The 133,442-nt window shown below is 37.2% G+C and overlaps 2 protein-coding genes and 3 long non-coding RNA genes across 5 annotated transcripts; all 5 read right to left on the reverse strand.

The window, feature by feature from the left end:
• Positions 1–30,983: 30,983 nt before the first annotated feature.
• Positions 30,984–35,615, reverse strand: LOC139125484 (uncharacterized). The gene is made up of 3 exons (XR_011550243.1): positions 35,522–35,615; positions 31,806–31,967; positions 30,984–31,102 (listed from the first exon to the last, which is right to left on the reverse strand). It is a non-coding gene; the product is annotated as an uncharacterized lncRNA (long non-coding RNA).
• A 6,333-nt stretch (positions 35,616–41,948) lies between these two features.
• LOC139125590 (UPAR/Ly6 domain-containing protein cold-like) lies at positions 41,949–59,228 on the reverse strand. Its single transcript, XM_070691691.1, has 3 exons — positions 59,101–59,228; positions 46,004–46,165; positions 41,949–44,118 (listed from the first exon to the last, which is right to left on the reverse strand). Exons 1-3 carry the CDS (start codon positions 59,147–59,149, stop codon positions 43,832–43,834), a joined length of 498 nt encoding a protein of 165 aa, XP_070547792.1. The 5' UTR covers positions 59,150–59,228; the 3' UTR covers positions 41,949–43,831.
• Positions 59,229–68,841: 9,613 nt separating this feature from the next.
• Positions 68,842–69,984, reverse strand: LOC139125374 (uncharacterized). Its single transcript, XR_011550212.1, has 3 exons — positions 69,806–69,984; positions 69,490–69,581; positions 68,842–69,063 (listed from the first exon to the last, which is right to left on the reverse strand). It is a non-coding gene; the product is annotated as an uncharacterized lncRNA (long non-coding RNA).
• Positions 69,985–95,478: 25,494 nt separating this feature from the next.
• Positions 95,479–103,643, reverse strand: LOC139125591 (uncharacterized). The gene is made up of 3 exons (XM_070691692.1): positions 103,412–103,643; positions 97,685–97,846; positions 95,479–96,742 (listed from the first exon to the last, which is right to left on the reverse strand). The coding sequence occupies exons 1-3, from the start codon at positions 103,458–103,460 to the stop codon at positions 96,456–96,458; spliced, it is 498 nt and encodes a 165-aa protein (XP_070547793.1). The 5' UTR covers positions 103,461–103,643; the 3' UTR covers positions 95,479–96,455.
• A 15,241-nt stretch (positions 103,644–118,884) lies between these two features.
• On the reverse strand, positions 118,885–121,323 carry LOC139125272 (uncharacterized). The gene is made up of 2 exons (XR_011550178.1): positions 121,182–121,323; positions 118,885–120,114 (listed from the first exon to the last, which is right to left on the reverse strand). It is a non-coding gene; the product is annotated as an uncharacterized lncRNA (long non-coding RNA).
• Between the last annotated feature and the right edge of the window lie 12,119 nt (positions 121,324–133,442).

A 133,442-nucleotide genomic window follows, 5' to 3' on the forward strand; every position in this document is an offset into this window, starting at 1 on the left:
CACAAATTCGATGCGACCGTCATACGACCGCAATACGATATTTATTCAAAGTTAGAATACTTACTCTTTGGAATCGTAAAGGTCACATAATACTCCCCAGATCTGAGAAAGTAGTGCTCTGGTATGAAGATCGTAGAATAATCGCCATGGAACGTAACGACAACAGAAAACTGGTAGCCACGACAACTGTCAGTGCAATTTGGCCGCTTATTGAATACATAAGCCGTAGTATTTCCAAACACAGCTTGAGAGTTCTCAGCCCAGATGATGACTGCGTGAAACAGCTGTTGTATCTGCATAAAAAATATGGAGTCACAACATTTCTAAATAAAGGCTATATGGTGTAATTCGGACTGGGAAAATACGTCTGATGAACAGGACACAAATGAACAAGACATTCTGAAAAACACAGTTTAACATCCATTTTGGATGATGTTGTAAAGTAGACTCTTTTTCTTGATTTGTTACAAAAGTTCAAACTGTTACAGAAACACATGCCTGTCTCTATTACGCATACATCATGATTTCATTGATACAGTGCTTTCACATGGACAAAAAAAATAATGTTCGTTCGACATTAGATACGACAGTTCATCGTGATTGCAAAAACGCCGAATACTTTAAGAGTGAACAGCAAAACGTAGTAGCCCAACCTATTCTCTGATAAACGAATATAACACGCTACGTCCTAGAGAAACATTTTTGCGATTTTGTACACTGATGTCGTATAAAAGCCAGAAATGAGTGTAAAATGTCCTTTAAATTTTCTTAACGTCTTCCAAACAACCACTTCATCTATAAGAGTTTATTTCTACTCTCTTGCTTACCTGAATAGCAAAGCCAAAGTAAGTAACATTCTGAACGTCAAGGTAGATACCCGGTATTAAGACCTCATCTTCAGCTGGGGGAGGATGTGTACCAAGCATTACTACGATGTTGTCCTCAGTGTTATTAACTGATCAGGAAATACGGACAAAATGAACTATTATAACAAGTATGCAATGTTTAAATAGTGAATCGAAGTGTACAATGTTTACTAAATGGTAACATCGTTCCCATTTAAGTAAACAACGCAACCATGTTAGTAAATGAATGCATTCATAAATTCTAGCCTGGGAAATGGGGTTGTGGAGAGTTCAACACATATATGATCTCAGCTTTATAAATAATTTGTTTGAATGTCGGATAAATGACCTGGTCCATCTTGAAACGGAGAAGAAAGTAAAATTATTGTTCGTGTGCTTTTGTTGCCATTGTTTTGAAAGACAATTTGGAAATCTTTGTTTTCAAAGACACCTTTGATAAAAGGAGGGAGTTTGATGTTCCTTCATTTAATACTTATAAGGCAACGTAGAATAATTACAAGCATTGCCATAAGTCAATATTACCAGTCTTTGTATTTTTTAAGATCTTTTCAATTGCTGAAAATAGAAGACTATCCCTGAAACTGTATCAACAGGCCATAAAAACGAGTGTATTACCTTCAAATTCATTGTCACCTCTGTCTGAGAAAGTTAAACTCAACACATCATTCATTGGATTAAAGCTGCTGTCGATCCGTGCTTGAAATAATTGCCTTTTCAATCGTGTACACTGTATTTAAATAAAATGACCATAAATAAATAAATGGATTTTATAATATGGTCTTGTTATCGATTTCAATTTTCACACATTTGAAAGAAAATCATAATTCAAGTAATTTTTTGACAAGCATTATTGTGACCTTGTAGAACTTATTCTTAACTTTCCTTCTATTTTGGATGGACTATCCAACAAACCATGACAGTTTTAACTTGATGATTTCAGACACACGTTTATCCATATTTGTATCATATATCAATTTTATGTAAATTTATCGGTATACAATACCATTATCGCGTATGAATTTCAATTAACACTTACAAGTTACTCATTGGCAATTACGTTGATGCTCAATCTCAAACTTAACGTGTACATGAACTAATAAATCAACACATTACTTATCCAGCAAATACTCCTAAAAACGAAAAGGACAGTACTCACAATCATGTTGATATTTTCGGATGGAGAGACAGAAAAAATCTTGTCTGCTGCTGGTATAGTAAAGCCATTGCCGTTCCCCAGTATTATGGAAGAGTTTGTAAGATTATTGACCAGGTTGCTTTCCAAACGCAGTAGAATAAACTGTGTATCTAGCACAATAGGGCCAGAACCGGGTTCTGTGTTGCGAAGGACAAACTTCGATAGTTTGTCGCCTGCATTGAGCAACGATTTACTTAACTGATCCCGGTTTCTGTTGCTGTTTTCATCCGATGGGATTGCATGCGTCACTGCCGATATGCTTCCATCCATGACCTGTAAAATATCTTTGAGAGAATGGCTGTGTTGGCGTCTCTCTATTTCTTATTGACCTTCAGGTTCAGTTTTAAGTTGGAATTTTACTCACCTTGGGCTATTGATTGGCTTTCTTCGGATGATACGACAACACTGCCAAGCCCATCAATCACCTCAGACAATTCTTCCAAATGCCCAATTATCTATCAAACAAAAGTGTCACAATGATGTGAGAATGTACAATATTTAAGATAGACCAGGCTAAATTGAGGTAGAATGGGCCTCGCGGACATATATTTGTGCTCTCAAACTGTTACAATATTCTTTCGGCCTACCACTTGTGGGGGACTCTTTTTGAAGCTTATGGAGTAAATAAAGTTCACGATGTTAGTTTTGTCAAAATCAGGAATTTTCTTTTCCCTCAATTACCGAGATAGCACCGGGATGGCGTCCATTAGACTATCAAATATCAAATACTGAGAAATTTGTCTCTCTGTGACCCTGATTTATTTTTTATTTTGAAAAAAGCTGAATTTTCTTGAGGAAAGTTTCAGTAAAAGTTACAGTCTTTCACTTTCGAGACGTGTGCGACCTTAGGACAGCATCAGTGATCTATTTCAAAAGTAAATTAAAAATGTACGATAATTTCATGCCTGGTCGCATAATTGAAATGTTCCATTATTCCCGTCTTCCAGTAATCGTTTTGACAATTTCTTAATCCCTTGGGAGGTTTTTTCGAGATATTGAACATCCGGTAAAGAGGAAATGTAACTATGGCAACAGATCACACTATCATAATATTTACATACCTTCGTCATTGACACATTCGACCGCGTTGAATTTTCATCGGTTACCGTTGGTGTGACTTGCGCTATGTTGATATTCGAGTTGTTTGCAACGAGGTGAATGCGTACATGATGGAACAAAAACATGAAATTTGTACATTTAGTATTTCAATGCGATTTAAGAGGTGACAAAAACCAGTCAGTTATTTGCGCCTATAGAAAGATAGAAAGTGAAAGGAGAAAAAGATGAAGAAAAAGAATGGAAAGGAAAACTGACTCAATGATTTTGTAAGGCTGTATCTTTTCCAATATACATGTACATTTTGCACGTCATTGAGAACATTTCGTTGCAAAATATTTATCGAGTTTTGATGTCGTTCCATTGTATACAATAAAAATAGTGTGTATGAAATTTTACATAAATATGAAAGTGTGTTTTAGAACGAATAGTATTTGATGCTAAAAAATGAAAACAGTAATTCCGTCCTCTATTATTATAAAATGACTCTCCACAAATCATTGCATAGAAAATATTCTATCAGTATCAACCAAACACGTTCACACTATTAATTTTGTCAAGAGTTTGAAAACATCGGGAAGGATCTAAAGTTTGCGTTTTGTATCAAATTATCGCAAACATATTAGGTGTTATGAAGTTTTATGGTATTCTTCAATGTTCTTGTTGTATTTTGTAAGCTCTTAATCTCCAAAAACATTTAATATAAAATACTTAACTAAAAAGTAGTCTACACATAAAGTAAACATTGCCAACAAGATTGGAACTAATTCGGGATAATTGGATCTTAATGTTTTTCAAATTTCTCAAAGAAAAAAACAAGATTGGAACTAATTCGGGATAATTGGATGGTGAAGTAATGTCGATTTAATCAATAAATGTAATCTCATCTGCTTTTCTTTTTATATAACACACTTGTTTTTATGAGTAATTTGCAATATTGCAATATTCAGCTGTACGACACCTAACAATTTTGGGAAATTTGAAAAATATTCCAATTATCCACTTATACCAAATTAGTTCCAATCGTGTTAAAAGTATATAAGTGCATATTACTCGTAAAAACAAGTGTGTAACTTAGAAAGAAAGTCAGATGAGTTTACATTTGCATATTGAATCGACATCACTTCGCCATCCAATTATACCAAATAAGTTCCAATCATGTTTGCCATACAATGCGTTACCCCCAGTTGCTGCAAAATACCTTGTACCTTGTATTTGTTTACTTGTTGCTAATCGACAATCTTAAAAATCAAGAAGATTATGCACCCCACGATAATTAAAATAAAAATCCAATACATTTCTACATGAAATACACTAGAACAATACCTTTCACTCTCACAATAAAGGTACAGGACGCTTTATTTCCAGATGGATCCACAGCTTCATACGACACAACCGTCTTTCCAATGGTGAAGCTACTTCCAGGGTGGTTGCTGCTAGAAAGACTCACATCCCCTGAATTATCAGTTACCTGTGGAAGTGACCAATTTACAGCCACTGAAGGAGTTCTAATGTTTGCAGTTGTGTTAACATCTGCTGGGCAACTGATGAACGGGTTTTCAGTATCTGTGAGAGAATACATAAAGACGAGACAATTAAATATTTAAAAAAAAATGAAAGTAGAAATACGCCAACACATATGTAAAGCCACCTTTACAACTCAACAATATTAATTTGCTGATGTCGTTTGATACAAATTTATTCATGGCGATGACAAAAGATCGTACTTTTTAGTTCATAACAACAGCGCAAAAGTATTAACTGAAGGTATCATTTTGTACATGCATTAGTACTATGGCTTAATTGTAGCACACGTGTCAATTTACAAAAATCACATTAAATTATATATTTGTCCCTTATATTTTTCTTCGCAAAAGAAAATACAAGTGACATCACGCCAGTATCGCTACAGTGAAAATTATGTCCGTCTCATCAAAGAACTTTATGAGTCGACATATCAGGCAGGTGTGATCTACACGAATGCGAAAACTATATTGACGACAAAACTAAAATAAAAGGACTCAAAATTCGCTGAGTCGATATACTTTGTCAGTTTGTAATTATTATGACTGATAACGAAATTTTCCGTCGGACACAAGTTTTGGTCACTGGATAAATACGGTATGTTTTTGTTCACATCTACAAGTACATTGAAGATTTACGCAATAATAATCAACCAAAATTGATGAAATAGACGCGGGTTACTGTGACGTAAAACTTGGCTAGTGAATTTATAATATGTAATATCATCAGTATTTTATGACGATAAGTAGTTCATCATGCTAAATATTTCTTCTTTTCTTGATCTATTTTATGACAACAAGTACTTCGTCATTCCCCGTTTTCCTTCTTTTATAGAAAAGTCTCGATTCTTGATTAGTTCATCCGATAGAGTGTAAATATGTGACCATATTGACTGTCCTAGAACGTATTTTCATCTCTTCATCTAAGTTTTCATTCAAGTTCTAGTGTAGTAGCATACAGTCACTGAATATTGCTGTTTCTAGAGACTGCATCGGTAAACCATATCGTCAACTTCATTGAATTTCTGAACTAAGAGATTTTATCATTTCAGCAACAAATGGGCAGAAAACGTCGTGGTAGGGAAGGAGCCGAGATAAAGACGGACGATTGCGGCAATAAGTATGTAATCCAAGTTGGTAGCGAAGTAACAAAAAATCACCAGTGCGACAACGATGGTCTATCGGGCGGTGTGATGTATGCCAATCCTAATTCACCTCAGTGTCCCGTTCTTGCCTTCGAACTGTACCGTTCAAAGATGAACCGTCGTTGTGATGCCTTATTCCAAAGACCTCGTGATAACTACAACACCGAGGATGCTGTATGGTTCGACAATAAACCCATAGGCAAGAACACCTTGTCAACAATGGCAAGCATCTACAGCAGCATAATTGAGTCAATGCTATACCAACCATAGCATCCGGGCGACATCAATCACACTTCTGAATGAAGCAGGCTTCAACAATAGGCATATCTTGAGCGTTAGCCGTCATCGAAACGAAGGTAGCATCAGTTCTCATGTCAGGGATACATCGATCCAGCAAAAGAAGCAAATGGCGGAAACAACATTATCTACAATTGACACGACCGGCCAAGTTTCCATCAGCGAAAACTGCACTTGGAGTTCATCGGTCCCGACTGCATCTGCTAGCCATCATCTTCAACACAACAGCATGCCGTTATCATCCGTCACTTCTCAACCTGTGTCTGGTCAACAGTCCCGACCAAACATAAACATTGATGTTCCAAAATCTGCTGCAGTGTCTCTTTTCGTGGGTGCCATGATCACTCGCGGAAATTGTCACATTTTACTTGGACAGCAACAGTAAATGCTGGAACGAGTTCTCCTTTTCGTAGTTGTCCATTTGGACATTTCAAATAATTTCGGAAACCAAAGTTTCAAATAAAATAATTTTAATTTCTACACACATTATATTTCGATTGAAATTAATGAATTGCCAAATGTTGAATGTTCAAACTATTTTCTGCTGTTCAAATTAAAAGAGAAATGCTCCTAAAGTATTTCTGAGTTGTAAATGTTTAAAAGTTCACTCACTTTTAGATTGTCGGATGTTTGATTGAATATTTAATAACCAATAAATTAATTATTGATTTTAATTCACTTTGATTGTGTGCGTGTCGTTATTTAGTGTGAATCTTTGGTGTAAAAAGATAAATAACACATGATAGCAAGAGCAATATCACAATCTGTTGCCTGCCGAATGGATGGTGCTCATGACTGCAATATTGACGATGCCCGAGCCGAAGGCGAGGGCATCATCAATATTCTGGTCAATATTCCGGTCATGAGCACCATCCCTTTGGCAGGCAACAAATTGTGATATTGCCCTTGCTATTATTTAAATATCCTCCTTGCGCATTCTCACTGTAATTGATATTTTACGTCACCTTTACTGCGTATATTACCTTTGTGTCCATAAACCTCAACTTCACACAGTGTCAGGGTTTCATAGTATCCTTCACGCTGCACACTCACAAAACGTCCTGTCCATCCACCGCAAGCAACAGTTATAGGATTTTGGAAAGTTTGATTCAACTTGAGCGCAGAACCACACATCCTGTTGTGTGTGATAGTCATTTCATTTCCAACACGCACGACAGCACCCTCTAAACGTTTAGCTGGAATGTAATTCATGGCATGCAAAATGTACTCAATGACTAGTTTGTAATATGTTACATGCTAGGCGTCAGTAAAAATACAGGGGCGGTACTGAAAACTTTAGACCTTGGAAAATTTTTCATCAAGACCTTACTGGCATAAATGTTTACTTAAAGATACTCACGCTGGATTTTCTCTGTGAACTCTGCATTGTTCAGACTTATATCAAAGTTTTAACCAGAGGAGGAGACACTTCCTCGCTCATAAGTGTCTGTCTGGACTCAACCCCCTAAAAGACTGTAATTTGGAGTTGATATTGTCCCAGCCAAGAGCAGAATGTGTTATTTGAGTACTTTTTAAAATTCTCCCCAGACTAGGTTATTCGTTTTTATAAATTCAATTTAAAGGTAATCGATGACTTCACCGCTTTTTTCTGTTGTAACACAATTCATTACGTTACCAAAACAGACTGGATATGCCAACCTACACCTCTTTCCGTATTCAACGCTGTGGCCTGTAAAGATCTGCTAATCGATCAATGGCATATAAAGTCATAATTCAGCTATTTGACAATATATTGATATTTATTGTTATTATACGTCTACCATCGAGGACAATAAAATTTGCGTGCGTTAAAATGAACTGGGGAAAGTGTGTTCCGTAACATTTACCGTTTCCAGCCCTGTCCCCATTTGCAGTGCATTGTGCGGCTGCCTCCACGAGGGAACTGTTGAACAGTGTCAAGGGGCGTACTTGAAAATTGACAGAATAGAACATGCCCTCTGTACGTGTAGCTCAAAGGATATCATGAAGCGCCCCCAAGATAACGTCTCATACTTGCGTTTTAAAGCAGTAGAAAAAATGATGACATTGCACGAAATCGTCAATACTTGGTCCATGTGACGCATATGTCATGAATGTAAGGGCCTTGTCACACCTTGACGGATTAGCCAGCGTATGCCGACGTATCAAAATATCTCTAATATTGCTGAACTGACTGATTTATTTTTCGGTTTTGGGCGTATAAATAGCGTATTAATGACGTACTCATTGGTTAAAATACTTTTTGGGAACGCCAGCTCTACAATTACCTCGACTTATTTCGACTTATAAGTAACTTACAAGTAACGTGTGTGAACGAGCGCATAACCTTCCTACAACTTATGGTCCGCTTGGTGGGACGTATGAGCCGTACGCTGGCATACGTTGAAACGTTTTGTGCATGCATAAAAGTTTTTGACGACCTCGCCATGCTACGACGTATACCAGCGTGCTTCAGCGTGCTCTTAACTTATACAAAACTTACCCATTACGTATTAGACGTACACCGAGCTTGTTTGCCAAATTTTTCATACGTTTGCATACGCTGGCTAAATCGTCAAGGTGTGATAATAATAGGTTTATTAGAAAATACCGCACAATATCGCCGAACGATACGCTGCCCCAGTGTCCTCATGCATCCGTAACGGTATTTCCATATAACCTCAAAGTACGGTGCTGTCCACAATGCAACGCGATTGTGGACAAGTGATGAAAGTGTGATAGCGAAAAATAACCTAGATTCACCACTAATAAATACATTGGTTTACATTATTTTACTTAATTGTTACCCAAATACAATACTCCAGCGATACTATCATACAAAACCATGGATTAACAACTCCGTATCTGTATCCAATTTCATGTCAACTGCATCATTTCCACAATGTTTCACCCGTCACGATACACTGGAGAAGAAAATTCCAATGGGACAATGAAAAACCAAGAAATAATATACAAAATTAAATTGACGCCACATAAAACATTAGTAAGTTCACTGAAGTAGAATATTTAAGTTAGCTATTTTGAGATAGAGTGCAAAATCATCTTTTATCGTCACTTATTGACGACTTACCACAACAGTCCTGTCTATTCGTGATATCGACTCGAGTTATCAAGTACATTTGATCAAGGTTTACTTTCCACCAGGCATCGTGCTGTTTGTCAGTGTGAGCACACGAACCTGCATACCAATCAGAATTTTTTATACCATCGACAGCCCTGTAGGCTTCTCCATCAGAATAATTACTACTTTGAAAGGTCACTCTATTCAAGGCAAGGTTCTCATTCCCTAGCGAAGGAATAAAACAAGTTGGAAAATTCAGTGAAAAGTATGAAACGTAAAGATGCACTTCGCTCCGCTTCATTTTTCTATTGAACAAACTTTCCCATTTGAATTTTGGAGGAAAGAAACAATAGACCACATGCAAACAAAACACATCGAATAGATTGTCAGCCTCGGTTTGGCAATTTTTAACCAGCTACATTTCTTTCTAACTGTCCATTGTAAGCATTTCGTCGTCATGTTGATTCATATCTTATACTAAGATTGCCAGTCAGAACCTGCCATTATCGTAACTGTATACTTTATCAAGTATCTGTTTAATTTTATTGCTGGGTTACGGGTCTTCGGCAATAGCGAAATCCATAGTGTCTCGGCTTATGTTAATTTTCTACAAATAACTTTTGTACAGTAACATGTTTCACTACTATGTAGTTGACGACAAATTAATCAGCATGACTGTCAATTAAATGTCACGTGATATCAATATTGTTAATCATGCTCAAACTGACTGTCCACTTATCTGGAACTTACACGTTCTTTGCTGGTTCAGATCTCTAATTTTTGTGTATGGTTAACTTACAGTTACATTACGTACGTTGCTATTTGCAAACTTAAATTATCTCTAATTTTATACGGGTCAGCATGTTTTGAGTGCCGGTTTATTGTTTTAACACAAGTCGCTATCTTCAGTTCTCCCTCCTGCGTCAGGTTTTTATTTCTTACAATGTTGCATTTTTTCATTACAATATCTTTTCAAGTTCTGTTAAATCTAAGAATATCTTGTCAACAGTAAATATTGAGTTGACCTCTTCAATAACCCTCTACATCATTTGTCTAAAAGCAATTACTTTAATAGCAATATGAATGCTTCCTCAAATTGATTGCTTTAATCTCCAAGGCATTTAATGACAGTGTTCTACATAAGGGACTTGATGTTTTGAGGTACACAGTTATTTGATTCATAAGATGTATAATTCAGGGTAACTATACAAGATAAAACAAGAACCTGCAAGGGAGCCCCTTGACACAAACTATCAGATCCGGTCATTTTTGTCGAATTTGAATAATGTGAAATACTACATATGTAAAACCGAGAATCATATCCGCCAGCCTTGACACAAATTCCATACTTTTTCAATAAATGTTCTGTAAGGGAGTCTAGAGAATGTCGTCTGTAATCACGACTCGATATTCCTCGAGGTGTTAATAAATATTTTGCTACGAAAACAGTAAATTTTGTGCTCATAGCAATAACACATGTCTTAAACACATATGCCCAGTAATTGTTCACGTGCTAATATGTGTGCGCAAGTCTGCTGTATTTGAATAATTAAGCCACAAGTGGCAGGTCAAAAGAATATCGTAAAAGTTTGAAAGTCCGACTGTATGTGCTAAAGGTGCCTTTCATCTTAATCAATAACATAACTCTCAGAAAGATGAAATATCGCAGAATATGTAACTAGGTTTGACTAATAAGAACTTTAAGTCAAAATTGGCCGGCTAAATCCCCATCCTTAAAATATAGTTGTTCACAAACCGAGCTATTGTTTTATGAGAACATATATGCAAAGATTTTCTTACTTGACGGGAGCGGTGTAGAATAAAAATCCCCGTCAATGCCAACTTCTAGGTAATGAGGCTCAGTGAACTCAGCGACCAGTATGAATGACAACCCTACGTTATCGTTTTCTGTTTATTTTAGTGAACAAACTCAATTAGTTTTTTTTCAGTGTACTGTCAAGACCGTTATAACGATAGACTCAACCGTCTTAACCGTGTTAGGATAGAGTGACTGTAAAATGATGTTGAAATAATTAAAGTTAGACAAATGATGACGCTACTGAAGAGGTCTACTTAGCATTTCACCGTTGACAAAAGACCAAGTCTTTTAGATTGATGATACATGGGTTCACCAAATTAAAATTAAATACTATTAACATTAGCAAAATATTCAATATACAATTTTGTTTTGCGAAACTGGCTAACCATTTTAGGAAGTTAAAGATGATAGGTTGATATTTAAAGAGGCTGTAAATTTATGATGCTTGCTTGATATGATAATTTAAGTCCGTCCAAATTGTGAAATCATTTGTAAGATTGATATTAGAACGAATCTGAGACAGGTTTGGTGTGTATAAGATTTAAAGTCAACAATAAACCCTCATCATTTGAAAGTGATAGCATTTTCCCACCAGAAACGTATCTTTTTCAAAATACAAGTAACATGCATCTACCATGAGGTTACCTTTTATATCAGAGACAGAAATAAGGAAATAAATTCATAAATGAAAATGTGGTCATTATTACTGGCAAAGAAAGCATTGTAAGGTGACACTCAATCGATGGATTAAACACTAGGGGATCATTCAGTTCTCTTCATTATTGTCATAACAAATGACGACATAGATTAAGATACTACCCAATAATCAGTAAAGAGAACACTGACAGGCTTCCATGGTTTGTTTGCGCAGATTTGGAGATTCACGGTTTTCTAGCGATATTGCTTTGTGAGTACGTGTATATTATGGATGTGTTCTTTGTTCCTGTCCTTTACATTCTGAGAAAAGGCAATAATTGGCATTTCATCGACAAAGTATGCTCCAAGTGGCGAGCGGCGTGTTATTGCCACAAAGTGTCAGCGTGCCATAATTATTCACCCACAAGGCGAACAGAGAGAAAACTCAAGCGAAAGACAAATATTCAGACACCTTGTTTTACATACCTGTTGGAGTTCCTTTCACTCCACAGAATAACGTCATTCCGATAATGATTAGTATATTCATTGATGAACACTTAGTATGGACCTTGCAGGAAAATCAATAAAAAATCATTTTATCGAGTGATATTTACCGAAGCATCAACTTTTTAACTTAAAGCAAATTCATCATGGGGTCCGAGTGAAAGACGAAATTGACTTTCATTCAAAAGTGTCACTTCTTTGGTTGGATGTTATAGGTTAGCATATTAAAACAAAAACGTTCCTAGCATTAGACTTAGGAATATCTTCTTCAAATACTCTTTTTCTGAAAGGATGATCGTATATTTACGGACTTGTCCTTCCTCTGACGCAAGCACGGTGATCGATGTCCGATATACGTAATACTTTACAGGTTGTCCACTGACAGCTTCATTTTGTGTTTGATTCTCTGAACAGCAAACGTGAAACACAATTCATTCCTCATACTGGACTTCAGCTGTGAAGTCAGTCGCATTCAAGTCGCCAATTTGCAACAACTGACCGACTCAAACACTACTTAGAAATTCTTTCTTACCTGTCCCTAGGTATACTTTAAGTATGATGATGAATTTCGCTGTAGTCATCTAATATTTCTGTTGACGGGTCGAAGTACTTATTGCTATACAACGGATGATTAGACGTGGGCAGGTGAAGGAGATAACTGACTGCACATTGCGTCGATGGGTTTTGAAAACGAGGCCGTAAGTTGGACTACAGCTAGTATTTGCACTTAAATTTTTTCCGGTACGTTCACTTGTTATGTCCTATTATACCACTTTTAGAATGATCTTTCTCCAATCTAAATGTAATATACATCTTTGACAGAACGTTATGAATCAACTGTAGTTAGCTGTAGATATTTCAAGGGAAGACCGTGCGATAATATAAGGTTATTCCTAAAATACCGGGATTTATGTCCGAGTACATCATGCAGCGGAGGTATTGTCCGAGACGCGTACGGACATACCGGACATACCGAAGCGTACGATGTACGAGGACATTAATCCCGGTATTTTAGGAATAGCCTTATTATTGTACACCTTTATTAGTCCAATTTTACAAGAAAAAGGCCAAATTAAATCATCTTTTGGATGGGCTTTTAGATGCCAGTCGCGCATTGGACTGAGCGATCGCAAGCAGACGGGGAACGTGTTGAGCGCGTCCGCTGAGAGCACAGAATGAAATTTCAACCCGCGCTGAGTAGTGCACATGGTAGAAATTGTACGTCAGCAGCATAATTTCACTCAAATTCACCGGTTTTGGACTGACCATGATTTAATATGTGAAGTACTGAATGCTAAGAAGTATATATTTTTGTAAAAAATGAAATTTTCTCTTCTTTTCCCCCGTGTTGACGTAAAAGTGTTTTGATGTCAAAGGTCCAATAACACCTAAAGTTATTGTACTCCGCGTCTTCATATACCGAATCTTACTGTACGACGAAACTCCATAGGTTAGAGGCAGGTGTATAATTTACGGATTATGGATTATCTTTTCTGCAAGTTCATATTTTGTGGACCCCAATGAATATACTATTTATTATCCTAGTGACGTTATGCTGAGGAGTGAAAGGAACTCCAACATGTGTGTTGAGCAAGGTGTCTGACTATTTTTATCGCTTGAGTCTCTCTCTGTTTGCCTGGTGACTTGGAGCATACTTTGTCGATGAAATGTCAATTGTGGCCTTTTATCAGACTGTAAAGGACGGGAAAGGAACAAAGGACATATTCATAATACACCCACCAATCAATATCACTAGAAACCCATCATTCATTTATTTAATCATAATCTGACGCCATCTCCCAATCCGCATACAGCAACAACGTATGCCTCCCAATGTTCTCTTTACTGATTATCAGGTGGTATATTTATATATCCGTCATTTGCTATGATCCATAAAGAAGATAGCTGACAGATCTGGTGTTTGCTTCTTTGATTGGTCATCGCCTTACAAATTCTTCGTTTGCCAGCAATAATGACAATATTTTCATTTATAAATTGTTTTCTTATCTCCGTCTCTGACACAATAGGTAAGCTCATCGCAGTACCTCAAACCTGAAATTTTAGAACATAAAATACGTTTCTGGTGTGCGGTTCATGTCGTTGCGACTGGGGACATTTAGTCGGACTTTTAAACATTTACAATATTCTCTTGGCGTACCACTTTTAGGCGCTCATTTTGAATCTTATGGGTGTATGAAATTGTCACCCGCTTAGTTTCGTAAAATCGGGACCGAAATTATATTTTATTTCTCATAGAGATTACACAGGGATGTTCGGTCAGAGTGAGAACAAGAAATATGGTGACAGAGATTTTAGTGTTGATGTTCCCATATTTGTTGAACGCTTTTCCGCTGAACATCCGTTTGTGTTCAAACTTTAGTAATTTTAAGGGTTTGCTAAAACCCCACCTTTTTACATTTGCATATTTAAATTAGATTTTACGGTTTTCTTTGATTTTAAATTTTAAATATCTGAAATTTCAATTTTGTAGACTTTTTAAAATTGATTGTGTATATTCACTTTTTAAAGTATTTTAAGCGTCTCTGGTCACTGTTTTAATGTGGATTTAGACTCTATAGAAATAAATTATTATTATATTATTACAGGGATGGCGGCCATTTTGAATTTTAAATTTGTACGGTGACCTCTGATTTTTAATTTGAGTCTGAAAGAGAGTGGCTTAAAGTTTGTTTCATGAAAGTGTAAGCAATATATCGAACGTGTGTCTCCATGATCCAATACAACGCTGTCATTAAATGCCTTGGACGTTAATGTTATAAATTGGAGGAAGCATTCGTATTGTTATTAAAGTGATTGCATTGAGACAAATGATGAATAGATTATTGGAAAGCTCAACATTTACAATGTGAAATGGCAGGATATAAAAACCTGGCGCAGGAGAGATAACTGGTGGCAGCAAATTGTGTTAAAACAATTACCTAGCACTCAAAACATGAGGACCCGTATTACGCGGTAAAATTATAAATTAAAGCAACGCACATAACATAAAATAACTGTAAAGTAAACCATAAACAAACTTTATAAATCCTATTTAAAAAGAATACGTTTTAATGCATTAATGAATTTTTAATAAATGAATTAATGTTTTACGTTTTAATGCAAGGGAACATACGATTGTGTATTCCAGGAAAATCGACAATTTCAGTCAGATTAAGAATCATTTAAGAGCTAACTGCATCCATGGATCACTTTGAATTCAATAATAACATTCGTGCTGACAAATTTGTCGTCTATTACAAATTTAAAATGGTGATACATCTCATTTTACAGAAGAAGCTACTTGCATGTAATTAACACAAGATTCAGACACAATATATGTGGCTGTTTCCGAAGACACAACCGATCAATGAAATGAATGTAGCATTATACACTACAAAGTAATAATAATGGCAACTTGGCAGATGTACTAGAAGATATGAATCAATACAGCGAATGGCCGTTAGAAGGAAGAGTTAGCACATTGAAAATGCCAAATAGAGGCTGACGGTGTATTCAGTATGTTTTGTTTGCATTTGGGTTTTCTATAATTTTTTTATCCCGAAAATTAAAAATTGGAAAGATTGTAGTGAAGAAAAGTAAAGCGGAGCAAAGTGCAGTAGCCGCAGTTTCTTTGCAAAATGCACATTTACGTTCCATTTCACTGAATTTGTCAACATGTTTAATTCCTTTGCCAGGCAATGAGAATCTTTGGACAGATAGGTCTCTCAAAGCAGTACTGGTGCCGATGGAGAAGCCTCTAGGGCTGTCGATGGCCGAAAAATTCTAATTGAAATGCACTGTCGTTTACTCACTCTGATGAGAAGCCTCTAGGGCTGTCGATGGCAGAAAAATTCTAATTGAAATGCACTGTCGTTTACTCACACTGATGATCATTACTGTGCTTGTTTGAAAGTATACTTTGATCGAATATACCTGATAACGGAAGTCAATATCACCAATAGACGTGCCTTTTGCGGTAGGTCGCTTGAAAGAGACGTCAAAAGATGATTTTGCACTTTTTAGTCAAACTAGCTGACTTAACCATGCTACTTCAGCGATCTTACTAATGTTTTTATATTAATTGGGCCCACTTGCCTTTTTAATATAGCTTCTTTCTTTTTAATTGGCCCATTGGGATTTCGTCTCCATAGTACCATGCACTCATGAAACATTATGGAAACGGTTCAGTTAATTAGAAATTGTGAAGACAGATACATAGTCGTTAATCGTTTTATGTATGACAGTATTGCTGCAGTATTGTGTGTTAAATATAATAATAGAAAAGTAACGCAGGTATTATTTTTATTTATGTTTGCAATATGTTTTATGTTTTTGCATGACAATTCAATATATTAGTGAGACCCGGTATCATATATTATTTTCTCATAAGTTGCCCACAATCCAATAACAATATGGACAAATAAAGCACCGTCACGGTACTATGTGTTCATTAGCAAAATGCTGTGAAGAATGCATAGGGAAGCTTTGCCAGCGTATCGCCCGTCGGTATTTTTCCGGTATTTTCCTAATAACCGTTTATTATACATCGTACATTCGTAACATGGGCGTCATATGGACCAGGTATTGGCCGTTCTTTACAATGTCACCTATTTATCTAACGATATATAACACAACGATATGGGATGCCATCAGGGCATCTCATAAAAGCCTTTGAGCTATATGTACAGAACGCAAGACATATTCTGCGAATCGTCAATTATGACCTTGAAACGTTCAACAGTAAACTCGCGCGTAGGCAGCCGCAGAGTGCACTGCAAATGGGGACGGAGCTTGAAACGGTAAATATTACGAAAAGCAATTTCCACTATTGTACTCTATACTATAAAATAACAAAATCAACGACATACTGCCGAATAGCTGTATGTTAAGATTACATACGCCTTTGATGGATTAGCAGGTCCTTAAAAGCCACAGCCTTAAATTCAGAAAGCTGTAGGCTGTAATAACCAGTCTGTTTTGGTAACTCATGGATGGTCTAAGGAACACGACAGAAATTAAAGGGGGGGGGGGAGGCTGTTTTTCTAAATAATGATGCACCAAAAATAATGACCCTTCAAAAGTGTTTGGAAACAAATTGACCCTCCCATGTTCATGTGCAAAATTCATTGCCCCCTCCTTCTGCGTATCAATTTCAATGATACATTTTCTCATTTCACCTATAGAATACTTTTTAATCTTTATAAATATCACTTTTCTGCGAGGTCTCAAGCAAAATGATGACAAAAGACGCCATTTCACAAAAAAAAATCATCAACTACTTGCAATACAATTGGTTATTCAAAGTCAAAAAGGTCAGTAACTGCAATGTTGTTCTTCATAGTTTGGCTTTTAATTGTAAAAAAGAGTACTATTATTGTTTGTCAATAAACAAACTCATTGCTACTCATAAGTCACTGCTGAACAACATTTACGTATAAATGCACAGATATAGCAAGTTTTGGCGCGAAAAATGTGTAAGTTTACCCCTAGACTACCATGAATAATGAAATCACTGATACTTTTGGGTAAAATTCCAATATCACGTTTGTTATTCACATCAGCACTTTCAAACATCCTATTCTAATCAGGTACATTCGTATCAACTTAAAAACAAGATATAGTTAGGTCAGTATTGTGTAAAATATTCATAGTTTTCTTGTACACATGTGGACTCGTAACCGCCCTATTCTAATCAAGTTTATTTATTTCAAATATTCAATGTCTGTATATGCACAAATATTGCAGGTTTTATATTGATCAAAAATTATTCACAGTTTTGTCACAACTCCCATGTATACTGGATCAACATTTTTGGTGAAATTCCAATGTCGAATCTTCGGTCAGCGACTGAAGATTGTATTGTAAGTAGCACTGTAAGACATCAGAGAAATGGATCATTTTCCAGAAACAAGGAATGAAATGTCTTAGTGTCACCTTGCCGAACCACATTTTTGAAGAAAAATGAATAATTTGCAAGCGCCTAGTTTGTCTTTACTTGAAAAAATACGAGATTTATACTCTGATCGTTGTACGTCACTACAACACGCATTTCTGCTATCCGTGTTGCTGAGTCGCAAATTTTGTTTAGATTTTCGATGTGCTCATCAATTTAAAGAAACATTAACACGGTGGTCCGACGCAAAAAAAATATAACCACACGGTTTTGACCAGTTCACTTCATATATTATGCACTTTCTATCGTGAAGTGGTGAAAATCTTGAGATATAGCGTCACTGGGTATGGTTTATTGCTTAAGTACACAAAATATTTGTACCATTAAATAGCCGATAGCAGTAACGTTGATTTATTTTTATTTTTTGTTTGTTTTCATCGTTAAACCTTTTGCTTCGATTTTGGACATTTTCGAGTAAAAATATTTCATAAACCGCACATGGAAGTATATCGAATGGTAGTAGCATAGAATAAATGAAACAAGTATGACCACCCTAATATATTTGCAAATAGTTAGGAAAGGGGTCTTACAGAAGATATAAATATTTCAAACCGGCCTGTGACTGGCGATTTATTGTGTTATAAGGTCTCTGGCCCATATACAAATTAATTCTCAATATGAAAAGAAAGTTACACATGGTTCTTCAGACATATTGGTCTAAAGATGTATGTTTTTGAAAATGCATAATAATCATATTTACATAGTTTAATTAGCGGACTAGAATGTGCATACTGTACAAGACTGTAATTATTTTACATAGCTGCCTCCAGTCTGGAGATTGAGAGGGAGAAATTCTTGTCCTAGGTCTTTATAAATAGGACAGATTGAGAGAAAATGACATTCATCTCCTCTTTTTCCTTCAAATTACAGAATATACATACTCTATTTATTAAATCAACATTGTGATGTCTGCCTTCTTCTATCACTATTGGCGATGTACAGCATCGCAACCGAGCGAACTTGAATATATTTTCTGTTACAGTTTAATGAAAGGTATCTCTCTTGTTCCAAAAACACTCCTGAAACATGAATAAGTGCGCAGTTTGGGTTTTTGGGTGACATTGTGTTGCCATTGTTGTTAAGGTCACGTGATGCAAAGTCATATTGGTAGTAAATGGAGGACCAAACTCTCATCAATATATCCAATTTCAGAATGTTATCCGCACAGAGGGCATTTCAACTGCTCAGAGAAGTTCGTATAGCTACCCAGCCGCCATGGAAGATATAAACCCAGTTTCTCTAAAATTGGGACATCGATGGAAACAGTTGTGAAGGTAAGAGACTCGTCGAGAATATTCAATTTTTTATAATATTATTTTGATATATAAAATACCTGATAATTAGTATTCAGCAATAATCTTCGCTTCATACGTCATTTTATTGTTTCATGAAATTGAGCTCCCTCCCTTATTTGATAGATCCAAAAACAGACACTATTGAACATAATAAAGCATCCAGTTGCATTCCGAGAGCAACAGATAACACGCCCCGGGGGAATGTAAAAAGTAGAAATTTCAAAACCAAAAAAAAATTTCAAACAAATGTTGATTCGCAAATACACTTTCCACAGCCATTCCATATTATTAAAAAATCTAGCCTATGTAAATAACCTCTAGAGGGCGCCTCAAGCTCTGCATACCAACCCACTCAACTGTTCTAATCTCTATGCATGTGAAAATAAATAATCGACAACAGATGAAGAAAATCATATAAACACTGAAATATGACTTCAAACAATCCTCAGCTCCCGTTGATACTGTGCAGCATACTCACTGATTACAGCAAATATTGTGTGTGCTCAGACGAAGAAATATTGTCACTTCATGAGTAATCAATTATCACTATTCGCTGCATGTTGGATCGAACTTCAAGATCTAAACTGTACAGACATTCCTCACTGTCCTTTCAGTTGCCGCGAATAATTCTCCTCATTCCTAGAGAAATATTCAGTTCTTACCTGGATTTCTCAAATCTGTCGTCGCTTGATCCTCTGAAACTCAAACTTTACACTTAATATGCAAAGTTGGGGGTTTCCTTGTTTGTTGATTTGCCACTTTCGATGTCTACGCACTTCTAAATAAATACAACGGGCGCCTGTCAATAAACAAAATTACTTGATCTAGGGAAATGAACTGACTTATGCTTCTCAGAATGTGTCTTTTTTATTTTACTCAGCGATTTGCACGAAAGAATGGTCAAAGTCGCCGTAGACCTTACGGTATACGATGTGGACTGTGGTATCAACGATTGATTGCAGAGATCTATCTTGTTGTACATTACAGTGTCACAGACGAAATTGCATTTACGTTGGCCTTTGTTGGAATTTACGTTCGCTTCTGCACAATGTAGAAAGGCGTTTACTGGTGTAAGCTACTAGTTTGAAACTTACGACCCAAATATCCTTACGGAATACAGACTTTTGAACTAGGGCTTCCTGACTATAAGGGTGTCGTTTCAATGAAATGACCTTTAAGCGCACGTGGCCGTTAAAATTGAAGGCAAAGACAGGCAAACTGGTAAGTAAGTGAAAGTACAGCCATAAGCCTTCGCTATTTTGTTATAGCCGTACCATTGCGGCAAAGACTACTTAACTGTTAAATATCATGAAACCTGTAGCATGCAAATTTAAAGTTGACAGATAGCGACATGTGTTTCTGTGTGTGGGAGGTATCATCAGATTAAAAGCGTGTTAATAACCACAGCCTGAATAATGAGCTACTCAATAAACTGCCATTGACATGTAGATCACAATTTCTTTAAGATTTGCCCATTTTCCATGATTAGAAATGTATTATTAATTTGCGTATGAGCTGAAAGTGTATATACAGAGATGCATCAGTGCTAGCAGTGTACACATCCATCTTCACTGAGCCAAATTTCCTGGGAAGCATTTGTTATGATTTTGTGATACATCTAAACCATCTTTGCAGGATTTAGAAAAGAAGGTTGACGACCTAGGCTTTACTGATTCACTTTATCATTTGAATCGGAAATCTGTCGAGATAAAGAAATTGTACACAAGGAATGGTCTTCACCTAAACCAACGTGATGCAGCTTTTATTGCATCTCTTTTGCAGCGAATTGTCAACAGTGAAAAGAAAGGTGTTAATGACAAAATAGTGTCAACTTTTGTTTCCACTTGCATGTCAGATGATAACAGTATCACCAGGCTTAAGTCTGGTGAAACAATGACAAGAGTGTCCATTCCGAGGTTGGTTCATTCTATCTTGAAGAACAACCTGCGCGATCTCGCCTGAACGTTAGGAAGTTTTCCTTTCTTCCAAGATCAATGTATTTTTAGTCCTTTGTGCCCTGTGGGCACAAAGTACTAATGTGATGACGCGGCCTCTGTTGTCGCATACAGTGGGCCGTATGCTGTGGACGCAGGTATCTCAGAAACGCTTCAGTAACTTTTTCTGAAATTTGGTCTAGTGGGAATCATTTTAAAGTCACGTTTTTAGCTTTTTTGTGAAAACCACTATTTTCAATTTTTCCTCAAAACCACTGATGTGATTATTGTGATATTTGGCATGGGTTTCGTATAGTTGAAATGCCGTCAGAAATGTTCAAAATTCGGTGATACAGGCCTTGCATTATTTTTAAACAATATTTTTATCCATTTTATTTTATATTTACTTGATTTTGACTCACTTTCGCTAAAGCTACCTTCTGCGCATGCGCACAACTGTAGGACAAAATCTGAGTTGAAGAATCGGTGGACGCCATCTTGTTTCTCGGTCGGGGCACATTTTTTACGTTATAAACGTTTCACTGTGTATTTCAATATGTTCTATAGTTATGAAGTTGACAGTGATGCACTTTTGCGGCTGTCGTGTATTTTTTGGTACGAAAGGCGCCTTTGATCGACTGAAGAATGATGGCCTCCGTAGGCGATAAACACCGGTACCGGCAGGCATATCAGTTCTACTGAGGAAGCAATCCACTGGCCCGTATAGGTCAGGGGCTCACTTAGGGGAGAACCACTTGATTTCTGGGGGGTATGGAGGATTTTGAGGAAAAAAATGTCACCAGGTGAAATAAAAGAAAAAAACTAAGCCTGTAATGGTTTGAGAAAAAAAATCTCATAACAGACAGAAATAAAAAGGAATTGTCACAATGCAGTTGAAATGAGCAAAATTTTGGAAACTTCATCCTCATGTATTCTTTGCTTGCATGCTGCCATAGGCAGCGCAAATGATTCTAGCACAAGCAATTCTTATGTGTTTTTTTTCCAGCGCTTACAATATAAGCATTTACTACTTTACACCTCAGTGCACTCGATGTTTTCCTTCCCTTTTCTGACCCAAGAAATCATATTTCAGGATTTCTGTTGCAATATCTCAATGGTAGGCAATATCTAGATGGGACTATTTGACTCCTGTAAATTGTGAAAATTTAAAACACAAGACAGGAGTCAATAACTAGGTTAAAACCAATACATTATTCTCTCAATATAAATATCTTAGAAAGATTACAAGTTGACAATAAAAAATTGAGGAACAACAAATATAATGAAATACAATGTGTGAGCCTTGTTTCTCTGACCACAAAAGATAACATCCCCCCTGAGAACTTAAAAGGAATTGACTGTTTTAAAGAAAAGCAGGTATAGTACTGATCACAGTTGATTTGCCAAAAAAGTGTTCTACAATTTAAAGTTGTATATATACTAGACTTTCCATTTTGTTTTCATTTGTTGGAATGTAAAATGAATACATAAAACCATCCTGTGATATGTGAAACACTGGCTTAAATTTGAAAATTCACTGCTACTCCATTTGAAAAAAAAATTGATGCAGGTCTGACAGTAGAAATAAAAAAATGCTGTCTCTCTGACAAAAAAACTTTCCTATACCCACTTCCTGCATACCCCCCGAAATCAAATGGGTCTCCCCTTAATATGCGCATGCGCATATAACAAGTTGTTTTGCAAGGACTTTGAAAAATCAAACCGACGCCATCTTGTTGGTGCGAATTTTGGGGTTTTTAGCATGTATTTGATGATGTTTTGTAAATATGAAGTTCACAGTGATGGTACTTTTGTTGCTGTCATGTATTTTTTGGCACGAAACGCTCCTTCGATAGACTGAAGAATGATTGCCTCCGTACTCGGTACTCCCAGTACCGGCGAATCCATTGCTTTAGCGAGGCAATCCCACCGGCGGCCCGTACTAATAGCTGGGTGAGAGCGAGGGAACGCTCTGTCCTTCTACCTCCATGTCATAACAAACTAGCGTCATTTTATGTTGATGTACTGTTCTTTCGACACAGCGATAACTTTTAGTTTTCTGTTGCTTATTTTGGGTAATTTCGACAGTTGTGCATTGATTTTGACATCATTGTTGACTTCGATCGCTAAAGACAGTGTGTGCATGCTTATGTTGACCGATTTACTAAGGAAGTACGCGCACTTCAGAATCACGGCATAATCCGACATGGTATAAATTTGGCATGATCATCAGATCATACATGATCCGAGATTGCACTTTAGCAAGGTCACGATAACTAATGTTGTTTGTTTCACTGTCGTTTAATACCTATATTTCCACTAAAAGACCATTAGAATTTCCTCCTGGCTACTTTGAAATCGTGCACTGGCATGCATGTAGTAGTCAACATTGCCACTATGCTTGAATGTAGTAGACTCTTACTATGAATATATCGACTGTCACTGCATATTGCATATGTGTGCAAGTCACTCCATATCATATCAAAAAAATGTAGTATTGCGACGTTTGAGCTGCCAGAAGCCAGAATTTACGGTTTACGAGAAAGTTATCTTACATGTAAAACTCAGTTCTACTGTGAACAAAATGCAAGCTATGTTGTATAACTATCGTGAATAGCATAATATTTTGTACCTATCACCGTGTCAGAAAATCAGAAGGAAACAACCAGTCAGACAAACTGTGGTCAGGATGATACTGTCCAATTTTAATATTTGTCTCTCGGCACACACCAGATACTCATGACTGTAAAAACAACATTTCCATATAATTGTATATTCAGTTTTTATATTTAATTTGCTTTTCACCATATTGTATGTCCTTCCCTGCACTACATAATTCAAAATTAAATATTGTTTTTGGCCTATACATACTTGAGGGGTAAGCTTATTTAGTCTCATACATTAAAGATGCACTGTTGACATACAGAGTCCAAACTTTTTATCATTGTATTGTAGATAGGTGTACACTCCAAATACTAAGTACAAGTGTGGTGAGTGTAACAAGCAAATGTTTTTTAGTCAATGGCCCAAATTTATTTTCTATATGATGGACAATAAATACATGTGTAATCAATGCCAACAGTCCAGTTTAAGTAATTTGGTTTAGATTAGCCATTGGCTAAATTTTCTCCCCTTCTATAAGTTCACCGTTTCCTGTTTTAGATATTGTTGATCCTATTGAGTCCCATCTCTAATTCTTAATTCACTTTCATATCAGGGTTGTTGATACTTAGAATCCACACTTGAACTTATGCTGTAGCAGTAACCAACCAGTTCAAATAACTTTCATTTATGTCCAAACAATTTGACTTTTTGCCAAATTTCACATTTATGGCAAATAATAAAAGAGTAAGGAGGTACAAAGGACGTCGGTGCCCCCGGGCCCCATGTTATAACGATTAGTGTTGCCATGTGTGCCATAGGTCTGTCTTCCGTCAGACCGTCAAAGATATTTTGTACAGATAATTGGCGTGTGTTTTGTTTTTGTTTCAGATTTTTAACTTAGCTTATACTGTCAGACCTGTCATTTAGCTTTTGGCCTTTTGGTTCTCAATAAAAAACACGATTGAAACTATTTGGGATAATTGGATTTTCATATTTTCAAATGTCTTGAAAGAGTTAGGTGCCATGTAGTTGAATGTTGTAATAATACAAATTATTCATAAAAACAATTGTGTAATGTAAAAAGAAAAGCAGATTAGCTTAGGTCGACATTACTTCACCATCCAGTAATCCAAAATTAGTTCCAATCGTGTTAAAAATAAATACAATAAAATAGACCAATCAATAATGATGTAAGAATATAACATACAATAAAATAGAACAATCAATAATGATGTAAGAATATAACATAGAGGTGTTACAAATGTGTCACCGAAATATCTTAATTAGTGCATTTATCATTATTTTGTTATAAAGAAATATAATCAAACACAAAATATGAGTTCTGATGAGCATAGTGATTGGCAAACTACGCAGTTTGAGTTGGACTTCTAATGAACCCCAGTTGGTAAGATGTGGATGTGATATATGGTGGTAGGATGAAAGTTAAGAGAATGCAAACATGAAAACAACAACCACGTGGCCTAAAAAAACTAACATGTTTACAAAAATTAGTTATTTTAGTTAATGATTTAACTTATTAAATGGTTATACCAGAAAACTCATGTTGCTATGTGTTCACACATGATTGCGTCTCTTTAGAAGACGGAAATCCTTGGGATAATGCCTGGGTTTTAACTAGAAACAAACGCCACAATCAAATTGTATAGCGCCCCCACACGACTGCATTCATGAGACGTCACTGTAATAGTCAGTAAATGAATCGCACATCACAAAACCAGAGAACTGTTTAAGATGTTTTATTGCAAAAATTCTGTTACAAGTCTGTGCATATGCAAGTTTAGGAAATATGCTTCAAGTATTAAAAACAGATTTCAACTTCAAAATCATTTAAAAACAAAAAACAAAGTAATAAAATATACACGATAAATCAAGTATGACTTCTGACAGGGTTAGTGGCAACGTAGAAGACATACATAGCATTCGCATAACAAGGAACAGGTGTATAAACAAACAAACAAACAAACAAACAAACAAACAAACAAACAAACAAACAAACAAACAAATAAACTAAAAGCGTGTATGATTTACCCAATGTAAAACAAGGGTCTAACTCTTCTGTTGTTGTACTGTTAACTCTAGATCTCTCAAGCCTGAATTTCCAATGTTGGGTTAATTGAGATACGTTACCAGAAACTCATTAAGTGAAACTTCTATCATACCACTCACTTATCCAAGTTTACCTTTGCAAGCTAAATCTTGGTGATTTTTAAAGGATCACATGAAAATGCAGCGTCATTTATAATCTTATAAATATTGTCGCAGTTTGTCATCCGATATAAAGCCACCAGTCGAAGACGACATATTGGCCTGAAGCAACATTAAAGAGAAACATGTTTTGCTGACAGTTTAGTGTGAATCAAGGTTAGCCATTTTGACGGCTGTACACATATCTAGGTGGATGCTGAGGTGAATATGAGAGTGTATATTGGTGTCTACCCTAGATGAGTATTTGGATAGAGGGAACCGTTCATATTTCTACAATTCACACAATTGAAGAGCCTGACTTAGTACAAGATTACATCCATTAAGTTAATATTGCTGTTAATTTCGGACGCATGCTTGAACCTGGATGCATCGATAGTTATGAATTGTTCAAATGTGACGACAACATAATAATTTTTCTTTATCTTTATATTGACACATTCCTGAATAGTTCGGAAATATCAATCACTCTATTAATAAACCATACTATACATTTCTTGCATCTTTTCAATATTTAAGGAAGGAGAAGTTGTGGTTACCGTAAAGGGTCATGAGGTGTGAAAAATTTTTAACAAGACCTATCTGCTACTATACAATTGTTTATTCTTCCTAACGTTTCGGTCATTGAATATGAGAATAAATACGCAACAATTTAGCGTATATTAGGCAATGCAGATACAAAATGTAATTTTCGTCCCTTTTTGCATTGTGTCTGTATACCCTCTGATGAAGGTCGTCTGTGTACGTACAAAACTGTGCACTCCTTACATGTAGACAGTGTGTTGACAAGCAGCATTATTGATGATTGAACACGTTTTGGATGTTGAATAATACAAAACAGAGGGAAACAATCATTGAGCACGTGCACTGTAGTATCTTGCAACAATTATAATGAAGGTTTGTCCCTGTAGAATTTTTCTGAGAAATAGTCAACTTCTATTGATTCATACGATTTCATGGCATTGTGAATAATTATAAAAATCATTCTACGAAAAGGTTTCAAGAAATTTTGTCTTTTTGATAGATGACCTTAATAACCATTATCTACAACATTAAACATTCTTAATCCCAGCTAATCGTCGTGTTGTCGCATCTTTGTGTTGACGTCATGTTTAAATCATCTAGCCAGTCTTTACGTGTTATTACCATCTACCGCCCACCGAAATCGCAGAAGAATAATTCAACGTCAACGAGTTTCTTGCTGAATTTTCCACTACTTGAGTCCGCTGTACCGTCGCCCGGCCATCTTGTCATCGCTTGCGATTTTAACATTCACCCTGATGAGCAGAACTCGACCGACACAGTCAAGTTTATGAACCTGTTGCACTCGATGGGGTTACATCAACATATTCTCACACCGACGCATAACAAGGGCCATGTTCTAGATCTCCTGATTACACATTCGACAGATGGGCTTGTTCAATCGGTGGATGTATCGAACTTTATGAACTCTGATCATAGTCTCATACGGTTTGATCTTAATCTTCGACGCCCTGCACCCAAAAAAGTGAGTATTTCATCCGAACTGTTAACATCGATGTCTTTCAAGATGAAATCTCTTCCAAGTTGTCCACTTATCCACGAGATTTTGACGTTGAAGCCATATCTACATTTTATTGCGACACCATTACTGAGATATTAGACACTGTAGCGCCCATAAAGAAGAAATTGGTGACTGAAAAAGTACGTGCTCCATGGTACTGCGAAGAGCTACTGATGTTAAGAAAGAATGTGAGACGGCGTGAGTCAAAGTATCGCTCGACAAAGCTTGAGATTGATCGGCAGATTTTCTGATAAAGCGAATCGAATATTTTCGCCGCTGTGACGAATTAAAGGCCGACTACCATCGCGCTCGCATCCAAGAGGCAGATGACAAGAAGTTGTTTAAGATCGTCTCTGAGTTATCTGATACGAAAGCTGTCAACGCTAATGCTCTACCCAGTGAGATTCCATTGAAGGAACTACCATCTAGATTCCTGAGCTATTTCAACTCCAAAGTTGCCAAACTTCGTGAAGGCCTCATTAGTTACAGTACCGACACCGGCAACACCTTACCATCTCATAATTTACCAACTTTCAGTGAGGTGTCCGTGCATCAGGTTCGTACTCTTATTGAGCGGGCAGCTCCAAAATCCTGCGATCTGGACATTCTCCCGACAAACTATATCAAGAAATTCGCCTGTGTTCTCGCACCGTTCATTACGCATCTTTTTAATGCATCACTAACATTTGGTGTCGTTCCCAGTCATTTCAAATCTGCGATCATTCGACCATTGCTGAAAAACCCGGACCTTGATCCAAACAATCTGAAGAACTACCGACCTGTGTCAAATCTACCATTTCTTTCGAAATTACTTGAACGGGTTGTTGCTTCGCAATTGAACATTCACCTGGCTAACCATTCACTGTTAATCAAGTTCCAAAGTGCGTATCGCGCTCACCATAGCACAGAGACTGCCCTTCTGCGTGTCCATAATGACATCATGCTCGCTCTCAACGAAAAGAAAGATGTTCTCCTTGTTATGTTGGACTTGTCTGCTGCCTTCGATACGGTTGACCATGATGTACTCCTTCACAGACTTCAATTCCGTTTTGGCATCACTGGTAAAGCTCTATCATGGTTCGGATCCTATCTCAACAATCGTAATCAGCGTGTTAAGATAGACTCATTTACATCACCCAGTACAAATATGACATATGGCGTCCCCCAAGGTTCGGTTTTGGGACCAATTCTCTTTACACTGATACAGCGCCACTTGAAGACATCATTGTCAAGCATGACTTCAACTCTATGTTGTATGCGGATGACTCGCAGATTTATGTCCTGTGCAAGAGACCTGATGAAGTTCCAGTTTCTCTTGAGCTATGCGTAGATGAAATTCGCAGGTGGATGAGATCCAATATGTTGATTCTCAACGACAATAAGACAGAGGTGATTCAGTTTTCGTCACGCCTGAGATCAGATGCGGTGAAAATTTCCAGCCTTAGGATAGGCGAGGTTGATATTGCCCCGTCCACTTCAGTTCGAAATCTTGGTGTTAAGCTCAACAACGACGGTTCTGCTTCTGATCATATTAGCCATGTCTGCAGGAAAGGTTCTATGCACTATCTAGAATTGGCAAGATCCGCCCATTATTGGACAAACCTACAACGGAAAAGATGGTTCATGCATTCATTACGTCTCAGCTTGATTATTGCAATAGTCTCCTGTATGGTGTTAATAAGACTCAGCTGGATCGCCTACAATCACTTCAAAATGCTGCGGCTCGTCTCGTCTCACGGACTCGGAAATTCGATCACATCACACCTGTTCTCATTGATCTGCACTGGCTGCCGGTTGATGCTCGCATCAAATTCAAAATTTTGTTAACCACCTATAAAACCATTCATCGCTTCGCACCACTTTATTTAATTGATTTACTTGAAATTTACACCCCAGTCAGAGATCTCAGATCAGCTGACTCTTTGCGGTTGGTGCCACCTCATGGAAACTTAATAAGGCATACGGGCAGAGAGCATTCTCTGTTTGTGCACCTGCTCTGTGGAATTCGCTGCCGCCAGTGATTCGCAACGCCAGATCTGTGGACTGTTTTAAACGTCTTTTAAAACTCATCTTTTTAATCAGTTCTATTGGTGATTGAGTTTTTAGGATCATCTTCTGTATGGTTTTTAATTGGGACTTTTTAACTGGACTTTTTAACTGGGACTTTTTAATTTATTCTACTGCCTTCATAATTTTTTTATCACCGTCTTTTGTTTTATTTCATTTTTTATAATGAATTAACTTTTTAAATTTTTATCACCGTCTTTTGTTTATTGTACGAGAATGGTACAGGTGCTGAAAGATTTTGACATTGTTTATTTTCGTTTTTCTTTATTGCTTTTGCTGGTTTTTAGTATTTGTTGTTTCTTTTGGAGGCATCATGGGCCAGTGGCTAGAGCAGTGGACTCACGATCAAAGGATGGTGAGTTCGAGCCCCGGCATGACTGTGGTGTTGTGTCCTTGGGCAAGGCACTTTATTCCTCATTGCTTCTCCCCACCCAGGAGTGATGGGTACCTGGTAGGACAGAGGTTGTTATGTGTGCGTTTAGCTCTGCTGCGCTTATTGGCTGCACATGTGAGCTGTTGTCTGCTCCCCAGGGAGTTGAGTGGTATAATGGTCCAGTGACCAGGGGTAATAATAATTGTAAAGCGCCTTGATCACATCTACTTGTGGATATGTGCGCTATATAAGAACCAAATATTATTATTATTATTATTATTATTATTATTATTCTTTTAAAATATGTAAATCGCACTGAGACGTATGTGTAGTGCGTGTAAGAAATAAATATTATTATTATTATTATTATCTTTCATCTAGATAGGCATCATTCCACCTGTTAGTCACTAATGAATAACATTTGAACAATTTGAGATCTGACTATACTCAGCTAGGTTTCCATGGTTTGAAATTTGTTAGCTATATTCCCGTGCACTCTGTTAAATAAGAATCAGAGATGGTCACATGTTGCATCATTCATTGCTCTTTTCTTATCATGTCTTGTACAGCCATCTTCTTTTGTCTGACGTAGGGAGGAGGTCGTCTCTAAATCTGATCCAATCAGATTGGGGCTGTGTACTACCCTTGCACACTACCCTGTTATCATACATATACAGTTTCTGAAATAATCTGCGTAAAACACACTACAAAGCTATGAACTTATATATGATCAGCTGTTGAAATGAGTTAATCATTTGCAATGATATTTGTGCCAAATATTGCCAGTATCAGTCCGATAACGTCATTGTCGATGCGACCTTTGACTCCAAGCGCCGCTTTTATTACACAGATCATCTTGACAACAATAACGACATTTCCATACGTTGTATTTTGTATCACAGTGATAATCTACTGCCAACTTGTCCTTCTCCTTAATACAGTCGTCAAAGGAGTGTTTATCGAATGAACCGAAGCAACCCTTTGTTATCTTGAGTTTGCCTGTGTCACCTGAGAAAAGACGCAAAGGAGTGAGTGAAATTCTAAGTGAGTGAGTGAGTTAGTTCATTGGATGGGAGAAAGCGAACGAATATAACTGGCCGAGTAGATGCTATCACGGACACACATGCTGACAAAACCGACTGAGATGTAAGCATTGCAGGCAAGTCAACATAAAGGAACCCACTGGTATTATATTTGCTTTCCATTCCTACAACAATCCAGGCGAACGGCTCCATAATTATCGTGGTGTTTTCACCCTAAGCAAAGGGGACGTTGATGTGAAATAAGTAAATAAATAAACTTAATCATGACATTTGCGTGAAAGGGAACCACCATCAGTGTGGTAGCTTTTTACTTGAAGGTCTCCGAATAAGGCGTTAGAAAAATAAACGGGAGTTTTTGTAAACAAACCCTAATAAATTAGGGTACCTCAGTTGGTTACTTTTTGTTTTGTTATATATTTTAATTTATTTCAGATTATTCAACAAAAAGTAGCAAAATTCGGCACATTTATGCTTGATTTTTGAAAATGAGATAAAAAGTTAAGGGTCGGAGGGTTTTAAATTGGGTTCGTCGGGTTACGGGAAACGTATATTTTTATCTATCTGTCGTAACCCTCATAATGCTTTGTAGGCTTCGATGACCCCGGCCTGGGGGTGTGCAAAATTCACTGTAAATCTGTGAATGATATTCAAATAACTAGTCTTCTTACTGTTGTACTCAACCTGAGTAGAGCAAGTATCATAATTCTCATAGAGCGGCAGAAGAGTGTCGTCACATGTTGTTTCCTCCAGACACTCTGAGTTGTTATTGGCTGTGGGTGGCATTTGACCGTCATACTGTTTCTTGCACATGTAACACTTTAAGCTGTACACTGAAAAGCAAAATGTGGAATGGATTGTCATCAACAGACGACGAAGAACGGCGGCTGATATTATGACCATATTCTTTTATTTCGGGTTTTCATCACCACAACTCAGTTACTGCCTTGGATATTATGACGTATTTTACCTGGCTCCACCTGACACGACGTGTAAGAAAGGTGTAACACGAGGTGACATAAAGCTGTTCATTTTTAACTCAAAGATAAAATAAAAATAAACACTCTTGTCGGTGCCGATCTGTAACGTGACCAGAGTAGGAGAAACTAGACACACTTGCTAACAACTTTAAACGAAGCGCCAAACTGGTGTGACGAGTTTCATAAATTTTAAAATTGTCAGCGAGAATGACTTCAATGCGGCCTGGGAAACTGTCATGGTCTCCTCAGGCTACGCGTAATTCATCCTTGCGCGTCAATAAAGGATCCTAACAACAAACAGGTGGTAGTGTAGTAGCAGTAATTCAAGAGTGAAAGCTGAACATTTACAGTATAAGACAAAAATTACAAATTCAAACAAAATCGTTTGGTATGATCCATGGTCTTTCAAACGGCACTCCCACATTATGTTAATACCAACTATAAAAAAATACACGAATTAGCATTGTCCGTGATTTTATATATTTTACAAGGATTTTTGCCGAATGATGAGTAGAATATCACGGACGAGTTCATAAGTGCGTTCATATTAATTTTTAATAGCATTGTTTTTGTTCCTAAGGGTGAACTATTATTGTCATGTTTGTTTTATAAGTGACAAAAAACTACTTGAAAAAACGTTCAAATATTACATCAAAGATTGTTAAATTGTGAATTGCAAGTCCGGGATGATCAGGCTCTGGGACAAACTAGTTTTAAGTTTGTTTAAATAGTGTAGCAATTCTTATTTTGTCCGCAAAACAACATAAAACGACTCTATAAAATGAATAATTAAGGTCCATGGTGCACGAGTTCCAATAAGTTGGAAATACGCTTATGACTGGGATACCTGCTGACTGTGACTGAGTTGGGTCATCACCACAGAACCGATGGGAAACCATAGGATTTCTTGATAGTTCATTACGACACTGACTTAACTTCCAAAATAATAAGTTGATCTTTGAATAATTCAGCCTATAGCTGCTCTATCACCGACTACCAATACGACCAATCTCCAACTCGTGTTAACATTTGACAGTAACGACAATAATTTTCAACATTTTTTCGTCAGCCGTCGACGGTTACTATTCAAACTGTGAACTTTTGATCTGTAACATGTTCAATGTGCTTTAAGCCAGAGAGCAGAAATTCAAATTCCAGTCCGCGACGGCTTACAGCGCGCGTGACAGTGCGTCACGTATTGAAATACCGAGTCACTGACAAAAACACTGAGCTCGCACACAGCGCAGCACGTCACTCTTAAAGGCCTGTGTTGGCGTCATCTTGCTAGGAAATTTACATACTAGATTGCAATTTCAATGAAAAGCAAAAGGCTTTGACTCTCAATACTCCTCTTACAGCCTTAAACAAACTTGATCCCAGGGATCAAGTCGTTGGCCTTTAAGAGAATAAAACATTTGCGTAATACAAATTCCGGGGGCCCGTCGTCTTTCGCGTGGGTAATTTTCTTAAATTTTGACGGTTTTCTTAGATTCGTTGATAACATAATGAAAATAATAGACTCCGCGACACAAAGAACCTCGCGAGTCGGCAATAATGTGATTTAGCGGTACCCTTTAAAATATGGCTGTTACAACCATAGAATGCAAATATTTTTTCTGTTAAAAGTTTCATATTTCTGGCATGTCCCTGTACAACAGATTTCTTACAAGGCATTGCATGTTTTATTGTGTCTAGCTAACAAACTGGTAGAATTTGCGATTAACTACGGTAATTTGCGATGTTAAACTTTGGGTATGGGTAAGGTTTGGTCATATTTCACAAAATGTGTACAAGATATATCATATTACAGTATGTCATCTTAAAGGGCCATTATTTGTAACTTTTGACCATTTTTTACCTCGGAAAATTCCATGTTGGAGGCTCATATTTGTTGCAAAATGTTATTTTACGAAGAAACAAACATGATTAGTGATGTTATAGCCACATAAAACTGCTAATTTTTGTTCAAACGTGTTGCCCTTCCGAGCTCGTTTGTTGACGTCTGGCATGCTCAGCGTGCTGGGGAGAACGCAGATGTGGTGACGCCGCGATCACGCGAGATGTACAAGTTTACGTTTATTGCGTCGTGGATTGCCAGACATCTGGCTACGCAACGTGCTCGGACAATGGACTACGAGCTCAGACAATGGACTACGACGTAACTACCGGGCATAAGTAATGAATATTTATTTTGAAATTGCTGTAAATGGCTCGCGCAGGTGCAGAAGAATGCCTACGTTGCAATCCGCGTGTCAACAGAGTTTGTATTTCTGTCCGGACAAAAATTGAAATTTTCGTTGTAAAATCACATGTTATTTAGTTGTAGGGCACGTAATGTTTCCGAATAATGTGCGATTCTCTGTTATTTGACAGGCTATTCAACATGAGCCAGTGATCATTTCAATCAAAACTAACGGAAAAATCGCCAAAGATACAGCTAATGGAACTTTAACGAAGAATAAATTGCCTTTTTAATGATATCAAACAACTGAGGTAATGTTAAAAAAATAAGCTCAGCAGATGACTTACAAGAACGCAGATTTGAAGAAAATGTATGTGGGTCGCGAAATCGCGATTTTGCGGTACACTTCAAAACATGACCATAACAGCTACTGCATCCCTATAATTTTTTCTGTTAAAAATTCCATTTCGTATTCTAGGGATCCCAAGACCTCTGAAAAATACAAATTTGTAATCCTCTGGGGATCACGTAGACCCCCTCCCGCCGCCCGCCCACGGCCTATAACGCCCTCGGCAAGCCTCGCCCTTTGATTTTGGCTCTCCTGTCGCCCTTGCCTGTTAATAAACGTTGATAGTCAGAGCTTGGCCCTTTATGAAAAGTAGTAACTCAACATGCAGACGAGCACATAGCTCCCTTTAACGGTAAGCTTTATTATGCTGAATAGTAATTATTATGAACTCGAGGTCACTTGCATGATGAAAGGCTGAGTCACACGGAAATGAGTTATTTTCGTTACGCATAGTGTAGTATATCCTATGTAACCACGGAGGTATGATCTACTCTATATCATGATTGACTATTCTAACGTGTGAATCGAAACCAAAATCGTCACCTTAAGCTTGCAGCTGCCTTGCTTTTTCTAGCAATGGACATTTTGTGTATCGGCTACTGAAGACACGTCCCGCCATATCAAATGAAATTGTCACACCCAGAGAATGCAGTCAGCCCAAAGGAAGGAAGAGACTGATGCAGAAAACCTAAAATCGGACTTTGAAGCCGCCATACTGCGATCAACAGAAATACATAGATCTGATATTCTGTGCTGATTCATGACACATGATGATGTGGGAACGTTGGTTTTCCGATGTGATTAAACCGTCACGTCGAGTGTAGGCGGCGCATATTGTCAGTGAAACAGTATAAGTAACAAAACCTTGACACTTACCACAAGGAGGTGCGACAAACATCATCATCAGGGTTAGGTATACCTTCATATTGTAGACAGTTCGTGTACACTCTAAAATAGGAGACATTTGCTGAAGTCATGACCTTTTGTATTTGCCAATCGCAGAAGGGCATTTTTCATGAATATTAAAATTTGTGAATACGGAAGTGAACTTACGATTTTGCGGGAACGAGCCATTGGCAACTTTCGGCGGAGTTTTTTAACCCCAGTTGACAGATATTCGGTGTCTTTCGAATGAAATATCTCCAAAATGATGTACACTTTAAAATGGCAGCTTTGGAGGGTGGTACGTGCGAGATTTTTCTCGTTACATCATTTCAAAGTTAGTCATTGAAATACGCAAATCGCCATCACACTTTCCCGCGATTTTAACTTTGACAGTCGACTCATTTTTGCGGGCGTTTTACGATCGTAGTTCTAACTTACTAAGTAATTTCTATATTATTCCAAGGGGGCAGAAAACCAGCTTACTAAAGATGCCTAACACGTGGGTGCAACGATAGGTGCGCAACGGTGCGCGGTTTTGAAAACGGGAAGCATTGTTGATCGCCGATCTCCTTACCAGTACGGCAGTAGTATATTGCAGCCGGTATACGTACCCATGAAGTACGTGCACGAGTATGCATGGATGTAAACCAGATATGAACTGAATGTGCTCACGTGTTTTACAACAAATTCATTAATAGTGGTACGCTTCACAGAAGTTGGATATCCAGTACACGGACTAGAAAATTTTAGCATTTTACTCAACAGAACAACTTGACCTACTAATGTAAAAAAAACCTGAATGGAAGGAATGAACTGAGTTTGACAAAATTACAAACTTAGTTATCAAGATTGAAATTGACTGCTGATGACTCGACATGTATTGATATTTATCAGACACTACTGGACGCCTAAAATAATACAATATGACATGAATTACTTCATACTTTTTGACTGTTTATATGAAGTTGTGTAAAACAATTGTACCTTTGACCTGTGTCAAAACAACGAGCAAGGAGATGTAAAGCAACATAACAACTAACAAACCAAAACACAAGAAGAAAGACAGACATTGTATATTCTGACAGCAGTTCAATTGAGCACACAACGCGGAGTGGAAGACAGACTTCTGATAAGACTAGACTTGTATAAGGCCTACTGCCAGAGTAATTATCTCTGACGATGATTTGTTGTATTATGTTTTTCAATATTCCTGTCAATAAACCAAATTCATACCAATATAATCGACACCCGTGTGATTCGTGTAATAAGAACAATCAGATATCTGTTATATCATTATATGTAGCAGGTTTCAGCAACTTTCGCACAGTACGTTTACTGTAAGATGGGGTTCTGTGTTATCTAAACATTTTAAAACATGTAATGGTGTGAGACAAGGAGGCATACTCTCTCCACGTCTTTTTTCAGTTTATGTTGATAAACTTAGTCATTTACATGTTAAGAAAAATATCGGCTGCTTCCTCGTTGGAAAGTGCATGAATCATCTGTTATATGCTGATGATATAGTACTGATTTGTCCTAGTGTAGAGGGTATCAACAACCTCTTGAATATTTGTACTCAATATGCTATTGACCATGATATTGTCTTTAATGCTTTGAAATCTAAGTGTCTTGCCATTTTGCCTAATATGCTTAATATTTGTAAGATTCCGCATGTGTACTTGTGTGACAAAGAGCTTTCTTTTGTAGATAAGCATTCTTGTCTTGGTGTCATTTTCAACAGCAATGGCGATGATAATGATGATATTAAGCGTCAAATGAGGTTGTTTTATGCCAGAGCTAACATGTTAATCCGTGAGTTTTGGAACTGTTCGTACTCTGTCAAAACGAGACTTTTTATAACATATTGTACTTCTATGTACTGCTCACATCTTTGGATTAAGTTCACAAATCAGTGTATCAATAATGTTCGCGTTGCTTATAACAACGGTTTTAGAATCTTGTTTGGTATTGACAGAAGATTAAGTATCTCGAACACTTTTGTTCAGAGCAACATTTTGACTTTCGAAAGTAAACAGCGCACTTTACGCTCGAAATTTTATATGAGGGTGATGAATAGTGAAAATTCTCTTATTAGTGCTGCTATCAATACATATATTATGTGTGGTAGCCTGTTCTGGAAAAGACTGTTTTCCAACTGCTTTTAAAGTAAGTTTCTCTGTTCTGTCAGTTTTAATTTCCTTCATGATTTAGTGTTTTTATAGTTTTTTTTATAGTTTAACAGTCCCCCTTTTTTTCTGTATGTTTTTTGGTGTATGAGCTGGTTCTCGAAATAAATAAATAAATAAATAAATAAAGTACTCTCAGATATATATAGCAGTAACATTGATTTATTATCATTATTTGTTTGTTTTCATCTTGTAACCTGCTCCGAGTTTTGACATTTTTGAGTAAAAATATTTCATAAACTGCACACGGAAGTATATCGATGGTAGCAGCACAGATAAATAAACAAGTTCTCGCATTTCTGTATGACCATCCTAGTATATTTGCAAATTGGGAAAGGGGATATACAGAAGGTATAAATCTTTCAAATCAGCCTATGACTGGCTATTTAATGCATAACAAAGCCTCTGGCCATATACAAATAAATTCTCAATACCAAAATAAAATCATACATGGTTCTTTCGACATATTGGTCTACAGATATATATCTATATTTTAAGATGCGTAATAAACATATTTACATAGGTTAATTGGCAGACCAGAATATGCAGACTGTAAAAGATTGTAAAATGTTACAGAGTTGCTCCCAGTCTGGAAGTAGGGAGTGAGACATTTTTGTCTTAGTTATTTATAAATAGGACAGATTGAAAGAAAATGACAATCATCTTCTCTTTTTACTTCAAATTACAGAATACACAAACTCTATTTATTAAATCGATATTGTGATGTCTGCCTTCTTATATTACTAGTGGCGATGTACAGCATCGCAAACGAGCAAAAACTTGAATATATTTTCTGCTACAGTTTCATGAAAGTTCTCTCTCTGGTTTCAATAAACTCTTGAAACATGAATAAGTGCGCAGTGTGGGTTTCTGGGTGACATTTTGTTTCCGTTGTTGTCGAGGTCACGTGATGCAAAGTCATACTGGTAGTAAGAGGACGACCAAGCTCTCAACAATACATCCAATTTTCGAATATTATCCGCACAGAGGGCATTTCAACTGATTTCAACTGCTCAGAAAAGTTTATATAACTACCCAGCCGCCACGAAAGATATAAACCGTTTCTCTAAAATCGGGACATCGATGGAAACAGTTATGAAGGTAAGAGGCTCGTTGAGAATTGTTTATAATATTGTTTTGATATATAAAAAACCTGATAATTAGTATTCAGCAATAATCATCGCTTTTTACGTCATTTTATTGTTTCATGAAAGTGAGCTCCCTCCCTCATTTGATAGATCCAAAAACAAACAATATTGAACATAATAAAGCATCCAGTTGCATTCCGAGAGCAACACATAACACGCCCCAGGGGAACGTAAAAAGTAGAAATTTCAAAACCCAAAATACATTTCAAACAAATGTTCATTCGCAAATACACTTTCCACAGCCATTCCATAGTAGTAAAAGACTCTATACTATGTAAATAACCTCTAGAGGGCGGCTCAAGCTCTGCATACCAACCCACTCAGCAGTTCTTATCTCTATGCATGTGAAAAAAAATAATAGACAACAGATGAACAAAATCATGCACACTCAAATATAACTTCAAACAATCCTCAGTTCCCGTTGATACTGTAAAGCCTACTCACTGATTACAGCAAGTATTTTGTGTGCTGAGACGAAGAAATATTGTCACTTTATGAGTAACCAATTATCACTATTTGCTCCATGTACTCGAACTTCAAGATCTAAACTGGACAGACATTCCTCACTGTCTTACAGTTGCCGCGAATAATTCTCCTCATTCCTAGGGAAATGTTCAGTCCTTACCCGGATTCCTCAAAACTGTCGTCGCTCGGTGCTCTATAAAACTAAACTTTACACTAAAGTAGGGCGTTTCCTTGTTTGTTGATTTAGCTTAATTTTATACCATTTTCGAGTTCTACGATCTTCTAAATAGGTTAAACAGGAGCCTGTCATTAGACAAAAGTTTGCTATTGGCACGCGGGACTTTTTCGGCCAAAACTTACGTGAATTTAGCGAAATAAACTGCCTCATGCTTCTGAGAATGTGGGGTTTTTTTACACAGACATTTGCACGAAAGAATGGACAAAGTCGCCGTAGACCTTACGGTATACGGTGTGGACTGTGGTATCAACGATCGAATGCGGCGATCTAGATCTTGTACTACACTGCAGTGTCACAGACGAAATTGCATTCATGTTGGCCTTTGTTGGAATTTACGTTCGCTTGGGGACAATTTAGAAAGGCATTTGCTGGTGTAAGTTACTGGTTTCAAACTTACTACCCCGATATCTTTACGGAATACAAACTCTCGATCTAGGGCTTCCTGGCTATAACGGTCTCATTTCAACAAAATGACCTTGACTGCGCGTGGTCGTTACAATTGAAGTCAAAGTAAGTGAAAGCATAGCCATCAGCTTCCGCTATGTACCAGTGTGACAAAGACTACTGAACTGTTAAACATATCAAACGTGTATCAAGTAAATTTGAAGTTGACAGGTAGCGAAATGTGTTTGTATGACTGGGAGATATCATCAGATCAAAAGTGTGTTTTATAACCGCAGACTGTTTGTGATGGGATTAAATGAGCTACTCAATAGATTGCTATTGGCATGAAGGTTCACAGATTCTTTAAGATTTGCCAATTTCCATAATTAAAAATGTATTATAATTTTGCGTGTGAGCTGAAAGTGTAGATACAGAGTTACATTGATCAGAGCTAGCAAGCAGTGCATACACCCATCTTTAGTCAAATTTCTTGGAAAGCATATTTTATGATTTTGTGATACATCTCAACCATCTCTGCAGGATTTAGAAAAGAAGGTTGACGACCTAGGCTTTTTTTGATTCACTTTATTATTTGAATACTTAATTAGGAAATCTGTCGAGATAAAGAAATTATATATATATGGTATTTATTCAGTAATGTAGGCCACCGGCCTTTTTTACAAAACGTGAAAAATACATACAAGTGAATGCATATGTGGGGCTTATACATAGTTGCACAATCTCATTAAGCAGACAACTTTTGGAGTGAGGTCTCCCTCAATCTAAAACTAAAAAATAGATATTTCGACAGATTTACTAGGGTGTGAGGATTATGGGAGTTAATTAATCTTTTAAAGTTTAGTTTTGTAGGGGTTTTATAAATAAAGAAATTGTTGGCAAGGAATAGTATTCGCCTAAACCAACGTGATACAGCTTTTATTGCATCTCTTTTGCAGCGAATTGTCAACAGTGAAAAGAAAGGTGTTAACTGACAAAATAGTATCAAACTTTGTTTCTTAGCTTGTACTGTCAGACCTGTCAGTTGGCTTTTGGCTTGTTGGTTCTCACATAGACCCTCGAGGGTCTATGGTTCTCAATGAAAAAATAAATACGATAAAATAGACCAATCAAAAACGATGTAAGAATATAACATAGTTGTGTTATAGATGCGTCACCGAAACATTTTAATTAGTGCATTTCTTATTATTTTTTGACAAAGAAATTTCATCACATTGGAATATGAGTTCTGATGAGCATCGTGAATGGCAAACTACGCAGTTTGAGTTGGGCTCCAAATGAACCCCAGGTAGTAAGATGTGGGTGTGAAATATGGTGGTAGGATGGAAGTTTAGAGAATTAAAATACAAACATGATAACAACAACCAGGAGGCCCAAAAAAACAAACATGTATACAAAAATTATTTCTTGGCGCATTAAATGGTAATTTTGATATCATATAAGGGTGTGATAAATGCCGTTTGTACATTTGTATTTACTTTTAATATGAATAGATTGCTTTCTAGTCCTAGTAACAATACTACATGGACAGCTGTGGAGGTCGACAATGCACATTATTTACTTTTGAAATAAATACATTTTACATATTTCAAGTCATGCATGCTACATATAAGTAAACATTCCAGCAAGGTCGTTTGGAATTTTCTGTTATACAAAAAATTCCCATAGTGTATTTTCAAGCTGACGAACTCTTTGACTCGAAATTACTCCATGGAAGATTTTTTGTCCTCAGCCATGAATAATAGTTAAGGATCTGTGCAGTTTCTTGGCCTATGGATGATTGTTTATATCAGAAAACTCATGATGTTATGTGTTCACACATGATTGCGTCTCTTTAGAAGACGGGAAACCTTGGGATAATGCCTGGGTTTTACTTGAAACAAAGTCCACAATCACAATGTATAGCGCCCTCACACAAATGCATTCATGAGACGTCACTGTAATTGTCAGTAAATGAATCGCACATCACAAAACCAGAGTACTGTTTAAGATGTTTTATTGTAAAGATTCCGTTACAAGCCTGTGCATATATAAGTTTAGGAAATATGTTTACGTATTAAAAAACTTCAACTTCCAAATAATTTACCAAAAAATACACAGTAATAAAATCTACACGATAAAGTATGACTTCTGACACGGTAAAGTGTCAAAGTAGAAGACATACACAGCATTCGCATAACAAGGAACAGGTCTACAAACAAACAAATAAATGAACTAAAAGCGTGTAGGATTTACCCGATGTAAAATAAGGGTCTAACTCCTCTGTTATTGTACTATAACTCTAAATCTCTCAAGCCTGAATTTCCCAATGTTGGGTTAATTGAGGTACGTTACCAGGAACTCAAATGGAACATCTATCATACCACTCAGTTATTCAAGTTTACCCTTGAAACCTTGGTGATTTTAAAAGCATCACATGAAAATGCAGCGTCATTTATGCTCTTATAAATAATTGTCGCAGTTTGTGATCCGATATAAAGCCACCAGTCCAAGACAATATATTGGCCTGAAGCAACATTTCTAGAGAAAAATTGTTGCTACAGTATATTTGTGTGAATCAAGGTTAGCCATTTTGACGCCTGTACACATATCTGTGTGGATGCTGAGGTGAATACGAGAGTGTAAATTGGTGTTTACCCTAGATGAGTATTTGGATAGACGGAATCATTCATATTTCCACAATTCACACAATTGAAGAGCCTGACTTAGTACAAGATTACATTCATTTAGTTAATATTGTTGTTAATTTCGGACGCATGCTTGAAACTGGATACATCCATAGTTAAGCATTGTTCAGTTGTGACGACAACATAATAATTTTTCTTTATCTTTATATTGACACACTCTGAATAATTGGGAAAATATCAATCACTCTATTAATGAACCATACTGCACATTTCTTGCATCTTTTTTAATATTTTAGAAAGGATAAGTTGTGGTTACCGTAAAGGGTCAGTTGATGTAACCTATGAATATTTTACTTTTATATGCCAACAATAGTTATTGTCCAACTCTCCAAAGCATGTTGAGATACACATTATTCAGCTTGTCACCACTTAGCCAGTACATGTGAAGACTGCATTATTACTGTCGACATAAGTGAAAATTTTGATGCGGACCAGGATTCAAATGTGAACAAAACAGTGCTTAACAAAACATGTAGACACAGTGTTGACAAGCAGAATTATGGACGATTGAACACGTTTTGGATGTTGAATAACATAATACGCCGTCGGTATACAAAAAACAGAGGTAATAAATCATTTAGCCCTGTAATTAACTCTGCAACAATTATAATAAAGGTTTGTCCCTGTACAATTTTTTTCCAAGAAATTGTCCACTACTATTGTTTCACAAGATTTCATGACATTGTGAATTATTATCAAATCATTCTACGAAAAGGTTTCAAGAAATTTTGTCTGTTTGATAGATGACCTAAATAACCATTATCTACAACATTCAACATTTTTGATCTCAGCTAATCGTCGTGTTGTTGCATCTTTCATCTAGATAGGCATCATTCCACCTGTTAGTCACTAATGAATAACATTTGAACAATTTGAGATCTGACTGTACTCAGCTAGGTTTCCATTGTTTGAAACTTGTTAGCTATATTCCCGTGCACTCTGTTAAATAAGAATCAGAGATGGTCACATGTTACGTCATTCATTGCTCTTCTCTTTCATATCTTGTACAGTCACCTTCTTTTGTCTGACGAAGGGAGGAGTTCATCTCTAAATCTGATCTATCAGATTGGGACCCTATACTACCCTTGCACGCTACCCTGATAGAGTTTCTGAAATAATCTGCGTAAAACACACGACAAAGCTATGAACTAAGATCAGATGTTAAAATGAGTCAATCATTTGCAATGATTTTTCGCACCAAATATTGCCAGTATCAGTCCGATAAAAGTCGTCGTCAATTCGACCTTTGCCCTACCGACCTTTGACTCATCAGAGTCGGTAGCGTTAGCGTTTACATTGCATAGGTCACCTTGACAACAATAACGACAACTCCATTCGTTGTATTTTGTATCACAGAAATAATCTACTGCCAACTTGTCCTTCTCCTGAAGACAGTCGTCAAAGGAGTGTTCACTGAATGAACCGTAGCAACCCTTTGTTATCTTGAGTTTGCCTGTGTCACCTGAGAAAAGACGCAAATGAGGGAAGAGTAAAATTCTGAGTGAGTGAGTGAGTGAGTTCACTGGGTAGGCGAAAGTGAACGAATGTAACTGGGAGAGTAAATGCGATCACGGACAGACACGCTGACAAACCGACGAAGATGTAAGCATTGCAGGCGCGTCAACATTAAGGAACCCGCTGGTCTAATTTTTTCTATCCATTTCTATAACAATCTCGGCGAACGGCGCCATAAGGGTCGTGGTGTTTTCATCATGACATTTTAGTCTAGTCGGAAGGTAGGGCTCCCATGCACTCCATGGATGTATTTTTAACCTACATTTTTGTCATTCTTAGGGTCTATATTTAATGAATTTTGATGTTCCAAAATCAAATAGTGTCCCATGGGGTTCATTTGGCGCCATCTTGGCCGCCATCTTGGCCGCCATCTTGGATTTCAACAATGGGGTAGGGGCCACGTATTTACCGCTCGACGGAAACAGAAACAATAAAATACTATAAACGTTACACTTTTAGAAATCTAAGATCATGGCCTTTTCATTGATATATAACTTAATAGGGATAAATTAATATTCGAACTTCGATTAGACTTTATATCGGCCATTGACCGTAAATCGTAAAATTTGCTAAATTTCACACCAATAGTTAAGTTCCCGTGCCCCCCAACAATTTTTCATTAGGTATTTATATATTTTTTGAGAACTCAGTGCAATAATTAAGAAAAACAACATTAAAGTATGTGTCTTGAGATTTAGTGGGTGCATGAGCTTGTTTTCTTATTACGCGGTATGCCATATATCCGTGTGTAACTTAAGGGGTAGGGGTAATGTTTCCCTTTCTGTTTCGAACCATGAATGATGAAACCATAAACATGTTACATTTTTTGAAAGTGCTGCATCAGACCTTTCTAAAAATATATAGATTTATGGGGAAAAATTGCATATTTAAAAGTTACAAATCTTAAACCTCTCAGTTTGTGTAGATTTTAAGTGATTTTTTAAAAACAAAATTACAACATATGGGTTAGGGGTAATGTTTCCCTTTCTGCCTCGAACCATGAATTATGAAACCATATAAATGTTATACTGTTTGAAAGCTCTGAAAAGGGCCTTTCCAAACATGTATAGTTTTATTGGGAAAAGTCGCATATTTTAAAGTTACAAAGCTTATGCCTTTCAGTTTGTGTCAATTTTAAGTGATTTTTAAAACAAAATTATAATATAAGGGGTAGGGGTAATGTTTCCTTTCTGCCTCGAACCATGAATTATAAAACCATATAAATGTTATAATGTTTGAAAGCTCTGAAATAGGCCTTTCCAGACATGTATAGTTTTATTGGGAAAAATTGCATATTTGAAAGTTACAAAGCTTAAGCCTTTCAGTTTGTGTCAATTTTAAGTTATATTTTGAACAATACGCACAAAACAGTTAGTCCGCCGTTGGCCAGGTATCGAAATCATCCCCTCTAAGGCATTTTACCCACTATGATTTCTGTTAGCTAGTATTCTCAGCTGTCATAATCTGCTTATTTTCCATTTAACTGATGGTGTTTAAGAGTGTAACGACTTATTTTGTAGGGGGCTGTCACGCCCTCACTAGTCGATAGGAATGGGTAAGGGGTAACATATTTACCGCTAGTCGGAAACAAAAACAACAAAGTACTATCAACAATATATTCTTAGAAAGTCGAGATAATCCCCTTACCATTGGTATACAACTTAATGGGGATAAATCAATATCAAACATCGATTAGGTTTTATATCGTCCATGAAATGTAAATTGTAAAATTTGCTTAATTTCAAACCCAATAATTAAGTTCTTATTCCTCAAAACAATTTGTAAATACTTTGTAAATCTGTGCATGATATTCAAATAACTAGTCTTCTTACTGTTGTACTCAACCTGAGTAAAGCAGGTATCGTAAGTATCATTGGCAGGCAGAAGAGTGTCGTCACATATCGTTTCCTCCAGACACTCTGAGTTGTCATTGGCAACGGGTGGCATTTGACTGTCATACTGTTCCTTGCAGATATAGCACTTTAGGCTGTACACTGAAAGTTAAAATGTGAAATGGATTGTCATCAGCAGACAATGAACAACGGCGGCTGATAGATAACCGTGTTCTTTCATTTCATTACCACAACTCATTTCATTACCACAACTCGGTTACGGCCTTGGATATTATGACGCAAAAGCTCGTGGTATACCGTAGCTGGGTGTGCTTTATTGCTTAGATAAACAACGTCAAAGCGTACGCCTCGGCTTGTTGTCTAAGCAAACCAGAATGTTGTTGTAAAATCCAATAATATGAATCAATGTGTTACTTTCTTAAACATTCGTGAAAATGTATTAGCTAGTTCCACCGATAAATAGTAAACACATTGTACAGTGGTACAGGAAATGTAGGTCAAGCAGAAGTCGTTTTCAACCATATTACACACATTCTCTTTGCCCATTCTATAATTAGTGTATTAGTAACACTCTAAGAACACGATCGGACGCAAATACCATCAGATATACCAATAACTGATGTCGCAAGCGATATACACAATAGGTAAGTTTACAGTCATCGTTTTGAACAGTGTAACTGAGATGGATAATGCACTGATCCCTAAGTCAGGTCTTTAGAAATCAGAGCTACTTCTAACGCATGTCGTCCCAGGTGACAAGATTCACTGGTCACTGGAGCCATATACCAAGACCCTGTCGATTTATATTACAGTAATCATTCAGCTCTACAAAGACCTGTCACCTGATTTGACCAGCAAATATACTCCCCACAAAGACTCATCAGGCTGCGCTTAAATCATCCTTGCGCGTCAACAAAGGATCCTGACAACAAACAGGTGGTTGTTTAGGAGCAGTTGTTGTTGTTGTTGTTGTTGTTTCTTTATTCCTCCTCAAGAAAGAGAAGAGTTACAACACACAAATAAACTCATACAGATGCAAATTAAATGAAAAAATAAAGAGGTAATTACATTTGAGATCGTTCTTTCAGCTGAATAAGCTAAAATGTTCAAACATCTAGAGCTCGTTTACATCAAAAGATGTAAGTTATCATGTGCGATGTATTTTGTTTACTACATCGGACGCTTACCAAGCATTCAAGCACGCACTTATAAAATCAAAGGCAAGTTCTTGGAATATTTCATATTCGTGTGTGTTGTTGAAAGTTGTGGTTGTTATCTTGTAAAATACACGAAACAAACCCGATATCGTCTAAGTTAAATAAAGTTACAGCAAAATGTACATTAACCTTATCAAATACTGTTGTCCAAAAAGCATCTCTCAATTCAGTAGTATCAATACAGGAAGTGAGCAAGTGGGTTAAATAATTTTCAACAGCACACTGACATTTCGTACATAGAAGGTCTGCTGGTAGTGCAAGAGCTGCTACAATTCTATAAATAGTAAACCTGCGATGCGGGAGGTTACGTAATACAGTATATAAATAAAGAGATTTGATTTTTTTGTGTAGTTGAGAAAAAAGAGATAAATCCTCTCTTCCTTCAAGCCTTTGTCTCCAAGCAGTATACTCTTTTTCATTAATAGCTTCCTTTACAATAGTTTTCCATATTGCTTTTGGAGGAAAATACCCTGTTGCACAAAATTCATCAAAAAAACACAGAAGGTTGTATTTTGACAAATTCTCGTAATATCAGGAATAAATCCCCGAGAGTTTTGAACAGAAGCAAGCTTAAATTCAAAAAGACGTTGTAAAAATATACATTTTCTAATGGCTGAATTATCACAGTTACAAAGCATTCCAAAAAAACGCAGTTTGCAATTATCCATGGAAGCTTCAACTGATATCAATCCTAAAGCACTTAAAGCTAAGTCAGTGGGTGTTCTGGGAGGTAAACCTTGGATAACTTTGGCAGCATAACGCTGACACTTTTCAAGCATTTGCAGTTCAATATTAGTAATAGTCCATAGCTCACAAGTATGTAAGGCTGCTGGAAGACACATGCGTTTCCACACTTCCGTGCTCACAATAGGATTTAGACCGTGTGGTCCAATGCCACACTACGTAAAGAATTAATTAAACATCTAGCTTTTTTACTAGCTGAAAGTGTACGTTCCATTGTTGATAATGTGTTTGTGATTCGCATGCCAATAACAGTGATGTCATTAACTTCTTCAAGACAACAGTTATACAGAGAAATATTTCTATGCTTACACAGTCTTTTGCGTTCTCTGTTACTTTCTCCAAAGACAATGATTTTGCTTTTTGACAACGAGAGTTTTAATCTCCAATTGGAGCAATATTTGCAAACTATGTCCAGTAATCTCTGGCAAGTAGTGCGTGTAGTCGATAAAATCGAAATGTCGTCAGCTAAGGCGGGTGACCCTACAAATGACGTACCAATATAACATCCTAAACCAGTATTTTCCAGTTCAACAAACAACTTATTTACATAAATTAAGAATAAGGTAGTTGAAAGAACGCTACCTTGTCTTACACCTTGGAAAATAGGGTAATTATTTGATACATAAGTACCAAGAGCGATTTGACAGTTTTGTCCATGAAACATGGTACGCAGAATTCGCCAAAGTTTTGCATTGAGGTTCATGGTGTATAGCTTGTAAAATAAACCATTCCACCATATAGAATCAAAAGCTTTATGAAAATCTAGGCTACACATGAATGTTTTACTGCGTCTTTCAATATGGTGATAAATTGTCTCAAGAATGCAAAAAGCTGCAGTAATGTTGCTTTGGCCGGATTGATAACCAGCTTGTAGGGAGTGTGCGGTATTTTATTTCAATTAGCCAAGGCTGTAAGCGTTGAGAAATACATAATTCAAATAATTTGTGCAACGATGGAAGTAATGAGATTCCTCTATAATTGGAGACGTCAAAACGGCTTTTGTTACCACCTTTAAAAATGGGTACCAAATACGCAGACTTAAAGGAGGAGGGAATATATTCGACAGTAACCATTGCATTGAATAGGCGCATCAAGCAGTTAACAGAGATGGTCCCCCAAAAATAATGTGTTCATATGTTAGGGAGTCCGGTCCTCCGGCTTTTCCACGTTTGAGCTTTCTAATTGCACATAAGATTTCTTCAACTGAGGAAGGTGTTGAAAGTATAATCTCAGTATTGTTGTGGCTTTCTTCTACAAGGTTGTCAAGTACGTCATCAATGTGAGCTTCAAAATCATTTGAAAAATTGTCATCTTCTGTTGGCTCGTACAACTTTTTAAAGTGTTCCGCAAAAGCATTAACAACAGAAACAGGCTCGGAAATTGTAGTATCGTTCACTTTCAAGATCGGAAAACTATCGCAGTTGTTTTTCCTACACAAATTGACATTGCGCCAGAAGAGTGCTTGATCGAGCTCGATAGAATTTATGATAAATTCGTACTTTTCACGTTCGTCGTTTCGCTGTAGACGTCTCAATTCACGCCTAAACTCTCTTTTTGATTCTTTATAATTGCGGAAAGTATCATGTTGCAGTCCTCTCGGTCTTCCAGCTTGAATCCATTTATTACGCAACTCCCACGCTTTTTTGTGAAAGGGTTGCACATCTTTCCAATAAGGCTTTAAGTATGGTTTGAAACGAGTGGAGGGAATATTGTTGTCGGCAGTTTCACGTAGAACGTTAATTAATTTGATGAGTAGCGATCAATGTCAACTGGACAAGACAGTATTTGTTCAGTGAAGTCGGAAGTGTCTAATTTTTCACATAGTGAATTAGTGTACGATTCTGTGATTGTGATGCGGTCTAGTTTTGACCAAACTAAGCGTTTTCTGGAAGGAGCAAAATTCCGATTTTTTTTCGTAATGAATAAGCTAAGAGAACAGAGAATTGGGTAATGATCCGAAAGATTTAAAGTGTCGTCATCAAGTACTTTACACATTGTCAATAAATCGATAAGGTGAAGTGGAAAGAGGACAAAGTCAATGGTCGACTTGCTCCGTCCACTAAAAGAGCAAAACGTTTCGACTGGACCAGTGCATAAGTTCAAGAGATTTGCTGGTTGCAGATCACATGAGTCTATAAATTGATTAAGCGTCTTTTCACGTGTTGAGGTTGGAAAACCTGGCATACGAGGCCCAAACAAATTAGCATTGAAATCACCAAGGAATATGACGTCACCAACAGGCGAGTATGTCGAGTAAAGATCTTCCAAAAAGTGAACATAGTCGACATAAGAGTCTACCGTGTAATTAACAGGCGGTAGATACACAGCAAAGATAAAAATACATTTTCTTAGACGTTCACAGTTACTACGGTTAATTCGCAGACCAATGACACGGTCATCTTCTAAGTTTAAATAATCAACAGAAGATAACATGGACTTTCTAATGATGAAAGCTACCCCACCTTGTCCACGTAAAGAGAAGTCGGTAGTGCTAGCATCTAGAGCTTTGTCAGTTACTCCAAATGAAGTAAAATTACAATCAACTGTGTTCAGAAATTTCTATGAATGTGGAAAAAGCCAGTGTTCAGTGATAGCCAGAATATCGATATTTTGCAGAAGTTTGGTAAGGTAAGGAACTGTAGATATAACACCACAGACATTCCAGCAACCCAATCGCAATGCATATTGTTGTGTTACAGGACAAGTCATTAACAGTAGGAGAGAAAAAAGCAAAATTAATGGAATCAAGCTTTTAGTAGCCTTCATCAGTGTTTCTACGATAATCATTACTTGTTTTATCTATCTGTGCATTATTTGATTTCATTTGTTCGGAGAACTTTTGCTCTCCCAGCCATGGCCTACAGAACACATTTGGTGGCCAGAAGTTGTCGGCAAGGAGAAGTTTAACTTGATTAAAGGATACATTTATTTTGGCAGCGACGGCTCCTTTGCGTCTGCTAGTGATAACTCTTATCATAGTAAATTGAATGTTGTTTTTGATCAAATGTCTCTCAATCTGTTCACGATTAGTGCCCTCCTTAATGCCTCCAACGTACATTCTGCGGGTCTTTGAGCGAACACTGGTAACACCTTCAAATTCAAAATCAGTAAGGCTGTCGTCGGTAGAGTTCTTGTCACGTATGCCACGTGGACGAACAGAAGTGGTCTGTTCAGACCATTCAGATACAATATCAGTGTTAATTTTCGAAGTCTCCTCGTTCCTTGCGATAGTAGACGAATCTGTTAACGGCACAGGTAATGATCGGGCTTCTATTGCGGATGTCGCCGACACTGACGCAGCATACGATGTCGACTTTCTTTGTAGTGGACCTGGCGCACTGGTTGGGTTATCACTGTTTGGCAAATCCCGCGAATTGTGCTTCTTCGTTGGCGCAGAAGTCTGCTCAACACCAGACGAAATCAAGATGTCGCTTCCCGGTGATGCCACTAAGTTAGTGCTCGCCTTGATGCTTTCAGCGGATGTTGTTGTCTTTTCATTTGGCTTCATAGCCTGGTCAGATACACGTGATAACTGGGTAGATGGTAGGCACGGACTAGGCGACGTGGATACATCTACTGGTTGACGCGGAGAATGTTTAGTTACTTTCTTTTCTAGGCTTTTCAGTTTCGATAAAGTCTGTGAATTTCTTTCACTTGCTGATTTATGAGCTTTAGTTGTGATTTAGAATTTGCTTCAAATGCTTGAGTCTCACCTCGAATAGCGTCGATATTTTTCGTTAAACTGGACACCGCTGACTTCGTATTTTCCACTTCTGATTTGATCTTGCTAGAAGACTTCTTGAGTAGTTCAATTTCTTTTCTTAGGTCATCAACGTCTTTTTCGTGTTGCTGTTTTAATGCCAGAACTTCTGCCATGAGCGATGCGATATTGTCTCTTGTACACGTGTTTTCCGTATGGACATTCAAAACGTCGCTGGGAGGCTCGGAATGGTCTTCGTTTTCTTCCCCGTCAGAGTAGATAAGATGCATGGTTTGACTCGAAGCTGTATGCCCTTGTTTTAGTAATGGGGTAATAACCGCAGGGTCTTCTTCGTCGAGGTACTTGCAAATGTCGTAGCAATCCTCCAGCAGTTTCTCGCTGACTGTGGATTTTGAATTTTTTCGGTTGAGTCTGCGTGCAAGAACGCCAGCTGGACAGGCAGGTATCTTTTGTGCCAGGTTGAAAAGGTCATTACGTAACTTATGAATTTCATCGACAACGTTGTTCGTTTTTGCACAAAGATCTGCGACCCAATTTGATCTTGGTAGTCGATGAAATTTATCAAGTGCGTATTTAGTATGCTTCGAATGATAAAGTTCACGATTCTGAGATGGAAACTGTTCACAATCATCATCACTACTGTCTTGTGAATCATCATCATTACTGTCTTGTGAATCAGTGGCAAAATCTTCACTCACCAAAACCTGTCCATCACCGGTCGACATTATGATGCAAATTAGAATCCACCATTCGTGTGTCTTGACAGCAAATTGTAGACAAAATCCTTCAAAATTTCCCCAAGTAGAAGGAAGGCAATGTCCAAAATACAACAGGTCAACGCACTAATACTTCATACAAGATCTCAATCCCATTAGAGAACGAATTGGCATAGATAAATGCAAAAAAGTCGAAGAAAGCAAGACACGACGTGGACACGATGTGTCTCGCAGTAGTCACTCACTATACATCTTGGCCGCCATCTTGGATTTCAACAATGGGGTAGGGGCCACGTATTTACCGCTCGACGGAAACAGAAACAATAAAATACTATAAACGTTACATTTTTAGATATCTAAGATCATGGCCTTTTCATTGATATATAACTTAATAGGGATAAATTAATATTCGAACTTCGATTAGACTTTATATCGGCCATTGACCGTAAATCGTAAAATTTGCTAAATTTCACACCAATAGTTAAGTTCCCGTGCCCCCAACAATTTTTCATTAGGTATTTATATATTTTTTTGACAACTCAGTGCAATAATTAAGAAAAACAACATTAAGTATGTGTCTTGAGATTTAGTGGGTGCATGAGCTTGTTTTCTTATTACGCGGTATGCCATATATCCGTGTGTAACTTAAGGGGTAGGGGTAATGTTTCCCTTTCTGTTTCGAACCATGAATGATGAAACCATAAACATGTTACATTTTTTGAAAGTGCTGCATCAGACCTTTCTAAAAATATATAGATTTATGGGGAAAAATTGCATATTTAAAAGTTACATATCTTAAACCTTTCAGTTTGTGTAGATCTTAAGTGATTATTTAAGAACGAAATTACAACATAAGGGGTAGGGGTAATGTTTCCCTTTCTGCCTCCAACCATGAATTATGAAACCATATAAATGTTATACTGTTTGAAAGCTTTGAAAAGGGCCTTTCCAAACATATATAGTTTTATTGGGAAAAGTCGCATATTTTACAGTTACAAAGCTTATACCTTTCAGTTTGTGTCAATTTTAAGTGATTTTTTAAAACAAAATTATAATATAAGGGGTAGGGGTAATGTTTCCCTTTCTGCCTTGAACCAAGAATTATAAAACCATATAAATGTTATAATGTTTGAAAGCTCTGAAATAGGCCTTTCCAAACATGTATAGTTTTATTGGGAAAAATTGCATATTTGAAAGTTACAAAGCTTAAGCCTTTCAGTTTGTGTCAATTTTAAGTTATATTTTGAACAATACGCACAAAACAGTTAGTCCGCCGTTGGCCAGGTATCGAAATCATCCCCTCTAAGGCATTTTACCCACTATGATTTTCTGTTAGCTAGTATTCTCAGCTGTCATAATCTGCTTATTTTCCATTTAACTGATGGTGTTTAAGAGTGTAACGACTTATTTTGTAGGGGGCTGTCACGCCCTCACTAGTCGATAGGAATGGGTAAGGGGTAACATATTTACCGCTAGTCGGAAACAAAAACAACAAAGTACTATCAACAATATATTCTTAGAAAGTCGAGATAATCCCCTTACCATTGGTATACAACTTAATGGGGATAAATCAATATCAAACATCGATTAGGTTTTATATCGTCCATGAAATGTAAATTGTAAAATTTGCTTAATTTCAAACCCAATAATTAAGTTCTTATTCCTCAAAACAATTTGTAAATACTTTGTAAATCTGTGCATGATATTCAAATAACTAGTCTTCTTACTGTTGTACTCAACCTGAGTAAAGCAGGTATCGTAAGTATCATTGGCAGGCAGAAGAGTGTCGTCACATATCGTTTCCTCCAGACACTCTGAGTTGTCATTGGCAACGGGTGGCATTTGACTGTCATACTGTTCCTTGCAGATATAGCACTTTAGGCTGTACACTGAAAGTTAAAATGTGAAATGGATTGTCATCAGCAGACAATGAACAACGGCGGCTGATAGATAACCGTGTTCTTTCATTTCATTACCACAACTCATTTCATTACCACAACTCGGTTACGGCCTTGGATATTATGACGCAAAAGCTCGTGGTATACCGTAGCTGGGTGTGCTTTATTGCTTAGATAAACAACGTCAAAGCGTACGCCTCGGCTTGTTGTCTAAGCAAACCAGAATGTTATTGTAAAATCCAATAATATGAATCAATGTTTTACTTTCTTAAACATTCGTGAAAATGTATTAGCTAGTTCCACCGATAAATAGTAAACACATTGTACAGTGGTACAGGAAATGTAGGTCAAGCAGAAGTCGTTTTCAACCATATTACACACATTCTCTTTGCCCATTCTATATTAGTGTATTAGTAACACTCTAAGAACACGATCGGACGCAAATACCATCAGATATACCAATAACTGATGTCGCAAGCGATATACACAATAGGTAAGTTTACAGTCATCGTTTTGAACAGTGTAACTGAGATGGATAATGCACTGATCCCTAAGTCAGGTCTTTAGAAATCAGAGCTACTTCTAACGCATGTCGTCCCAGGTGACAAGATTCACTGGTCACTGGAGCCATATACCAAGACCCTGTCTATTTATATTACAGTAATCATTCAGCTCTACAAAGACCTGTCACCTGATTTGACCAGCAAATATACTCCCCACAAAGACTCATCAGACTGCGCGTAAATCATCCTTGCGCGTCAACAAAGGATCCTGACAACAAACAGGTGGTTGTTTAGGAGCAGTAAATCCTATTTATACAGAGTGAAAACTGAACGCTTACAGTATTAGACAAAAATAACAACTTCAAATAAAACTGATCGGTATGATCCATGGTTGTTCAAAAGGCACTCTCATATTATGTCAATACTAACAGTGTGTTCATATTGATTTAGAACATTTTTGTGTTCCTAGGTGAACTATTATTGTCATGTTTGTTTTATATGTGATGAAAAACTACGTGTCAAAACGTTCAAATATCACATCAGAGATTGTTCAGTTGTGAGGATATATAATCTATTTTACTGCAAGTCCGGGATTATCAAGCTGTGAAACAAACTAACTTTAATTTTGTTCGAATAACCTGAAAATTCTTATTTTTTCAGCAAAACAACATAAAAGGACTCTATAAAACGAATAATCAAGGTCCATGGTGAGTTTGAAAATTCTTCTTTGCCTTCATCTATAGTTACTGGTTTTAATCCCACTACTCCTATAAGTCTGAAATACGCATGTGACTGGTATACTGGCTGCCTGTAACTGACTGGGATCCGCCACAGAACTGCTTGGAGCCAAACCATAGACTTACTTGGTATAGTTTATTACGACAGTGATTTAATTCCCAAACTGATAAGTTAATCTTTGAATAACTCAGCCATTTGCTGCTTTATCACTAGATCTGTATGACTAATCTCCCACTCCTGCTAGCTACCTTGACAGTAGCAACAATAATTTCCAACATTGTTCCCATAAGCCGTCGTTGGTTTCTGTTCAAACGTGAACTTTGATTGCAACATGTTCAATGTGCTATACGCCAGATGAGCGAAAATTCGAATTCTTGCAGAAACCGTCGACGGCTTACGGAACAAAATTTACATCGCGCACGACAGTCCGTCGTGTATTGCAATACTAACCCTCAAAAACACTGAGCTCGCAATACAGTGCAGCACTTCACTGTTAAGTAAATAAAACATTGCGTTAATACAAGTTCTTGGGCCCCATTGTCTTTCGCTGGGAAATTTTCATAAATTTCGACGATTATCTTGGGTTCTTTGATTATGTAATGGAAATAACAGACTCCGCCGGGACCATTAACGTTTATTTGTAGGCGCGGGCGAGAGGAAACCAAAATTAATGGCGCGAAGCCTTGCCCTTTAATTTTCGCCCCTCGCCCTTGTTCGCAAATAAACGTTAATGGTAAGGAATGTTCTATGTACATTTTCAGATTACTTTATTATTGGTATAGAAATCAGTAATTCTGTGTAAAATGGGTTGATTCTTTGTCAGACTGGTTTCATCTTCTAATGGTGAGAGACAAAGAGATGTTTTTCCCCATATCTCTTCAATGTGTACGTTGATGATTTGATAAATAAGCTTTCTGATTGTGATATTGGTTGCCATATTAGTGTCGTCTGTGCAAATAATTTAGCTTATCATATATGCTATGCCTGTATTGTCATTCTCCTATTGTTTAGACGGTACTGATATGAACCCGTATTTTAACTAGTGAAAATACGAATTATATTTTCACCTTAACCGAACAACTTACTGCTACGCGTACGCGTGACCTTCGGTGGTATGCATGACCTTCGTAGGTACGTTCATTATGTAAAAGCGCTGAGAGAATAAGACTTCTGAAAATTACTGTCCCCGTTTGACAGTGCATCATGATAGAACCGCTATACGACAAGTTTCCTGTTGACGATTTTAAGTATCTAGATAGTGAATTGCATCATTAACAGCCATAAACGAGCCACAAAAATCCAACCGCAATGAAAATACTCGCGACAGACAAGGTGCATATATTATCCGATTTGTACCTGTCAGTGAGATTCCAGGGCTTGATCGTGTCCGATGCGGGTTTGGGATACAATGTAAGATACTAGGGAAAGTCAAACTTTCGTTTAGCTTCTTCAAAGAAGTTTAGTTCTATTTAGGCAAGTCAGTAACGAAAATATGCGAGCAGACGATGTAAATACCTTTGAAATGTTTTATTCGTACAGCAACAAAATCACGATCGAGTTAAGACGCTACAGCTTACAGTGTACTCACTTCACGTTTCCCTAATCCGCTCACAAATTCCTTTCTAAGATGGTAAATTCGGCATATTTGACGTCTGAGGATATGTATAATTCTTGGAGATAAACTTACTGGTACGGCTATTATTAGTAAATCCACTATGTATTCATAGATGTCGCAGAGCTGCTTGCTCGATCTAACTCTATCATCTGTTCATACTCGATCGAGTTTGAAATCGAACGCTGGCGCGGCACGAGTATTTTGATTCGATTTTGGCGGGACTAATAACTTTCTCGAAGGGATGAGATGATGTTTCAAAACACGAAAACACACTCATTTCACTCACTCCAGTCTATGTTTTACGGCCATCGCCATTTAAGCTCCAAATAATTCTTCTTCAAATTTTGAAAATCTGTGTCGACATCTTAACGTTTAAATTGTTGGCTTTAAAAGTGTATCATAAACCCTCCCTTGAAGTGGAATGGCCCAACAGCGGAATAACACCAAGAAGTGATACGGTTGTCATCACTTCTTAGCAACCAATTTTTTGTGAGTACAGCGAGTAGAAAGCAAGGTCGATTTCAGTTGATTTCGTCGCTAATTTCCGAACGTCCGTAGGAAAACGATCGTAACCAAAGCATGCATGTATGATAAAGGCGTTATTACACGAAGTTTGGGCGATACCGCGTCGTATTCTCGTGATGTGTCCGCATTTGAACTCGTTGCTGCACAACTCGTCAAAATACGGACACATCACTCGCATGCAAACTTCGTGTAATAACCTCTAATTATGCTGACGACATGACTTTACTCATCCCAAGCGTGAAGGTCTTACAGTGTCTCCTTAGAATTTGAAAATTTACACCAAAGAGTTTGACATCACTTTCAATCCATGTAAAACTGTGTGCATGATTTTTAATGGAACAAAAGTAAAAATCCAAAGAATTCCCAGACTGACACTCAATGATAAAACCCAGAGTTTTGTATCCACGCATGCCTACCTTGGTCACGTCATTTGTAGAACTATGCATGACGATGACGATATTGAAAGACAGAGACGGGCATTTTGTATTAGAGCGAATATGTTATTGAGACAATTCAAATTTTGTTTATTTGCAGCTCAATGTGGAAATCTATACTGTTGCCATCTTTGGGTAACGTACAGAGTTAAAGTTATGAATAAGTTAAAGGTTATGTACAGTAATGTGTGGAGAAGACGTTTAGGTCTTCTTTCATTTAGTAGTGCTTCTACGATGTATGCTACAAATCATATCATGTCTCTTGCAGAAGTTATGCGCAGAAATATCATAGCTTTAAATGTAGACTTGAAAAATCAACAGATGTACTTATTGCTGCTATCTCTACATCAGATAGAGTAATTGATAGTACATTCTTTAAGTTTTGGAGAAAGCAACTCAATTTGAGTTTTGTATTCATATTCATTTACTTAATTTCTTTTCTGTATATGTACTATCGAGTCTGAAATAAATAATAATAATAATAACATTGTTATCGGGTTTATTATGCTGAATAGCAATTACTATGAAATCGAAATCACTTGCATGACGAAAGGCAGAGTAACACGGAAATGGAATATTTTCGATACGCATAGTGTAGTATATGTAATCATGGCGGTATCTATTCTATTAGTGTGATTGACTATTCTGCCGTGTGAATGGAAACCGAAATCGACACTAAGGTGACGAAAAGCTTTCAGCAGCCTCGTAGTTCTATCAATGGAGTCAGATTTTGTGTATCGGCTACAGAAATATCCTGCTTTTAAAGACCTAAAATCAGACTTTGAAGCCGCTACAATGCAATCGACAGATGTACATTGATTCTTAAGTTCTTGATTCTTGACGCATGATGATGTGTGAACGCTGGTTCCGATATGATTAAACTATCACGCCGCGTGTAGGCGACACATCCTCGTGCACATTGTTAATGAAACCGTCAGGGACATAACCCTGGCATAGACACTTACCACAAGTAGTTACGGCAAACATCATGATCAGGGTTAGGTATACCTTCATATTGTAGAGCGGCTCCAGCGAGATCTATCCAGTAAGTTCTTGATCTGGTAGGAAGTGTTGAAAATGATGGCGACTATAGGGGGTGTGGACGACCAAAGTTAATGTTTGTTGTTGCTACGGTCTTTCACTTTGAACTGATGTGGTAAGTCAGAATGATTGATGAGGCTGCCAAGCAAAGTGAAAATTGTAAATACGCCCCAAGGACGGCCTCTTTACAAACATTCATTTGTGTTTCAATTGTAAGAGGCCTCGACCTCGTAGTTTTTACATGGAATGTGGCTTTCATTATTTGAGCAAAAAGATTTTAGTGAAAAAAGTTAATTTATAGCTATGTTATAATAATTTCAAACGGTATCATTGAGGCGTAATTTGCATACGCTAACCTAAGCTTCATCGGGATTATTCGTTCGTTTACACGACTCAAGTACTTGTCGTCTCAAACTCAACTGCTGACAAGATTTTCTTTTGTTACCTTCATTGGCTCCATGTTCAAGAGTCACACAGCTCCACACTTACTATGGGGATAGAGCGTTTTCAATTTGTGCGCCTCTTTTGTGAAATTCTTTACCGTCACACCTTCGTGCTCTTCAGTCATTTGATAATGTTAAAATAGGGTTAAAACTTACCATTTTAAGTCATTTTGCACATGAGATGTATATTTCGATCTATTTAATCGTTCTGTGATTTTATAAGTTGTTGCTTATATTGAATCATTTTATTGCGGTTATTTTTCAACTTTTTAATGTAAAGCGCATTGAGATATTTAAATGTGTAATGTGCTATATAAAAAATTATAATAATTTGATTATGATTACATGTTTTAATCTGTCGTTTGCTGGGTTTAACGACCTTTCATTAATTCGTGGTTGAGTCTTTGAAACACTTTATATCAGGAAACTACAGAACACGAGAGTGATTCATTCATCTTTGTTGGCGGGAAATGTTTCTGGTAAAGCTGCTTTAGCCTGACATCGTGAATTTGAAAACTATTGCAACCTAATGTAAAATTTTAAAAAGCATGTTTCTTCTACCCCACCGCACCCTATTTTAAAACTTTCAACCCTAAAAAATGATTTCCCCATTAAAATGATTTTGGGCGCATTATTATTGTTTTTATGGAAGTAACACATCAGCCACATAAATAATAAACATGTCAATAAAAATAGGTTCTCGATCAACCCATGAGTGGCTGGTAGAACGGAAATACAAACTTTTCATCAGCGGAATATTATTTGAGAAATGTCGTGTATGGTAGATAAGTATCCACCACCAGCGTCCTCCTTATTCGTAAAATCAATCTATTTATCAATCGAAAAAGCTGTCAGGGGTAAAGGATTTTAAGTTTTTTTCAGACATGAATTGTGTCACTCTATGAACAATAACAAAATTAGTGGCTTTATTCTGTTATTCATACTTGTGATTTCAAACTGAATGCAGCCTCTCAATTCAGAATGGGTCAAATAGTTCGAAATAATGATGTGACTTAACCTGTGTACTGGTCAGACAGAGGTAGCGGCGGCGACTGTATATTTTGACACTTTAAAGCCGTCTTATCGGTTGCAATGTCTCAGCGATAAAGTCGTTCAAATTGGAATCTAATTTGTCATTCGTAAAATTTGTCAATTTGAAACATTCCAATGCTTATCTGCCTATCACACATGAAGAGAAAGTTGAATTATATAAAGAAAAACACGATTGGAACTAATTTGGGATATTTTGATGGTGAATTAATGTCGATTGAATCTACAAATGTCATCTCATCTGCTTTTCTTTTTCTATTACACACTTGTTTTGTGAGTAATTTGCGATATTGCAAAATTCAGCTATATAGCACCTAACACTTTTGAGAAATTTGCAAAATATGAAATCCAATTATCCCAAATTAGTTCCAATCGTGTTAAACTTGAAAGAACACGACAAACAAAAGTACAGAGAGCACCCTGACTTTCTTTGTGATAGGCAGAGGATCTACACTATTTAATGCCTAGCTGATCCATGACTTCTTGAAAATTCCAGACATAAAATTGGAGCCTTGATCGGACTGGACACATTTAGGGAGGCCGAATAAAGTGAAAAATTTGACTAAACCTCTCACTATAGTCTTTGTCGTTATGTTTCTCAGTGGTATGGCGCAGATACATTTCTTGTGACATCAAAGTATGGAATGGTTTGTACAAAAACATCATTTTTTATTCTGAAAAATATTTTCTAGCTCAAGGTATGGAACACGAGAAGAGGTGAATAAAGTCTCTGTAATGATTGTGGTTCAGTTTGTTCTACGTACTAGACTAAAAACATGTGTCAGAACCGACTAAACATTTGAAAGACGCAAATGCATAGAGCGTTTTTGAAAACTAAAATGACATTATTCCAATTACTTTGGGGTTGTTATGAGGGAGTTCCTCTCTCCTGAAACAGTAAACTTTGAATTTTACAATGGAGTTCTTTGGTGGCCATTTTGCGTATTTTGCTAAGTTTCATATATACGTTACAGATGTGCTTGGGATTTCTGATCTTTCGAAAGATTATGTGATACATTGATTCCAATTAATTCTTGGTATGGCTATTCATTTTGGAATGCAACTGTGTATTAGGATATTAACGGGTGTATCCTATAACATTCTTTGTAAGACCAAAAACACATAAAACATATTGGGAAGACATTTTAAGTAGATCTATTTTACGGTATAAACTCTTTCACCCTTATCAAACCGTCGTCACATTGCATGGCGAAGATAAGAATGTGCTTCAAGTCGTTGGAAATTAAAAGTTTTATGTTGGTATGAGTGCGGGAACCACTTTATGTTCAAGAAATGCTTTGTTCACAAGTCATGATAAGCCTGGCACATCATTTTAAAGAACAGCAATTGGTACAGGATATCCATTGCAGACTAAGTGCACAAGCTCTATTGAATTTTAAGGTATTTTCAGGTGTAAGAATGTAAAACTGTAGCAGAAGCCCACAGAGAATAATGCTACTTACTTATTGTAAAACAGCTGCATAAGTGTAGGTTAAAATATTACTCAAATTGGGGCTTTAATGAAATAAAATGCATCGTATTCAGATGTTATGAAAATGTCGTTACCCAAGACGAAAATGAAAGAAAGATTATATGAACAATAAGACGCCCGAAGGGCGCATACCTTCAGGGGTATAATAAAAATTGTGTGCCCGAAGGGCAAGCCCATAAGTAAAAAAGATTGATAAAATGGGGCACACGAAAAATGAAAAGAAGAGACTGTCCGTGCATTATTTTTTGTTCATATCTGCTGACAATCCTTTTTGTTTTCTGCAATCTTTTGCTGGATTTTTTAAAGGGAAACTTTCAAAATCTTTTTCACAAAATTTTTCCAACCGCCTTAGATATTAATTGGTCTATTCCTTACCATCCTGTCAGTCGCACGGAATAATTCCCTTTATTCCCAGCAACACCGATCAATCGTGCATCATGGTTCACAGTGACGTTCCTGTAACACTGGATGGTAACTTTACAGTCGTCGAAAATCTCATATCTCCTGCTGATGCAGATCTTGACAAATAATTTTTTAGTCTTTCTTGTCTCGCGGTACACTTTCACAGTATATTACTCTTACACAGGAGACTCTAGAGCACTTGACTGAGTATCGCCATCTCCACAATTTATCTACAATTTTCAATGCCATTGTAGATAGTCAGAATTTTTGATCTTACCCGAAATTCTCTAAACTGTTGTCACTCGATGTTTTGAAACTCTAATTTACACTAAAGTTGGGGGATTTCTTGCCCATTGATTTAGTTGAATTTGTAACACTTTCAATGTCTGTGTACTTTTTAATCGACTAGACAGTCTGCCATCACGTCAAATACAAAACCTGTGGATTACGGAAGGTAAAAGTACGCAAAATGCGAAAACTTGATGTCATCAGAACTATGCGAAAAAGATTGAGGAAACCCATACTTTGAAATAAGAGTCGGCATACATTGCAAAGTGAATATCCATGAGTGTGTTATGGCGATACTCAAATAAACAATGTTATAATATCATGTCTCTTCCTTTACTTGTGATAGCGTAGTGGGAATAACCTCGACAGTCACACGAGGGCGCCAAAAAGAAAAAAAAGTATTTTAAGTGTTCGAAACAGTTATATCTGAAAAGGTCAATCTGAAAAGCACACATGTCCTTTCATTACATTGCAATTTTGGACCACTGTGAATTGTGTACGGTAAAGTCGTTATAACAATAATTTTCTCATACATAAATATAATCAAGTTAAACAATATGAATTATGACGAGCGTCTACAGTGAAACTACAGTTTAAGTTCGAATAAAAGTGGACCCTAGTTTGTAAGATTAAGGTATTGAATATTTTGGTAGAGTAGGTTAATCAGAGAGAATCAATAAAACAAACAGGAAAATATAATTATAATTTAGATATAATATTAGGGCCTGATAAATGCCGTTTGCGCATTTGCGTGAACATTTCATATTATAGGAGATACATGTTCATTTAGAGAGAGCATGTCACCATACTACACAGACAATAGGAGATCGTCTTTGTACTGAAGTTATATTTGAAACAATGATATGCTACACATACAATTCATGAATGCTACATATAAATAAACATTTAAGTAAACAAGGTACCTTGTAATAAATAAATAACTTCAATTATATATTTTCAATCTCAAGGGTTTGCTCTCAGCCACAAAGAATAGGTAATGAATCATGCTCTTTCTCGTCGTAAGGGTGAATTATTGATATCAGTGAACTCATGTTCATCCATGCCACTTTTTACTGACATGCCTTGCTATACGTTCACACATGATGACATCCCTTCTTGAGGAAAATAAACGGATTGGTTAATCCTTGTGTTTAAATCAAGCTCCTAAATTACAATACATAGCGTCACCAAACGATTGCATTCAAGAGACGTTACCTCAGCACTGTAATTGTCAATACATGAATCCTCCATCACATAAGAATTGTATTCTTTGAGTCGTTTTATTGTGAAAATTCCTATATAAGCCTGTGCATATGTAAGTGTAGGAAATTCGCTTTACGTATATGAAAAAACAGATTCCAACGTCCAATAACCAGATTACCGAACATCAGAATAATAAAATCTACGAGAAAGAAGTATGTCTTACATGACAAATTAAGTAAAGGAACAACAAAGAAAACATACAAAACATTCAAATTACAATGCAAATTTGATTTAAATATCTGCAGTCTTCTGTCACTTATGCAGCTTGAGCGGAGATACCCCTATTTGCATATTTATATTGGAATTTCGTTCAATGGAAGTGATGAGGGCGCTGTTCTACTTGACCGTTAGTGTGATTTTTCCTGTTTTTTGGGGGGCAATTTCAGCCCATTTTTTCCCAACAAACGATGTCAGAGACGTTTCTATGGTCATATAAAGCAGTTAAGTTTGTGCTTATGAATTTTTATCAACTTCTACGGCTTACTTTTGGTGCTATGTGTGTATTGTCGATCTATGGCTCGCTAAACATAGGCCTACTTTTGGGCTGCCGCAACTACATGCACAGCTGATTCTTGTGAATATTTTTACATAGTTAGACAGTCTAATCATTATTTAAGCCCCTAACTTAGTTTTATTCTTGTTCATGCCCTGCAAATCACTGCTTTGGCCTCGTAGGTCGTACACCGTCCCGCCATCAGAAGACAAGATGGCCGCTTAAAGTGAGGAACTTGTTGCACTCCGCTGACGCCTTGCTCACGTTTACAAATTGTTTTGGCCCAAAGATTGCACAATATCACATATTTTACTGTTGTCAATCCACTTATGTTATATTTATATTTGATGCTTGGGTTACAATCGTAGGCATTGGCTACCAATATTCCATTGGGTAACCGGAGAAGTCGGGCAGTTGCGAACTCGGCCATCGCCAGCGCCGATGGTGCCGACCAACTCGGCCAGTGCAGTGGGACTCGGCCAGGAGAAGTCTGCCACTCGCAACAAAGCAATATGATTGCATACGCATTCTCTTCACAGTTGAATATGCCAAACAATTTTAACTTTTTACTACCATAGTTTTGTTATTTTGTCGGTTTAATACCACCGGGTACTACGAACATTCAGAAAACAACTCAAAGTCGAAGAGCTCCCACGTCCACCCTGCAAAACATGTACGGTCTGCCTCCGTGTTTCTGCAGATCGCGCGCGTACCGTATTAAAGTTCAGGCAAACATTATGCCATTTCTTCAGTAAAATTCATGGCTTGATGACTCTTAACTAAGTTGCTTCGCCATCTCCTATGACTTTTTAACGAACTTCAAGTGTAACTATGACGAAGACTGCAAAACTCGCTACCACGATCGCGATACACCGCCATCTTTAATTTTACCCAATGTGTGTATATCATACGTGCGTTGAACTGTGATCTGTGAAGTTTGCAAACATTACGCTCATCTTATGAATGACATTTAGATCGCTTTCGTATATACCTTAAGTGAGACTTCAAAAAAAGAAACACTAATATGGAGCATATATTCTAATAGGGTGCATACTGTACTGGCCGACTTCTCTTGTATTCGGTCATTGTCAACTGTCAGTGTATGTATGTCTGTTGGAGTCGATGCAGGATGTGGTGGTCGGACTTCCCACGCCTGATTTTACTGACCCCTCAGCCTTTCAAGATAATAATATCGTTGTAAGAGTGGATTTGAGTGACCGTGATTTGTCACAGTTTTCCTTTTCACTGGTAACGGGTAGTATATCACTGTTCAGTTTATACCATGTTTCAACTCGTCAATGTTGACTGAAGTCCGATAGCATAAAGGCGAGTTTCAGTGCCATAGCGTTGTACGCTGTACACGCGTACACTGGGCTGTACGATGGGCCTTGTACGGTAACACTAACAGCGCATACATGGCATCATGAAATCATGCCGCAAATATAGGCGCACTGTCAGAAATTCACGAAACTTGTCACAAGCGTTGTTCAATAGCAAGTGGTTTGACACAACAAGTATTATTTTTGTTCAAGACCTGTATCAGTGTGTTTCGGGTCACAGTCTAAAAATAGCACACAGCTGAGAGGTATAAACCATCATTGCAACGTACGAATTCAGTTGTCAATTATCATTAGTATTTATTTCTATCATGCATAGATACGATGAAATTACTCTCAAAAGTGTACATTACCTCATAGCATGTTCAATTTCGCATTAAATAATCATATTTGTGAGTTTTCGAGCCCATTTTCACGACCAAGTCGCTCGAACGACGTGTATTCCGACATATGCTTGTTTACATTCAGAACGAGGCTCTGCAGCCTATTGAATTATGCAAATTTCTATACGTCTGCTCAAGCTGTATGGAAATTGTAAAAGATATGACCTGTAAACATTTTTAAAACCCTAACAGGTTTAAAGTCAACGGTATATACTACTCTGTATGATACAAACACCTCTTAATAAAGGTAACATTGTGGGTTGTAAAATTGATGAAAATGTTTTAGGCAACGAAAGAACATTAACGTGTCATACTTTGACATATGTCAGCAAATGTTTGCTGAACCCAAAAAAAACATTTTGCAAATTTTGAGAATAATTATGTAAAGACTAACTACATACTTTATAAAACTTTGTGAACTCAAGACAGCATTACAACTTTTTAAAACCTAAATAAGGTAACTGTACTCATGCAAAAGGTAAAAAGTGATTTTTTTCCCTTAATACACTTCTGTTGAACAATTTTCTACCAACGTTTAATAAATAAAAACATAAGATATTTTGGAATGCGTGGTATCTAAAATCCAAAGTTCAAAAAACTGCTAGCTATTAGAAAAGCATTTTCTGCAGAATATCATTTTTACTTTCTGAAAAGCCAAGCTCTCCTAAAGTCAACACGGCTTATTTTATCACAACGTACAAGTTGAAATATCTGAATGTGAACATCTGTAGAAACAAGCAAAGTAAATACCGAAGGAACTATATTACGCTGTTTATTGGAAGGTGTTATGACTACGGATTAAAAATACAGACAAAAAATATAGAAAATTGCAGATAGGTAGAGACAACATTTTTCATGACCTGTATATAACAAATAGTCAAAGCAAGGTCTGTTTCGGGAAGGCCAGCATGATGCACCCACACATTAAACACTATAGTACCATAGTATGCCAATAAGCATTAGTGACAACGCGCCATTCAAAGAGTACATCGATAGAGTGAAGTTAATCTACTATCCTTATTTCACGTGTCGCTAACGTTGTGTAAGTTTGTCTGCTTTCTGCTGCGCAAGTCCTGTTCTAAGATAATAAATTGCACAAAGAGCCACTGATTTTTCCCTATAAAGCTGTAAGGGGCACTATGGTTGTGAAAGCTTATCACAAAGTGAGAGTAAGTTCAAGCAAATGTGACGTTATTTTCGATGGACTAGAAAGTCATTTAAGATTTATCCTCTGTTCTTGAATCACTACAATACCTTCCCTTTATTAACCAAATCAAAATAAACCACTGAGCAACACCTTGTGCCTATTAATGATGATCCAATGATCCTATGTGCCGTTGATTTGAAGTCATGGCAATGGTACACGGCTAGAATAGAGCACGCACCAGTAATTAATGGTAAGGGTCACTGTAAAAAAACACACTGGACTCTATTTTTTCAGGGGATATTGTCAGAATTGGCTCAAATTTGGTCAACGACTTTTCGTGTTTTACTTTAACAAATGATAGTATATGATAAATGTTGACAGACTGGTCACATGACCCAAAATAGATATTTTAACCAAAGACCACATATTTAAAAATAGGAGACTACGGAACATCTCCACTTGTAAGCTCAAACTTTTTGCGTATCTCTATTATTCTGAAAGAACAATTATCTCTAAACATAACAGACACCATAAAAACTGAATATATTTTAATATATCTATTAAATATTAAATATTTTAAAATATCATTGAAATGTAAAATATTGCTCGATTTGTTTCTGTTTTTGAAGGAAAATAATGTGAAAAGTTAATAATTTTGAATTATTCAGAGGTTGTTACATGAACTTTAATGCTACTTAATATCTACTAGCACTTTAATTTGAATAGATTTTTGTTCTAAAATTGAAATATCTCTTTATACCCCAATGTGATTTTGGCTGTAAGTCACATGACTTGGTCAAAACCTTAAGATTTGAACAAATTTTGTCTATACATATACTGTGAAATATATTGTTGCCAACTTTCGATCAGAATTTTCTAAAACTTGATAGCTACCTACTCCAAAATGTTAAGCGTCTCAGACCGATACATGTGCGGAACAACACACAAACCAGCTAGCATACAAGCATCACTTATGTCAACGTTGTGAGAGGGTATTCTGTCCTGCGGTTTGTTCTCATTGTCGAACGCTATATAATGTGAAAATCCCTCGGAAATGCGAAATCTTACGTTGATAACTTTTCATAATATAATAGTCATATTGTTCATGCGTAATGCTTCTCTCACCCCTCATATAGTGGTTCGGACCAGCTCTGCAATTACATTAATTAAGTGGCACTGTCGCCATCACCTTTTTCTTAACCCACATACTGAGAATTCCCTCGAGATACAAGCTAGCTTTACGGCTTTCGATTACGATACGCCACTCATTTCGAAGGGTCAAAACGAAGATGATATTTACCAATGTATGCGTGCATGATAAACGATGCTTTACGCGACATATGGCCGATACGGCGTCATCCTATCTTGTGGCCATATTTTACCAGTTGCTGCAAAATTAGTCATAAAAATTATTTACAAACAAGTCGAATAAGACATGTCATCGACAAAACTTAGTGTAACATCCCGTGGCATTCCTCAAATTAAACAGAAGCGTAGGAAGAAATTTCCCCGCTGATTAGTGTCTGAGTGAACGCAGTTAGATGATTGCACAGGCACAGAGTAGAAGTGATGTTCGATGCCGGGGATACCTGTAAAATAAAAATACATGAGTTGAATTATCTAGATTTTTTTATTTCTGAATAAATAAAGTGCTATAGATAAAGCGGTGATTTAGAATATGGTGAAGAATGTTTTTAGAGCATTTCGCACCGATTGCTAGTGGTTATACTATGTGAGTGTCCAAAATCTACAAGAAAAAGTGTTTCTCTAAGACATTGTGTGATGTTTATTGACAGTCTATCTTCGTCTGTTTAAGGGAATAGTATTCGCTTTGGTATTCACTCTTAAACAATGTGGCTTTGTCAGTTTAATCAATTACGATTGATTTTATCTACACATACCATTGTATTGGCTGTCGCTTTCATACATTCCGTCTTCCTGATGAACTGCTTACAATTAGTACTTCCACGATTACAATAAACAAAAAGAAAGACATTCCTCTTTAACATATTTACCTGACATCCGTCACTCCTCCATGTTTCATGCTGATTACTTAGGTAACTGCACATTGCTCGCTTTACACTCACCAACAATGTAATATCATCGTCTAAATAACCGAAATTTAAAGAGAAAATAATTAACAGTAAATTACCACATTCCCATCAAATGGACATACATTCCAATCAAATTGGCACGCATTCCAATGACGTGAAGTACACATTCCGATGTCATTCAAATGAAATGGACACACATTCAAATGACATGGACACAAATTCGATGCGACCGTCATACGACCGCAATACGAGATTTATTCAAAGTTAGAATACTTACTCTTTGGAATCGTAAAGGTCACATAATACTCCCCAGATCTGAGAAAGTAGTGCTCTGGTATGAAGATCGTAGAATAATCGCCATGGAACGTAACGACAACAGAAAATTGGTAGCCACGACAACTGTCAGTGCAATTTGGCCGCTTATTGAATACATAAGCCGTAGTATTTCCAAACACAGCTTGAGAGTTCTCAGCCCAGATGATGACTGCGTGAAACAGCTGTTGTATCTGCATAAAAAATATGGAGTCACAACATTTCTAAATAAAGGCTATATGGTGTATTTCGGACTGGGAAAATACGTCTGATGAACAGGACACAAATGAACAAGACATTCTGAAAAACACAGTTTAACATCCATTTTGAATGATGTTGTAAAGTAGACTCTCTTTTTCTTGATTTGTTACAAAAGTTAAAACTGTTACAGAAACACATGCCTGTCTCTATTACGCATACATCATGATTTCATTGATACAGTGCTTTCAAATGGACACAAAAAATAATGTTCGTTCGACATTAGATACGACAGTTCATCGTGATTGCAAAAACGCCGAATACTTTAAGAGTGAACAGCAAAACGTAGTAGCCCAACCTATTCTCTGATAAACGAGGTATAACACGCTACGTCCTAGAGAAACATTTTTGCGATTTTGTACACTGATGTCGTATAAAAGCCAGAAATGAGTGTAAAGTGTCCTTTAAATTTTCTTAACGTCTTCCAAAGAACCACTTCATCTATAAGAGTTTATTTCTACTCTCTTGCTTACCTGAATAGCAAAGCCAAAGTAAGTAACATTCTGAAGTCAAGGTAGATACCCGGTATTAGACCTGCACTTCAGCTGGGGGAGCGTCTGTACCAAGCATTATTACTATCTTGTCCTGAGTGTTATTAACTGATCAGGAAATACGGACAAAATGAACTATTATAACAAGTATGCAATGTTTAAATAGTGAATCGAAGTGTACAATGTTTACTAAATGGTAACATCGTTCCCATTTAAGTAAACAACGCAACCATGTTAGTAAATGAATGCACTCATAAATTCTAGCCTGGGACATGGGGTTGTGGAGAGTTCAACACATATATGATCTCAGCTTTATAAATAATTTGTTTGAATGTCGGATAAATGACCTGGTCCATCTTGAAACGGAGAAGAAAGTAAAATTATTGTACGTGTGCTATTGTTGCCATTGTTTCGAAAGACAATTTGGTAATCTTTGTTTTCAAAGACACCTTTGATAAAAGGAGGAAGTTTGATTTTCCTTCATTTATTAATACTTATAAGCAACGTAAAATAATTACAAGCATTGCCATAAGTCAATATTACCAGTCTTTGTATTTTTTAAGATCTTTTCAATTGCCGAAAATAGAAGACTATCCCTGAAACTGTACCAATAGGCCATAAAAAACGAGTTTATTACCTTCAAATTCATTGTAATCTCTGTCTGAGAAAGTTAAACTCAACACATCATTCATTGGATTAAAGCTGCTGTCGATCCGTGCTTGAAATAATTGCCTTTTCAATCGTGTACACTGTATTTCAATAAAATGACCATAAATAAAAAATGGATTTTATAATATGGTCTGTTATCGATTTAAATTTTCACACATTTGAAAGAAAATCAGAATTCAAGTAATTTTTTGACAAGAATTATTGTGACCTTGTAGAACTTATTCTTAACTTTCCTTCTATTTTGGATGGACTATCCAACAAACCATGACAGTTTTAACTTGATTTCAGACACACGTTTATCCATATTTGTATCATATATCAATTTTTTGTAAATTTATCGGTATACAATACCATTATCGCGTATGAATTTCAATTATTACTTACAAGTTACTCATTGGCAATTACGTTGATGCTCAATCTTAAACTTAACGTGTACATGAACTATAAATCAACACATTACTTATCCAGCAAATACTCCTAAAAACGAAATGGACAGTACTCACAATCATGTTGATGTTTTCGAATGGTGAGACAGAAAAATCTTGTCTGCTGCTGGTATAGTAAAGCCATTGCCGTTCCCCAGTATTATGAAGAGTTTGTAAGATTATTGACCAGGTTGCTTTCCAAACGCAGTAGAATAAACCGTGTATCTAGCACAATAGGGCCAGAACCAGGTTCTGTGTTGCGAAGGACAAACTTCGATAGTTTGTCGCCTGCATTGAGCAACGATTTAGTTAACTGATCCCGGTTTCTGTTGCTGTTTTCATCCGATGGGATTGCATGCGTCACTGCCGATATGCTTCCATCCATGACCTGTAAAATATCTGTGAGAGAATGGCTGTGTTGGCGTCTCTCTATATGTCATTGGCCTTCTGGTTCAGTATTATCTTTTAATTTTACTCACCTCGGGCTATTGACTGACTTTCTTCGGATGATACGACAACACTGCCAAGCCCATCAATCACCTCAGACAATTCTTCCAAATGCCAAATTATCTGTCAAACAAAAGTGTCACGATGTGAGCATGTACAATATTTTAATATACGGCTAGTTTTCAATCGGGTTCGAACCCACAACATACGGCATCAGTCGCCTAGTGGAGAGGCAGCAGACAGAACCGCAGGGCTAAATCCCCACTCTCAAAAAAGAGTGGTTCAATAGCCGGCTAAGTTGTTACATTTTTCTGACTGCGACCGCTCCACACGTTGTAGAGTTCGTGAAGCACTCACACACGTACGCTCACTATCACACATCGCACACACAAACTTTATCGAGCGAAGCAATGAATACAACGCTATAACTGGGCGAACGAGTAGTCTCGGGGACAATTCTGTCCACCAGCAGAACTATCAATCCAGGGTAGAAAATACGCTAGTTTTCAATCGGGTTCGAACCCACAACATACGGCATCAGTCGCCTAGCGGAGAGGCAGCAGACAGAACCGCACGGCTAAATCCCCATTCTCAAAAATAGTGGTTCAATAGCCGACTAAGTTGTTACTTTTTTTGGCTGCGACCGCTCCACACGTTGTAGAGTTCGTGAAGCACTCACGTACATACGCTCTCTATCACACATCGCACAAACAAAACAAACTTTATCGAAGCGAAGCAATGAATACAACGCTATAACTGGGCGAACGAGTAGTCTCGGGGACAACCCAGGGTAGAAAATATGGCTAGTTTCAATCGGGTTCGAACCCACAACATACGGCATCAGTCGCCTAGCGGAGAGGCAGCAGACAGAACCGCAGATAGACTAGATAGACCAGATAGACCAGGCTAACTTACGGTAGAATGGGCCTCGTGGACGATATTCGTATTCCCAAACTTTTACAATATTCTGTTCACTTACTACTTGTTGAGGTTATTTTAAGCTTGAGGGGTAAATTAAGTTTTCCATGTTAGCTTTGTGAATATCAGGAATTTGTTTTTCTCTCACAGAGATAACTCAGGGATGGCGTCCATTTTGAATTTCAAATATCATCTAATACTGGGAAATTTGTCTTTCTACTATCGAAATTGTACGGTGTCCCCTGATGTATTTTGTTTAAAAACAGCAAGAAAATTCCTTTAGGAACTTTGAGTAGGGGTTGAAATTTTCTCTTATGAGACGTGTACGACCTTTAGACAGTGACAGCCATCCATTTAAAAAGCAAATTTAAAAATATACGATAATTTCATTCCTCGTCTCACAATTGAAATGTTTCATTAACCCCGTCTTCCAATAATCGCTTTGAAAATTTCATAGTCCCATGGGTTATTTCCCGGTATTGAACATCCGGTAAAGAGGAAAGGTAACTATGGCAACAGATCAAACTATCATAATATTTACATACCTTCGTCATTAACACATTCGACCGCGTTGAATTCTCATCGGTTATCGTAGGTGTGACTTTCGCTATGTTGATATCCGAGTTGTTTGTAACGAGGTGAAGGCGCACATGATGAAACAAAACATGAAATGTGTACATTTAATGATTCAGTGCGATTAAAGAGGTGACAGAAAACCACAGTCGGGTACTAGCGCCTATAGAAAGATAGAAAGAAGAAGAAGAAAATTGGAAGGAAACCACTGACTCACTGGTCTCTTTTCCAAGGTACATTTACATTTAGCACGTCTTTGAGAACATTTCGTTGCAAAATATTCCTCGAGTTTTTGATGTTGTTTCATTGTAATTAAAAAAGTGTGTAAGAATTTTACTTAAGGTGGCGGTAAAGGCTAGAGCGTCAGTTGTTAACTTCAATAAAACTATTAAAACATAAAAGTGGTCAACATTCTCTGTGGAATAAAAAAACCTGACATTTGGGGTCATAGGCATTGCAGAGTTATAGCCCGTTGAAACTTTGAAAAACTGACCAAATAAGAGGAAGTTGGGGAGTCCTTAGTGTATTAACTATGGTTGAGGTCCCCTAGCTTTTAAAAAAATGTTTGAAAAGGGAAAGTCATTTTTACTGTTTTTCAGGAAAGTTTGACAAGGCAGCGCTTGCATTCAGAATGCGTGACTGCTATTGTAAATGCATTTTAGATTCTTTGAGTGTCAAAGAGGTGTAAAAAGTGAGATTTACAAAAAGACTGCTCTGTGACTTCAAAAGAGGAGTGCAAATATGGCTTGTTTTTCAACATTTTTGACAGAATAAAAGTTTTCTTACATAATTTTATACCAATTTAATCCAACCTTTGAAATGAGATATGGACGTCGAATTTTTACAGCCTATTAACAAGGTTACAGATAAGATTTGTATGGCACGATTTTCCTGTATTTAAATTTTTTTGAAAAATCACAGTTTGAAATTTGAAAGAATTTTTAATAATTTTTTGATATGTAAACCCATGTAAAATCATAAAAACAAATTTTATTTACAAATCCTGCTGTACAAATCTTACAATTAATAGTGTCAACATATTTATAACTAATTTGGTAATATTAATACTATCCAATTATTATTAAATTCAAATATGTACAAAAAATATGAAAAATTAAATTTTAATATTGATTGGTGTCATATTTCAAAATCATGGCTAAAAATATACAATTTTTATATCCTTTGGAGAAAGTATTAACTAAGGGAGTTATCCTGAAAATTTGAACTAATTATTTTGATTCTAACACTTGAAACTTGACATTAACTCTGAGAAAAAATTGGTGCAAAAATAGCCTTTACCGCTACCTTAAATATTAACACAATGTTTTAGTATGTATAGTATTTGATGCTAAATAAATGACAACAGTAATTCCGTCCTCTATTATTATGAAATGACTCTCCCCAAATCATCGCATAGAAAATATTCTCCCAGAGTGTTAAGTGCCCTATTGCTGAATGTTGCGATATTACATATTACTCATAAAAACAAGTGTGTAACTTAGAAAGAAAATCAGATGAGTTTACATTTGCATATTAAATAGACATCACTTCGCCATCAAATTATACCAAATACGTTTCAATCATGTTTCATATAATGCTTTACCCTCAGTTGCTGCAAAATACTTTGTACTTGTTTACTTGTTGCTAATGGACAATTTTAAAAATCAAGAAGATTATGCATCCACACGATAATTAAAATAAAAATCCAATACATTTCTACATGAAATACACTAGAACAATACCTTTCACTCTCACAATAAAGGTACAGGACGCTTTATTTCCAGATGGGTCCACAGCTTCATACGACACAACCGTCGTTCCAATAGTGAAGCTACTTCCAGGGTGGTTACTGCAAGAAAGACTCACATCCCCTGAATTATCAGTTGCTTGTGGAAGTGACCAATTTACAGCCACTGAAGGAGTTCTAATGTTTGCAGTTGTGTTAACATCTGCTGGGCAACTGATGGACGGGTTTTCAGTATCTGTGAGAGAATACATAAAGACGAGACAATGAAAGTATGAAAAAAATGAAAGTAGAAATATGCCAACACATATGTTAAGCACTTTTACAACTCAACCATGTTTGCTGATTTCGTTTGATACAAATTATCCACGGTGATGACAAACGATCGTACTTTTCCAGGTCATAACAATAGCGCCAAAGTATTAAGGTTCCAAGAAACTGAACGTTTTAAGCTAACAATTCACTAGTGTTTAATAAGCTGAGAACCCCCGTAAATTATATAATTTCGGAAAGCCTAGGTATAGGGGAACATTTTTGTTACCATAGTGTCACCATTATTTACATAACTATCACGTGACAGGTAATTAGCACAACCTTTCAAAAATCGGTTTTCCCTATGTTTTGTCTCATTGCATTGAGATATGCGGCTGAAGTGTGTGTGAGTGCAAGCTGTCATAAGGATCTTATAAAGTATGTCTCAGAATTTTTTTAAATAAATGACAACAGTAATTCCGTCCTCTTTTATTATGAAATGACTCTCCCCAAATCATCGCATAGAAAATATTCTCCCAGAGTGTTAAGTGCCCTATTGCTGAATGTTGCGATATTACATATTACTCATAAAAACAAGTGTGTAACTTAGAAAGAAAATCAGATGAGTTTACATTTGCATATTAAATAGACATCACTTCGCCATCAAATTATACCAAATAAGTTTCAATCATGTTTCATATAAAATGCTTTATCCTCAGTTGCTGCAAAATACTTTGTACTTTTTACTTGTTGCTAATGGACAATTTTAAAAATCAAGAAGATTATGCATCCACACGATAATTAAAATAAAAATCCAATACATTTCTACATGAAATACACTAGAACAATACCTTTCACTCTCACAATAAAGGTACAGGACGCTTTATTTCCAGATGGGTCCATAGCTTCACACGACACAACTGTTGTTCCAATAGTGAAGCTACTTCCAGGGTGGTTACTGCTAGAAAGACTCACATCCCCTGAATTATCAGTTGCTTGTGGAAGTGACCAATTTACAGCCACTGAAGGAGTTCTAATGTTTGCAGTTGTGTTAACATCTGCTGGGCAACTGATGGACGGGTTTTCAGTATCTGTGAGAGAATACATAAGGACGAGACAATTACAAAATAAAAAAAAAATGCAAGTAGAAATATGCCAACACATATGTTAAGCCACTTTTACAACTCAACCATGTTGCTGATTTCGTTTGATACAAATTTATCCACGGTGATGACAAACGATCGTACTTTTCCAGGTCATAACAATAGCGCCAAAGTATTAAGGTTCCAAGAAATTGAACGTTTTAAGCTAACATTCACTAGTGTTTAATAAGCTCAGAACCCCCGTAAATTATATAATTTCGGAAGCCTAGGTATAGGGAACATTTTTGTTACCATAGTGTCACCATTATTTACATAACTATCACGTGACAGGTAATTAGCACAACCTTTCAAAAATCGGTTTTCCCTATGTTTTGTCTCATTGCATTGAGATATGCGGCTGAAGTGTGTGTGAGTGCAAGCTGTCATAAGGATCTTATAAAGTATGTCTCAGAATTTTTGTAAACCTTCTTAAACAATATTTATGCCAGAAAAACTTCCAGAGCGGTGAATTTAATCCTATTTAATTTCTTAAAAATTGTGCCAAAAAACTAAGCAAGATATAAAAATCTGAGAGACTCTTTTAAAGAGCGTTGTGACAGCTTGCATTCCAGCAAGTTTGAGTCAGATATTTAGACGTATTAAGACAAAACATAGGCAAAACCGATTTTTGAAAGTTATGCAAATTACCTGTCATGTTATAGTTATGTAAACAATGGTGACACTGTGGTTACCAAAAAGGTTTCCCTATATCTAGACTTTTAGAAAATGTATAATTTACAGGGTTTCTGAGCTTATTAATTACCAGAGAATCGTTAGATTAAAGGTCAATTTCTTGTCTTGGAACCTTAAATGACGGTATTCTGTAACATTTTGTACATATATTCCTAATATGGCTGAATTCGTAGCTTACATGTGTCAATTAAATCTACAAAAATACATTAGATATTTTTCCCTAATATTTTTTTCACGAACAAAAATTGCATGTGACGTCACGCCCACAGTGAAAACTGTATGTCCTCCTCATCAAAGAACTTGTGAGTTGACAGATCAGGCACGGTGGGATCTATTCGAAAAACTATATTGGCGACAAAAAGTAAAAATAAAAGGACTCAAAATTCGCTAAGTCGATATACTTTGTTAGTTTGTAATAATTATGTCTAATTACGAAATTTTCCGTCGGACACAAGTTTTGGTCATTGGATCACTACGGGCCATCATGTTTTTGTGCACACCGACAGTACATTGAAGATTTATGCAAAAATGATCCACCAAAATTGATGAAATAGACATGGGTTATCGTGACGTAGAATTCCCGGTACGTTTTGTTCAGAGACGACAAAATTAAACTTGGCTAGTGAATGTTATAATATGTAATATCATAAGTATTTTATTATGATAAGTAGTTCAACATGCTAAATATTTCTTCTTTTCTTGATCTATTTTATGACAACAAGTACTTCCTTATTCTCCGTTTTCCTTGATTTATAGAAAAGTCTCAATTCTTGATTAGTTCAGCCGATAGAGTGTAAATATGTGACTGTATTAAATGTCTTAGAATGATCATCATGTTTTTCATCTTTTCATCTAAGTTTAGTTCAGTTGTAGTGTAGTAGCATACATATACTGAATATTGCTGTTTCTAGAGACTGCATCGGTAAACCATGTCGTCAACTTCGTTGAATTTTTGAACCAAGAGATTTTATCATTTCAGCAACAAATGGACAGAAAACGTCGTGGTAGGGAGGGAGATCTCCGTGCAGAAAAGTTCGAGATAAAGACGGACGATTGCGGCAATAAATATGTAATCAAAGTTGGTAGCGAAGTAACAAAAAATCACCAGTGCGACGACGATGGTGTATCGGGCGGTGTGATGTATGCCAATAATTCACCTCTGTGTCCGGTTCTTGCCATCAAATGTACCGTTCAAAGATGAATCGTCGTTGTGAAGCCTTATTCCACAGAACTCATGATAACTACATCACCGAGGATGCTGTATGGTTCGACAATGAACCCATCGGCAAGAACACCTTGTCAACGATGATGGCAAGCATATCTACAGCAGCAGAATTGAGTCAATGCTCTACCAATCATAGCATCCGGGCGACATCGATCACACTTCTGAGTGAAGCAGGCTTTTAACAATAGACATATCATGAGCGTTAGCCGTCAACGAAACGAAGTCAGCGTCAGTTTTTACGTCAGGGATACATCGATCCAGCAAAAGAAGCAAATGGCGGAAACGTTGTCATCTGCATTTGACACGACCGGCCAAGTTTCCATCAGCTAAAAGTGTACTCAGAGTTCATCCGTCCTAACTCCATCTGCTAACCATCTTCAACACAACCGCACATCGTTATCATCCGTCATTTCTCTGATGTTCCAAATCTGCTGCAGTTTTCGCGGGTGTTACTATCACTGGCGGAAATTTTCACATTTTCCTTGGACAGCAACAGTAAATGCTGAAACGAGTTCACCTTTTGTAGTTGTCGATTTGGACATTTCAAATATTGTTTGGGAAACGAAATATTCAAATTAAATAATTTTAATTTCTACATAATTATATTTCGATTGAAATTAAAGAATTCCCAAATGTTGAATGTTCAAACTGCTTTCTACTATTCAAATTAAAAGAAAAATGCTCCTAAAGTATTTCTGAGTTGTAAATGTTTAAAAGTTCACTCATTTTTAGCTTGTAGGATATTTGATTTAATATTTAATAACCATTAAATTAACTATTGATTTTAATTCACTTTGATTGTGTGAGTGTCGTTATTTAGTACGAATCTTTGGTGTAATTAAATAACACATGATAGCGAGGGCAATATTTGTTACCTGCCCAAGGGATGGTGCTTATGATGGGAATATTGACGGTGCCCGAGCCGAAGGCGAGGGCATCCTCACGGTCAATATTCCCTTCATGAGCACCATCCCTTGGACAGGCAACAAATTGTGATATTGCCCCGCTATCAAGTGTTATTATTTAATATCGTCCTTGCGCATTCTCACTGTAATTGATATTGCACGTCACCATTACTGCGTATTTACCTTTGTGTCCATAAACCTCGACTTCACAAAGTGTCAGGTGGTTATTGTAGCCTTCCAGCTGCACACTGACAAATCGTCCTGTCAATCCTCTGCAATCAACAGTTACAGGGTTCGGGTAAACTTGAGTTGAATTGATTGCAGCATCGCACATCCTGTTGTGTGTGATAGTCATTTCATTTCCAACACGCACGACAGCACCCTCTAAACGTTTAGCTGGAATGTAATTCATGGCATGCAAAATGTACTCAATGACTAGTTTGTAATATGTTACATGCTAGGCGTCAGTAAAAATACAGGGGCGGTACTGAAAACTTTAGACCTTGGAATTTTTCATCAAGACCTTACTGGCATAAATGTTTACTTAAAGATACTCACGCTGGATTTTCTCTGTGAACTCTGCATTGTTCAGACTTATATCAAAGTTTTAACCAGAGGAGGAGACACTTCCTCGCTCATAAGTGTCTGTCTGGACTCAACCCCCTAAAAGACTGTAATTTGGAGTTGATATTGTCCCAGCCAAGAGCAGAATGTGTAATTTGTGTACTTTTTAAAATTCCCCCAAGACTAAAATATTAGTTTTAATAAATTCATTGGAAAGAAAAATCGATGACTTCACGCTTTTTCTGTCGTAACATCATTAATTGGATTACCAAAACTACTGAATATTCGAAATTACATCATTTGCTAATCGATCAATGGCATATAAAAACATAACTGAGCTGTTTGACAATATATTGTTATTTATTGTTATTAAATATCTACCATCAAGGACAATAAAATTTGCGCACGTTAAATTGAACTGAGGAAAGTTTGTTCCGTAACATTTACCGTTTTCAGCCCTGTACCCATTTGCAGTGCATTGTGCATGTGCGGCTGCCTCCACGAGAGAACTGTTGAACGGTTTCAAGGGGCGTAATTGAAGATTGACAGAATACAACATGCTCTCTGTACGTGTATCTCACAGGCTATCATGGAGCGCCCCCAAGATAACGTCTCATACTAACGTTTTAAAGCAGAAGAAAAAAAATGATGACATTGCAAGAAATCGTCAATACTTAGTCCATGTGACGCAGCTGTCATGAATGTAAGGGCCCTGTCACGTCTTGACGATTGAACCAGCGTGTGCCGACGTATTAAAATATCTCTGAATTGCTGACTTGCTGAACTGACGATGTACTTTTCAATTGTTGGCGTATATATAGCGTATTCATAACGTACTCCTGGATTCAAATCCTTTTTGGGAACGCTAGACAATTACCTCGGATCGACTTCTTTCGACTTATGAGTAGCTTACAAGTAACGTGTGTTAACGGGCGCATAACTAGTATACCTACAACTTATGGCCCGCTTGGTGGGACGTAAGCTTATGAGCCTTGCTCTGGCATTCGTTGAAAAGTTGTGCATGCAAAAAGCTTTTGACGACCTCGCCATACTACGACGTATACCAGCGTGCTTCGGTGTGCTCTTAACTTATACAAAACTTACCAATTAAGTATTAGACAGACGCAAAGCGTATATGCCAAATTTTTTATACGTTTGCATCGCTGGCTAAATCGTCAAGGTGTGATAATAATAGGTTTTATAGAAAATACCGCACAATATCGCCGAACGATACGCTGCCCCAGTGTCCTCATGCATCCTTAACGGTACTTTTATAAAACCTCAAAGTACGGTGCTGTCCACAATGCAACGCGATTGTGGACAAGTGATGAAAGTGTGATAGCGAAAAATACCATAAAATCACCATATCGCAAGGTTCTGACTAATACATTTTCATGCGAAAATGAAAATATATTGCAAAAAAATTTAAACCTATAAATGTGTTATTTTATATCATTATACTTAATTGTTGCCCAAATACAATACTCCAGCGATACTATAATACAAAACCATAGATAAACTACTCCGTATCTGTCTCCAATTCCATGTCAACTGAATCATTTCCGTTATGTTTCACCAGTCACGATACAATGAAGAAGAAATTTCAATGGGACAATGAAAAAACGAAATAATATTCGAAATCAAATGGACGCAACACAAAAACATTAGTAAGTTCACTGAAGTAGAATATTTAAGTTAGCTATTTTGAGATAGAGTGCAAAATCATCTTTTATCGTCACTTATTGAGTACTTACCACAACAGTCCTGTCTATTCGTGATATCGACTCGAGTTATCAAGTACATTTGATCAAGGTTTACTTTCCACCAGGCATCGTACTGAAAATCAGTGCAAGCACACGACCCTGCATCCCAATCAGAATTTTTTATACCATCGACAGCCCTGAAGGCTTCTCCACCAGAATAATTACTACTTTGACAGGTCACTCTATTCAAGGCAAGGTTCTCATTCCCTGGCAAAGGAATAAAACAAGTTGAAAAATTTAGTGAAAAGTATGAAACGTAAAGGTGCACTTCGCTCTGCTTCATTTTTCTATTGAACAAACTTTCCCACATAAATTTCGGGGAAAAGCTTCGGTTTTACAATTTTTAATCTCCTACTTTTCTTTCTTGTATGGTTAACTTACAGTTACATTATGTACGTTGTTATTTGCAAACTTAAATTATCTCTAACTGTAAATGGGTCAGCATGTTGTGGGAGCCGGTTTATTGTTTTAACACATGTCTTTGCCATCAGTTCTCTCTCCTGCGTCAGATTTTATTTCTAACAATGTTGCATTATTTCATTACAATATTTTTTCAAGTTCTTTTAATCAAAGAATATCTTGTCAACAGTAAATATTGGGTTTACCTCTTCAATAACCCTCTTCATCATTTGTCTAAAAGCAATTACTTTAATAGCAATATGAATGTTTCCTAAAATTGATAGCTTTAATCTCCAAGGCATATTAATGACAGTGTTGTACATAAGGGAGTTGATGTTCTGATGTACACAGTTATTTGATTAAAAAAAACAAAAGACCTCAAAAGAGGGATACAATTGCAGGAAGTGAAAGTGAATACAGTAAAATAACTGGCCGACCAGCGAGTGATAAAATACTTGTTAACAGGCAGAGGATAAAAACTGCAACAAGTTAAAGCAAATACAGTAAAATACTAACAGACAAGCGGGAAATAAAACACTTGTAAATCGCAGAAAATAAAAAAAACAGACGTTTCGGGTGCAAACCTTCGTCAGTACTAAAAACTCGCTATGAAAACGTGGAAACACAAAAGATTAAAACAGCCAATCAAGCAAGAGACCGGTCAAATGCATTAAAATATGTATTCATTCCGGCTGGTGCCAGCTGGAATGAATACATATTTTAATGTATTGGCTGTTGTAATCTTTTGAGTTTCCATGTTTTCACAGGGAGTTTTAGTACTGACGTAGGCTTGTACCCGAAACGTCTGCGTTTTTCTTCTATGCGATTTACAAGACTAGTGTTTTTTTCCCGCTGTCGATCAGTATTTTACTGTATTTGTTTTAACTTGTTGCAGTTTTTATCTTCTGCCTTTTAACAAGTATTTTATCTCTCGCTGGTAGGCCTTTTTTACTATTTGAATCATAAGATGTATAATTCAGGAAAACTGTACAAGGTGAAACTCGGACATGCCAGAAACCCACTGTTTAAACACGTGCTATCAGATCTGCTCATTTCTGTCGATATTCAATAAAGGAAAATACTATACATTAAAAGGGAGACACAATATCCGCCAGCCTTGACACAAATTACATACCTTTTAAAGAAATGTTCTGTAAGGGAGTCCAGAGAATGTCATCTGTAATCACGACCCGATATTACTGGAGGTGTTACTTAATATTTTGCAACGGAAACAGTGAAGTTTGCGTTCATTAGACATACTCAAGTAAGCAATAACACATGCCTTATACACATATGCCCCGTAACTCATGACATATTAATGCGTTAGCTGAAGTCTGATGTATTTGAATAATTCAGCGGAAGTTATGTAAAGTTATTTGAACAATAAATGCACAATGAGACCCGGCTCTAAAATGATATTTTCAACAAATAATATCACTCAGTATTATTTAACACATGAACCTTTGCTCTAACTTTCATCATACAAAAGTTCGACCATTATATTTCTGACTCAAGAAGAATAATCTCTTCATGATACAAAGATGGAATATCGCAGAATAGGTAAATAAGCTGGACTAATAAGACTTAAAGTATAATCATAGTTTATATTTGATTTGTAGCATAAATTTAATTTATATTATTATCACACTATTTGTAACGAATATAAAACGAGTAGTATGGGTCTGATTATGAGATACATGAAAGGGTAAATAATTCAGTAAATTTAAATTCTCAAAAAGATTCGAACTCACAACGTACGACGCCCAGTCACATAGCGAAAACATCACAGTCAAAATCGGTAGGCTAAATCCCCATCTTTAAAATATAGTAGTTCACAAACCGAGCTACTGATTTAAGATAACATATAGACAATGATTTTCTTATTTGACCGGAGCAGTGTAAAATACGAATTCCCCTCGACGTCGACTTTTAGAAAAAAAGGCTCCGTAAGCTTAGAGACCAATGTGCATGACAACCACGAGTTCCCTTTTCTGTTTATTTCAGTAAACAAACCCGATGAGTTTCTTCAGTTTGCTGTCAAGACCGTAATAACGAAAAATGGAGACATGATCGCCTTGAATTTTTTCCAAAAGGATACAGTGGATGTACAATGCTGTTGAAGTAATTGAATTTAGACAAATGATGATACTCTTGAAGAGATCTACTAAGCATTTCACAGTTAACAAAAGACGAAGTCTTTTTAGATTGATGATATATGGGTTCACCAAATTAAAATTAAATACTCGCAATATTAGCAAAATATGTAAATGATATGAAGTAATGCACCATTTTGTTTTACCAATCGCACTCACCACTTTAGGAAATTAAAGTTGATGAGTTGACATTTTAATAGGCTGTAAATTTATGAATGCTTTCTTGATACGATGGTTAAAGTCTTTCAAAATTTTGAAGTCATCTGTGGGATCGATGTTAGAACGAGTCCAAACAGTTTTGGTGCGTATTGTGTGTATAAACATTAAAGTCAACAATAAACCCTGATCATTTGAAAGTGATGGCATTTTCACACTAGAAACGTATGTTATGTTTTCAAAACACAAGTACCATGCATCTGCCTTGAGGTTACCTATTATTTCAGAGACGGAGATAAGGAAATAATTTATACATGAAAATGTGGTCATTATTCCTGGCAAACGAAGCATTGTAAGGTGACAGTCAATCGAAAAAGTAAACACTAGATCATTCAGTTCTCTGCATTATTGTCATAACAAATGACGACATAGATAATTATGCCACTCGATATTCAGTAAAGAGAACATTGACAAGTTTCCATGGTTTGTTTACGCAAATTTGGAGATGGCGTCAGATCATGATTGAAACTTAAATGATTCATGTTTACTAGCGTTATTGCTTTGTGAGTAGTGTATATTATGGATGAGTCATTTGATCCTGTCACTTACAGCCTGAGAAAAGCCATAATTGGCATTCCATCTACACAATGTGCTCCAAGTGGAGAGCGGCATGTTACTGCCACAAAGTGTCACCGTGCCATAATTATTTTACTAGAAAAAAATCAAGCGAAAGACAAATAGCCAGACAGCTTGTTTAACATACCTGTCGGAGTTCCTTTCACGCCACACAATAACGTCATTCCGATAAAGATTAGTATATTCATTGACGACCACTTAGGATGGACCTTGCAGGAAAATTAAAAAAAAAGTATTTTATGGAGTGATATCTACCGGAGCATCAACTTTTAAACTCAAGGAAAATTCATCGTCGACGGGCTCCGAGTTATAAACGAAATTGACTTTCATTTACAAGTATCACATCTTTGGTTGCATGTTATAGGTTGGCATATTCAACCAAGAACGTTCTTTTATAGCACTAGACTTAGCAATGTGTTCTTCAAATACTGGTTTTCCGAAAGGATGATCGTACATTTACGGAGACACGGAGATCGATGCCGGATATAAGTAATGCTTACTCTCTGAACAGCAAACGTCATTCTTCGTACTGGACTTCAGCTGTGAAGTCAGTCGCATTCACGTACCCAAAAACTGACCGAGTGAAACAGTACTTACAAATTCTTTCTTACCTGTCCCTTGGTATAGTTTAAGTAGCAGGAGGAAGTTCACTGTAGTCATCTAATATTTCTGTAGACGGGCACAGGTACCTATGGCTACACAACGGATCATTGGACGCGCGCAGCTGAAGGAAATAATTGTCGAATGACTGCAAACGAGGCCGTAAGTTGGATTAAAGCTGACGTCTTGTAATAAGGTATTGTTGCGGAACTTCAGGGTCAGTAACCAGTTACACTGCTCTTGCTCCTGGCTCAGAAAATGCAACTTTTCCTGAATCTCAGGTTCGGAATCCCTGTATTTGAGAGCACAATAAGATCTGTCGGCTCCATATCAGGACGGACTTAGATCACGTAGGAAAACTTGTAATATCCCGACAACCCCTGACTTTTGCCGACTTCTAGACCTGCTGTCGTGCAGTGAACATCGTGTTCAAAGCTGTGCTGAGCTGAACTTTTGTCTAACCGTTGTTTCCCTTTTATTTTCTGTTTAAACCTGTTCCACGATTTGTGCGGACACCTCATGTTAGCCTCGGTGAGGTATATTTGTCTTGGTTGTTAAACTAGTCGTGCTATTTCAGGTTTTCATAGTTGTTCAGTGAGCGGGTTGCTCGAGCACGCCGGTCGGCCGTGTGACTTGTGCTACCAGCCAAATCTCGGTGCGTGTTCCGTCGTGCACACGGTCCATATATCGAACTACGGTTTGTGATGGTCCGGTTCATCGCCATCTAGGCTCGACATTGCCACGACTACGCTACCATTAACTAGAGGAAACTTTTAGTCCTCTAAAGGTTGGCATTTTGGGCCTAATTTCAGATAATACGTTACAGTATGTAAAACAAAGTGTCTGGCTTTTGTCTATCACTCGAGTTTTCTCTCTGTTCTCCCTGTGAGTAAAATAATCATGGCACGGTGACATGTTGTGGCAGTAACACACCGCTTGCCAGGTGACTTTGAGCATAGTTTGAGGATGAAATGTCAATTGTGGCCCTTTCTCAGAATGTAAAGAACGGGAACAAAGGACAGCTGCAAAACATATTCATATATATCATAAAGCAATACAATAGAAAAGCATCATTCATTCATTATTTAATCATAGTTTAATCATAATTATTAAAAATTATGAAGAGAGATACATAGTTGTTAATCCGTTTTATGCATGACACTATCATTGCAGTATTGTGTGTGGGCAACAATTAAGTATAATGGTAGAAAAAATTAACACAGTTATAAGTTTCATTTATGTTTGCAATAATTTTTTGTTTTTCCATGACAATCCAATATATTAGTGAGACCCGGTATCATTCTTCATAAGTTCCCCACAATCCATTAACAATATCGACAAATAAGGCACCGCACTATGTATTCATTAGGAAAAATGCTGCAAAGGATGCACGGGAACGCTTAGGCAGCGTATCGCCCGACACTGGTAACCTTATATTTTACATCGTACATTCATTACATCTGCGTCATATGGACCAATTATTGACAGTTCTGTACAATGTCAACTATTTATCTAACGATATATAGCGCAACTATGGGACGCCATCTTGAGGGCATTTCATTAAAGCCTTTGAGCTATATGTTGCGAGACATATTCTACAAATCGTCAACAGTTAACTCTCTGAGGCCACTGCAAAATGCGCTGCAAATGGGGACGGAGCTTGAAACTCTAAATATTACGGAGAGCAATTTCCAATATTGTTCTCGATGCTATATAATAACAAAATCAACAACATACTGCCGAATAGCTGTATGTTAAGATTATATACGCCTTTGATGGATTAGCAGGTCCTTAAAAGTCACAGCCTTGAATATGGAAAGCTGTAGGCTGTAGTAACCAGTCTGTTTTGGTAACTCATGCATTAGTCTAAGGGACAGGACAGAAATTAAAGAGGGGCTGCTATTCTAAATGACGGTGCGCACAAAATAGTGACCCTTCAAAAGTGTTTGCGAGAAAAAATGACCCTCGCCATGTTCATGCGCAAAAATCATTGCCACTCCTTAATCGTATCACAGTCCATTTCAATAATACAATTTCTTATTTGGCCTTGAGAATACTTTTAACCTTTATAAATATCACTTTTCTGTAAGGTCTAAAGTAAATTGATGACAAAAGACGACATTTCACAAAAAGTTATTATATCAACTACTTGCAATACAATTGGCTATTCAAAGTAAAAAAGGTCAGTAACTGTAATGTTATTCTTCATTTATAGTCCGGCTTTATTGTAAAAAGAGTACTATTATTGTTTGTCAAGATTTTATTGCTGCCTATAAGTCACTGCTGAACAACATTTTCGTATAAATGCACAGATATAGCAATTTTTGGCGAGAAAAACGTTTAATAGTTTACCCCTAGACTACCATGAAAAGTGAATTCAATGATACTTTTGTGTAAAATTCCAAAATCAGGTTTGTTATTCACATCAGCACTTTCAAACATCCTGTTCTGATCAAGTACATCCGCATCAATTGTCAAGCACTTAAAAACCAAAAGATAATAATGCACTTGTAACCACCCTTTTCTAATCACTACATTTATTTTAACTATCTAACGCCTGTCAATTGGGAATTTTTGCTGAGTTTTCTTTTGGAAAAATATCATAGTTTTTATACAGACTGCAATGCATAGTTAATCAATATTTAGATTAATTCTAAAAATAAAATTTCTTGTACTCTCACCACATATTAGGTCACATTTTAAAGTACATTAACATAAATTATCAAAAATGAAATAAAAGCACAGATATAGCTTTGTTCGGGAGAATTGTTTATTGTTTGCCCAATAGCCTCCTTTTATTATGATTTATATTTATGGATAAAGCACTGTTTCGGCCACATCTTGCATTCTAATAGCTCAAAAACGGGTGAGACCCACCCAAAGAAATGCCTAAAATTTGATGGTCCTTCAAAATGCTTGTGCGAAAAACAGAGACCCGCCCCAAAAAAGCACCACCCCCCCAATAATTTCCGTCCTTTCCCTAACAACTAAGACATTACAAACAAGTCACTGAGTACATTAAATATTCTCATATGTGATGTAACCTTCGAAGCTGTAGGCATTCGCCTTTTGGAATTAGTTGCTAATGGTGGAACGGCTTTTTACTTCTAGTACAACCAATCTCATAAATCTTTACAACTTTGGTACCGACTCATACAAAATCTCCGACTTCCGTTTCCAAATCCAACATCAATTTTAAATTCAGGCAAACGCTCAATTCCTATATGCTCCCTCCTGTTAACGAATTCAAAAAATAAATTCGTATATAGGTGAGGTCAGATACATGGTTCACGGAATGACCCATTATGCTTTTGAGTAATGAGAAACAACTTTTAGGGATAGTAACGTTCTAATGCTGTGGAAGTCCACAGTGATGTATAGCAAACTTCGTTTCATTTCCGATCCTACAATTACCCACAATTTTCGGTCAGCAACCGACAATTATAATGTAAGTAGCACTGTAAGACAACAGGGAAATCGGTCATTTTTCCAGAAAACAAGGAATGAATATCTTACTTTCAACTTGCCGAACCACGTTTTGGAAGAAAAAATGAATAACATGCAAAAGCCTAGTTTGTCTTTACTTGAGAAAATACAAGGTTTATAATCTGGTCATTCTACGTCACTACAACACGCATTTTGCTATCCATGTTGCTGAGTCGCAATTTTTTGTTTAGATTTTCAATATGCTTATCAATTTAAAGAAACGTTAACACGGTGGTTCGACGCAAAAAATGTGTACAACCACGTCATATTAAGTCTGACAAAATAGATCCACTTGGCAATTTTTAGCCCTTTTTCTTAGTTTGTTGCCAATACGGGCATACATATTCGTATACATAAACCGCCGTCGCCTGATCTTTTATGCACGAGAGCAATTTTATATGCAGTAGACATAGATTCCACTGAAACAACGATGGTCAGTGCTGCGTTCAGGCCGCACGCAGAGTATCCAAAAGTCACGTCATATGACTACGACTACATACACTACGACAATAATTATCTGAACGATACAAATATATTACAGTACATATAGGCGACTATATGCCCAAGGGTAGTTGACAATTTGCCAGATGTCAATAGGGCAAATGGTCTCCTGTCCCGAGGGCACATAGACCTTTATTTGGGCCATGTTTTTATTACATATTTATTTTACATGGTTTCACTTAAAATATTTGTGTGTGTTTTTTGCGAATGACAATTCTATGCATTTCCATATAAGCCGAAATTATTTTCATATTCGAATGGCGCATTGATGTACCTTAACATCGTTATGCGAATTACCGATTTTCATGTTTCATTTCATAAAACCGGATTTTATAATAAAACTAATAATAATATTGTCCAATCTCAGTGGAAAATTATCTTTGGCACCAGGCGTTAAAAGCAAAACACTTCAACTACATAAAGAACAGTTACACAAAACGACAACTACACATAAGCCAATCCTAAATCCTCTGTTAAAATGGAAGCTCTGCTTCCTGACGATAGTGTTGACATGTTCTTATTTAAAATGGCAACAGCAGACGGGATGAACGATTTCTTAAAAAACATTTTTCTTTGCTCTAGGCACCAATAATAGGCAACCCGAAGGAAAATATTGGAAATGACTATGTAATGGGTGAAATTTGTAATTCAAAATCAACAAGCTTTTCCTCCGAAGAGCCTGTGTGTACATTTTTTCCAGGTCATTGAATCGTACCCCAACTAGTTTTTTGCAGATATTAACAAGTCTTGATAATCTCGTTTTATCTCTGACGGAGAGATGGCCAAACCAAGAGATAATATTAAAAGTTAGTTTTCTACGTAAAACATGTATTTTGAACACTTTTACATACCACAGTTGTTGAGTTGAGAGGGTTTCGGTTCACTTTCAGTCAAGTGATGACTATACGCCCTCAGCGTCATCGACGAGTTACTATTCTATATTATAGCCAGAACAAGACACTGTGATCCCGAGGCTTGACCATTTGCCCGACGTAAGTATAGGGCAGATGGCCATTGTCTCGAGGGTACATAGTCCCGTGTTTGGACTAAAATATAATTAAATTCCTTATTAATATAGTTTTCACTCTCAATTTTGGTCGCTTACATATAAATGACAAGCATATGCTTTCCATGTCAGACAAAAAATCAGTTGAATAATAGATACGGTAAACCACTCGGTTTTGACTAGTTCACTTCATAAATAAGCACTTTCTATCGTAAACTGGTAAAAATCATGTGATATTACGTGACTGGTTGTGGTTTATTGCTTAATTATACAACAGAAGCGCATTTAAAGATATTTTTTGTACCATTAAATAGCCGATAGCAGTAACATTGATGAATTTTATTATTTGTTCGTTTTCATCCTGTAACCTTCTGCTTCGAGTTTTGGACATTTTCGAGTAAAAAAAATATTTCATCAACTCTACATGGAAACATATCGATGGTAGCAGCACAGAATAAATAAAACAAGTATGACCACCCTAATTTATTTGTAAATAACTGGAAATCTTTCAAACCAGCCCATATACAAATTAATTTTCAAAACGAAAACAATGTCACAAATGGTTCTTCAGATACATTGGTCTACAGATATACATTTTTAGATGCGTAATAAATATATTTAAATACTAGTTAAATTAGCAGACCAGAATGTGCAGACTGTTAAAAGACTGTAAAAGTTTACAGAGTTGCCTCCAGTCTGGAAGAAGGGAGGGAGATATTCTTGTCATAGGTCTTTATAAATAGGACAGATTGAGAGAAAATGACATTCATCTCTATTTTCCTTCAAATTACAGAATACACATGCTCCATTTTAAATCGATATTGTGATGTCTGCCTTCTTCTATTACTAGTGGCGATGTAGAGCATCGCAACCGAGCAACATTTTAAATATATTTTCTGTTACAGTTTAATGGAAGTTATCTCTCTGGTTCAAATAAACTATTTAAACATGAATAAGTGCGCAGTTTTGGGTTTGCAATTGTTGTCGAGGTCACGTGATGCAAAGTCATACTGGTATACAGTAGTAAGAAGAGGACCAAGCTCTCAACAATATATCCAATTTTCGAATGTTATTCGCATACAGGGCAGCATTTCAACTGATTTCAACTGCTCAGAGAAGTTTGTATAACTACCCAGACGCCACGGAAGATACAAACCGTTTCTTTAAAATCGGGACATCGATGGAAACAGTTATGAAGGTAAGAGGCTCGTTGAGAATATTCAATTTTTATAATATTAATTTGATATATAAACACTTATAATTAGTATTCAGCAATAATCATCGCATATTACGTCATTTTATTGTTTGATGAAATTTAGCTCCCTCCCTCATTTGATAGGTCCAAAAACAGACACTATTGAACATAATAAAGCATCTAGTTGCATTTCGAGAGCAACACATAACACGCCCCCGGGGGGGGGCGTAAAAGTAGAAATTTCAAAACCAAAAATACATTTCAAACAAATGTTCATTCGCAAGTGTACTTTCCACAGCCATTCCATAGTATTAAAAGACTCTACACTATGTAAATTACCTCTTGAGGGCAACTTAAGCTCTGCATACCAACCCACTCAATAGTTCTAATCTCTATGCATGTGAAAATAAATAATCGACAACAGATGAAGAAAATCATACACACTCAAATATAACTTCAAACAATCCTCAGTTCCCGTTGATACTGTAAAGCATACTCACTGATTACAGCAAGTATTTTGTGTGCTGAGACAAAGAAATATTGTCACTTTATGAGTAACCAATTATCACTATTTGCTCGATGTACTCAAACTTCAAGATCTAAACTGGACAGACATTCCTCACTGTCTTACAGTTGCCACGAATAATTCTCCTCATTCCTACGGAAATGTTCAGTCCTTACCCGGATTCCTCAAAACTGTCGTCGCTTGGTGCTCTTAAATTAAAACTTTACACTAAAGTAGGGAGTTTCATTGTTTGTTGATTTAGCTGAATTTTTATACCATTTTCGAGGTCTACGATCTTCTAAATAGGTAAACAGGAGCCTGTCATCAGACAAAAGTTTGCTATTGGCACGCGGGACTTTTTCGGCCAAAACTTACGTGAATTTAGAGAAATAAACTGCCTCATGCTTCTGAGAATGTGGAGTTTTTTACACAGACATTTGCACGAAAGAATGGAAAAAGTCGCCGTAGACCTTACGGTATACGGTGTGGACTGTGGTATCAACGATCGAATGCAGCGATCTAGATCTTGTACTATACTGCAGTGTCACAGACGAAATTGTATTCATGTTGGCCTTTGTTGGAATTTACGTTCGCTTTGGCACAATTTAGAAAGGCATTTGCTGGTGTAAGTTACTGGTTTCAAACTTACTACCCCGATATCTTTACGGAATACAAACTCTAGATCTAGGGCTTTTTGGCTATAACGGTCTCATTTCAACAAAATGACCTTGACTGCGCGTGGTCGTTACAATTGAAGGCAAAGTAAGTGAAAGTATAGCTATCAGCTTTCGCTATGTACCAGTGTGACAAAGACTACTGAACTGTTAAACATATCAAACGTTTATCAAGTAAATTTGAAGTTGACAGGTAGCGAAATGTGTTTGTATGACTGGGAGGTATCATCAGATTAAAAGTGTGTTTTATACCGCAGACTGTTTGTGATGGGATTAAATGAGCTACTCAATAGATTGCTATTGGCATGAAGGTGCACAGATTCTTTAAGATTTGCCCATTTCCATAATTAAAAATGCATTATTAATTTTGCGTGTGAGCTGAAAGTGTAGATACAGAGTTACATCGATCAGAGCTAGCAAGCAGTGCATATAGCCATCTTTAGTCAAATTTCTTGGAAAGCATTTTTTATGATTTTGTGATACATCTCAACCATCTCTGCAGGATTTAGAAAGAAGGTTGACGACCCAGGCTTTATTGATTCACTTTATTATTTGAAAACTTAATTAGGAAATCTGTCGAGATAAAGAAATTGTTGGCAAGGAATAGTATTCGCCTGAACCAACGTGATACAGCTTTTATTGCATCTCTTTTGCAGCGAATTGTCAACAATGAAAAGAAAGGTGTTAAATGACAAAATAGTGTCAAACTTTGTTTCTTAGCTTGTACTGTCAGACCTATCAGTTGGCTTTTGGCTTGTTGGTTCTCAATGAAAAAATAAATACGATAAAATAGACCAATCAAAAACGATGTAAGAATATAACATAGTTGTGTTATAGATGCGTCACCGAAACATTTTAATTAGTGCATTTCTTATTATTTTTTAACAAAGAAATTTCATCAAATTGGAAATATGAGTTCTGATGAGCATCGTGAATGGCAAACTACGCAGTTTGAGTTGGACTCCAATGAACCCCAGGTAGTAAGATTGGGTGTGAAATATGGTGGTAGGATGGAAGTTTAGAGAATTAAATACAAACATGATAACAACAACAAGGAGGCCCAAGAAACCAAACATGTATACAAAAATTATTTCTTGGCGCATTAAATGGTAATTTTGATATCATATAAGGGCGTGATAAATGCTGTTTGTACATTTGTGTTAACATTTCATATGAATAGATTGATTTACAGTCCTAGTCACAATACTACATAGATAGCTGGTGAGGGGTTTTAACTTGAAACAAACGCCACAATCACAATGTATAGCGCCCTCACACAAATGCATTCATGAGACGTCACTGTAATTGTCAGTAAATGAATCGCACATCGCAAACCAGAGTACTGTTTAAGATGTTTTATTGCAAAGATTCCGTTACAAGCCTGTGCATATATAAGTTTAGGAAATATGTTTACGTATTAAAAAACTTCAACTTCCAAATATATACCAAAAAATACACAGTAATAAAATCTACACGATAAAGTATGACTTCTGACACGGTAAAGTGTCAAAGTAGAAGACATACACAGCATTCGCATAACAAGGAACAGGTCTACAAACAAACAAATAAATGAACTAAAAGCGTGTAGGATTTACCCGATGTAAAATAAGGGTCTAACTCCTCTGTTATTGTACTATAACTCAACTTCTCTCAACCCTGAATTTCCAAATGTTGGGTTAATTTAGGTACGTTACCAGGAACTCAAATGGAACATCGATCATACCACTCAGTTATCCAAGTTTACCCTTGAAACCTTGGTGATTTTTAAAAGCATCACATGAAAATGCAGCGTCATTTGTGCTCTTATAAATAATTGTCCCAGTTTGTGATCCGATATAAAGCCACCAGTCCAAGACAATATATTGGCCTGAAGCAACATTTCAAGAGAAAAATTGTTGCTACAGTATTTTTGTGTGAATCAAGGTTAGCCATTTTGACGCCTGTACACATATCCGTGTGGATGCTGAGGTGAATACGAGAGTGTATATTGGTGTTTACCCTAGATGAGTATTTGGATAGACGGAATCATTCATATTTCCACAATTGACACAATTGAAGAGCCTGACTTAGTACAAGATTACATTCATTTAGTTAATATTGTTGTTAATTTCGGACGCATGCTTGAAACTTGATACACCCATAGTTATGCATTGTTCAATTGTGACGACAACATAATAATTTTTCTTTATCTTTATATTGACACACTCCTGAATAGTTGGGAAAATATCAATCATTCTATCAACAAACCATACTGCACATTTCTTGCATCTTTTTAATATTTTAGAAAGGAGAAGTTAGGGTTACCGTAAAGGGTCAGTTGATGTAACCTATGAATATTTTACTTTTTATATACCAAAGTATTGTCCAACTCTCCAAAGCATGTTAAGATACACATTATTCAGCTTGTCACCACTTAGCCAGTACAAGTGAAGACTGCATTATTACTGTCGACATAAGTGAAAAGTTTGATGCGGACCAGGATTCAAATATGAACAAAACAGTGTTTAACAAACATGTAGACACAGTGTTGACAAGCAGAATTATGGACGATTGAACACGTTTTGGATGTTGAATAACATAATATGCCGTCGGTATACAAAAAAAAACAAAACAGAGGGAATAAATCATTTAGCCCTGTAATTACTCTGCAACAATTATAATAAAGGTTTGTCCCTGTACAATTTTTACAAGAAATAGTCAGCTACTAATGTTTCACACGATTTCATGGCATTGTGAATAATTATCAAATTATTCTACGGAAAGGTTTCAAGAAATTTTGTCTGTTTGATAGATGACCTTAATAACCATTATCTACAACATTCATCATTCTTAATCTCAGCTAATCGTCGTGTTGTTGCATCTTTCATCTAGACAGGCATCATTCCACCTATAAGTCACTAATGAATAACATTTGAACAATTTGAGATCTGACTGTACTCAGCTAGGTTTCTATTGTTTGAAATTTGTTAGCTATATTCCCGTGCTCTCTGTTAAATAAGAATCAGAGATGGTCACATGTTGCATCATTCATTGCTCTTCTCTTCTCATGTCTTCTACAGTCACCTTCTTTTGTCTGACGAAGGGAGGAGTTCATCTCTAAATCTGATCTATCAGATTGGGACCCTATACTATTCTTGTACGCTACCCTATTATCATGCATATACGGTTTCTGATATAATCTGCGTAAAACAAAGTACAAAGCTATGAACTAAGATCAGATGTTAAAATGAGTCAATCATTTGCAATGATATTTCGCACCAAATATTGCCAGTATCAGTCCGATAAAAGTCGTCGTCAATTCGACCTGTGCCCTACCGACCTTTGACTCATCAGAGTCGTTAGCGTTAGCCTCTTCATTACACAGGTCACCTTGACAACAATAACGACACCTCCATACGTTGTATTTTGTATCACAGTGATAATCTACTGCCAACTTGTCCTTCTCCTGAAGACAGTCATCAAGGGAGTGTTCACTGAATGAACCGAAGCAACCCTTTGTTATCTGGAGTTTGCCGATGTCACCTGAGAGAAGACGCAAAGGAGTGAAGAGTGAAATTCTGAGTGAGTGAGTGAGTGAGTTCACTGGGTGGGCGAAAGTGAACGAATGTAAGTGGGAGAGTAAATGCGATTACGGACAGATACGCTGACAAACCGACTGAGATGTAAGCATTGCAGGCGAGTCAACATAAGGAACCCCTGGTATTATATATTTTTTTAAATCCATTGCTATAACAACCTCGGCGAACGGCGCCATAAGGGTCGTGGTGTTTTTATTATGACATTTGCGTGAAAGGGAACCACCATCAGTGTGGTAGCTTTTTACTTGGTTTTACTTTTTATTGGATTGTTTTTGAAACTTTCTTTTTTTATTTCACAATTTTTATTGAGCTCTCCTTTTGCTTACATGCCCTTTTACAGTATTATTTTATTTTATTTTAGTACAGAATGATTTTATATAATTTCATTTACTTTTATTTTTTATCTTTTTATTTCACCATGTATTTATTGAGCTTTTTCATTTTGCTTACATACCCTTTTTACAGAATATTTTTTAATGTACAGCGCCTTCGAACAATAATATTGGATAAATGGCGCTTTTTAAATTGATTGATGAAGGACTCCGAACAAGGCGTAAGAAATATAAACGGAGGTTTCCGTACACAAAGCCTCGTAAATTGGGTAGCTCAGTATGGTACTTTTTTGTTTTGTTATATACTTTAAATTTATTTCAGATTATTCAACAAAAATCAGTGAAATTCGGCACATTTTTGTTTAATTTGTGAAAATGAGAAAAGGGAAGGGTCCGGAGGGTTTTAAATGTGGTTCGTCGGGTTATGGGAAACGTGTTCTTTATCTTTTTGTCCTAGCCCCCACAATGCTTTGTTGGATTCGATGACCTCGCTCTGGGGTGTGCAAAATTCACTGTAAATCTGTGCCTGATATTCACATAACTAGTCATCTTACTGTTGTACTCGACCTGAGTAGAGCAGGTATCGTGAGTCTCATTGGTCGGCAGAACAGTGTCGTCACATATCGTTTCATTTAGACATTCTGAGTTGTCATTGGCAACGGGTGGCATTTGACCGTCATACTGTTCCTTGCAGATGTAACACTTTAGGCTGTACACTGAAAGGTAAAATGTAAAATGGATTGTCATCAGCAGACATCGAACAACAATTTCTACTTTTATTACCACAACTTGGTTACTGCCTTGGATGTTGTGACGTATTTTACCTGGCTCCATCTGACACGACATGTAACGAAGGTGTAACACAAGGTTACAAAAGCTGTTCATGTTTTTATAGCAAAGGTAAAATAAAAATAAACATTTTTGTCGGTGTCGATCTGTACCGTGACCAGAGTAAAAGAAACTAGACACACTTGCTAACAACTTTAAACCAAGCATCAAACTGGTATGACGAGTTTCATCAATTTTAAAATTGTCAGCGTGAATGACTTCAATGGGGTCGTTGAAGCTGTCGTGGTCAAAATTAAAACGACCTTCACTAAATGAAATTGTCGACTTAAAAAAATGTCCATCTCTGGGATCTTGATAATTGTTAGCAAGAATTTACGTTTCATATTTTGCAAACGTACCCGGTTGACTTATTGGGTGATGATATTACAGCCAGAAACCAACAACTATATCATACCAGTAGGCTATATTGATGGCAAAAATGCAGCGATCTGATTGGTTGAGACGTGAAACGAACCGTGGTATATTCGCGATATACCACGGTTGGCACACGCGCCAGTGCAAAAATCCTTTTCTGACGTTCCATGCCAGAATTTCAATACTGTTTTGACAGCAATAAAGCTTACATGGCGACGGTATACCACTCGACCAGGTCACTTCGAATATGCACTCGCTATCGCTCGTGCATATATATGGTGAACTGTTCAAAATCTCGTGGTACACCGTATAGCTGGGTGTGCTTTATTGCTTAAACAATCGACGCCAAACCAGAATGTTAATTGTAAAATCAAATAATATAAAATCAATGTGTCACTCCCTGAAACATTCGTGAAAGTGGATCAGCTAGTTCTACCGATAAATAGTGAACACATTATACAGACGTACAGGAAATGTAGGTCAAGCAGAAGTCGTTTTCGAACCATATTACTCACATTGTCTTTGTTCATTATATATTTAGTGTATTAGTAACACTCTAAGAACACAATGGGACACAAATACCAGCAGATATACCAATAACTGATGTCGCAAGCGATATACACAATAGGTAAGTTTACAGTAAACGTTTTGAACAGCGTAACTAAGATGAATAATGCATTGATCCCTAGGTCAGGTCTTTAGAAATCAGAGTTACTTCAACACATGTCGTCCCAGGTGACAAGATTCACTGGTCACTGAAGCCATATACGAAGACCCTGTCTATTTATATCACAGTAATCATTCAGCTATGCAGTCGCATTTCACTCTCTACAAAGACCTGTCACCGTATTTGACCAGCAAATGTACTACCCACAAAGACTAGACTCCTCAGGCTGCGCGTAATTCACCGTTGCGCGTCAATAAAGGATCCTAACAACAAACAGTTGGTTGTGTAGGAGCAGTAATTCCTGTTTATACAGAGTGAAAGCTGAACATTTAAAGTATAAGACAAAAATTACAAATTCAAACAAAATCGTTTGGTATGATCCATGGTCTTTCAAACGGCATTCCCATATTATGTCAATACCAACTTTAAAAAGAATACAGGAATTAGCATTGTCCGTGATTTTATATATTTTACAAGGATTTTTGCCGAATGATGAGTAGAACATCACAGACGAGTTCATAGGTGTGTTCATATTGATTTTTGATAGCATTTTGGGGTTCCTATGGGTGAACTATTATTGTCATGTTTGTTTTATAAGTGAAAAAAAACTACTTGACAAAACGTTCAAATATGACATCAAAGATTAACGAAATTGGAACTAATTTGGGATAATTGGATGGTGAAGTAAGGTCGTTTTAACCTGCAAATGTAAGCTCATCTGCTTTTCTTTTTAAGTTACACACTTGTTTTTATGAGTAATTTGTAATATTGCAACAAATAGCTATACTGCACCTAACACTTCAGATAAATTTGAAATATATGAAAATCCATTGTCCCAAATTAGTTTCAATCGTGTTGATTGTTAAATTTTGAATTGCATGTCCGGGACGATCAGACTCTGGAACAAACTAGTTTAAATTTTGTTTGAATAGTCAGCGATACTTATTTTTCCGCAAAACAACATAAAACGACTCTATAAAACGAATAATGAGGTCCACGGTGAGTTCCAGTTGGAAATACGCATATGACACTGAGTGGGGTCATCGCCACCGAACCGCTGGGAGCCAAACCATAGGCTTTCTTGATAGTTCATTACGACACTGACTTAACTTCCAAAATAATATAAGTTAACCTTTAAGTAATTCGGCCTATTGCTGCTCTATCACCGACTACCAATACGACCAATCTCCAACTCGTGCTAACACTTGACAGTAACAACAATAATTTTCAACATTTTTCCGTCAGCCGTCGACGGTTACTGTTCAAACTGTGAACTTTTTGATCTGTAACATGTTCAATGTGCTGTAAGGCAGAGAGCAGAAATTCAAATTCCAGTTCACGGCTTACAGCGCGCGTGACAGTGCGTCGCGTGTTGCGATACTCACTGACAAAAACACTGAGCTCGCATACAGCGCAGCACGTCACTCTTAAAGGCCTGAGTCGGTGTCATCTTGCAAGGAAATTTACATACCAGATTGCAATTTCAATGGAAAACAAAAGGCTCTAACCCTCAATACTCCTCTTACAGCCTAAAACAAACTTGATCCCAGGGATCAAATCCCTGGCCTTTAAGAGAATAAAACATTTGCGTAATACAAGTTCTAGGGCCTAATTTACTTTCTAATTAATGATACCAAACAAGTGAGGTTATGTCAAAAAAATGACTTACAAGAAGACAGATGACGGTCGCAAAATTGTGATTTTGCAGTACCTTTCAGAAACATGACTGTAACAGCTATTGCATCCCTATATCTTTTCTGTTAAAATTCATTTTCGTATTCTAGGGATTTCATGGCTTCTGAAAAGCACAGGTTTGTTATCCTGTGGGGTGCACGTAGACCCCCTCTAGCCCACGGCCTATAACACCCTCGGCAAGCCTCACACTTTAATTTTGGCTCTCCTCTCGCCCTTGTCCGTTAATAAACGATGATGGTCAGAGCCTCGCTTTTAGGGATGGACCATTAGATCTTGGGAGGGGGGTGGTCACAATGAAATTGTGAAAATTTTTTTTTTACTATTGTAAATTTCTGATTTTTTGAGCACCACAAGCGGCCACGAAGCGGTCACGGGGGGGGAGGTCAGGAGAGGGTGTCCCCTTGCTGCTGTTGGAGCTTTTGAAATATAGAGATTAAAATGGTGGTATTTGGTGTCCCCCTCTGCCGTTGAATTTTTTGAAAAATAGAGATTAAAATGGTGTTATTTGGTGGCACTTGGGGAGTATTTTTGCGGGGGGAGGTCAGGAGGGGGTGTCCCCCTCCTGCCGTTGGAGCTTTTGAAAAATAGAGATTAAAATGGTGTTATTTGGTGGCACTTGGGGAGTATTTTTGCGGGGGGTGGTCAGGAGGGGTTCCCCCTCCTGCCGTTGGAGCTTTTGAAAAATAGAGATTATAATGGTGTTATTTGGTGGCACTTGGGGAGTATTTTTGCGGGGGGAGGTCAGGAGGGGGTTCCCCCTCCTGCCGTTGGAGCTTTTGAAAAATAGAGATTATAATGGTGTTATTTGGTGGCACTTGGGGAGTATTTTTGCGGGGGGAGGTCAGGAGGGGGGTGTCCCCCTCCTGCCATTGGAGCTTTTGAAAAATAGAGATTAAAATGGTGTTATTTGGTGGCACTTGGGGAGTATTTTTTGCGGGGGGAGGTCAGGAGGGGGGTGTCCCCCCTCCTGCTGTTGGAGCTTTGGAAAAATAGAGATAAAAATGGTGTTATTTGGTTTACTATTTTGGTTTCCTGGCTTCCCTTTCTACTGCGTGGTGAAATGCCTACATTCACCCCACCAAACATCATGCATATCTCATGATTTACAATTAATTTGACAAGCTGAGAAGCTAAAATAAGCTAAATAATATAGTTAAAATTGCATATTTGTGTTTTTAGAGCAATTGATGCACTTTTTTGATCAAAACATCTATTTCTCTGTAGCAGCATGTCCAAATTGATTGGATGTGTATAGATGTGTTGAAATTTCAATATTTGTCTGAAAGGGCTTGTCCAATTTCTTTGAAATTTGCTACACAAAAACGATTATTCATGCAGATTTATTCAGTATTTGCTATCGAGAAACTTCCAAAGTTCAACCCTTTTGTGTGTTTTTGTGTTGGGATTTGTTGGATAGATGGCATTCTACGTACGGTAGTGTATTGTTGAATGTTAAAACATGTGTTGCTGTTGTTTTTTGAGGCTGTTTTTTGAGAAAAAAAGAATTGAAAATGCCTTTTTAAAAGCAAAATAATACATAATGACTTGATATGTTGTTTTATCATTATTGACGTGTTTCTACTTGTTCAGCCATTCTTGCATTCATCATTGCAATAAAATGCTGTGAAAAAATGAAACTGATGTAGCCTGCATCTGTTTACCTTGATCTTAAAAGGCAATACAACTTTCTGTCTTGACAACCATACCATAGTTTCAATGTTTTACCTAGTGTACCTGCTTGGTTTGTACGCAGGAAACAAGTAGAAAACAGGCTCTATAATTTCATAATTTTCAAGTGATCAGAATACAAAAGTCCTGAAAAGCTAAGATAATCACAACTTCCAGTATAAGGGATACAGTCAAACTCAATGTATAAATTACAATGAAAAATGTGCCTGGAGGATGTAGTAAAAAATACAGAAAGTTGCTTTCAGTCGGTAAAATCTAAAAAAAATTCAAAATTTTAAAGACTTTTGCAGATTTTTTTTTTACGCCTTTGTCTTCTGATTTATTTTTTTTTTATTTTGCAAACTAGTTTGAAGATTTTTTTTTTCCTAACTTTTTGCTCTGAAAATTTTTTTTTTCTGTTTTTGACCACCCCCCTCCCAAGATCTAATGGTCCGTCCCTTAATGTTGAGTAGTAACTCAACATGCGGACGAGCACATAGCTCCCTTTAACGGCAAGCTATCTGGTTTATTATGCTGAATAGTAATTACTATGAACTCGAGGTCACTTGCATGATGAAAGGCTGAGTCACACGGAAATGGGGTATTTTCGTTACGCATAGTGTAGTACATCCTATGTAGCCACGGTGGTATGATCTAATCTATATCGTGATTAACTATTCTAACGTGTGAATCGAAACCGAAATCGTCACCTTAAGCTTGCAGCTGCCGAGTAGTTTTCTATCGATGGAGTCAGATTCTGTGTGTGTCGGCTACTGACGACACACCCTGCCATATCAAATAAAATTGTCACACCCAGAGAATGTAGTCAGCTCATGGTGCAGTAAATTCCACGCTTTTCACGACCTAAACTCAGACTCTGAAGCCGCCATTATGCGATCAACAGAAATACATAGATCTAATATTCTGTGCTGATTCTTGACACATGATGATGTGGGAACGTTGGTTGTCCGATATGACTGAATCGTCAAGTCGCGTGTAGGCGGCGCATTGCTTGTGAACCCGTAAGTGACATAACCTTGACACTTACCACAAGTAGATACGGCAAACATCATGAACAGGGTTAGGTATACCTTCATATTGTAGAGCGGCTCCAGCGAGATCTATCCAGAAAATTATTGATTTCTATCAGGAAATGTTGGAAATAATGGCAACTATATAGGGCTGTGGACGATATAGATCAATGTTTGTTGTAGCTACGCCTTTCACTTTTGAGTGACGTGTTTAAGGTCAGACTCGTTGATAAGGCTGCCTAGCAAAGTGAACATTGTAAACGTCCGCCCCCTGGACGGCTTCTTCACAAATATTCATTCGTGTTTCTGTTGTAAGAGACCTGGACATCCTATATTTTATATGGCATGTGGGACTATTATATGAAAAAAAGGTTTCAGTGCAAACAGGGAAATTTGTAGCTACGTTATAATGATTTCAAACGATATCGTTCAGGCGTAATTTGCATTCGCTAACCTTCGTCGGGATTACATGATAACATGATTCATTTGTTGCAGAAATATTATAAACTCAAGTCTTTATCGTCCAAAAAAATTATGCAAGCAAGATTTTGTTCAAAAGGTGAAAAAAACTGACTTTGCAAGCACCTGGAGCCCGATTTTGTCTCCGATACAGTCAAATTTTAGGAAAATGCACAATACGCAAGCAAAGATTCATACGATACGATTATCAATAAGTGATAACAATTTCTATTATAGGGGACAAGAATGTAAACAATGTACGAAAGATTGATATTAAACATGAACGATATTATTGATGATGAAAGTTTATTTTCTTGGACTTGTGCGGATTCAGACTTTGAACTATGATAGCCAATCAGCTTTCAGTATTCATAGCCGATCACAACGAGTTTGTGATGTTGCGGTATCCTGCCAAAACTGGATACTTTTCTCACGTTCTATAGATATTACTGTTCAGTACTAGTTTAGTGTTGTTGAGTTTTAGTCAATAAAGCGGTTGAACGCTGATTCGGGTGTCGATGATCCAGTTATTTATACTGACCCAGAACCTTGCTCATATCCCCATCCCGTACATTTTTTGGTGCCGAGACCAGGATGGCAGACGCTCCAGAGCAACCCGTATCGACACCACTCACGAGACTGAAGGGAACGAGAAGAGGCCATCGGGCTTCGCTGACCAAACTCTTCAACAAGGCCGAAAATCTCATCGCCTCTTTCGACTCTGAAGCCAACAAGACGACTGCCCTCGACAATCTCATTACTCTAAGTGAGTTGATAAACTCTAAATACGATATTCTTGCATCAGTAGATTTGAAAATAATCGAAAGTGTTGACGAGGGCGCACTCGAAGGAGTCATCGAGGAGGCCGACGACTATAATATTTGGTTCTTATAATAATATTTGGTTCACATAGCGCACATATCCACAAGTAGATGTGATCAAGGCGCTTTACAATTATTATTACCCCTGGTCACTGGACCTAATATGATACCACTCAACTCCCTGGGGAGCAGACAACAGCTCACATGTGCAGCCAATAAGCGCAGCAGAGCTAAATGCGCACATTACAACCACTGTCCTACCATACCCATCACTCCTGGGTGGGGAGAAGCAATGAGGAATAAAGTGCCTTGCCCAAGGACACAACACCACAGCCATGCCGGGGCTCGAACTCACCATCCTTTGATCGTGAGTCCACTGCTCTAGCCACTGGCCCATGATGCCTCCGATAACCGATCTCCATAACGTGTTCCACAGGAAACGCAAGATATGTAGATTTATCGACAGAAATTCGGAAAGCTCATCACCAGCCAGATCTAACAACGGAGGAAAGTTACTCGCAACTCAGTCTACTTCTGTGAAGACAACTAGTCTACCGAAACTTCAACTACCCACCTTCTCCGGAGACATACTGATCTGGGTGAGTTTCTTTGACGCCTTCAAGTCTGCTGTCAATGACGACAAAAATCTGGGAGACGTACAGTGAGTGCAAATCAAGATTCAGCTGTCGTATATGCGGTAGAAAACATCACACGTCTCTTCATCAAGATCACATGGACAATAACACTGATAATTAGAGCTGCAAGCAGCGTTGGCGGGGCCCAAGCGGTTGCCATGGTTGAAAGTACTTGCATTGATGATACAATGTGCAAATTTTGAGCTTCCATGTGTTTCATGTGTAGAGAAATCTTTAGACTAGTTGTTAACACATGTAAAATACATTTATAAGCTCACGCATCTCAATTCCCATGTGAAATGATTGTGAAAAGTATGCTTGACAGAGAGAGCGAACAAGCATTTTAAGTACAATTGATGTAGAGCATCATAGCTCATTCTGGAAATTTACCATGTGTCCTATGTGTTGACAAATCCTTTGACTAGTTGTTATAAGTGAAAATTTCCTGTCAAAGATCATTTTTCTCATTTCCCATTTACATGATTTTGAAAAGTGTGTCATAGACAAACGGGAAATAGCATTACAATAAATTTCCACTGAGTGTGTTGTCACTTGTCAGCCATACAGACTGATGTGATGACAAGAAAAATAAAAATTTTGTCTGTCATCCTCGTGCCCGTCAATTCAGATCCGCCGCGTCAGCCTTTATTCTGCTCATTGGGAAATAATTAAAAAACAAAATAAACACAAAAAACTCGGCGATAGTATATGTATAAAACAGAAGCTTAAAAAAATAATTGACAGTTATATTCCATTCAGAACTGTACTCATATGTAACTCTTATATTGCGCTGTCAAAACTGTGCAAAGGCTGCGCTTAAGTTAATCAAAGAACTGTTGTTATACACAAATAATTAAGCAACACTGCTGTGCAGTCTGCGTGCATTCCTATGACGTTGTCATGTTTAACTCCGTGTTGTTGATTGAAGAATAAAAAAAATTACAGTAACAAATTCCTGCCTCACCACATCATTTTATGTCTAGGCGAACCAGCATTTTAAGCCAAATTGATGTATACCATCCTAGCTCATTCTGTAAATTTAATATGTGTCCTATGTGTTGATATATCCTTGAACTAGTTGTTATACATGAAAATTTCGTGTCAAAGATCATTTTCCCCATTTCCCATTTACATGACTTTAAAAAGTGTGTGTCATAGACAAATGGGAAATAGTATTACAATAAAAGTCCATTAATTGTGTGGTCACTTGTCAGCCATACAGACTGATGTGATGACAAGAAAAATAAAGTTTTTTTTCTTCCTCTGCGTCCTATTTTCTGCTAATGAGGAAATACATGAAAAAACCTGCAAAAAATACATCACGATAGTGCATGTATAAAACAGAACCGTACAAATAATTGACACTAACATTCAGATCAGAACTGTATACATATTTCACTCTTATATTACTCTGTGAAAACTGTGCAAATGCTGCGCTTAAACCACTGAACTGTTGCTGTACAAAAATAATAAAGCAACACTGCTGTACATTTGTCTCTGCGTGCATCATGATGTTGTCATTTTTTTCCTGCGTTGTTGATTGAAGAATGAAAAAAGAAACCCGCGTCACCACATAATTTTTGAAATATGTCTAGAATAAGAAAGAAATGTTTATTTTTCTTGGCGTAGTACTAGTTGTTTTAATGACCTGTACACTATGAATTTCAAAATGTTGGTAGAACAAAAGGGTGTTCTTCAAAACCTGAAAATTCCAAATATTAAAATGCAAAAGTTACTGGCAATAACAAAGCATGGAGTTGTTACTCAGGAAACAAATGCTAAACATCGTGGTAAAAGTTGAAACTACAATCTCTTTTATAAGATTACAAGTTTTGCATTAAGAAGAGTGGGTAGCTGAACAAATCATAACAGCCTTGAGTACGAATCCTCCTTTTTAAGTGTCAAATAATACTAGTCCTGAGGCAAAAGTTAGGCGTATGCGATGCAGCTATATTTAATAGTTACAAACCTGTAATCGCTATCAATGCTGTACTGCACATATCGCTATAGACAACGGCACGAAACCTGCTTCTGCATACCATTTTTGAAACGAATTAGATATCCATTCTCATAGCAGTTCAAAAGTAAAATACTCTTAGACTTGAGAAATGTGTGCATTATAGACTTTCGATAAATTTGCTTTACGCTTGAATTTAGCATGGAGCTTTGGTAGCTCTATGAATTTAACAAGCGATGCTCGGACACTGGCAGCGCACAGCGCATCGATGACACTTGGGTCAGGGGTCATCATCAAAAACGTCAGTGCCTATTCACGGCCAGCTTGATATGAATCATGCCACGGATCGCGAAAATCACGGATCATATATCCAAATGTTCATGTCTAATACGTAAAGAGAACCCGCAAATATAAAACACATAATGATTTGATATGGAGAAACATCATTTTGTTTCACTGACGGTCAAGTTAAATGCTCAAATATCGCGACAAGACTTGCACATTTGCACAAAATGAATGCGGAAGTACGTCGACTGTACTCTGCGGACGAGCGAGCGCCTTCTCTGAAAATCTGTTTACAATATCACGTCACAATACACTGAAAATTCTTGCGAATTCATCTTTAAGGAAGCCAATTCACACAAGTTCCTAACGTCAGTACAGATATTTTCTTGTTGGCAGCAATACACCACCAACATTTTCGCCGTTCAGGAGTGCCTTACTCGCTCGTATGCTTTTAACCATGCCGTTCCTAACTTTGCAAATTCCAGTCGACTTTCCTACTCTGATCATAATCTTTCTTTCCATTTCATAGCTTTACTTGCGCTTACAACCTGTGTTAGGGGTGGTTTCTCCCCAATATTGGTGGAGCTGCCTAAAGTCAAAAACGAAAGTTTGCCGTTTTTGGAGGCGTCACCGTCACTACGATCCTTCAGTGTTGATGATGACACTCACAGGCGTGCTGTTTGCATGGCAGGGCTGTGTGTTACCGGCGTTATACGGCCTCCCACCACATTGTATAACGCCGGTAACACACAGCCCTGTCATGCAGAGCTAGGTATTTGTATAAGTGTAGTTTATGCTATGTTCTGACGTTCTACGGAAGAGAACGTCGGAACGTAGCATAAACTATACTTATACAAACTACCAAGTAAACGTGCCTGTGACGACGTTGTACTGCACAGTGCACGGAGCAATCTGTAGGTACATTGTGCGAAGTTGTCCAACCCAAAACTTAGTAACATCTTAGTCAAATAGTCATGGTAAACATGGGTACTTTTGGTTTGTTAGCTATTTCGTAACAATTTTATTCATTACTGTATGTGTTACAAATACGATCTTCTGACGCATAAGGTCGGGGGTGCACAGAGATAAAGTATTACTTCTCAAGTTGAATGCAGGACAGCGCGTGGACAGACAAAGTGATGACGTCATCTGCAATTTTCGATCCGCAAGTTTGGATAATATTTGCCTAAATCTTCTCGGCAAACGCTACTTTTTTCTCGCATTTGCGATTTTGCGAGCAGGCAGCGGAAACACTGCCTGCGTCATTGCGAACAAAGGAAGGCCACAACGCACCTTATTTTCAAGCAGGCGATTTATGTTTGTTTTTCAGATTTCGTCCATTGAAAATCCTACCAGCACGCCAACGGCAAACAAGAATTTATTGTATGGCACCTAATGTAGAGTGTTTGGATAACATACACAAGAACGTTCTAAATTACTCATGGAGTTGATCGTTGAAACTGAATAGTGACAGTAGTGGTACTTGGAGCAAAAGTTTCTAGCATTGTTGTTTCTGAACGTTGGTGTCACTCAAGTCCACATGCTTAAATCTCTACTACCTCCATGCTTAAATATTCAAACCTTGGAATTGAGGAAGTGCATATTTACTGAGTGTTCCCACTGTAATAAGCTGCGCAAACAAACATTCTGAACAGCTACACTAACAACTGATATGGTCGCACCTAATTAGACCTAGAACAATGGCAAGAGCGTCCAGCTCTGATTAAAGGGGAAGTTCACCAAGGATGATTTTTACATATGTGGTAGCTCTGTGGTCATTTACCCCAGAAAAGCTATTTTCACCATTTATAACTCGCCCAATTTTTTACAAAAATGATAAAAATAGTACAGGAAGTTGCCCATGTAATTTGAATCATGGGAAAAAGCCCCAAACTTGGAGCTTGCATCATGTGATATGGAAGGGACCATCTTCGGATGGGTATGGCCCCCACATTGTCCACTCACAGTAACACAGTAGTAAACAGCAACACAAAATCTGACAGTGGACAGTTTATTATAAGTGAATCATCGTTTATGCAAGGATACTCAGTATAAACAAAAGTTATGTAAATACGCATAGCCAAGTTTAAGCATTGGTGAGTGGACAATGCCATACCCATGGGAAAATGGTGCCTTCCATATCACATTATGCAAGCTCCAAGTTTGGGGCTTTTTTCCCATGATTCAAATACATGGGCAACTTCCTGTACTATTTCTATCGGTTTTTGTAAAAATCGTGCGAGTTATAAATGGCGAAAATAGCTTTTCCAGGGTAAGTGACCACAAAGCTAACACATATGTAAAAATCATCCTTGGTGAACTTCCCCTTTAACCATTTTACCTGCAGGCTGTGAGTGACGATTTTGCAGTTCGCCGGCATTGAGTCGATAGCCTGTTATTTCAGCAACAGTGACGCAATACATTTTTCTACAAGTATTTTACTTCTCACTTTCCGATTTCAAAATGTTTATGACAACAGCCTATAATGTTTATCATACCCTTACTTCATAATATTGACATTTTAGTTTCAATTAGATCTCAACGTCACCACGAACTTCATTACACAAAGTGTTGTTTTAATCGATGTGTATCAGCAATTTTGATGTGGTCTTGTTTACATTTTTAATCAGCTACATGCTCTCAGTTACACAACACACCAGGGCCACTCCATGCATGTCAGATAGAGAAACATAAAAAAATCACCACACCTTGCAATGTCAAATATCTTACTTTTTTATTCGTGATGAACAAGTGAACGTGCATTCAGACACCTACATACAAATTACCCGAATAGCTTCATTTATGATCCTTGACACTCACAAAACAGCTGTGTGTAGACCCCAGTAATTGTGGCAGGACCTTGTCCCGCTCTATTTCAGTCAATCACAGCAGTCGGCCACCCCTAAAGTTAGTGGCACGCTCTTCTAAGTACTTCGTTCCGTGGCAGTATACTTGACAACGTCATCCTGGCGTACAAAACCTGGGCGCTGAAGTTACTATACACAATAGGCCGAGATTAGGGTTCGTGCGACTGCTAGTTGAATTTGACAGCGGGCATTGCAGTCTGTTGTTCCGTCTTTGACTCTCAAGTGTACAATATAACATACATCACTGATCGATCTTCTGACTGACGAGGTTTTAAACTGCTGCCTTATGAACATTGGGGCGACTTAACCGATCCAAATACCTTTCGCAAACTTGAAAGTGCTCGCACTAAGAAAGATAAGGTTATGAAGTAACATTTCAGTTTAAATCTGTGTGTTGGTTTTTGAGAAGAAAATTTTTAAGGATTAAATTGCGATTTTCGCTATATCCACTACAGCGAACAAACCTCCTGACTGACCCAAACGCCTTTCGGAAATTAGAAAGAACTACCACTGGGGATTATGAGTATAAATTTTAGTTCAATCTGTGTATTGGTTCTGGAGGAAAATATTTTAAAAGATTATATTACGAGTTTTGCAAAATCAAATATGGCGGCAAAACCATGTGACCAATCCGAATGCCTTTCACAAACCTGAAAGAGATATAACAATAGATGATACATGTAAAATTGCAGTCTACTCGGTGTGTTGGTTCTAGAGAAGAAGATTTTTAAAGATGAAATTACGATTTTCGCAAAATCCAATATGGCGGCCAAACCACATGACCGATCAAAACGCCTTTCACAAACTTGAAAGTGATCACTGTAAGCATGACATGAGTAAAATTCCAGCTTAATCAGTGTTTTGGTTCTGGAGAAGAAGATTTTTAAAGATTAAATTACGATTTTTTGCACAATCCAATATGGCGGCCAAACCACGTGACCAATCGAAACGCTTTTCGCAAACTTGAAAGAGATCACACTGTAGATGACATTTATTAAATTTTAGTTCAATTGGTGAATTTGTTCTGGAGAAGAAGATTTTTAAAGATTAAATTGTGATTTCAAAAAATCCAACATGGCGGCCAAACCACGTGACCGATCGAATGTCTTTTGCAAACTTAATAGAGATCACTGTAAGGATGACATGAGTATAATTTGAGCTTAATCGATGTTTCGATTCTGGAGAAGAAGATTTTTAAAGATTAAATGACTATTTTAGAAAATCCAATATGGTGGCCAAGGTCACGTGACCGCATGCGATTTATTTGCAAATTCTAAAGACCTTAGGTCATGCTTACTATACAAAAAATTTCAAATCGACTAGACCCCTAGGTCTTCTGGAGAAGCCATTTTTAGGTTTTTGGAAAATCCAATATGGCCACCAGGTCACGTGACCAATCAAATTTCAAGGGTCAGGTGCACGAGTACTAATTGATACTTACTAGCCCTGCAAATTTTAAAAGTTTTCGTTCAGCAGTTTTAGAGATCTAGGTCGACAAAGAATCGGCAGAAGAAGAAGAAAAAGAGGATTAAAGCTGCAAGCAGCGTTGGCGGGGCCCAAGCGATTAACCTGGTTTCCAAATCTTCCACTGATTATATTATGTGCAAATTTTACCTTGAAAACAGTCAAGTTCTTGTAAAGAAGAATTTTGAACATCATCTCACATTTATCTGTTCCATGCAAATACAATATGGCGGCAAAAACATGTGAGCGATCTAATTGCCTTTCACAAACCTGAAAGAGCTTTCACTAAGAATGACAAAAGTGGAATTTCACTTCCATTAGTGTTTTGGTTCAGGAGAAGAAGATTTGTAGAGATAAATTGCGATTTTCAAGAAATCAAATATGGCGTCTTAACTGAGCACAGTGACCTACCAAAAATTTGTTTCAAAAGTACAAGACATATATGATTTAGATACTACTCAAAATGTACAATACGGGAAGGTTAAAATATTCCATCAAATAAATGTATTAATCTCTGAATTTTTGGCGTAATAATTGCAAATTTGGTTAAAAAATAAATAATTAGTCATATATTTTTTCATTTCATCTTTACTGTTTAAAGTTTTACTTTTGTATAATGTTTTGATAAAACTGTGAAAATTTAGAAAATCAAGCACGGTGACCCCCTCTTTTTTCTTTAATATTTGATTATAATTCTCATATAATGCAAAATTTTCATATGTTCTTCCTTGTGTTGCTTTCTGGCCTGATCTTGTTATAGGTAATGTTTTACTGTCATGAGACACAAACTCTTCTTCAACTACAATGTATATCGGAGTCAGAGCTATCTCTGTCACTGCTCACGTATATACTACAGTAGCAGGGCGGTATCTGATAGTGACAGTTGCCCATAGGAAGAAGTTGTATTAACTTTGATAATTTTGACACTATTTTTGTTCAGTTTATCATACAACTGCGTTCTTGTTCTACTCTCTACAGCATGTTGAACTGTCCAGTATTCAGCTTGCTAGCACAGCCTGTGTATGTGTACCACGTATCAGTGCTGACAACTGACTGTCAGTCTGGACTCTAATCAAACTATCACCTAAATACATATTTATATATACAGGTTTTGTCGACAAACTGAACATTGTGTGTTTGAGCATGCTGTAGGGAGACAGCAGGAAACTGTAGTTGATATATTAGATAGATTGCAAAAATCATCAACGGTTGCAGCTTCTGCCCTGTTACTAGGCTCAAGTTAGATTTTTTTACGACAATCACACATGTTTAGATTTTTTCGAGATATAAGTCATGGAATGTGACAAAATGGTTCTAGATTCTGTTAAATTATTACTAACATAACAACATTTGAATGACATAAAAATGGTATTCACTTCATTAGATTACCTACAAAAAAACTTGGAATCGGAAAATGTAAACATAAAAGGGAACCAATAAATTTTCAAGTGCCCCCTGCAGGTAGAGAAAATTTTCAAGTCCCCCTCTACTACCCCCAAAATTTTCGATTTCCCCTTCCTGAATGAATACCTCCAGCCCCCCCCCCCCCCACCTTTTTTTGTGAACGCAGCCTTTGTAAAAAACCTGCAATCTCTATCACTGCTGTACTGTACATATCGCACTATAACGGCACGAAACCTGTTTCAGCATAGCAGTTTTTCAAACGAATTATACGTAGATATCCATTTTCATAGCAGTTCAAAAGTAAAATAATCAAAGACTTGACAAATTTGTGCATGTTAGACTTTCGATACATTTTGCTTTACGCTTGAATTTAGCATGGAGCTTTGGTAGCTCCATGAATTTAGCAAGCGATGCTCGGACAGCGCACAGCGTATCGATGACACGTGGGTCAGGGGTCATCACCAAAAAAGTCAGTGCGTATCCACTGCCAGGTTAAATCATGCCACGGATCGCGGAAATCACGGATCATAAATCCAAATGTTCATGTCTATTACTTAAACAGAACCCTAAAATATAAAACACATGATGTTTTGATATGGAGAAACATCTTTTTGTTTCACTGACGATCAAGTTAAATGCTCAATATCGCGACAAGACTTGCGGATTTGCACAATATGAATGCGGAAGTACGTCGACTGTACTCGGCGGACGAGCGGGCGCCTTCTCTGAAAATCTGTTTCCGATATAACGTCACAATAGCTGAAAAATCTTGCGAATTCATCTTCAAGGAAGCCAATTCACACAAGTTTCTAAAGTCAGTAAGGATATTTGCTTATTGGCAGCTATACACCATCAACATTTTCGCCGTTCAGGAGTGCCTTACTCGCTCTACCTTGTTAAAAAAGCCGTATGCTTTGGCCGTTTAAATTTACCCATGGAGATCGCCATTGTGAATCTCGCCGCAGAGACTCAAGTTAACCACAGACCGTTGCCGGGAAAAAACACACCTGAACGCAGGGCTACTTTTGCACTAATAAACTTCACAAATTAAGGAAGTACATGTTTACTGAGTGTTCCCACTGTAATAAGTTGTGCAAACATTCTTCTGAACAGCTACACTATCAACTGAAATGGTCACACCTATTTAGACCTAGAACTATGGCAAGAGCGTCCAGCTTTGAATAGCAATTTACCGACAGGCTGTGAGTAACAGCAGCCATTTTAAACCTAGTTTCCTTCCCAAATGACAACAATCAATAAACTATTTGTAGTTGGTAATTGCGGCCGCCTGCTAGCCGCATCGTAGACTGTGATTTGTGAATATTTTAGTGGGGTGAAGGCGATGTGAGACACCTGAGTGTGGTGAACCACAGTCCCTCCTTTGGTTGAGGGACTGTGGGTGAACGCGATAGGCGGGGTGAGTGCTATATAATATCCCGGAATCCCGAGGACACCGCGACATTGCACTTTGATATGATATCCGATATTTACTGGCTATTAGACTATACAATACCGAAGTTAGATTGGCTCGACTAGATCTATAAGATGGTGAAATCTCCAATCTATATCGGATATTCACCCTCGATTTGACAGAATCTAGTATCGTCTGGTATCGAAGTTACAGTCGGTCCTTCGCAGTCGGGTTTGTAAGGTAAGGTGATGAAATGTCATATATATATATATATATATATATATATATATATATATATATATATATATATATATATATATATATATATATATATATGATATTTACCCGCGATTTGACAGAATCTAGTATCGCTTAGTATCGAAGTTAGAGTCAGTCCTTGGAAGTCGGATTTGGGAAACCTGTAAGGTGGTGAAATCTCCGATATATATGTCGGATATTTACCCGCGATTTGACAGAATCTGGTATCGTCTAGTATCGAAGCTAGAGTCAGTCCTGGGAAGTCGGGTTTGACAAGAAGTGTAAGGTGGTGAAATCTCCGATATACATATCGGATATTTACCTGCGTTATGACAGAATCTGGTATCGTTAAGTATCGAAGCTAGAGTCAGTCCTTGGAAGTCGGGTTTGACAAGAAGTGTAAGGTGGTGAAATCTCCGATATATATCGAACATTTACTGGCGATTTGAGAAAATCTAGTATCGTCTAGTAACGAAGCTAGAGTCAGTCCTTGGAAGTCGGGTTCGACCAGAACTGCATGTAAGGTGGTGTATTCTTCGATATATATCGGACATTCACCCGCGATTTGAGAAAATCTAGTATCGTCTATTATAGAAGCTAGAGTCAGTCCTTTGAAGTCGGTTTGGCAAAACCTGTAATGTGGTGAAATCTCCGATATATACCGGATATTTACCCGCGATTTAACAGAAAGTATATAGTCTAGTTCGAAGCTAGAGTCAGTCATTGTAAGTCGGGTTTGACCAAAACTGTAAGGTAGTGAAATCTCCGATATCGGATATTTACCCTCGATTTGACAGAATCCAGTATCGTTCAGTATCGAATTTACAGTCAGTCCTTGGAAGTCGGGTTTGACCAGAACTGCAAGTGGTGTATTCTTCGATATATCTCGGATATTTACCCGGGATTTGACAGAATCTAGTATCGTCTAGTATCAATGTTGGAGTACCCAAATCGCTGATAAATATCTGGTAAATATCGGCAATTTCACAGACCTTGTGTGCCGAGGCACAGGGCAAGTCATTCTAGTATTGTGTGCTATTTATATTAGAGTCCCCAAATTCCCGATAAACATGCAGTAAATATATCGACGATTTCACAGATCTGGCGTACCGATGCATAGGGCAAGTCATTCTACTATTGTCTAGTATCGATATTAGAGTCCCCGAATTGCTGATAAATAAAGGGTACATTTCGGCGGTCACAGACCGGGCGTGCAATGGCACACAGCAATTACAGTGACGTTAGATCAAGCTGCAGAACTTCATTAAACAAGGTGTTGTTTTAATAGATGTGTATCAGCGATTTTTATGACATTTACAGCTGGGCTTGATGTGGTCTTGTTTACATTTTTAATCAGGTACATGCTCTCAGTTACACAACACACCAGGGCCACTCCATGCATGTCAGATAGAGAAACATAAACAAATCACCACACCTTGCAATGTCATGTATCTTTCTTTTTTTACTCGTGACAAACAAGTGAGCTTGCATTCAGACACCTACATATAAAATTACCCGAACAGCTTCATTTATGATCCTTGACACTCACATATCAGCTGTGCGTAGACCCCAGTAATTGTGCCCTGGCGGGACCTTGTCTCTTATTCAGTCAATCACAGCAGTCGGCCACCCCTTAAAGCTAGTGGCACACTCCTCTAAGTACTTCCGTGGCAGTATACTCGACAAAGTCACCCGGCGTACAAAAGCTGGTCGCCAAAGTTGCCTTAAACAAGGCGCCGATATCAGGGTTCGTGTGACTGCTAGCTGAATTTGACAGCGGGCATTGCAGTCTGTTGTGCCGTCTTTGACTTTCAAGTGTACAATATAACATACATCACTGATCGATCTTCTGACTGACGAGGTTTTACACTGCAGCCTTATGCACATTGTGGCGACTTAACCGATCCAAATGCCTTTCGCAAACTTTAAAGTGCTCGCACTAAGAAAGATATGAGTAAAATTTCAGGTGAATCTGTGTGTTGGTTTTTGAGAAGAAGAGTTTTAATGATGAAATTGCGATTGTCGCTGTATCCAATATGGCAAACAAACCACTTGACCGACCCCAACGCCTTTCACAAACTTGAAAGTGCTCACACTAAGGGTGACAGAAGTAAAATTTCAGCTGGATCGGTGCGTTGGTTCTGGAAAGAATAGTTTTAAAGATGAAATTGCAATTTTTCACAAAATCCAATATAGCGGCCAAAGCACATGACCGATCCAAATGCCTTTCGAAAATGTAAAAGAACTGCCACTAGGATAATGAGTGTAAAATTTTAGTTCAATCTGTACATTGGTTCTGGAGAAGAAGATTGCTAAGGATTAAACTGCGATGTACATAAAATCCAATATGGCGGCCAAATTACGTGACTGATCAAAATGTTTTTCTGAAACTTAAAAGGACTACCACTAAGAAAATAAATGTGAAATTTTAGTTCAATTGGTGTATTTGTTCTGGAGGAGAAGATTTTTAAAAATTGCATTACGATTTCACAAAATCCAATATGGCGGCCAAACCACGTGACCGATCGAAATTTTTTTGCAAACTTGAAAGAGATCACCCTAAGGATGACTTGAGTAAAATTTGAGCTTAATCAGTGTTTTGGTTCGAGAGAAGAAGATTTTTAAAGATTAAATTACGATTTTTGCAAAATCCAATATGGCGGCCAAACCACGTGACCGATCCAAACGCCTTTTGCAAACTTGAAAGAGATCACACTTAAGATGATATATGTGGAATTTTAGTTGAATCGGTGAATTTGTTCTGGAGAAGAAGATTTTTAGAGATTAAATTGTGATTTCACAAAATCAAATATGGCGACCAAACCACGTGACCGATCAAAATGATTTTTGCAAACTTGAAAGAGATCGTTCAAAGGATAACATGAGTAAAATTTGAGCTTAATCGGTGTTTTGGTTCTGGAGAAGAAGATTTTTAAAGATTAAATGAGTATTTTAGAAAATTCAATATGGCGGCCAAGGTCACGTGACCGCATGCGATTTTATGTGCAAATTATAAAGACCTTAGGTCATGCTTGCTATACAAAAAAAATTCAAATCGACTAGACCCCTAGGTCTTCTGGAGAAGCCATCTTTAGGTTTTGGAAAATCCAATATGGTCGCCAGGTCACGTGACCTATCAAATTTCAAGGGTCAGGTGCACGAGTACTAATTAACACCTTTTAGCTCTGCAAATTTGAGAAGTTTTCATTCAGCCGTTTAAGAGATCTAGGTCGACAAAGAATCGGCAGAAGAAGAAGAAGAAAAAGAGGAAGAAGAGGAAGTAGTAGAACTTGAGCAATAACATAGGGTCCCAGCCGGTCGGCTTGGGCCCCTAAAGAAGAGGAAGTAGTAGAACTTGAGCAATAACAATAGGGTCCCAGCCGGTCGGCTTGGGCCCCTAATTAGAGGTTATTTAAGCAATAAAGCACACCCAGCGACGGTATACCACGAGATTTTGACCAGTTCACGACATATATGCACGAGCGATAGCGGGTGCATATATGAAGTGAACTGGTCAAAATCAAGTGGTATACCGTTACTGGGTGTGATTTATTGCAATTATATCATTATAGTATATTGAAATTCTGGCATCGAACATCAAAAACGGTTTTTGCTCAAGCTGATAGCTCGCGCGTATGCCAGCCGTGGTATATCGCCAATATACCACGGTTCTTTTCGCGTCCCGACCAATCAGATCGCTGCATTTGCGCCATCAATATACTGGTATGATATAATATCCAATATCCCCTGTTCCTGTGTCGTATCAGCATGATTGTCATTTGTGCTGCGTCAGACACGAGACGAAGTCGAGTGTCTGACGCAGCACAAATGACACGAATGCTGATACGACACAAGGAACAGGCGATATTGGGTAATAACCGATTTATCATATACTCATGTCTATAATTTTACTAATAGAACGAAAAACCTTAAATGTTGAGGCTTTACTTTATTACGCCTTGCGCATAAATATCAGAATGTTTATGTGAACAGGCTTCATTCATAAAGTATACGACGAAGCTGTCAACATCAAGCGCGACATCACTCTCGATGAACCCCAAGAAGAAAGACACCGGGATACAAAAATCGTCATACAGGAGGAACCTTTTAAGGTGCAATATGCTTTTACAGTTGTAACCGATCAAAAACTGTGCTCAGCTCTAAATCTTTCCTGATTTTGATCGTCGTACGGCACTTACAGCTACAGGGGCTTTAATGTGTTAAATATCGCATATTTTTACTTAAAGTTTTTTATGAGGCTTCGTGGGACAGTGGTAAGGCCACCGGAATCACGCTTACTATCGGAGGGCACAGGAAAACTAGGAGCAAATAGTCCAAGCAATGTGATATTCATTTCTTAATTATTAAAACAATTATATTTATGAAACATCGATATCAATAAATCCGTGTTAGTATTTCATCAGGTTGCTTCTTTTCTGCTTCGCAGCACTCGATAAAATCACTGAAAGTCTATGAAATGTATGTGCAACATAGCCCTGGGCGTCCAATGGCAGTTGAAGTATACTTCGGATGGTGATGAGTTTGAGACCCGGTAGATCAAGAGCAAAGCCCAGAGTAAGTTTAAGTTTATATTCAGACATCACAGTGTCATTTCTATGAACAATACCAAAATAAGTGGCTATATTCTGTTATTCGTACTTGTGATTTCACTCTGAATGCAGCCTCTCAATACAGAATGGGTCAAAGAGTTTGAAATAATGATTTCTGTCATGTGACTCAACCTACTTCCTAGTCAGGAGGTAACACTGCATTTTTTGCCACTTTAATGGCGTTTTATCGAATACACTGTCTCAGCGATATTGTCATCCAAATTGGAATTTAATTTGTCATTCGTACAACTTGTCAATTTGAAAAATTCCAGCGCTTGTCTGCGTATCACACATGAAGAGCAGGTTGAAATACATAAAAGTGAAAGAACACGACAAACAAAACTACAGTGAAGTTTGTTCGAAAGGCGGCGTCACTTCTGTTACACAGGTCTCCTTGGCAACAATACAAACAGCTCCATTCATCGAATCTTGTGTCACAGTGGTACATCACGTGGAGTTTCTTCACGTCTTCCAAACAGGCTGCGTATTGAAATTCTCCGTTCTCGTTCTGGTAACACCCCTTGACGATCTGCAGTTTACCGGAAGCGGCTGAACAGGCCAGAGGAAAGACACAAACAAACAAAAAACAAATAAACAAACAAGTGTTATCTCGGCTGACGGTTGATAAGATTCGACTGGCAGCTGAGAAAGCTGAAGCGGAACTGGAACCTATGGTTGTATCATACACGTGAATACATGCCGGTCGAGCTGTCTCAAATTGACTACAGGAATTAGTAATGACCTTACCTCACGTGAGTTATCGAGATAGTCATATATAAAAAGAGCAATGAATCAATTAATAAATTTGTTTATTAATAACTAAGTGAATATTTGTAATAAACCTGGGAATGTTTTAGAAGACTAACGGTGAGACGAAAACAAACGTAAAGGAACTGTGAAAACACATACTTTGAATCAATGCAACATCGAGAGTACACATATATGATATTTTTACGACTACATGTATACAGATACCTTTGACTTGGGCAATGTTAAAAAAGTAGACTTTTGACCCCTGCATTTTACTCCAGCACGACCCTAGTAGCATAAAATAAAATCCCTTGACCTATTATTATGTAGTCATTGTAGAGATTTGAATGGGGAATTAGAAATTCCTCCATACTTGACGAAATTTATAGAGTTTGTTCTTTGTAGATTCATCTGTTCTGACAGGATACCTGCACCAAATTCTGGACTGAATGCTAACATTCACTGAATAAATTATGATAATCACAATATCGACATTGATCCCATTCCACTTGGCAATGAATTCAGATACAAGCTGTTTGTTATCAAGGAAGTAGGTGTTTCATGATATCGTCATTCCGAGATTTTCCAGACATTCATGGCTAATATTATCATAATTCCTTCACCAAACTGGTTACTGGGCGCGAATATAGCTGGTAATTTTATTTTCACAGGATTGAATCATTCTGATAACAAATTCGCATTAATGTTACAATCACTGAATATACATGACTGTTGTATACACCATCTTCCTCAGTTCTCTATTTCACTATGTCGAGCTATACATGTAAAACATGAACTCATTGCTTTGTGAGACCAGCATTGAAGCGAGACCTCCCCGGTAGTGTGATCTGAAATTTGTTTCTTACCGTTGTAGTTGACGTAGGTGGCGCATGCCTGGTAGCTAGATTGTAGTGGTAGTTCGGAATCATCGCATGTGTAATCAAGCAAACACCTTTGATTGTCTTCTGCAATTCGTTGTGTGTCGTTGATGTATTGCTGCTCACATTGATAACATCTCAGGCACTGCCTATAACATAACACGACAATAACTACTCTTTATTCAGCGAGAGTGCTGCTCCGCCAGGGACTGTAAGATTCAGGCTTATGAGGGCGCTCACTCACGCCTCTGGCGTGTCCAATGCTCCAACTCTGCTTGACTGAATCATCCTATTGAGAACTACGCTTAAAAAAAGATGATTTTGTTTAACAAACGACAGACAGAAAAGTTGTTATATTCTTTTAAACGTTTATATTATAAACCTCGAAAGTGAAAGACTTAAACGTTTGTTCACACTTTTCTCAATGTTCTAATTTTCATTACATACAACCATACTATCTTTTTTCATTTTTTCAGTTGTTACCCGTTTCTTTTCGTAGAAACTTACTGTGTTTTAATACCAATGTGCTCGTAGACGGGAAGATCCGTAGTCTTGCCAGCCAAGTCGACTGCATGCCCATGCAATATGCCATATTGTGTTTCTCAGCCAGACCCCACATATTGTGAGGAATCAGATGGCGTGATATAGACAAGAGAAATGTAATCTGGTAGCAACTGAACCATTTACTATATTTTTAGACAAAGTCACGGAAAATGTAGATTGAAGTTTATTAATTTTAAGAAGTGGCTTTCGACATCTTTCCCTAGTAATGAGTGTGAACTATGACTTTTATAACCTGGTTCAGCTATATCTTACTTATCCGTAAACTGATCCTAGACACAAAGTCACAGATCCCACTAATTGCGAATAATCAACTTTGAAAGTTAATTCTAGATAAACTTGAGAGCAATTTCTTTCTGTTACTTTATCTCAAAACATAATTAACTTCATGTATCGATCAGTGTTCCAGGAAGCATCTCTTTTGTCCGCATTGCGCTATCTTTCCTAGGGTATTTTATGTGGCATTTCTCCCTGACCGAGAGGGGGCGGCGTCGGATGAGGGTCCAAAAGTGGAGCCCTGGTAACCGAAACCAAAGGATCTGGAAGCAGGGATGTCCCCCTCTTGTGTAGCGCGTGTGGAAGTGCCATCGTATCCGAGTCGAAAGTGCCCCCTATTTGCCTCTCAACAAAATCAACATCAACAAAATGGCTGCCAGGAAAATCGGAATACATTGTCTGTCATCTTTTCTGATATTATCAAAGATTAGATTACCTAGTCTCCCTACTCGTCACAAAACGCTAATTGATGATAATAATGATATGAATAATATCCTTTGTCTTTTCCAAGGCTTTGCCGAAATTGACCACTGTAACATGATTCATTTCTAGAAGTGTTCTCGTCTTTCTACAATGTTATGGATTTCATCAGTCTTCTTAAATTTGAGAAGTATAACAAAATATTTTTGCGTCACAATGTCGCTCAGTTCAAAATACGTAAAAGAAAAGCATAAATCTAGTTTATCAAAAACCTACATCTCAACTTCCGTATGATAAATGATTAAAAAATGAACAAAGACTATTTTTTTTTACAAACTTCTTTGATGCCCACTTTTGCGCTTTGCAACCTGTAACATAGCGTCTTTGCGGAGAAAACTTACATAATATGAACATAACTTACCACCTGTCAACGTTAGTATGATAAAGATGGTACGGGTAGATGATGTGAACGCCATGACGCCTTGATTTGTGTTCCGAATAGAGAGGACTTAACCAGGGATTCAATGATTCACACACTCTGCCTTCAAGATGCTCTTGAATCGTAAATAAATGGCTTTGTCATTCGACGTGTGTTACCATGGAAACCAGTCTCTATTGAGCAAAAGAAAAATTGTCGAATCGTGTTCGTAACATGGAAGCCGTTACGTAATCGTTCCGATCTTTTGCAAAGAACCGGAAATAGGAAGTACTGCCCTGTAGATGTAAAAAAGAAAATTGGTCGTCATTATCTCGGCTTTTTCAAATGCCCTTTCAGGTTCATTTTATACTACTCTGGTTACCAAATTTACAGATTACTGATGCGTCGTCAAACACAACATCACACGTTCAGTCTTCTCTGAAACCGCATTCTGGTTATTTCTGTTTCATTTTGTTTTTACACCATTCAGCCTCTGGTCAACCGACATTTTCTGTCGATTTTTTCAAAGTAATATACTCTAAAACCGATATTTTTCGTGTATAACTGTACTGAATGGAAGGAATAAACATTTGACAACGAGTCCATGGTGGCGGTGCTATTCAGATAGATTAATCACCGGCAAGAGCTTCAGCTAAGTAAAGAGAGTAGGAGCTCACTTTTCTATCGCTTCGGAGAGAGGGGCACTGATTGCTATCAAAAGTTTGCCTTACCATCGCCGACACATTTTTTCCGATGGCTAACATAGTACATGAACGGGCCCAAGGTTAAAATTTTCGGACAAGACCTATTTAGCTTAATCGCCCAGACTTATCTTTATCAAAATCATACTAGATTACGTATTGCACTACAGCTTTGAATAGTGTTGATGAAAATTATAGCAAATGAATTGTCGCTGGGATTACGATGGGATTACCATGAGAGTTTTTCTTACATTTCAGTTCAGTTCCATAAATAACCTTTTCAGTGTCGGGCAGTGGACAATCAGCGAGCTGAACTTGTGACCAACAAGCACGCCCTCAAAGGGGTACTTGGTCAAATATTCTAAAGTTTTCGATAAAATGGCCGTTGAGGGCAGGCCAACAAAAGTCCTCATAGGTGAACTTCTCTGTGGTAAAATGAGGTTGTCTTGAGTATTCTGTAAGTAGCAAAGTGATAAAAGGGCGACACTTAAGAACGACTATCGCAAATCTGGCGGGAAAACGTTTTAATATATGCGCATGCTTGACAAAGCATGCAGATGCGTGCTTATCCACTGTAAGCGTACAAACAGAATAATTATCCGGGGACTCATTGATGAAGTCTACACGTTAATATATTGCAATTTCTGTATGTATATTTTGAAATCTATTTCCGCCTTTTCTTAAACTAGTTGACATTATCTTTGTGTAATGATATCGGCTTATGGCGCGGTGGTTCCCCTTCAAGTTGTAAAAAAACACCCGGGAAATAACTTCAAATTAAGGTTTGTTCTACTCCAGACCAGAATTATAGAGACTTCAATTTTAAAACAGACCATGACAAAATAAAACCAGTATTAGTTGAAACGTGAAGACCGTCGAATCGTTTCTTTTAAAATTCGTTAATTAACGGTCAAACTTTTTTCATCGTCGACATTTGGTGGCGATATATTATGTGACTGTCATCCAATTTTTTGAAATGCAACCTTCTTTTACTGTGAGTATCATTTTCAGTCAGTCATCTAGTTTATCCGTTAGCAACTTAATGTCCGAGAAATATCAGTGTCAATAGATGTTCACCAGACATCATTTTTACCGACATGCTCTTCTTTTGATAATCCAAACTTTGTTCTGATGAAGTCTAAGACCAATGACTGTCGGCCTGGCCATTTCATTTTAATTGACGTTATTTTTGTCGAGCACATTGAGGCGCTAATAAACCCCCCGCTGTGTGTATTTATGAAGGACACTGGCCGTGGATTGGTTGAGGGCGGGCAGTCGCCACAGCCAGCAATCAAAGGTAGTTTCATTTGAAATTGCATTTTTTCTTGAAATCGCAAATGCCTAAAATTCAACAAAGGCTACCACATAGCGATTTCAAATTGAAAAATTAATAAATATTGTGTATATTATGCCATGGATGATAACCACCGATATATTAAATGAACTTAATAATGGAAGATAGGACGCCACGCTGTTAAAATGGGTTACTTTTAAGCGCGGGTTTTGATTGATCTACTTTGGCGCTCAGTGGGTAGTTTCCCTATACAGCTATTAATATTCAATTAGGCAGTAATCGACTTTCGATGACGGAGGGTACAATATAGTTCCCAATTCTACTCCGCCGGTGACAAACATTTGACGACGTCAGAAAAAAATCATGATAAATTCTGCATTGCTGTCGTTAGTTGATACGCGTTTCCAAACGTTTATGATTGAATTCAAATAGAAAACAGCACTCCAGTAGGAAGATAACTTTAATATCTCAACAGTTTTTTCTTGAAAGAAAATATCTTCAATGAAATAGTATTTGCTTACATCAGTAAGTCTTTGTTATTTTTTATTGCTTACGAAACTCTCTCTGTCTCTCTCTCTCCCTCTCTCTCTCTCTCTCTCTCTCTCTCTCTCTCTCCTCTCTCTCTCTCTCTCTCTCTCTCTCTCTCTCTCTCTCTCTCTCTCTCTCTCTCTCTCTCTCTCTCTCTCACGACACGCCTGCTTTCGGTATTGAAAGTCCCCTTTCTGCTTTAAAAGCTTCACCATTAAGGTTTGAAATTTCTATAATGACTAAATTAAAGTGTTCTGTAACAAACAAGTTCTACATACGGCGCTCTCTGCTGTTCTCTGGAACTAAACGCCTCGCCTTGCAAATGAATCCTGATCATGACGTCATCAGCTTTACGATGATAACATCCAGGTAAGATACATGCCAGGATTCTGAGTGACATGTTTTTACAAACAGTACCAGAATAAAACCGAATGCCACCAGCTGAGGTCTCGTATAACATGGTGAATTACCTTGCAATATGTAACTAAGGCAAACAAAGCAACCTTACTTAATCAAACAATGTAAATCATAAAACAACATCCGACGTTGAACGTGGATCTCCATCACAACGTTGTAATTTCTCCTGGATGATAAATTGAATCAGAACGAATACATCAGAACTGCAATTGTGTCTGTTCACTTTCAAAGGATACGTCATAAAACAAAATAGTCTATTCACTTTGTCTCTCTATTTTCTATCTATCTATCTATCCATCCATCTATCTTTTTATCTATCTATCTATCTATCTATCTATCTATCTATCTATCTATCTATCTATAATATCAAAGTATCAAATAAGAAATATATATATATATATATATATATATATAAAAATATATATATATATATATATATATATATAATGTATCAGAGTTGTTGTATTTACTTACGATCAAAAAGATTTAAACACAGCAGAAACTGAATTCAACGATAGATCATAGAACGTGTTGTTACACACTGCACGTGTTCACTATGACAAAGTCTTAAAGCTACCCCTTGAGAAAGATCCTTATATTAATGAGTATGAAGATAATTTGGCCGATCAGCGTTTTTGCTCACACAGACCTGAACCATAGCGTTGAGATAGGCTCTGCCTTAGACTGAATATCTTTGTGACAATGAAATTGAGTTTCCTTCGCCAGGTAATTACGAATCCTTGAATAAAAACATGCAAAATAGTTCTGTTAATTGAAACATATTGTAAAAATAACGCTGTTGGCAATTGCCTGCTAATTGCCCTACTTTCATCTCCATTTTAAAATTATTCTCTACAAACCACGGAAATGACATTTACTTATCGCTTACAGTCGTGCTAATTAAGAGTATCTCAATGAAATCAACATACAATCGATTTGTACTTTTCTTTCTTCGACAACCTCCCATGTCTATTTTCACTTTTTCTGGACTCCCTCCAAGACCCAGCAGAGGACTCCCTCCAAGACCCAGCAGAGGACACAAGCTCGAAGATTTTCGTATACAGATAAATCCTTCCCCATTCAAACAGAGTAACTGTCAAATGTCAGCGCAACTTTCGAGGCTCTGCAACAATATTATCCGAAGAAGAAGCGCAGTCGGCTTTTGCGCATGAAAAGAAAGATACGAGAATTCGAAAGTGCAATAAACGATCAGATTGGTGAGATCTAGTATATAGTGTATATCCGTGTCACTTTCAGAACAATCTATTGTTGGTAGGTATTTTAGACAATGGACAAACGATAAGATCAATAATGATGTAATTATCAGTCATTTCGATTGCTAAACCTAGATCGTCTTGATGTTTGTTTTTGCTGCATAAATAAGTAGACTAGACGACCCTGCCCTCTAAACTCCATCGCTTAAATTGTTTCATCGTTCGTTATTGACAAAATCACCATTTTCTCCCTCCAAGAATAGTTTGTTTTGTCTTTTGTGTTTGTGTTTGTTTTTTTTCCCAACGAATTCGCCCCCTGTCAAAGAATTCCTTTCAGTTTCGTTAACATTCAAAATTAAGTTCACCAATATTCAGCATATCAATGTGATCCCCTTTTCTCAGTTTGTTGATGAATTTCGATTCAGTACAATTCACTTTGCGAGAGCAATCTTTAACTTACCGGGATTCTCAGGCTTCTTTTGTAAAATGCATTTAAAATGTGCTCTACGTATTTATCATCTAATTGCGTTTAATAAACCCGAATATTGAAGCAAACAGACGCTGAATATCAATTGAATTAACACTGCATTTATCCGTCATGTAAGCGTGTCTACGTTGTCGGTAAGGAGACTCGTCTTTGTCGCATAAACGTATTCACTCGTACTATTTACCGGCAGATTACAAAAGACGGACCACAGTTTGCAATTACTAAGATAGCCAAGTGTAGACAGCACAAAGGAAGCACCAGTGAATTTTAAATTTACCTTCAGTTCACAACTCGCTTTGCGTTTGCATGTGTAGACCAGGCCGACACGCGACTGTTATGTGTCCATGGGTAAACTAACCGGTAAGAGAGCAACGCCGCGTCACCACACAGTGCCTGTAACTATTCATCGGACTATCATTTTAAGACTGAAAGTTTGCACTGAGCTGATAGCTGCGTATGCATAGAAAGAATAAAACAAATTATGCCGATCCCATTAAAAAGTACCGGGCCAATTTAAGTGCAAAAACGTCCAGCTGGCATGAACCATACGATGAAACGTCTTACACGTATATACACATGAATATATGTCGTAATATCCTGATAAACGATGACGTGATCGTTTAAAGTCCATCTAAAATTTTCACAATCACTTTTAAATCTGCTCACAAATGAATGTACTCACAATATCTCGCGCGGAATGAAAACATTTGCTGGAAAAACACACTTGTACATATACAAGATGCATGCATTTTTACACATGCAAGTTGCATGTATTGGTACGCACAAACATACAGAGATACACCTCCACAAACTCTCACTTCCGTTCATCCATCAACGCATCCACCCACCCATCCATCCATCCCCATCCATCCATCCATCCATCCATCCATCCATCCATCATCCACCCATCCATCCATCCACCCATCCATCCATCCATCCATCCATCCATCCATCCATCCATCCATCCATCCATCCATCCATCCATCCATCCATCCGTCCGTCCGTCCGTCCGTCCGTCCGTCCGTCCATCCATCTATCTATCCATCCATCTATCCATCCTTCTTTCCTTCCAAATAAATAGGTTCACTAAGGACAGAGAATACTCGGCATAACGAGAATTTTAAAGAACTAAAAATATCATATGAAGTCTATTTTTAAATTAACAATCCTATTTATTCAAGATCATTAAAGAGCACTGAACTTAGCATATTGTGCCTCATGTTCGATTTTAGATGACTGAAAGCACCCGAGATGGAATTTAGTTACTAAATGCGCTAATTGTATTTTAATTAGTGATAATGTTCACAGCATTGTTCATTTATCCTTCATCATCCTTGGAATTGTCTTTGATTACGCTGATTGGCTAATTGATGATAGTCTAACATGAAGGGTCTTCTATTAATTATTGACACCAGTTATGCACAGTTGATAGTTCGGGAATAGTTTGTTACTGCCTATCCCACGCTGAGACAGAGACTCGATGAAGAATACACTTGTATGTCGATGAACTGTAGCCCCTGGATTCTGTACCGCCCCCCACCCTATGAAAATGTTTATGGAAAGTAATCTTGAGCCGACTCAAACTTAATAGATATATATTATTTATTTCTGTCTACCTATTATGAAGTGATTTTATCTGTCTGATGATTACAGGATGCATAATACTTAAATAACTGATATTATTACTTTGTACTTGAAGTAATTTGCTTTATTATTTATAACGCCGTGCTTTAGCATCGAGCACTGTAATTGCCCACGGGGATATCTGTATACTTCAATATATATATATATATATATATATATATATATATATATATATATATATATATATATATATATATATATATATATATACCTTGTTTGCCTTGTCATATATTTCTATCGTTTGTGACATTATATTCATAGGTGAATATACTGACCATGTAAAGATTGTCTCGAAGATTTTAGCGTCAATTGTTGGTTATTAGAAATGGAAAGCAAATGTGAAAATCGCTGTACAAAAACATGAAAATAATTTTAACGCTACTGTCCTTTATATAATCTTCAAAACCAAAAACCAAAACACTACTCCGGTACATCGAACAGATATAGGTAGGACTTACCGGATTTCTGTCATTAGCTGCTATGTTGCTGTGCAGTTAAGTCGTCTTCTAATACTCATTGTAATGTTATATATCGTAAGGTAGTATGGGCCTCCAAAATAAAAAAAATGTTTCAACTTTTTTCAACTTTTCCTCAAGGAATCTTTCAACCATTCTCTTTCAAAATCAAGAATAAAACATCGGGAGTCACTGTATAAATTTTGGTACCAGAGAAACAAATTACCCAAGATTTACTGAGATTTAAATTTCAAACTGGCTACCGTCCCTGTGTTAACTCTAGGGAGAAAATTAAAATTGTCGATTTTCGAAAAACTGAGACGATGAAAGTTTTTATTACGCCAAGAGATTTAAAATGAGCACCCACAAGTGGTAAACTCCCCAAGGCGCATTCTACCTTAACTCGATTATGTAAGAGAAAGTAGAAAATTATGGCAAGACACCAAGACAGAATAAGTCAATGCGCAAGACGGAATGGAATGAAATTTTGTAGGTCCTCGAATAAATCCGTCTGGTTTCAAATAAGTGCATGGAGAATGGACAATGAGAAAAAAAGCTATTTGACAAATAAAGGAACCCCAACATCCATTTTAAACCAATGTACCTGCCCCTTTTTTGTCAACTTAATTCATGGGCAGATATTCCCTGGTTCTTTCTTTGTAAGAGATCGGCCACGCTAGGCTAGCATACAGTCGTGACAACGTAACGGCATGGCGTCGGTAGCCAACGTTAGCACGGTCACTATTGTTGTAAAACGTGGCCGGCAAGACTCGAATGCTTTCAGACCACACTGCGATTTGACTACCGTGTTGTGTTTTCGTATTCATCTTCTCAGAAGTGATCTGAATGAAATGTACACCCACATCTGTCACCATTTCTACACCATGGCAACCAAAGGCGTCTACCTCGTTTCAGAATCCTATTACTCGGTGTTTCACAGCGCTCACTTTCCGGCGAGAAAAATAGAATGCATCCCCGAGACAGACATTCTGACTCTCAAAATTTACAAATCATTTCTGATCTAGTAAGTAAACTTTTCACGGTCTTAGTTAATCGTAAATTTGATTTGTCCTCATGGCAGTCATTTTGAATTTCAAATATAAGTCAGTCTTGGGAACTGTGCTTCAATCTCCTGCATGATGGCCATTGATTCTTACTTTCCTTTCGGTAAGATTATGGCCTGAAATTTTCTTGTCGAAACTTTGAGAAAAGCTAGAAGTATTTGATGTTCGAAGGGTGTACTACTTTTAAAGTAGTACGCCCTTCGAACATCAAATTAACGTTAAATTAACGGTTGACCTGGATCCCTAGATTAAAAGTTTAGCACTCGCCACAATTAATTTTCAAATCAGTAGATCGATTCAGCACTGTGCAGGTCTAATTTTTACTTCATGTCTTTTGAAAAGAACCAACGTTTATGGGTTTTTCACGATTTTACAATATTTTTATTTCTCGTGACGCTATGAGTCAGCTAAATGTTCAATATGAGCATTGTTGTCGTCATCGTCAGTAGAAGAAAAATCTTTTGATGTATATTTTATACTAACTTTATGGTTGATATTGAAGCAATAAAGCACACCCAGCGACGGTTTACAACGAGCTTTTGACCAGTTCACGATATACATATATGCACGAACGATAGAATATGGAAATGATGGAACGTTTACATTTTTGTCCATTTTTGGCGCGCATTCTGATGCAATATACAAAACACAATGCCTGCACATTCTGAGCATTTCACTCATATCTTCCAAACACAATTGTTTAATGTTACAGAACTGTGTTGAGTTTTTCAGTGTTAGCATATCACAATTGACTACTTTGTCTGACATTAAACATACATAGTTAGCTCAGCTAGAAGTGTCGTACGCGACATACAGTTAATGAACTCTGTTCGTTACACAGTATTTTATAATTTATCATGAAAATGAAGAAAACACTATCGATTAAAGGGACATAAGCTGTAACTTGTGGCAAGTTTTCAGTATTCTGCTTCTGTATATCAACTACCGTGTCAGACCCTAATCTGTTTGTCATGCTGAAATTTTGAGTATTCTTTTTTGTCAACACAGCTTGTATGTGTGTAGTGATCATTGTTTATTGTTTACAAATGAATTCTAGTCCGGACTTGAATACAATTTTCAACAATAACAATGTAGATTATACTCATGTAGGTTGTGTTGATATGCTAAATACTTGGCATTAAATTACAGTTTAGGGATTCAATGCAGAAAGTGTAGGGAAACCACAAAAACAAAAGTTCTGAGAAAATAGCCAAAAGATACAGCTTATGGATCTTTAAAGCAGATGAATTCACAAAAGTTGGTAAGACTAGACTCTTTTAAAAGTATCTTTAATGTTCGATGGCAAAGTTTAACTTTTATTTCGTCACAACATAATATTTATCATGGTCGTTAACAATACGGTGATGTTCTCCGAGAAATATCTGTAGACAAAAAAAATTACCCGTCCCCACTCTTAATGGCTTGTGAAAGTGATATCACTATGCCCTTGTTAAAGTATGACATTTATAAAGACCCGGATTTCGCTCTACCCAAATTCTCCTGATATAACAAGCACTTTCTCAGGTCGTGGTGATGACCCTGATTTCATCTATAATGGTTAGACAAGAGAATGTCACTCATCGTGTCATAATACTGCAAATTTCAATATTAATCCATGCGAACCAGCTTGCTGCAATTCCTTGATTACTCCAGTCACACGTTAATATTCCCATTGAAAACAGGTCTTAATAAAATGGTATGGCTGTATCTAATTAAACGCTGAAAAAATTGAACCTTGCTTAGAGACATTCCTTGTCAACAAGTCTTCCATATATTCAGTGTTTAGAATTTCAATTACATTTTTCTGTACAAATTTATTCAACTGATAATATTCTGGTCCTGTCTTTCGATTGCTATTCTCAGCCAATTTGTCAATATTACCTTACCATAGTCACAATAAACGCCATTTACGCGCAAACATTATTATTAACATTTTATTTTAGAATATAGTCTGTTTCGCCTGTTTAATAATAGTGCAAGAATAGAATTTTCATCCCCAGTGCGTCGACGACTACTGACTGTCCCTACGTGCTGTGTGTCGCCCTGTTGATCAGCACATGGTCGACTGAGGATGTCCCGAAGATATAACGATACAACACCCCCAGCCCCACCACTTATTTTCGTAGGCTTTGTCGTTGCAGCCTGTAAGGAGAAAGAAACATTAGCTCATATGTAATATGGATTAAAGCTAGTTATGCGATATTACTTTTAGCGATATATACACATCTACTATTGGCCCCTTTGATATATTGTTGTTATCGATAAATGGATGTAAATTTAAATAAATAAATAAATAATAAAGAAAGAATAAGTTAATAGATTAATTAATTAGGTAATAAATTCACTTAGCTACTTTCATCTTCATTCATTTCCTTAGTTTCTTACATGCCCTCACAATTCCTTGCTGCTAAATAAGCTACAGGGACCTACCTACCTGCCTACCTACCAACCTACCTACCTACCTACCTACCTACCTACCTACCTACCTACCTACCTACCTACCTACCTACCTACCTACCTACCTACCTACCTACCTACCTACCTACCTACCTACCTACCTACCTACCTACCTACCTACCTACCTACCTACCTACCTACCTACATACCTACCTACCTACCTACCTACCTACCTACCTACCTATCTACCTACATACCTACCTACCTACCTACCTACCTACCTACCTACCTACCTACCTACCTACCTACCTACCTACCTATCTACCTACCTACCTACCTACCTACCTACCTAACTACCTATCTACCTACCTAC

The sequence above is a fragment of the Ptychodera flava genome, assembly GCF_041260155.1.
Source record: "Ptychodera flava strain L36383 chromosome 3 unlocalized genomic scaffold, AS_Pfla_20210202 Scaffold_25__1_contigs__length_14229661_pilon, whole genome shotgun sequence".
NCBI classification, from domain to species: domain Eukaryota; kingdom Metazoa; phylum Hemichordata; class Enteropneusta; family Ptychoderidae; genus Ptychodera; species Ptychodera flava.

Coding starts and splice junctions, on each gene's coding strand:
- LOC139125590 (XM_070691691.1), bottom strand. CDS start 59,149: ATGAAGGTATACCTAACCCTGATCATGATGTTTGCCGTAACTACTTGT. Junction 46,166..59,100: donor GTTTGCCGTAACTACTTGTG/GTAAGTGTCTAT, acceptor TTTAACTTTCAG/TGTACAGCCTAAAGTGCTAT. Junction 44,119..46,003: donor TACTCAGGTTGAGTACAACA/GTAAGAAGACTA, acceptor GTCTTTTCTCAG/GTGACACAGGCAAACTCAAG.
- LOC139125591 (XM_070691692.1), bottom strand. CDS start 103,460: ATGAAGGTATACCTAACCCTGTTCATGATGTTTGCCGTATCTACTTGT. Junction 97,847..103,411: donor GTTTGCCGTATCTACTTGTG/GTAAGTGTCAAG, acceptor TTTACCTTTCAG/TGTACAGCCTAAAGTGTTAC. Junction 96,743..97,684: donor TACTCAGGTCGAGTACAACA/GTAAGATGACTA, acceptor GTCTTCTCTCAG/GTGACATCGGCAAACTCCAG.